Below are 144,179 nucleotides of genomic sequence, written 5' to 3'. Positions count from 1 at the left end.
GTTAGGGTTAGGGTTTAGGGTTAGGATAGGGTTATGGTTAGGAATAGGCTTAGTTTAGGGTTAAGGATAGTTTAGGGTTAGGCTTAGGTTAGGGTTAGGTTATGGTAGGTTAGGGTTAGTTTAGGGTTAGGATTAGGCTTAGGTTAGGGTTAGTGTTTACAGTAAAGATCAGTTTAGGGTTAGGAATATTCTTTGGTTTGGTTTAGGTTTAAGGTTAGGGTTAATTTAGGATTAGGCTTAGGGTTAGAGTTTGGCTTAGGTCAGGGTTAGGGTTAGGTTTAAGGTTAGGTTTAGATTATGGTGTGGTTAGGATTAGGTTAGGGTTGGGTTAGGCTTAGGTTAGGGTTAGGTTTTAAGGTTAGGATAGGGTTAGGTTTAGGAATAGGCTTAGGTTTGGGTTAGGGTTAGGCTTAGTTTAGGGTTAGGGTTAGTTTAGCATTAGGTTTAGGTTTAGAGTTAGGCTTAGGTTAGGGTTAGGTTAGGTTTAGGTTAGGGTTACGGTTAGCGTTAGGCTTAGTTTAGGGTGAGGATTAAGCTTAGGTTTGGGTTAGAGTTAGGCTTAGTGTTACGGTTATGGTTTTGGTTAAGCTAGGGTTAGGGTTATAGTTAGTTTATGGTTAGGCTTAGTGTTCCGGTTAGGAATATGCTTAGGTTTGCGTTAGAGTTAGGCTTTGTTCAGGGTTAGGGATAGTTTAGGTTTATTGTTATGGTTAGTGTTAGGCTTAGGTTAGTGTTAGGGTTAGGGTTAGACTTAGGGTTAGAGTTAGGTTAAGGTTAGGTTTCGGTTAAGTTTAGTGTTAGGTTAGGTTTATGTTTAGGCTTAGGTCAGAGTTAGGGTTAGGCCTAGGTTAAAATTTGGGTTAGGTTAGGTTTAGGTTTAGGCTTAGGTTAGTGATAGGGTTCAGGTAGGGATAGGGTTAGGCAAATGGTTATGTAAGAGTTAGGGTCAGGCTTAGGTTAGGGTTGAGATTAGGGTAGATAAGGGTTAGATTTAGGGTTAGGCTTAGGTTAGGATTAGGTTAGGCTTACGGTTTGGGTTAAGCTAAGGTTTAGAGTTGGGTTATGGTTAGACTTATGTTAGGTTTAGAATTAGTGTTAGGGTTAGGGTTAGGCTTACGGTTAGGGTTAAGCTTAGGTTAAGGTTAGTCTTAGGTTAGGGTTAGGGTTAGGGATACTGTTAGGGTTAGGTTAGGGTTAGGCTTAGGGATACTGTTAGGGTTAGGTTAGGGTTAGGGTTATATTTAGCCTTAGGTTAGGGTTAGAGATAGGCTTAGTTTAGGGTAAGGAGTAGTTTAGGGTTATTGTTATGGTTAGGGTTAGGCTTAGATTAGTGTTAGGGTTAGAGTTAGATTAAGGTTAAGGTTAGGTATAAGGTTAGGGTTAGGTTAGTGTTAGGGTTTGGGTAGGGATAGTGTTAGGCATAGGGTTAGGGTTAGATTAGGTTTAGGTTAGTGTTACAGTTAGGGTTAGGCTTAGGTTAGGATAGGGTTATGGTTAGGAATAGGCTTAGTTTAGTGTTAGGATTAGTTTAGGGTTAGGCTTTGGTTTAGAGTTAGGGTTAGTCTTAGAGTTAGGTTCATGGTTAGGGTTAGGCTTAGGTTACTGTTAGGCTTAGGTTTGTGTTAAGGATAATGTTATGTTTAGGTTAGTGTTAGGGTTAGGCTAAGGTTTAGGATTAGGGTTAGGCATAGAGTTAGGTTTAGGTTAGGGTTAGGTTATGGTTAAGTTAGGGTTAGGGTTAGGCTTAGGCTATGGTTTGTTTAGGGTTAGGTGAGGGTTGGGTTAGGCTTAGGTTAGGGTTAGGTTAGGGTTAGGCTAGAGTTAGGCTTAGGTTAGGGTCAGGGTTTAGGGTTAGGATAGGGTTATCCATAGGGTTAGGTTAGGGTTAGAGTTAGGTTAGCAATAGGGTCAGGCATAGGGTTAGAGTTGAGATTAGGGATAGGTCAGGGTTATGCTTAGGGTCAGGCTTAAGGTCAGGCTTAGGTTATGTTTAGGTTAGTGTTAGGCTAGGGTTAGGGTTAGGCTTAGGTTAGGGTTAGGGTTTAGGGTTAGGATAGGGTTATGGTTAGGAATAGGCTTAGTTTAGGGTTAAGGATAGTTTAGGGTTAGGCTTAGGTTAGGGTTAGGTTATGGTAGGTTAGGGTTAGTTTAGGGTTAGGATTAGGCTTAGGTTAGGGTTAGTGTTTACAGTAAACATCAGTTTAGGGTTAGGAATATTCTTTGGTTTGGTTTAGGTTTAAGGTTAGGGTTAATTTAGGATTAGGCTTAGGGTTAGAGTTTGGCTTAGGTCAGGGTTAGGGTTAGGTTTAAGGTTAGGTTTAGATTATGGTGTGGTTAGGATTAGGTTAGGGTTGGGTTAGGCTTAGGTTAGGGTTAGGTTTTAAGGTTAGGATAGGGTTAGGTTTAGGAATAGGCTTAGGTTTGGGTTAGGGTTAGGCTTAGTTTAGGGTTAGGGTTAGTTTAGCATTAGGTTTAGGTTTAGAGTTAGGCTTAGGTTAGGGTTAGGTTAGGTTTAGGTTAGGGTTACGGTTAGTGTTAGGCTTTGTTTAGGGTGAGGATTAAGCTTAGGTTTGGGTTAGAGTTAGGCTTAGTGTTACGGTTATGGTTTTGGTTAAGCTAGGGTTAGGGTTATAGTTAGTTTATGGTTAGGCTTAGTGTTCCGGTTAGGAATATGCTTAGGTTTGCGTTAGAGTTAGGCTTTGTTCAGGGTTAGGGATAGTTTAGGTTTATTGTTATGGTTAGTGTTAGGCTTAGGTTAGTGTTAGGGTTAGGGTTAGACTTAGGGTTAGAGTTAGGTTAAGGTTAGGTTTCGGTTAAGTTTAGTGTTAGGTTAGGTTTATGTTTAGGCTTAGGTCAGAGTTAGGGTTAGGCCTAGGTTAAAATTTGGGTTAGTTTAGGTTTAGGTTTAGGCTTAGGTTAGTGATAGGGTTCAGGTAGGGATAGGGTTAGGCAAATGGTTATGTAAGGGTTAGGGTCAGGCTTAGGTTAGGGTTGAGATTAGGGTAGATAAGGGTTAGATTTAGGGTTAGGCTTAGGGTTAGGCTTAGGTTAGGATTAGGTTAGGGTTAGGGTTTGGGTTAAACTAAGGTTTAGAGTTGGGGTTATGGTTAGACTTATGTTAGGTTTAGAATTAGTGTTAGGGTTAGGATTAGGCTTAGGGTTAGGGTTAAGCTTATGTTAAGGTAAGGCTTAGGTTAGGGTTAGGGTTAGGGATACTGTTAGGGTTAGGTTAGGGTTAGGCTTAGGGATACTGTTAGGGTTTGGTTAGGGTTAGGGTTATATTTAGCCTTAGGTTAGGGTTAGAGATAGGCTTAGTTTAGGGTAAGGAGTAGTTTTGGGTTATTGTTATGGTTAGGAATAGGCTTAGTTTAGGGTTAGGGATAGTTTAGGGTTAGGCTTAGAGTTAGGGTTAGGGTTAAACTTAGGTTAGGGTTAAGTTAGGGTTATGGTTAGGGTTAGGCTTAGGTTAGTGTTAAGGATACTGTTAGGTTATGTTAGGTCAGAGTTAGGGTTAGGCTTAGGTTATAACTTGGGTTAGGTTAGGTTTAGCCTTAGGCTTTGGTTAGTGTTAGGGTTTGGGTAGGGATAGGGTTAGGCAAATGGTTAGGGTTATGTAAGGGTTAGGGTCAGGCTTAGATTAAGGTTGAGATTAGGGTTATATTAGGGTTAGGCTTAGGTTTAGGCTTAGGTTAGGGTTAGGTTAGGTTATGGGTTTGGGTTAAGCTTAGGTTTAGAGTTGGGGTTATGGTTAGGCTTATGTTAGGTTTAGGGTTAGGGTTATGGTTAGGTTAGGGTTAGGCTTAGGTTAGGGTTAGGGATACTTTTATGGTTACCTTAAGGTTAGGGTTAGGTTAGGGTTAGAGTTAAGTTAGCATTATGGTCAGGCATAGTGTTAGGGTTGAGATTAGGGTTAGGTCAGGGTTAAGCTTAGGGTTAGGCTTAGTGTCAGGCTTAGGTTATGTTTAGGTTAGGGTTAGGCTAGGGTTTGGCTTATGTAGGTTAGGGTTTAGGGTTAAGATAGGGTTATGGTTAGGAATAGGCTTAGTTTAGTGATAGTTTAGGGTTAGGCTTAGGTTTAGAGTTATGGTTAGGGTTAGGCTTAGTTTAGGGTTAGAGTTAGGGTTATGGTTAATGTTAGGCTTAGGTTAGAGTTAGGCTTAGGTTAGTGTTAAGGATACTGTTGGGGTTAGGGTTAGGAATAGGGTTAGGCTTAGGTTAGGGTTAGGTTATGGTAGGTTAGGGTTAGTTTAGGGTTAGGATTAGGCTTAGGTTAGGGTTAGGTTAGGGTTAGTTTAGGGTTAGGATTAGGCTTAGGTTAGGGTTAGTGTTTACAGTTAAGATCTGGTTAGGGATAGGAATAGGCTTTGGTTTGGTTTAGGGTTAAGGTTAGGGTTAATTTAGGATTAGGCTTAGGGTTAGAGTTTGGCTTAGGTCAGGGTTAGGCTTAGGTTATGGTGTGGTTAGGATTAGGTTAGGGTTGGGTTAGGCTTAGGTTAAGGTTAGGTTTTAAGGTTAGGATAGGGTTAGGTTTAGGAATAGGCTTAGGTTTGGGTTAGGGTTAGGCTTAGTTTAGGGTTAGGGTTAGTTTTTGATTAGGCTTAGGTTTAGAGTTAGGCTTAGGTTAGGGTTAGGTTAGGTTTAGGTTAGGGTTACGGTTAGGGTTAGGATTAGTTTAGGGTTAGGATTAAGTTTAGGTTTGGTTTAGAGTTAGGCTTAGTGTTACGGTTATGGTTTTGGTTAAGCTAGGGTTAGGGTTATAGTTAGTTTATGGTTAGGCTTAGGGTTCCGGTTAGGAATATGCTTAGGTTTGCGTTAGAGTTAGGCTTTGTTCAGGGTTAGGGATAGTTTAGGTTTATTGTTATGGTTAGTGTTAGGGTTAGGGTTTGGCTTAGGGTTAGAGTTAGGTTAAGGTTAGGTTTCGGTTAAGTTTAGTGTTAGGTTAGTTTTATGTTTAGGCTTAGGTAAGAGTTAGGGTTAGGCTTAGGTTAAAACTTGGGTTAGGTTAGGTTTAGGTTTAGGCTTAGGTTAGTGATAGGGTTCAGGTAGGGATAGGGTTAGGCAAATGGTTATGTAAGGGTTAGGGTCAGGCTTAGGTTGGGGTTGAGATTAGGGTAGATAAGGGTTAGATTTAGGGTTAGGCTTAGGGTTAGGCTTAGGTTAGGATTAGGTTAGGGTTAGGCTAAGGTTTAGAGTTGGGGTTATTGTTAGACTTATGTTAGGTTTAGAATTAGTGTTAGGGTTAGGGTTAAGCTTAGGTTAAGGTTAGGCTTAGGTTAGGGTTAGGGTTAGGGATACTGTTAGGGTTAGGTTAGGGTTAGGCTTATGGATACTGTTAGGGTTAGGTTAGGGTTAGGGTTATATTTAGCCTTAGGTTAGGGTTAGAGATAGGCTTAGTTTAGGGTAAGGAGTAGTTTAGGGTTATTGTTATGGTTAGGGTTAGGCTTAGATTAGTGTTAGGGTTAGAGTTAGATTAAGGTTAAGGTTAGGTATAAGGTTAGGTTTAGGCTTAGGTTAGTGTTAGGGTTTGGGTAGGGATAGGGTTAGGCATAGGGTTAGGGTTAGATAAGGTTTAGGTTAGTGTTACAGTTAGGGTTAGGCTAGGATAGGGTTATGGTTAGGAATAGGCTTAGTTTAGTGTTAGGATTAGTTTAGGGTTAGGCTTTGGTTAGGGTTAGGGTTAGGCGTAGGATTAGGTTAGGGTTAGAGTTAGGTTCATGGTTAGGGTTAGGCTTAGGTTACTGTTAGGCTTAGGTTTGTGTTATGGATAATGTTATGGTTAGGTTAGTGTTAGGGTTAGGCTAAGGTTTAGGATTAGGATTAGGCATTGGGTTAGGTTTAGGTTAAGGTTAGGTTATGGTTAAGTTAGGATTAGGTTAGTGTTAGGGTTAGGCTATGGTTTGTTTAGGGTTAGGTGAGGGTTGGGTTAGGCTTAGGTTAGGGTTAGGTTAGGGTTAGGCTAGAGTTAGGCTTAGGTTAGGGTTAGGGATTAGGGTTAGGATAGGGTTAGTCATAGGGTTAGGTTAGGGTTAGAGTTAGGTTAGCAATAGGGTCAGGCATAGGGTTAGAGTTGAGATTAGGGTTAGGTCAGGGTTAAGCTTAGGGTCAGTCTTAAGGTCAGGCTTAGGTTATGTTTAGGTTAGTGTTAGGCTAGGGTTAGGGTTAGGCTTAGGTTAGGGTTTAGGGTTAGGATAGGGTTATGGTTAGGAATAGGCTTAGTTTAGGGTTAAGGATAGTTTAGGGTTAGGCTTAGGTTAGGGTTAGGTTATGGTAGGTTAGGGTTAGTTTAGGGTTAGGATTAGGCTTAGATTAGGGTTAGTGTTTACAGTAAAGATCAGTTTAGGGTTAGGAATATTCTTTGGTTTGGTTTAGGTTTTAGGTTAGGGTTAATTTAGGATTAGGCTTAGGGTTAGAGTTTGGCTTAGGTCAGGGTTAGGGTTAGGTTTAAGGTTAGGTTTAGATTATGGTGTGGTTAGGATTAGGTTAGGGTTGGGTTAGGCTTAGGTTAGGGTTAGGTTTTAAGGTTAGGATAGGGTTAGGTTTAGGAATAGGCTTAGGTTTGGGTTAGGGTTAGGCTTAGTTTAGGGTTAGGGTTAGTTTAGGATTAGGTTTAGGTTTAGAGTTAGGCTTAGGTTAGGGTTAGGTTAGGGTTACGGTTAGCGTTAGGCTTAGTTTAGGGTGAGGATTAAGCTTAGGTTTGGGTTAGAGTTAGGCTTAGTGTTACGGTTATGGTTTTGGTTAAGCTAGGGTTAGGGTTATAGTTAGTTTATGGTTAGGCTTAGTGTTCCGGTTAGGAATAAGCTTAGGTTTGCGTTAGAGTTAGGCTTTGTTCAGGGTTAGGGATAGTTTAGGTTTATTGTTATGGTTAGTGTTAGGCTTAGGTTAGTGTTAGGGTTAGGGTTAGACTTAGGGTTAGAGTTAGGTTAAGGTTAGGTTTCGGTTAAGTTTAGTGTTAGGTTAGGTTTATGTTTAGGCTTAAGTCAGAGTTAGGGTTAGGCCTAGGTTAAAATTTGGGTTAGGTTAGGTTTAGGTTTAGGCTTAGGTTAGTGATAGGGTTCAGGTAGGGATAGGGTTAGGCAAATGGTTATGTAAGGGTTAGGGTCAGGCTTAGGTTAGGGTTGAGATTAGGGTAGATAAGGGTTAGATTTAGGGTTAGGCTTAGGGTTAGGCTTAGGTTAGGATTAGGTTAGGGTTAGGGTTTGGGTTAAGCTAAGGTTTAGAGTTGGGGTTATGGTTAGACTTATGTTAGGTTTAGAATTAGTGTTAGGGTTAGGGTTAGGCTTAGGGTTAGGGTTAAGCTTATGTTAAGGTAAGGCTTAGGTTAGGGTTAGGGTTAGGGATACTGTTAGGGTTAGGTTAGGGTTAGGCTTAGGGATACTGTTAGGGTTTGGTTAGGGTTAGGGTTATATTTAGCCTTAGGTTAGGGTTAGAGATAGGCTTAGTTTAGGGTAAGGAGTAGTTTTGGGTTATTGTTATGGTTAGGAATAGGCTTAGTTTAGGGTTAGGGATAGTTTAGGGTTAGGCTTAGAGTTAGGGTTAGGGTTAAGCTTAGGTTAGGGTTAAGTTAGGGTTATGGTTAGGGTTAGGCTTAGGTTAGTGTTAAGGATACTGTTAGGTTACGTTAGGTCAGAGTTAGGGTTAGGCTTAGGTTATAACTTGGGTTAGGTTAGGTTTAGCCTTAGGCTTTGGTTAGTGTTAGGGTTTGGGTAGGGATAGGGTTAGGCAAATGGTTAGGGTTATGTAAGGGTTAGGTTCAGGCTTAGATTAAGGTTGAGATTAGGGTTATATTAGGGTTAGGCTTAGGTTTAGGCTTAGGTTAGGGTTAGGTTAGGTTATGGGTTTGGGTTAAGCTTAGGTTTAGAGTTGGGGTTATGGTTAGGCTTATGTTAGGTTTAGGGTTAGGGTTATGGTTAGGTTAGGGTTAGGCTTAGGTTAGGGTTAGGGATACTTTTATGGTTACCTTAAGGTTAGGGTTAGGTTAGGGTTAGAGTTAAGTTAGCATTATGGTCAGGCATAGTGTTAGGGTTGAGATTAGGGTTAGGTCAGGGTTAAGCTTAGGGTTAGGCTTAGTGTCAGGCTTAGGTTATGTTTAGGTTAGGGTTAGGCTAGGGTTTGGCTTATGTAGGTTAGGGTTTAGGGTTAAGATAGGGTTATGGTTAGGAATAGGCTTAGTTTAGTGATAGTTTAGGGTTAGGCTTAGGTTTAGAGTTATGGTTAGGGTTAGGCTTAGTTTAGGGTTAGAGTTAGGGTTATGGTTAATGTTAGGCTTAGGTTAGAGTTAGGCTTAGGTTAGTGTTAAGGATACTGTTGGGGTTAGGGTTAGGAATAGGGTTAGGCTTAGGTTAGGGTTAGGTTATGGTAGGTTAGGGTTAGTTTAGGGTTAGGATTAGGCTTAGGTTAGGGTTAGGTTAGGGTTAGTTTAGGGTTAGGATTAGGCTTAGGTTAGGGTTAGTGTTTACAGTTAAGATCTGGTTAGGGATAGGAATAGGCTTTGGTTTGGTTTAGGGTTAAGGTTAGGGTTAATTTAGGATTAGGCTTAGGGTTAGAGTTTGGCTTAGGTCAGGGTTAGGCTTAGGTTATGGTGTGGTTAGGATTAGGTTAGGGTTGGGTTAGGCTTAGGTTAAGGTTAGGTTTTAAGGTTAGGATAGGGTTAGGTTTAGGAATAGGCTTAGGTTTGGGTTAGGGTTAGGCTTAGTTTAGGGTTAGGGTTAGTTTTTGATTAGGCTTAGGTTTAGAGTTAGGCTTAGGTTAGGGTTAGGTTAGGTTTAGGTTAGGGTTACGGTTAGGGTTAGGATTAGTTTAGGGTTAGGATTAAGTTTAGGTTTGGCTTAGAGTTAGGCTTAGTGTTACGGTTATGGTTTTGGTTAAGCTAGGGTTAGGGTTATAGTTAGTTTATGGTTAGGCTTAGGGTTCCGGTTAGGAATATGCTTAGGTTTGCGTTAGAGTTAGGCTTTGTTCAGGGTTAGGGATAGTTTAGGTTTATTGTTATGGTTAGTGTTAGGGTTAGGGTTTGGCTTAGGGTTAGAGTTAGGTTAAGGTTAGGTTTCGGTTAAGTTTAGTGTTAGGTTAGTTTTATGTTTAGGCTTAGGTAAGAGTTAGGGTTAGGCTTAGGTTAAAACTTGGGTTAGGTTAGGTTTAGGTTTAGGCTTAGGTTAGTGATAGGGTTCAGGTAGGGATAGGGTTAGGCAAATGGTTATGTAAGGGTTAGGGTCAGGCTTAGGTTGGGGTTGAGATTAGGGTAGATAAGGGTTAGATTTAGGGTTAGGCTTAGGGTTAGGCTTAGGTTAGGATTAGGTTAGGGTTAGGCTAAGGTTTAGAGTTGGGGTTATTGTTAGACTTATGTTAGGTTTAGAATTAGTGTTAGGGTTAGGGTTAAGCTTAGGTTAAGGTTAGGCTTAGGTTAGGGTTAGGGTTAGGGATACTGTTAGGGTTAGGTTAGGGTTAGGCTTAGGGATACTGTTAGGGTTAGGTTAGGGTTAGGGTTATATTTAGCCTTAGGTTAGGGTTAGAGATAGGCTTAGTTTAGGGTAAGGAGTAGTTTAGGGTTATTGTTATGGTTAGGGTTAGGCTTAGATTAGTGTTAGGGTTAGAGTTAGATTAAGGTTAAGGTTAGGTATAAGGTTAGGTTTAGGCTTAGGTTAGTGTTAGGGTTTGGGTAGGGATAGGGTTAGGCATAGGGTTAGGGTTAGATAAGGTTTAGGTTAGTGTTACAGTTAGGGTTAGGCTAGGATAGGGTTATGGTTAGGAATAGGCTTAGTTTAGTGTTAGGATTAGTTTAGGGTTAGGCTTTGGTTAGGGTTAGGGTTAGGCGTAGGATTAGGTTAGGGTTAGAGTTAGGTTCATGGTTAGGGTTAGGCTTAGGTTACTGTTAGGCTTAGGTTTGTGTTATGGATAATGTTATGGTTAGGTTAGTGTTAGGGTTAGGATAAGGTTTAGGATTAGGATTAGGCATTGGGTTAGGTTTAGGTTAAGGTTAGGTTATGGTTAAGTTAGGATTAGGTTAGTGTTAGGGTTAGGCTATGGTTTGTTTAGGGTTAGGTGAGGGTTGGGTTAGGCTTAGGTTAGGGTTAGGTTAGGGTTAGGCTAGAGTTAGGCTTAGGTTAGGGTTAGGGATTAGGGTTAGGATAGGGTTAGTCATAGGGTTAGGTTAGGGTTAGAGTTAGGTTAGCAATAGGGTCAGGCATAGGGTTAGAGTTGAGATTAGGGTTAGGTCAGGGTTAAGCTTAGGGTCAGTCTTAAGGTCAGGCTTAGGTTATGTTTAGGTTAGTGTTAGGCTAGGGTTAGGGTTAGGCTTAGGTTAGGGTTTAGGGTTAGGATAGGGTTATGGTTAGGAATAGGCTTAGTTTAGGGTTAAGGATAGTTTAGGGTTAGGCTTAGGTTAGGGTTAGGTTATGGTAGGTTAGGGTTAGTTTAGGGTTAGGATTAGGCTTAGGTTAGGGTTAGTGTTTACAGTAAAGATCAGTTTAGGGTTAGGAATATTCTTTGGTTTGGTTTAGGTTTTAGGTTAGGGTTAATTTAGGATTAGGCTTAGGGTTAGAGTTTGGCTTAGGTCAGGGTTAGGGTTAGGTTTAAGGTTAGGTTTAGATTATGGTGTGGTTAGGATTAGGTTAGGGTTGGGTTAGGCTTAGGTTAGGGTTAGGTTTTAAGGTTAGGATAGGGTTAGGTTTAGGAATAGGCTTAGGTTTGGGTTAGGGTTAGGCTTAGTTTAGGGTTAGGGTTAGTTTAGGATTAGGTTTAGGTTTAGAGTTAGGCTTAGGTTAGGGTTAGGTTAGGGTTACGGTTAGCGTTAGGCTTAGTTTAGGGTGAGGATTAAGCTTAGGTTTGGGTTAGAGTTAGGCTTAGTGTTACGGTTATGGTTTTGGTTAAGCTAGGGTTAGGGTTATAGTTAGTTTATGGTTAGGCTTAGTGTTCCGGTTAGGAATAAGCTTAGGTTTGCGTTAGAGTTAGGCTTTGTTCAGGGTTAGGGATAGTTTAGGTTTATTGTTATGGTTAGTGTTAGGCTTAGGTTAGTGTTAGGGTTAGGGTTAGACTTAGGGTTAGAGTTAGGTTAAGGTTAGGTTTCGGTTAAGTTTAGTGTTAGGTTAGGTTTATGTTTAGGCTTAAGTCAGAGTTAGGGTTAGGCCTAGGTTAAAATTTGGGTTAGGTTAGGTTTAGGTTTAGGCTTAGGTTAGTGATAGGGTTCAGGTAGGGATAGGGTTAGGCAAATGGTTATGTAAGGGTTAGGGTCAGGCTTAGGTTAGGGTTGAGATTAGGGTAGATAAGGGTTAGATTTAGGGTTAGGCTTAGGGTTAGGCTTAGGTTAGGATTAGGTTAGGGTTAGGGTTTGGGTTAAGCTAAGGTTTAGAGTTGGGGTTATGGTTAGACTTATGTTAGGTTTAGAATTAGTGTTAGGGTTAGGGTTAGGCTTAGGGTTAGGGTTAAGCTTATGTTAAGGTAAGGCTTAGGTTAGGGTTAGGGTTAGGGATACTGTTAGGGTTAGGTTAGGGTTAGGCTTAGGGATACTGTTAGGGTTTGGTTAGGGTTAGGGTTATATTTAGCCTTAGGTTAGGGTTAGAGATAGGCTTAGTTTAGGGTAAGGAGTAGTTTTGGGTTATTGTTATGGTTAGGAATAGGCTTAGTTTAGGGTTAGGGATAGTTTAGGGTTAGGCTTAGAGTTAGGGTTAGGGTTAAGCTTAGGTTAGGGTTAAGTTAGGGTTATGGTTAGGGTTAGGCTTAGGTTAGTGTTAAGGATACTGTTAGGTTATGTTAGGTCAGAGTTAGGGTTAGGCTTAGGTTATAACTTGGGTTAGGTTAGGTTTAGCCTTAGGCTTTGGTTAGTGTTAGGGTTTGGGTAGGGATAGGGTTAGGCAAATGGTTAGGGTTATGTAAGGGTTAGGTTCAGGCTTAGATTAAGGTTGAGATTAGGGTTATATTAGGGTTAGGCTTAGGTTTAGGCTTAGGTTAGGGTTAGGTTAGGTTATGGGTTTGGGTTAAGCTTAGGTTTAGAGTTGGGGTTATGGTTAGGCTTATGTTAGGTTTAGGGTTAGGGTTATGGTTAGGTTAGGGTTAGGCTTAGGTTAGGGTTAGGGATACTGTTATGGTTACCTTAAGGTTAGGGTTAGGTTAGGGTTAGAGTTAGGTTAGCATTATGGTCAGGCATAGTGTTAGGGTTGAGATTAGGGTTAGGTCAGGGTTAAGCTTAGGGTTAGGCTTAGTGTCAGGCTTAGGTTATGTTTAGGTTAGGGTTAGGCTAGGGTTCGGCTTATGTAGGTTAGGGTTTAGGGTTAAGATAGGGTTATGGTTAGGAATAGGCTTAGTTTAGTGATAGTTTAGGGTTAGGTTTAGGATTAGAGTTATGGTTAGGGTTAGGCTTAGTTTAGGGTTAGAGTTAGGGTTATGGTTAATGTTAGGCTTAGGTTAGGGTTAGGCTTAGGTTAGTGTTAAGGATACTGTTGGGGTTAGGGTTAGGAATAGGGTTAGGCTTAGGTTAGGGTTAGGTTATGGTAGGTTAGGGTTAGTTTAGGGTTAGGATTAGGCTTAGGTTAGGGTTAGGTTAGGGTTAGTTTAGGGTTAGGATTAGGCTTAGGTTAGGGTTAGTGTTTACAGTTAAGATCTGGTTAGGGATAGGAATAGGCTTTGGTTTGGTTTAGGGTTAAGGTTAGGGTTAATTTAGGATTAGGCTTAGGGTTAGAGTTTGGCTTAGGTCAGGGTTAGGCTTAGGTTATGGTGTGGTTAGGATTAGGTTAGGGTTGGGTTAGGCTTAGGTTAAGGTTAGGTTTTAAGGTTAGGATAGGGTTAGGTTTAGGAATAGGCTTAGGTTTGGGTTAGGGTTAGGCTTAGTTTAGGGTTAGGGTTAGTTTTTGATTAGGCTTAGGTTTAGAGTTAGGCTTAGGTTAGGGTTAGGTTAGGTTTAGGTTAGGGTTACGGTTAGGGTTAGGATTAGTTTAGGGTTAGGATTAAGTTTAGGTTTGGCTTAGAGTTAGGCTTAGTGTTACGGTTATGGTTTTGGTTAAGCTAGGGTTAGGGTTATAGTTAGTTTATGGTTAGGCTTAGGGTTCCGGTTAGGAATATGCTTAGGTTTGCGTTAGAGTTAGGCTTTGTTCAGGGTTAGGGATAGTTTAGGTTTATTGTTATGGTTAGTGTTAGGGTTAGGGTTTGGCTTAGGGTTAGAGTTAGGTTAAGGTTAGGTTTTGATTAAGTTTAGTGTTAGGTCAGTTTTATGTTTAGGCTTAGGTAAGAGTTAGGGTTAGGCTTAGGTTAAAACTTGGGTTAGGTTAGGTTTAGGTTTAGGCTTAGGTTAGTGATAGGGTTCAGGTAGGGATAGGGTTAGGCAAATGGTTATGTAAGGGTTAGGGTCAGGCTTAGGTTGGGGTTGAGATTAGGGTAGATAAGGGTTAGATTTAGGGTTAGGCTTAGGGTTAGGCTTAGGTTAGGATTAGGTTAGGGTTAGGCTAAGGTTTAGAGTTGGGGTTATTGTTAGACTTATGTTAGGTTTAGAATTAGTGTTAGGGTTAGGATTAAGCTTAGGTTAAGGTTAGGCTTAGGTTAGGGTTAGGGTTAGGGATACTGTTAGGGTTAGGTTAGGGTTAGGCTTAGGGATACTGTTAGGGTTAGGTTAGGGTTAGGGTAATATTTAGCCTTAGGTTAGGGTTAGAGATAGGCTTAGTTTAGGGTAAGGAGTAGTTTAGGGTTATTGTTATGGTTAGGGTTAGGCTTAGATTAGTGTTAGGGTTAGAGTTAGATTAAGGTTAAGGTTAGGTATAAGGTTAGGTTTAGGCTTAGGTTAGTGTTAGGGTTTGGGTAGGGATAGGGTTAGGCATAGGGTTAGGGTTAGATAAGGTTTAGGTTAGTGTTACAGTTAGGGTTAGGCTAGGATAGGGTTATGGTTAGGAATAGGCTTAGTTTAGTATTAGGATTAGTTTAGGGTTAGGCTTTGGTTAGGGTTAGGGTTAGGTTTAGGATTAGGTTAGGGTTAGAGTTAGGTTCATGGTTAGGGTTAGGCTTAGGTTACTGTTAGGCTTAGGTTTGTGTTAAGGATAATGTTATGGTTAGGTTAGTGTTAGGGTTAGGCTAAGGTTTAGGATTAGGATTAGGCATTGGGTTAGGTTTAGGTTAGGGTTAGGTTATGGTTAAGTTAGGATTAGGTTAGTGTTAGGGTTAGGCTATGGTTTGTTTAGGGTTAGGTGAGGGTTGGGTTAGGCATAGGTTAGGGTTAGGTTAGGGTTAGGCTAGAGTTAGGCTTAGGTTAGGGTTAGGGATTAGGGTTAGGATAGGGTTAGTCATAGGGTTAGGTTAGGGTTAGAGTTAGGTTAGCAATAGGGTCAGGCATAGGGTTAGAGTTGAGATTAGGGTTAGGTCAGGGTTAAGCTTAGGGTCAGTCTTAAGGTCAGGCTTAGGTTATGTTTAGTTTAGTGTTAGGCTAGGGTTAGGGTTAGGCTTAGGTTAGGGTTTAGGGTTAGGATAGGGTTATGGTTAGGAATAGGCTTAGTTTAGGGTTAGGGTTAGTTTAGGGTTAGGCTTAGGTTTAGAGTTAGGGTTAGGGTTAAGCTTAGGTTAGGGTTAAGTTAGGGTTATGGTTAGGGTTAGGCTTAGGTTAGGGTTAGGCTTAGGTTAGTGTTAAGGATACTGTTAGGTTATGTTAGGTCAGAGTTAGGGTTAGGCTATGTTTAGCCTTAGGTTAGTGTTAGGGTTTGGATAGGGATAGGGTTAGGCAAATGGTTAGGGTTATGTAAGGGTTAGGGTCAGGCTTAGATTAAGGTTGAGATTAGGGTTATATTAGGGTTAGGCTTAGGTTTAGGCTTAGGTTAGGGTTAGGTTAGGTTTAGGGTTTGGGTTAAGTTTGGTTTAGAGTTGGGGTTATGGTTAGGCTTATGTTAGGTTTAGGGTTAGGGTTATGGTTTGGTTAGGGTTAGGCTTAGGTTAGGGTTAGGGATACTGTTATGGTTACATTAAGGTTAGGGTTCGGTTAGGGTTAGAGTTAGGTTAGCATTATGGTCAGGCATAGGGTTAGGGTTGAGATCATTGTTAGGTCAGGGTTAAGCTTAGGGTTAGGCTTAGTGTCAGGCTTAGGTTATGTTTAGGTTAGGGTTAGGCTTATGCTAGGTTAGGGTTTAGGGTTAAGATAGGGTTATGGTTAGGAATAGGCTTAGTTTAGTGATATTTTAGGGTTAGGCCTAGGTTTAGAGTTATGGTTAGGGTTAGGCTAAGGTTAGGGTTAGAGTTAGGGTTATGGTTAATGTTAGGCTTAGGTTAGGGTTAGGCTTAGGTTAGTGTTAAGGATACTGTTAGGGTTAGGGTTAGGCTAAGGGTTAGGGTTAGGAATAGGGTTAGGCTTAGGTTAGGGTTAGGTTATGGTAGGTTAGGGTTAGTTTAGGGTTAGGATTAGGCTTAGGTTAGGGTTAGTGTTTACAGTTAAGATCAGCTTAGGGTTAGGAATAGGCTTAGGTTTGGGTTAGGGTTAGGCTTAGTTTAGGGTTAGGGTTAGTTTAGGATTAGGCTTAGGTTTAGAGTTAGGCTTAGGTTAGGGTTAGGTTAGGTTTAGGTTAGGGTTATGGTTAGGGTTAGGCTTAGTTTAGGGTGAGGATTAAGCTTAGGTTTGGGTTAGAGTTAGGCTTAGTGTTACGGTTATGGTTTTGGTTAAGCTAGGGTTAGGGTTATAGTTAGTTTATGGTTAGGCTTAGTGTTCCGGTTAGGAATATGCTTAGGTTTGCGTTAGAGTTAGGCTTTGTTCAGGGTTAGGGATAGTGTAGGTTTTTTGTTATGGTTAGTGTTAGGCTTAGGTTAGTGTTAGGGTTAGGGTTAGGCTTAGGGTTAGAGTTAGGTTAAGGTTAGGTTTTGGTTAAGTTTAGTGTTAGGTTAGGTTTATGTTTAGGCTTAGGTCAGAGTTAGGGTTAGGCTTAGGTTAAAATTTGGGTTAGGTTAGGTTTAGGTTTAGGCTTAGGTTAGTGATAGGATTCAGGTAGGGATAGGGTTAGGCAAATGGTTATGTAAGAGTTAGGGTCAGGCTTAGGTTAGGGTTGAGATTAGGGTAGATAAGGGTTAGATTTAGGGTTAGGCTTAGGTTAGGATTAGGTTAGGCTTAGGGTTTGGGTTAAGCTAAGGTTTAGAGTTGGGTTATGGTTAGACTTATGTTAGGTTTAGAATTAGTGTTAGGGTTAGGGTTAGGCTTACGGTTAGGGTTAAGCTTAGGTTAAGGTTAGGCTTAGGTTAGGGTTAGGGATACTGTTAGGGTTAGGTTAGGGTTAGGCTTAGGGATACTGTTAGGGTTAGGTTAGGGTTAGGGTTATATTTAGCCTTAGGTTAGGGTTAGAGATAGGCTTAGTTTAGGGTAAGGAGTAGTTTAGGGTTATTGTTATGGTTAGGGTTAGGCTTAGATTAGTGTTAGGGTTAGAGTTAGATTAAGGTTAAGGTTAGGTATAAGGTTAGGGTTAGGTTAGTGTTAGGGTTTGGGTAGGGATAGTGTTAGGCATAGGGTTAGGGTTAGATTAGGTTTAGGTTAGTGTTACAGTTAGGGTTAGGCTTAGGTTAGGATAGGGTTATGGTTAGGAATAGGCTTAGTTTAGTGTTAGGATTAGTTTAGGGTTAGGCTTTGGTTTAGAGTTAGGGTTAGTCTTAGAGTTAGGTTCATGGTTAGGGTTAGGCTTAGGTTACTGTTAGGCTTAGGTTTGTGTTAAGGATAATGTTATGGTTAGGTTAGTGTTAGGGTTAGGCTAAGGTTTAGGATTAGGGTTAGGCATAGAGTTAGGTTTAGGTTAGGGTTAGGTTATGGTTAAGTTAGGGTTAGGGTTAGGCTTAGGCTATGGTTTGTTTAGGGTTAGGTGAGGGTTGGGTTAGGCTTAGGTTAGGGTTAGGTTAGGGTTAGGCTAGAGTTAGGCTTAGGTTAGGGTCAGGGTTTAGGGTTAGGATAGGGTTATCCATAGGGTTAGGTTAGGGTTAGAGTTAGGTTAGCAATAGGGTCAGGCATAGGGTTAGAGTTGAGATTAGGGTTAGGTCAGGGTTATGCTTAGGGTCAGGCTTAAGGTCAGGCTTAGGTTATGTTTAGGTTAGTGTTAGGCTAGGGTTAGGGTTAGGCTTAGGTTAGGGTTAGGGTTTAGGGTTAGGATAGGGTTATGGTTAGGAATAGGCTTAGTTTAGGGTTAAGGATAGTTTAGGGTTAGGCTTAGGTTAGGGTTAGGTTATGGTAGGTTAGGGTTAGTTTAGGGTTAGGATTAGGCTTAGGTTAGGGTTAGTGTTTACAGTAAAGATCAGTTTAGGGTTAGGAATATTCTTTGGTTTGGTTTAGGTTTAAGCTTAGGGTTAATTTAGGATTAGGCTTAGGGTTAGAGTTTGGCTTAGGTCAGGGTTAGGGTTAGGTTTAAGGTTAGGTTTAGATTATGGTGTGGTTAGGATTAGGTTAGGGTTGGGTTAGGCTTAGGTTAGGGTTAGGTTTTAAGGTTAGGATAGGGTTAGGTTTAGGAATAGGCTTAGGTTTGGGTTAGGGTTAGGCTTAGTTTAGGGTTAGGGTTAGTTTAGCATTAGGTTTAGGTTTAGAGTTAGGCTTAGGTTAGGGTTAGGTTAGGTTTAGGTTAGGGTTACGGTTAGCGTTAGGCTTAGTTTAGGGTGAGGATTAAGCTTAGGTTTGGGTTAGAGTTAGGCTTAGTGTTACGGTTATGGTTTTGGTTAAGCTAGGGTTAGGGTTATAGTTAGTTTATGGTTAGGCTTAGTGTTCCGGTTAGGAATATGCTTAGGTTTGCGTTAGAGTTAGGCTTTGTTCAGGGTTAGGGATAGTTTAGGTTTATTGTTATGGTTAGTGTTAGGCTTAGGTTAGTGTTAGGGTTAGGGTTAGACTTAGGGTTAGAGTTAGGTTAAGGTTAGGTTTCGGTTAAGTTTAGTGTTAGGTTAGGTTTATGTTTAGGCTTAGGTCAGAGTTAGGGTTAGGCCTAGGTTAAAATTTGGGTTAGGTTAGGTTTAGGTTTAGGCTTAGGTTAGTGATAGGGTTCAGGTAGGGATAGGGTTAGGCAAATGGTTATGTAAGAGTTAGGGTCAGGCTTAGGTTAGGGTTGAGATTAGGGTAGATAAGGGTTAGATTTAGGGTTAGGCTTAGGTTAGGATTAGGTTAGGCTTAGGGTTTGGGTTAAGCTAAGGTTTAGAGTTGGGTTATGGTTAGACTTATGTTAGGTTTAGAATTAGTGTTAGGGTTAGGGTTAGGCTTACGGTTAGGGTTAAGCTTAGGTTAAGGTTAGGCTTAGGTTAGGGTTAGGGTTAGGGATACTGTTAGGGTTAGGTTAGGGTTAGGCTTAGGGATACTGTAAGGGTTAGGTTAGGGTTAGGGTTATATTTAGCCTTAGGTTAGGGTTAGAGATAGGCTTAGTTTAGGGTAAGGAGTAGTTTAGGGTTATTGTTATGGTTAGGCTTAGATTAGTGTTAGGGTTAGAGTTAGATTAAGGTTAAGGTTAGGTATAAGGTTAGGGTTAGGTTAGTGTTAGGGTTTGGGTAGGGATAGTGTTAGGCATAGGGTTAGGGTTAGATTAGGTTTAGGTTAGTGTTACAGTTAGGGTTAGGCTTAGGTTAGGATAGGGTTATGGTTAGGAATAGGCTTAGTTTAGTGTTAGGATTAGTTTAGGGTTAGGCTTTGGTTTAGAGTTAGGGTTAGTCTTAGAGTTAGGTTCATGGTTAGGGTTAGGCTTAGGTTACTGTTAGGCTTAGGTTTGTGTTAAGGATAATGTTATGTTTAGGTTAGTGTTAGGGTTAGGCTAAGGTTTAGGATTAGGGTTAGGCATAGAGTTAGGTTTAGGTTAGGGTTAGGTTATGGTTAAGTTAGGGTTAGGGTTAGGCTTAGGCTATGGTTTGTTTAGGGTTAGGTGAGGGTTGGGTTAGGCTTAGGTTAGGGTTAGGTTAGGGTTAGGCTAGAGTTAGGCTTAGGTTAGGGTCAGGGTTTAGGGTTAGGATAGGGTTATCCATAGGGTTAGGTTAGGGTTAGAGTTAGGTTAGCAATAGGGTCAGGCATAGGGTTAGAGTTGAGATTAGGGTTAGGTCAGGGTTATGCTTAGGGTCAGGCTTAAGGTCAGGCTTAGGTTATGTTTAGGTTAGTGTTAGGCTAGGGTTAGGGTTAGGCTTAGGTTAGGGTTAGGGTTTAGGGTTAGGATAGGGTTATGGTTAGGAATAGGCTTAGTTTAGGGTTAAGGATAGTTTAGGGTTAGGCTTAGGTTAGGGTTAGGTTATGGTAGGTTAGGGTTAGTTTAGGGTTAGGATTAGGCTTAGGTTAGGGTTAGTGTTTACAGTAAACATCAGTTTAGGGTTAGGAATATTCTTTGGTTTGGTTTAGGTTTAAGGTTAGGGTTAATTTAGGATTAGGCTTAGGGTTAGAGTTTGGCTTAGGTCAGGGTTAGGGTTAGGTTTAAGGTTAGGTTTAGATTATGGTGTGGTTAGGATTAGGTTAGGGTTGGGTTAGGCTTAGGTTAGGGTTAGGTTTTAAGGTTAGGATAGGGTTAGGTTTAGGAATAGGCTTAGGTTTGGGTTAGGGTTAGGCTTAGTTTAGGGTTAGGGTTAGTTTAGCATTAGGTTTAGGTTTAGAGTTAGGCTTAGGTTAGGGTTAGGTTAGGTTTAGGTTAGGGTTACGGTTAGCGTTAGGCTTAGTTTAGGGTGAGGATTAAGCTTAGGTTTGGGTTAGAGTTAGGCTTAGTGTTACGGTTATGGTTTTGGTTAAGCTAGGGTTAGGGTTATAGTTAGTTTATGGTTAGGCTTAGTGTTCCGGTTAGGAATATGCTTAGGTTTGCGTTAGAGTTAGGCTTTGTTCAGGGTTAGGGATAGTTTAGGTTTATTGTTATGGTTAGTGTTAGGCTTAGGTTAGTGTTAGGGTTAGGGTTAGACTTAGGGTTAGAGTTAGGTTAAGGTTAGGTTTCGGTTAAGTTTAGTGTTAGGTTAGGTTTATGTTTAGGCTTAGGTCAGAGTTAGGGTTAGGCCTAGGTTAAAATTTGGGTTAGGTTAGGTTTAGGTTTAGGCTTAGGTTAGTGATAGGGTTCAGGTAGGGATAGGGTTAGGCAAATGGTTATGTAAGGGTTAGGGTCAGGCTTAGGTTAGGGTTGAGATTAGGGTAGATAAGGGTTAGATTTAGGGTTAGGCTTAGGGTTAGGCTTAGGTTAGGATTAGGTTAGGGTTAGGGTTTGGGTTAAGCTAAGGTTTAGAGTTGGGGTTATGGTTAGACTTATGTTAGGTTTAGAATTAGTGTTAGGGTTAGGATTAGGCTTAGGGTTAGGGTTAAGCTTATGTTAAGGTAAGGCTTAGGTTAGGGTTAGGGTTAGGGATACTGTTAGGGTTAGGTTAGGGTTAGGCTTAGGGATACTGTTAGGGTTTGGTTAGGGTTAGGGTTATATTTAGCCTTAGGTTAGGGTTAGAGATAGGCTTAGTTTAGGGTAAGGAGTAGTTTTGGGTTATTGTTATGGTTAGGAATAGGCTTAGTTTAGGGTTAGGGATAGTTTAGGGTTAGGCTTAGAGTTAGGGTTAGGGTTAAACTTAGGTTAGGGTTAAGTTAGGGTTATGGTTAGGGTTAGGCTTAGGTTAGTGTTAAGGATACTGTTAGGTTATGTTAGGTCAGAGTTAGGGTTAGGCTTAGGTTATAACTTGGGTTAGGTTAGGTTTAGCCTTAGGCTTTGGTTAGTGTTAGGGTTTGGGTAGGGATAGGGTTAGGCAAATGGTTAGGGTTATGTAAGGGTTAGGGTCAGGCTTAGATTAAGGTTGAGATTAGGGTTATATTAGGGTTAGGCTTAGGTTTAGGCTTAGGTTAGGGTTAGGTTAGGTTATGGGTTTGGGTTAAGCTTAGGTTTAGAGTTGGGGTTATGGTTAGGCTTATGTTAGGTTTAGGGTTAGGGTTATGGTTAGGTTAGGGTTAGGCTTAGATTAGGGTTAGGGATACTTTTATGGTTACCTTAAGGTTAGGGTTAGGTTAGGGTTAGAGTTAAGTTAGCATTATGGTCAGGCATAGTGTTAGGGTTGAGATTAGGGTTAGGTCAGGGTTAAGCTTAGGGTTAGGCTTAGTGTCAGGCTTAGGTTATGTTTAGGTTAGGGTTAGGCTAGGGTTTGGCTTATGTAGGTTAGGGTTTAGGGTTAAGATAGGGTTATGGTTAGGAATAGGCTTAGTTTAGTGATAGTTTAGGGTTAGGCTTAGGTTTAGAGTTATGGTTAGGGTTAGGCTTAGTTTAGGGTTAGAGTTAGGGTTATGGTTAATGTTAGGCTTAGGTTAGGGTTAGGCTTAGGTTAGTGTTAAGGATACTGTTGGGGTTAGGGTTAGGAATAGGGTTAGGCTTAGGTTAGGGTTAGGTTATGGTAGGTTAGGGTTAGTTTAGGGTTAGGATTAGGCTTAGGTTAGGGTTAGGTTAGGGTTAGTTTAGGGTTAGGATTAGGCTTAGGTTAGGGTTAGTGTTTACAGTTAAGATCTGGTTAGGGATAGGAATAGGCTTTGGTTTGGTTTAGGGTTAAGGTTAGGGTTAATTTAGGATTAGGCTTAGGGTTAGAGTTTGGCTTAGGTCAGGGTTAGGCTTAGGTTATGGTGTGGTTAGGATTAGGTTAGGGTTGGGTTAGGCTTAGGTTAAGGTTAGGTTTTAAGGTTAGGATAGGGTTAGGTTTAGGAATAGGCTTAGGTTTGGGTTAGGGTTAGGCTTAGTTTAGGGTTAGGGTTAGTTTTTGATTAGGCTTAGGTTTAGAGTTAGGCTTAGGTTAGGGTTAGGTTAGGTTTAGGTTAGGGTTACGGTTAGGGTTAGGATTAGTTTAGGGTTAGGATTAAGTTTAGGTTTGGCTTAGAGTTAGGCTTAGTGTTACGGTTATGGTTTTGGTTAAGCTAGGGTTAGGGTTATAGTTAGTTTATGGTTAGGCTTAGGGTTCCGGTTAGGAATATGCTTAGGTTTGCGTTAGAGTTAGGCTTTGTTCAGGGTTAGGGATAGTTTAGGTTTATTGTTATGGTTAGTGTTAGGGTTAGGGTTTGGCTTAGGGTTAGAGTTAGGTTAAGGTTAGGTTTCGGTTAAGTTTAGTGTTAGGTTAGTTTTATGTTTAGGCTTAGGTAAGAGTTAGGGTTAGGCTTAGGTTAAAACTTGGGTTAGGTTAGGTTTAGGTTTAGGCTTAGGTTAGTGATAGGGTTCAGGTAGGGATAGGGTTAGGCAAATGGTTATGTAAGGGTTAGGGTCAGGCTTAGGTTGGGGTTGAGATTAGGGTAGATAAGGGTTAGATTTAGGGTTAGGCTTAGGGTTAGGCTTAGGTTAGGATTAGGTTAGGGTTAGGCTAAGGTTTAGAGTTGGGGTTATTGTTAGACTTATGTTAGGTTTAGAATTAGTGTTAGGGTTAGGGTTAAGCTTAGGTTAAGGTTAGGCTTAGGTTAGGGTTAGGGTTAGGGATACTGTTAGGGTTAGGTTAGGGTTAGGCTTAGGGATACTGTTAGGGTTAGGTTAGGGTTAGGGTTAGAGATAGGCTTAGTTTAGGGTAAGGAGTAGTTTAGGGTTATTGTTATGGTTAGGGTTAGGCTTAGATTAGTGTTAGGGTTAGAGTTAGATTAAGGTTAAGGTTAGGTATAAGGTTAGGTTTAGGCTTAGGTTAGTGTTAGGGTTTGGGTAGGGATAGGGTTAGGCATAGGGTTAGGGTTAGATAAGGTTTAGGTTAGTGTTACAGTTAGGGTTAGGCTAGGATAGGGTTATGGTTAGGAATAGGCTTAGTTTAGTGTTAGGATTAGTTTAGGGTTAGGCTTTGGTTAGGGTTAGGGTTAGGCGTAGGATTAGGTTAGGGTTAGAGTTAGGTTCATGGTTAGGGTTAGGCTTAGGTTACTGTTAGGCTTAGGTTTGTGTTAAGGATAATGTTATGGTTAGGTTAGTGTTAGGGTTAGGCTAAGGTTTAGGATTAGGATTAGGCATTGGGTTAGGTTTAGGTTAAGGTTAGGTTATGGTTAAGTTAGGATTAGGTTAGTGTTAGGGTTAGGCTATGGTTTGTTTAGGGTTAGGTGAGGGTTGGGTTAGGCTTAGGTTAGGGTTAGGTTAGGGTTAGGCTAGAGTTAGGCTTAGGTTAGGGTTAGGGATTAGGGTTAGGATAGGGTTAGTCATAGGGTTAGGTTAGGGTTAGAGTTAGGTTAGCAATAGGGTCAGGCATAGGGTTAGAGTTGAGATTAGGGTTAGGTCAGGGTTAAGCTTAGGGTCAGTCTTAAGGTCAGGCTTAGGTTATGTTTAGGTTAGTGTTAGGCTAGGGTTAGGGTTAGGCTTAGGTTAGGGTTTAGGGTTAGGATAGGGTTATGGTTAGGAATAGGCTTAGTTTAGGGTTAGGGTTAGTTTAGGGTTAGGCTTAGGTTTAGAGTTAGGGTTAGGGTTAAGCTTAGGTTAGGGTTAAGTTAGGGTTATGGTTAGGGTTAGGCTTAGGTTAGGGTTAGGCTTAGGTTAGTGTTAAGGATACTGTTAGGTTATGTTAGGTCAGAGTTAGGGTTAGGCTATGTTTAGCCTTAGGTTAGTGTTAGGGTTTGGATAGGGATAGGGTTAGGCAAATGGTTAAGGTTATGTAAGGGTTAGGGTCAGGCTTAGATTAAGGTTGAGATTAGGGTTATATTAGGGTTAGGCTTAGGTTTAGGCTTAGGTTAGGGTTAGGTTAGGTTTAGGGTTTGGGTTAAGCTTAGGTTTAGAGTTGGGGTTATGGTTAGGCTTATGTTAGGTTTAGGGTTAGGGTTATGGTTTGGTTAGGGTTAGGCTTAGGTTAGGGTTAGGGATACTGTTATGGTTACATTAAGGTTAGGATTCGGTTAGGGTTAGAGTTAGGTTAGCATTATGGTCAGGCATAGGGTTAGGGTTGAGATTATTGTTAGGTCAGGGTTAAGCTTAGGGTTAGGCTTAGTGTCAGGCTTAGGTTATGTTTAGGTTAGGGTTAGGCTTATGCTAGGTTAGGGTTTAGGGTTAAGATAGGGTTATGGTTAGGAATAGGCTTAGTTTAGTGATATTTTAGGGTTAGGCCTAGGTTTAGAGTTATGGTTAGGGTTAGGCTAAGGTTAGGGTTAGAGTTAGGGTTATGGTTAATGTTAGGCTTAGGTTAGGGTTAGGCTTAGGTTAGTGTTAAGGATACTGTTAGGGTTAGGGTTAGGGTTAGGCTAAGGGTTAGGGTTAGGAATAGGGATAGGCTTAGGTTAGGGTTAGGTTATGGTAGGTTAGGGTTAGTTTAGGGTGAGGATTAGGCTTAAGTTAGGGTTAGTGTTTACAGTTAAGATCAGGTTAGGGTTAGGAATAGGCTTTGGTTTGGTTTAGGTTTAAGGTTAGGGTTAATTTAGGATTAGGCTTAGCGTTAGAGTTTGGTTTAGGTCAGGGTTAAGGTTAGGTTTAAGGTTAGGCATAGGTTATGGTGTGGTTAGGATTAGGTTAGGGTTGGGTTAGACTTAGGTTAGGGTTAGGTTTTAAGGTTAGGATAGGGTTAGGTTTAGGAATAGGCTTAGGTTTGGGTTAGGGTTAGGCTTAGTTTAGGGTTAGGGTTAGATTAGGATTAGGGTTAGGATTAAGTTTAGGTTTGGGTTAGAGTTAGGCTTAGTGTTACAGTTATGGTTTTGGTTAAGCTAGGGTTAGGGTTATAGTTAGTTTATGGTTAGGCTTAGGGTTCCGGTTAGGAATATGCTTCGGTTTGCGTTAGAGTTAGGCTTTGTTCAGGGTTAGGAATAGTTTAGGTTTATTGTCATGGTTAGTGTTAGGCTTAGGTTAGTGTTAGGGTTAGGCTTAGGCTTAGGGTTAGAGTTAGGTTAAGGTTAAGTTTAGTGTTAGGTTAGGTTTATGTTTAGGCTTTGGTCAGAGTTAGGGTTAGGCTTAGGTTAAAATTTGGGTTAGGTTAGGGTTAGGCTTAGGTTAGGGTTAGGCTTAGGGATACTGTTAGGGTTAGGTTAGGGTTAGGGTTATATTTAGCCTTAGGTTAGGGTTAGAGATTGGTTTAGTTTAGGGTAAGGAGTAGTTTAGGGTTATTGTTATGGTTAGGGTTAGGCTTAGGTTAGTGTTAGGGTAGGTATAGGGTTAGGCATAGGGTTAGGGTTAGGTTAGGTTTAGGTTAGGGTTACGGTTACAGTTAGGCTTAGGTTAGGATAGGGTTATGGTTAGGAATAGGCTTAGTTTAGGGTTAGGATTAGTTTAGGATTAGGCTAAGGTTTAGGATTAGGGTTAGGCAAAGGGTTAGGTTTAGGTTAGGGTTAGGTTATGGTTAGGTTAGGGTTAGGGTTAGGCTTAGGCTATGGTTTGTTTAGGGTTAGGTGAGGGTTGTGTTTGGCTTAGGTTAGGGTTAGGTTAGGGTTAGGCTAGAGTTAGGAATAGGTTAGGGTTTGGGTTTAGGGTTAGGATAGGGTTAGTCAGAGGGTTAGGTTAGGGTTAGAGTTAGGTTAGCAATAGGGTCAGGCATAGGGTTAGGGTTGAGATTAGGGTTAGATCAGGGTTATGCTTAGGGTCAGGCTTAAGGTCAGGCTTAGGTTATGTTTAGGTTAGTGTTAGGCTAGGGTTAGGCTTAGGTTAGGGTTAGGGTTTAGGGTTAGGATAGGGTTATGGTTAGGAATAGGCTTAGTTTAGGGTTAGGGTTAGTTTAGGGTTAGGCTTAGGTTTAGAGTTAGGGTTAGGGTTAAGCTTAGGTTAGGGTTAAGTTAGGGTTATGGTTAGGCTTAGGTTAGTGTTAAGGATACTGTTAGGTTATGTTAGGTCAGAGTTAGGGTTAGGCTTAGGTTATAATTTGGGTTAGGTTAGGTTTAGCCTTAGGCTTAGGTTAGTGTTAGGGTTTGGGTAGGGATAGGGTTAGGCAAATGGTTAGGGTTAAGTAAGGGTTAGGGTCAGGCTTAGATTAAGGTTGAGATTAGGGTTATATTAGGGTTAGGTTTAGGGTTAGGCTTAGGTTTAGGCTTAGGTTTAGGGTTTGAGTTAAGCTTAGGTTTAGAGTTGGGGTTATGGTTAGGCTTATGTTAGGTTTAGGGTTAGGTTATGGTAGGTTTTGGTTAGGATTAGGCTTAGGTTAGAGTTAGTGTTTATGGTTAAGATCAGGTTAGGGTTAGGAATAGGCTTTGGTTTGGTTTAGGGTTAAGGTTAGGGTTAATTTAGGATTAGGCTTAGGGTTAGAGTTTGGCTTAAGTCAGGGTTAGGGTTAGGTTTAAGTTTAGGCTTAGGTTATGGGTTGGGGTTGAGATTAGGGTTTGGTTAGGTTTAAGTTAGGCTAAGGGTTAGGGTTAGGCTTAGGTTAAGATTAGGGATACTGTTAGGGTTAAGATAGGTTTAGGTTTAGGAATAGGCTTAGGTTTGTGTTAGGGTTAGGCTTATTTTATGGTTAGGGTTAGTTTAGGGTTTGACTAAGGTTTAGAGTTAGGCTTAGGTTAGGGTTAGGCTTAGGTTATGGTTAGAGTTAGGGTTAGGGTTAGGTTTAGGTTTAGGTTAGGGTTAGGGTTATGTTAGGGTTAGGGATACTGTTAGTGATAGGTTAGACTTAGGGTTAGGGTTAGTATTAAGTTATGGTTTGGGTTAAGTTGGGGTTATGCTTAGGGTTAGAGTAATGGTTACAGTTAGGCTAGGGTTCGTGTTTGGTTATGGTTAGGCTTAAGGCTAGGGTTAGGAATAGGCTTAGGTTTGGGTTAGAGTAAGGCTTAGTTTAGGGTAAGGGTTAGTTTAGGGTTATTGTGATGGTTAGAGTTAGGTTTAGGTTAGTGTTAGGGTTAGGGTTAGATTAAGGTTAAGGTTAGGTATAAGGTTAGGGTTAGGCTTAGGTTAGTGTTAGGGTTTGGGTAGGGATAGGGTTAGGCATAGGGTTAGGGTTACGGTTAGGCTTAGGTTAGGATAGGGTTATGGTTAGGAATAGGCTTAGTTTAGGGTTAGGATTAGTTTAGGGTTATGCTTTGGTTTAGAGTTAGGGTTAGGTTTAGGATTAGGTTAGGGTTAGAGTTAGGTTCATGGTTAGGGTTAGGCTTAGGTTACTGTTAGGCTTAGGTTTGTGTTAAGGATAATGTTATGGTTAGGTTAGTGTTAGGGTTAGGCTAAGGTTTAGGATTAGGGTTAAGCATAGGGTTAGGTTTAGGTTAGGATTAGGCTTAGGCTATGGTTTGTTTAGGGTTAGGTGAGGGTTGGGTTAGGCTTAGGTTAGGGTTAGGTTAGGATTAGGCTAGAGTTAGGCTTAGGTTAGGGTTAGGGTTTAGGGTTAGGATAAGGTTAGTCATAGGGTTAGGTTAGGGTTAGAGTTAGGTTAGCAATAGGGTCAGGCATAGGGTTAGGGTTGAGATTAGGGTTAGGTCAGGGTTATGCTTAGGGTCAGGCTTAAGGTCAGGCTTAGGTAATGTTTAGGTTAGTGTTAGGTTACGGTTAGGGTTAGGCTTAGATTAGGGTTAGGGTTTAGGGTTAGGATAGGGTTATGGTTAGGAATAGGCATAGTTTAGGGTTAGGGTTAGTTTAGGGTTAGGCTTAGGTTTAGAGTTAGGGTTATGGTTAAGCTTAGGTTAGGGTTATGTTAGGGTTATGGTTAGGGTTAGGTTTAGGCTTAGGGTTAGGGTTAGGGTTAGGCTTAGGTTAGTGTTAAGGATACTGTTAGGTTATGTTAGGTCAGAGTTAGGGTTAGGCTTAGGTTATAATTTGGGTTCGGTTAGGTTTTGCCTTAGGCTTAGGTTAGTGTTAGGGTTTGGGTAGGGATAGGGTTAGGCAAATGGTTAGGGTTATGTAAGGGTTAGGGTCAGGCTTAGATTAAGGTTGAGATTAGGGTTATATTAGGTTAGGTTTAGGGTTAGGCTAAGGTTTAGGCTTAGGTTAGGGTTAGGTTAGGTTAGGTTTGGGTTAAGCTTAGGTTTAGAGTTGGGGTTATGGTTAGGCTTATGTTAGGTTTAGGGTTAGGGTTATGGTTAGGTTAGGTTAGGCTTAGGTTAGGGTTAGAGTTAGGTTAGCAGTATGGTCAGGCATAGGGTTATGGTTGAGATTAGGGTTAGGTAAGGTTTACGCTTAGGGTTAGGCTTAGTGTCAGCCTTAGGTTATGTTTAGGTTAGGGTTAGGCTAGGGTTAGGCTTATGTTAGGGTTAGGGTTTAGGGTTAAGATAGGGTTATGGTTAGGAATAGGCTTAGTTTAGTGATAGTTTAGGGTTAGGCTTAGGTTTAGAGTTATGGTTAGGGTAAGGCTTAGGTTAGGGTTATAGTTAGGGTTATGGTTAATGTTAGGCTTAGGTTAGGGTTAGGCTTAGGTTAGTGTTAAGGATACTGTTAGGGTTAGGGTTAGGCTAAGGGTTAGGGTTAGGAATAGGGTTAGGCTTAGGTTAGGGTTAGGTTATGGTAGGTTAGGGTTAGTTTAGGCTAAGGATTAGGTTTAGGTTTGAGTTAGTGTTTATGGTTAAGATCAGGTTAGGGTTAGGAATAGGCTTTGGTTTGGTTTAGGGTTAAGGTTAGGGTTAATTTAGGATTAGGCTTAGGGTTAGAGTTTGGCTTAGGGCAGGGTTAGGGTTAGGTTTAAGGTTAGGCTTTGGTTATGGGTTGGGGTTGAGATTAGGGTTAGGTTAGGTTTAAGTTAGGCTAAGGATTAGGGTTAGGCTTAGGTTAAGGTTAGGGATACTGTTAGGGTTAAGATAGGTTTAGGGTTAGGAATAGGCTTAGGTTTGTGTTAGGGTTAGGCTTATTTTAGGGTTAGGGTTAGTTTAGGGTTTGGCTAAGGTTTAGAGTTAGGCTTAGGTTAGGGTTAGGTTTACGTTATGGTTAGAGTTAGGGTTAGGTTTAGGTTTAGGTTAGGGTTAGGCTTATGTTAGGGTTAGGGATACTGTTAATGATAGGTTAGGCTTAGGGTTAGGGTTAGTATTAAGTTATGGTTTGGGTTAAGTTAGGGTTATGCTTAGGGTTAGGGTTATGGTTACAGTTAGGCTAGGGTTCGTGTTTGGTTATGGTTAGGCTTAAGGCTAGAGTTAGGAATAGGCTTAGGTTTGGGTTAGAGTAAGGCTTAGTTTAGGGTAAGGGTTAGTTTTGGGTTATTGTGATGGTTAGGGTTAGGCTTAGGTTAGTGTTAGTGTTAGGGTTAGATTAAGGTTAAGGTTAGGTATAAGGTTAGGGTTAGGCTTAGGTTAGTGTTAGGGTTTGGGTAGGGATAGGGTTAGGCATAGGGTTAGGGTTAGGTAAGGTTTAGGTTAGGGTTACGGTTAGGCTTAGGTTAAGATAGGGTTATGGTTAGGAATAGGCTTAGTTTAGGGTTAGGATTAGTTTAGGGTTAGGCTTTGGTTTAGAGTTAGGGTTAGGTTTAGGATTAGGTTAGGATTAGAGTTAGGTTCATGGTTAGGGTTAGGCTTAGGTTACTGTTAGGCTTAGGTTTGTGTTAAGGATAATGTTATGGTTAGGTTAGTGTTAGGGTTAGGCTAAGGTTTAGGATTAGGGTTAGGCATAGGGTTAGGTTTAGGTTAGGGTTAGGTTGTGGTTAAGTTAGGGTTAGGTTAGGGTTAGGGCTAGGCTTAGGCTATGATTTGTTTAGGGTTAGGTGAGGGTTGAGTTAGGCTTAGGTTAGGGTTAGGTTAGGGTTAGGCTAGAGTTAGGCTTAGGTTAGGGTTTAGGGTTAGGATAGGGTTAGTCATAGGGTTAGGTTAGGGTTAGAGTTAGGTTAGCAATAGGGTCAGGCATAGGGTTAGGGTTGAGATTAGGGTTAGGTCAGGGTTATGCTTAGGGTCAGACTTAAGGTCAGGCTTAGGTTATGTTTAGGTTAGTGTTAGGCTAGGGTTAGGGTTTGTCTTAGGTTAGGGTTAGGGTTTAGGGTTAGGATAAGGTTATGGTTAGGAATAGGCTTACTTTAGGGTTAGGGTTAGTTTAGGGTTAGGCTTAGGTTTAGAGTTAGGGTTATGGTTAAGCTTAGGTTAGGGTTAAGTTAGGGTTATGGTTAGGGTTAGGCTTAGGTTAGGGTTACTCTTAGGTTAGTGTTAAGGATACTGTTAGGTTATGTTAGGTCAGAGATAGGGTTAGGCTTAGGTTATAATTTGGGTTAGGTTAGGTTTAGCCTTAGGCATAGGTTAGTGTTAGGGTTTGGGTAGGGATAGGGTTATGTAAGGGTTAGGGTCAGGCTTAGATTAAGGTTGAGATTAGGGTTATATTAGGGTTAGGTTTAGGGTTAGGCTTAGGTTTAGGCTTAGGTTAGGGTTAGGCTTAAGTTTAGAGTTGGGGTTATGGTTAGGCTTATGTTAGGTTTAGGATTAGGGTTATGGTTAGGTTAGGTTAGGCTTAGGTTAGGGTTAGAGTTAGGTTAGCAGTATGGTCAGGCATAGGGTTAGGGTTGAGATTAGGGTTTGGTAAGGTTTACGCTTAGGGTTAGGCTTAGTGTCAGCCTTAGGTTATGTTTAGGTTAGGGTTAGGCTAGGGTTAGGCTTATGTTAGGGTTAGGGTTTAGGGTTAAGATAGGGTTATGGTTAGGAATAGGCTTAGTTTAGTGATAGTTTAGGGTTAGGCTTAGGTTTAGAGTTATGGTTAGGGTTAGGCTTAGGTTAGGGTTAGAGTTAGGGTTATGGTTAATGTTAGGCTTAGGTTAGGGTTAGGCTTAGGTTAGTGTTAAGGATACTGTTAGGGTTAGGGCTAGGCTAAGGGTTAGGGTTAGGAATAGGGTTAGGCTTAGGTTATAATTAGGTTATGGTAGGTTAGGGTTAGTTTAGGGTTAGGATTAGGCTTAGGTTAGAGTTAGTGTTTATGGTTAAGATCTGGTTAGGGTTAGGAATAGGCTTTGGTTTGGTTTAGGGTTAAGGTTAGGGTTAATTTAGGATTAGGCTTAGGGTTAGAGTTTGGCTTAGGTCAGGATTAGGGTTAGGTTTAAGGTTAGGCTTAGGTTATGGGTTGGGGTTGAGATTAGGGTTAGGTTAGGTTTAAGTTAGGCAAAGGGTTAGGGTTAGGCTTAGGTTAAGGTTAGGGATACTGTTAGGGTTAAGATAGGTTTAGGGTTAGGAATAGGCTTAGGTTTGTGTTAGGGTTAGGCTTATTTTAGGGTTAGGGTTAGTTTAGGGTTAGGCTTAGGTTAGGTTTAGGCTTATGTTATGGTTAGAGTTAGGGTTAGGCTTAGGGTTAGGTTTAGGTTTTGGTTAGGGTTAGGCTTATGTTAGGGTTAGGGATACTGTTAGTGATAGGTTAGGCTTAGGGTTAGTATTAAGTTATGGTTTGGGTTAAGTTAGGGTTATGCTTAGGGTTAGGGTTATGGTTTCAGTTAGGCTAGGGTTCATGTTTGGTTATGGTTAGGCTTAAGGCTAGGGTTAGGAATAGGCTTAGGTTTGGGTTAGAGTAAGGCTTAGTTTAGGGTAAGGGTTAGTTTAGGGTTATTGTGATGGTTAGGGTTAGGCTTAGGTTAGTGTTAGGGTTAGGTTAAGGTTAAGGTTAGGATTAAGGTTAGATTAGGGTTAGGCTTAGGTTATGGTTTGGTTAGTGTTATTTTAGAGTTAGGGTTAGGGTTAGGCTTGGGTTAGGCTTAGGTTAGGGTTAGTGATACTGTTAGGGTTAGGCTTAGGGTTAGGATTGAACTTAGGTTTGGGTTAGGGTTAGGCTTAGGTTTAGGGTTAGGATTGAGCTTAGGTTAGGGTTAGGGTTAGGTTTAGGGTTAGGGTTATGGTTGCGGTTAGGCTAGGAATAGGGTTATTAATAGGCTTAGGTTTGGGTTAGAGTTAGGCTTAGTGTAAAGTAAAGTTAAGTTTAGGGTTATTGTTATGGTTATTGTTAGGGTTACGGTTAGGGTTAGGTTAAGGTTAGGATTTGGTTAGTTTTAGGGTTAGGTTAAGGTTATGTTTAGGCTTAGGTTAGAGTGAGGGTTAGGCTTAGGTTAGAGTTTGGGTTAAGTTAGGGTTAGGCTTAGGTTAGTGTTAGGGTTAGTTTAGGATTAGGATTAGGTTTAAAGTTAGGCTTAGGTAAGGGTTAGGGTTAGATTAGGGTTATGATTATGGTTAGGCTTAGGTTAGGGTTAGGATTAAGCTTAGGTTTCGGTTAGGGTTATGTTTATGGTTAGGCTTATGTTAGTGTTAGGGTTAGGTTAAGGTTAAGGTTAGGTTTAAGGTTAGATTAGGGTTAGGCTTAGGTTAGTGTTAGGTTAGGGTTAGGTTAGAGTTAAGGTTAGGGTTAGGCTTAGGTTAGGGTTAGGCTTAGGTTAGGGTTAGTGATACTGCTAGGGTTAGGTTAGGTTTAGGGTTAGGGTTAGGGTTAAGCTCAGGTTTAGGTTTGGGTTAGGGTTAGGATTGAGCTTAGGTTTGGGTTAGGTTTAGGGTTAGGGTTATGGTTACGGGTAGGCTAGGAATAGGGTTATTAATAGGCTTTGGTTTGGGTTAGAGTTAGGTTTATTTTAGAGTTAGGTATAGTTTAGGGTTATTGTTATTGTTTGTGTTAGGCTTAGGTTAGTGCTAGGGTTAGGGTTAGGGTTAGGTTAAGGTTAGGATTTGGTTAGGTTTAGGGTTAGGTTGGGGTTATTTTTAGGCTTAGGTTAGAGTGAGGGTTAGGCTTAGGTTAGAGTTTGGGTTAGGTTAGGGTTAGTCTTAGGTTAGTGCTAGTGTTTGGGTAGGGATAGGGTTAGGCATAGGGTTAGGGTTATGTTAGGGTTACGGTTAGGTTAGCGTTAGTGTCAGGCATTGGTTATCGTTGAGATTAGGGTTAGGTTATGGTTAGGCTTAGATTTAGGGTTAGGTTAGGATTAGTTTAGTGTTAGGGTTAGGCAATGGTTAGGGTTAGGGTTAGGCTACGGTTAGGGTTAGGCAAAGGTTAGGGTTAGGGTTAGGGTTAGTGTTATGGTTACAGTTAGGCTAGGGTTAGGTTTAGGCTATGGTTAGGTTTAGGTTTAGGGTTAGGAATAGGCTTAGGTTTGGGTTAGAGTTATGCTTAGTTTAGGGTTAGGGTTAGTTTAGGGTTATTGTTTTTGCGGTTAAGGTTAGTCTTAGGTTAGTGTTAGGGATAGGTTTAGGGTGAGGGTTACGTTAAGGTTAGGGTTTGTTTACGTTTAGGGTTAGGTTAGGCTTATGTTTAGTCTTAGGTTAGAGTTAGGGTTAGGCTTAGGTTAGAGTTTGGGTTAAGTTAGGGTTAGGATTAGACTTAGGTTAGTGTTACCTTTGGGTAGGGATAGGGTTAGACATAGGGTTAGGTTAGGGTTAGAGTTAGGTTAGCATTAGTCTCAGGCATAGGGTCAGGGTAGAGATTAGGGTTAGGTAATGTTTAACTTTTTACGGTTAGGCTTAGGTAATGGTTAGGTTAGGGTTAGGCTAGGGTTAGGGTTAGGCTTAGGTTAGGGTTAGTGATACTGTTATGGTTAGGGTTAGGTTAGGCTTAGGGTTAGGGTTAGGAATGAGTTTAGGATTAGGTTAGGGTTAGGCTTAGGGTTAGTATTATGGTTATGGTTAGGCTAGGGTTAGGGTTAGCTTATGGTTAGGCTTAGTATTAAGGTTAGGAATAGGCTTTGGTTTGGGTTAGAGTTAGGCTCAGTTTAGAGTTAGGTATAGTTTAGGGTTAGGGTTAGGTTAGGTTTAGAGTTAGGCTTAGGTTAGGGTTAGGGTTAGCTTAGGTTTAGGTTAGGGTTACAGTTAGGGTTAGGCTTAGTTTAGGGTTAGGATTCAGCTTAGGTTTGGGTTAGAGTTAGGTTTAGTGTTACGGTTATGGTTTTGGTTAAGCTAGGCTTATAGTTAGTTTATGGTTAGGCTTAGGGTTCCGGTTAGGAATATGCTTAGGTTTGCGTTAGAGTTAGGCTTTGTTCAGGGTTAGGGATAGTTTAGGTTTATTGTTATGGTTAGTGTTAGGCTTAGGTTAGTGTTAAGGTTAGGCTTAGGGTTAGAGTTAGGTTAAGGTTAGGTTTCAGTTAAGTTTAGTGTTAGGTTAGGTTTATGTTTAGGCTTAGGTCAGAGTTAGGGTTAGGCTTAGGTTAAAATTTGGGTTAGGTTAGGTTTAGGTTTAGGCTTAGGTTAGTGATAGGGTTCAGGTAGGGATAGGGTTAGGCAAATGGTTATGTAAGGGTTAGGGTCAGGCTTAGGTTAGGGTTGAGATTAGGGTAGATATGGGTTAGATTTAGGGTTAGGCTTAGGGTTAGGCTTAGGTTAGGGTTAGGTTAGGGTTAGGGTTTGGGTTAAGCTAAGGTTTAGAGTTGGGGTTATGGTTAGGCTTATGTTAGGTTTAGAATTATTGTTAGGGTTAGGCTTAGGGTTAAGCTTAGGTTAAGGTTAGGCTTAGGTTAGGGTTAGGGATACTGTTAGGGTTAGGGTTAGGGTTATATTTAGCCTTAGGTTAGGCTTAGGATAGGCTTAGGTTAGTGTTAAGGATACTGTTAGGTTATGTTAGGTCATAGTTAGGGTTTTGCTTAGGTTATAATTTGGGTTAGGTTAGGTTTAGCCTTAGGCTTAGGTTAGTGTTTGGGTTTGGGTAGGGATAGTGTTAGGCAAATGGTTAGGGTTATGTAAGTGTTAGGGTCAGGCTTAGATTAAGGTTAAGATTAGGGTTAGGCTTATGTTAGGTTTAGGGTTAGGGTTATGGTTAGGTTTAGAGTTAGGTTAGCATTATGGTCAGGCATAGGGTTAGGGTTGAGATTAGGGTTAGGTCTGGGTTAAGCTTAGGGTTAGGCTTAGTGTCAGGCTTAGGTTATGTTTAGGTTAGGGTTAGGCTAGGGTTAGGCTTATGTTAGGGTTAGGGTTTAGGGTTAAGATAGGGTTATGGTTAGGAATAGGCTTAGTTTAGTGATAGTTTAGGGTTAGGCTTAGGTTTAGAGTTATGGTTAGGGTTAGGCTTAGTTTAGGGTTAGATTTAGGGTTATGGTTAATGTTAGGCTTAGGTTAGTGTTAGGCTTAGGTTAGTGTTAAGGATACTGTTAGGGTTAGGGTTAGGCTAAGGGTTTGGGTTAGGAATAGGGTTAGGCTTAGGTTAGGGTTTGGTTATGGTAGGTTAGGGTTAGCTTAGGGTTAGGATTAGGCTTAGGTTAGGGTTAGTGTTTATGGTTAAGATCAGGTTAGGGTTAGGAATAGGCTTTGGTTTGGTTTTGGGTTAAGGTTAGGGTTAATTTAGGATTAGGCTTAGGGTTAGAGTTTGGCTTAGGTCAGGGTTAGGGTTAGGTTTAAGGTTAGGCTTAGGTTATGGTATGGTTAGGATTAGGTTAGGGTTGGGTTAGGCTTAGGTTAGGGTTAGGTTATAAGGTTAGGATAGGGTTAGGTTTAGGAATAGGCTTAAGTTTGGGTTAGGGTTAGGCTTAGTTTAGGGTTAGGGTTAGTTTAGGATTAGGCTTAGGTTAGGGTTACGGTTAGGGTTAGGCTTAGGATTCAGCTTAGGTTTGGGTTAGAGTTAGGCTTAGTGTTACGGTTATGGTTTTGGTTAAGCTAGAGTTAGGGTTATAGTTAGTTTATGGTTAGGCTTAGGGTTCCGGTTAGGAATATGCATAGGTTTGCGTTAGAGTTAGGTTTTCTTCAGGGTTAGGGATAGTTTAGGTTTATTGTTATGGTTAGTGTTAGGCTTAGGTTAGTGTTATGGTTAGGCTTAGGGTTAGAGTTAGGTTAAGGTTAGGTTTCGGTTAAGTTTAGTGTTAGGTTAGGTTTATGTTTAGGCTTAGGTCAGAGTTAGGGTTAGGCTTAGGTTAAAATTTGGGTTAGGTTAGGTTTAGGTTTAGGCTTAGGTTAGTGATAGGGTTAGGCAAATGGTTATGTAAGGGTTAGGGTCAGGCTTAGGTTATGGTTGAGATTAGGGTAGATAAGGGTTTGATTTAAGGTTAGGCTTAGGGTTAGGCTTAGGGTTAGGTTAGGGTTAGGGTTAAGCTAAGGTTTAGAGTTGGGGTTATGGTTAGGCTTATGTTAGGTTTAGAATTAGTGTTAGGGTTAGGCTTAGGGTTAGGGTTAATCTTAGGTTAAGGTTAGGCTTAGGTTAGGGTTAGGGTTAGGGATACTGTTAGGGTTAGGTTAGGGTTAGGCTTAGGGATACTGTTAGGGTTAGGTTAGGGTTAGGGTTATATTTAGCCTTAGGTTAGGGTTAGAGATAGGCTTAGTTTAGGGTAAGGGGTAGTTTAGGGTTATTGTTATGGTTCATGTTAGGCTTAGATTAGTGTTAGGGTTAGGGTTAGATTAAGGTTAAGGTTAGGTATAAGGTTAGGGTTAGGCTTAGGTTAGTGTTAGGGTTTTGGTAGGGATAGGGTTAGGCATAGGGTTAGGGTTAGGTTAGGTTTAGGTTAGGGTTACGGTTAGGGTTAGGCTTAGTTTAGGGTTAGGATTAAGCTTAGGTTTGAGTTAGTGTTACGGTTATGGTTTTGGTTAAGCTAGGGTTAGGGTTATGGTTAGTTTATGGTTAGGCTTAGGGTTCCGATTAGGAATATGCTTAGGTTTGCGTTAGAGTTAGGCTTTGTTCAGGGTTAAGGATAGTTTAGGTTTATTGTTATGGTTAGTGTTAGGCTTAGGTTAGTGTTAGGGTTAGGCTTAGGGTTAGAGTTAGGTTAAGGTTAGGTTTCGGTTAAGTTTAGTGTTTGGTTAGGGTTATGTTTAGGCTTAGGTTAAAATTTGGGTTAGGTTAGGTTTAGGCTTAGGTTAGTGATAGGGTTCAGGTAGGGATAGGGTTAGGCAAATGGTTATGTAAGGGTTAGGGTCAGGCTTAGGTTAGGGTTGAGATTAGGGTAGATAAGGGTTAGATTTAGGGTTAGGCTTAGGGTTAGGTTATGGTTAGTGTTAGGGTTAAGATAAGGTTTAGAGTTGGGGTTATGGTTAGGCTTAGGGTTAGGCTTAGGTTAGGGTTAGGCTTAGGTTAGGGTTAGGCTTAGGGATACTGTTAGGGTTATGTTAGGGTTAGGGTTATATTTATGCTTAGGTTAGGGTTAGAGTTAGGCTTAGTTTAGGGTAAGGGGAAGTTTAGGGTTATTGTTATGGTTAGGGTTAGGCTTAGATTAGGGTTAGGGTTAGATTAAGGTTAAGGTTAGGTATAAGGTTACGGTTAGGCTTAGGTTAGTGTTAGGGTTTGGGTAGGGATAGGATTAGGCATAGGGTTAGGCATAGGGTTAGGGTTAGAGTTAGGTTAGCATTAGGGTCAGGCATAGAGTTAGGGTTGAGATTAGGGTTAGGTCAGGGTTAATCTTAGGGTTAGGTTTAGGGTTAGGCTTAGGTTATTGTTATGGTAGGGTTAGGCTAGGGTTAGGGTTAGGGTTAGGCTTAGGTTAGGGTTAGGATTTAGGGTTAGGATAGGGTTATGGTTAGGAATAGGCTTAGTTTAGGGTTAGGATTAGTTTAGGGTTAGGGTTAGGCTTAGGCTTAGGTTAGGGTTAGAGTTAGGTTCATGGTTAGGGTTAGGCTTAGGTTACTGTTAGGCTTAGGTTTGTGTTAAGGATAATGTTATGGTTAGGTTAGTGTTAGGGTTAGGCTAAGGTTTAGGATTAGGGTTAGGCATAGGGTTAGGCTATGGTTTGTTTAGGGTTAGGTGAGGGTTGGGTTAGGCTTAGGTTAGGGTTAGGCTAGAGTTAGGCTTAGGTTAGGGTTAGGGTTTAGGGTTAGGATAGGGTTATGGTTAGGAATAGGCTTAGTTTAGGGTTAGGTTAGGGTTAGGCTTAGGTTAGTGTTAAGGATACTGTTATTAGATTAGTGTTAGGTTTAGGCTAAGGGTTAGGGTTAGGTATAGAGTTAGGCTTAGGTTAGGGTTAGGTTATGGTTAGGGTTAGGCTTAGGTTATGGTTAGTGTTTAAGGTTAAGATCAGGTTAGGGTTAGTAATAGGCTTTGGTTTGGGTTAGTGTTAGTTTAGGAATAGGCTTAGGGTTAGATTTAGGCTTAGGTCAGGGTTAGAGTTAGGGTTAGGCTTAGGGTCAGGCTTAGGTTATGGTTTGGTTAGGGTTAGGTTAGGGTTGGGTTTTGCTTACGTTAGGGTTAGGTTTTAAGGTTAGGATAGGTTTAGGGTTAGGAATAGGCCTAGGTTTGGGTTAGGGTTAGGGTTAGTTTAGGATTAGGCTTAGGTTTATAGTTAGGCTTAGGTTAGGGTTAGGGTTAGGTTTGGTTTAGGTTAGGGTTAGGCTAAGTTTAGGGTTAGGATTAAGCTTAGGTTTGGGTTAGGGTTAGTCTTAGTTTTACGGTTATGGTTATGGTTAGGCTAGGGCTAGTTTTATGGTTAGTTTATGGTTAGGCTTAGGGTTCCGGTTAGGAATATGCTTAGGTTTGCGTTAGAGTTAGGCTTAGTTAAGAGTTAGGGATAGTTTAGGGTTATTGTTATGGTTAGTGTTATGCTTAGGTTAGTGTTAGTGTTAGGCTTAGGGTTAGGGTTAGGTTAGGGTTATGTTTAGGCTTAGGTCAGAGTTAGGGTTAGGCTTAGGTTAAAATTTGGGATAGGTTAGGTTTAGGCTTAGGCTTAGGTTAGTGTTAGGATTTGGGTAGGGATAGGGTTAGGCAAATGGTTAGGGTTATGTAAGGGTTAGGGTCAGGCTTAGGTTAGGGTTGAAATTAGGGTTAGATATGGGTTAGGCTTAGGTTAGGGTTTGGGTTAAGCTTAGAATGTTCCAAACAGTTGATTTGGCCACACCTAATGTTTTTGCTATCTCTCTGATGGTTTTTTTTTTATTTTTTCAGCCTAATGATGGCTTGCTTCACTGATAGTGACAGCTCTTTCAATCTCATATTGAGAGTCGACAGCAACTGATTCCAAATGCAAGTGTCACCCAGTCCTTTTACCTGCTTAATTGATAATGAAATAATGAGGGAATTGCCCATGAAATAGCCCATGAAATAGCTTGTGAGTTGATAGTCCCATTACTTTTGGCCCCTTAAAAAGTGATAGGCACATATAGAAACCGTTGTAATTCCTACAGCGTTCACATGATTTGGATGTAATTACCCTCAAATTAAATCTGAAAGTTTGCAGTTAAAGCACATCTTGTTTGTTTCATTTCAAAGCCATTGTGGTGGTGAATAGAGGCCAAAATATGAAAATTCTGTCAATGTCCTAATATTTATGCACCTGACTGTATATATACAACCAACAACAGGCGGCACTCAGAGACTTTGGCATCAAAGAAAAAGACTGTGCTTTATTCTATGTTTCAGGGAACATATCCCCATCCTCAGGATACACATAAGTGCAAGCAAACAAAGTGACATCTTAAATACACTCACCATCCTCAAACCATGCGGTCACCACAGCCACCTCCCCCAGAGCTCCATTTCCTCCACTTCCGTGATCGGCATTTCTCCAATCACCGGAATCCAGATGAGGTGACCATGGAATGCTGCAAACATAAACAGAGCAGTGTAAAACACCATAAACGACCTGCATCCTGGCTCTTCAACCAAGTGATCATAATGTCGTTAAAACAAGTGATAGCCACATAACATCGTACTGGCTAGTAAAATGTTACACTACAAAACACAAATCTACTCGTACATTTCATTAATTGAGGAATGTTCCTCTTAGGAACCAGTGCCCTCTAGTGTCCATAATTTATAAAACATGTAAAAAATATTTTTGATAGATAAAACACACAAATGAATCCATCTGCATGAAGTGAGATGGTGTCAACATGATGACCAGTGAAACTTACTCCCACCCTAAGATCTCACCAATAAAATGATCCTATATCAAACAAAACACATATAAATCTATAGAGAAAACAAGAAAAAGAGAACAAGAGACTCCCTATGGGCAGCTCACTACTATACAGTAACAAGTTATGAGAGAAAAGATCTTTTTACATATAATCCTACTGTGGGTTGAATAAAATAGTCATCATCCACATATAGGGCCTGACTTCTACACATAATCTCTAACCAATAATATACATGTTACAGCAATGATCGATATACCACTTTCCTATGTTCATGGCAAAAAACACAATGTAGCTACAAAAAATAAAACAGACCCAAACTATCATTTAACCCTTTTGGGCACAGTGTATCAATGTGGTGAATCCACCTTGATTCCAACTGCAGTAGTTTTTTAGACCTATTGCCTCCACGCAAAGAGAGGGGCACATGTTCATGGCAAAAAACACAATGTAGCTACAAAAAATTAAACAGGCCCAAACTATCATTTAACCATTTTGGGCACAGTGTATCAAGGCGGTGAATCCACCTTGATTCCAACTGCAGTAGTTTGCCTTCATGCAAAGAGAGGGGCACATGATCAACCACCCTATATCTTAATGTGGCCATCCCATGTTTTAAAAGGGCAAAATGCCTAGCCACTGGTTGTTCACTATTCCCAGTTAACACTGCTGTCCGTATGGCATTTCTATGTTGGGCCATCCATTCCTTGAACTGATGTTCTGTTTTCCCAACATAGAAGAGACCACATGGGCATGTAAGCTCATAATAACAAACCTAGACATATATGTTAAAGGCCACCTGATGTTACATTTTTTTCAGAAAATGGATGTCTAGTCTCTGTGCCCTGGATCAAGTAGTTGCACGTCGTGCAACCCAGATATCTAAAATTACCATTTATCTTTTGTTAAAAAATGTTGTTGAACGGGATTTTTAAATGACTTAAGGTCTGTCTTTACCACTCTGTCTCCGATGCTCCTGCCCCTGGTGTAACTGGACATAATTCTGGTGTCTCTCAGGAGTGGTAACTCTGTATCAGTCGATACTAATGCCCACAATTGTTTTGCTTTCTGATTGGTGTATTTACTCATACTATTAAACTGGTTGACCCATGGAATTCTTTTGTCCTTTACTCTATTGGGAACTTTTCTCAATAGATAATCCCTATTTTGTGCTAGGGCCTTATCTCTAGCTAAACTAAGTTCTTTTAAAGGATAGCTTCTTACTATACATTTTTAGCATATTTTCCGTCTGGTGTAAATGTACCAGGTTTTTAAGCGACTAACGTATATCTTATGACAAAAAGTGCAAATGTGCAAAAAAATACATGAATTAATAAAAAGAATGTAAGCTGTGACCAAATGTTTAAAAATATATATTGTATCAATTTAATATAGTATTTAAAACACATACAGCAAAACAAACGAATACTTATAGACATCTTATTTCTGACCATAGGATTTGGCCAAGAAGTCCATATAAAGGCACGTTTGTGCAAATGTTGTATATAAAGTGCAATGATGGTGCTAATAAATAATTAAAAAGGTTTAAGAGGTAACCAAATTAATATTCTTCAAGCAGAAGAAGCAGAGTGATTCCTGGAGATTATAGTTAAAAAACGAATTCCGGTGCCTTGGTCCTTCTGTACTGCATCAGACCATATATACAAATGTGTGACTCGGCACTCAAGACCCACCTTGGGGTAACTGGCACCAGAGCCAGTTACCCCGAGGTGGGTCTTGAGTGCTGGGTCACAGATTTGTATATATGGTCTGATGCAGCAGGAGTTGACACTGTACAGACGGACCAAGGCACCGGAATTAGTTTTTTTCACTATCATCTCCAGGAATCACTCTGCTGCAGTGTTGTTACAGTGATCTGCATCAACATTTGTGAGGTGAGATGACCATTTTAGGATCAACATGGCCACTTCAGCTGATGATTTGCCAGAGGCAGTGACATACATGTTACAGTGTGATAATTATGAAGTGCTGAGTTTTTCAGATGCAGAGGCAGAAAAGGTTCTGCATAAAGATACAGCTTTTGGTGTGCAGACTGATCTTTTGGTAGAAGATATTTACTGTGACTACTTCAAATTGAAGAAAATAAAAAAATGGATTTCCTTTACCACGGACGAACCCTGTCAGACTACTATAGAGGGAAACAAATTCCCTGGGGTTTCAGAATCCACAACACACCAACTATTGAGAGGTACAGTATTTTGTTTTGTAAAAGGTGGATCTCAGTGCTCAATAAGTGCTCAATGGACTTGATGCTCCTTGTGATTGAAGAGGCCACAAGAAAAATGAGCAATACACAAGAGAAAATTAAATCCTTTGAAGAAGAACATTTACATAAATTGAGCACTGATCCCACAGTTAAATGGCTGGATAAATTAAAAAACCAGGTAGAGACATATCATTTACACCTGTTAAAATACAAACAAGAAACATATTTTAAAGTACAGCATGACTACGAACACCATAAGGTGTATACCTGGCTTGGCCAGTCTAATGTGTCTCACTCTCAAAACAGGGTACCATTCTTTAGAAAGCGGAGACAATACCCTAAATGGTCTAGTACCTCGGCTATTGAAACTGAAGATTCGTTGGCACAATCCACTCCGCTACAACAGACATCTTACCCTTTAGGGGTCAAGACACGTTCAGGAGGTTCAGACTGAAGTCGAGACCCAAACGGAGGGGGGCCAGACATGGTGACAGAGGAAGAGGGAAGCCCCTACAGGGGATAATGACTTCATATTCAATCTCTCCTCATCAACTTTGACGCCTATGGAAATACAAGTATTGGGAAATGGTCTTACCTTCATCCCTACTAACTTACCGGATGAATTTGGCTGGAAAGTTGATACATATAAGTTTATGAGGACACTGAAATTGAAAGAATATTTCGGAAAACAACCAATGCATAGTACAACTGATAGGCTTCCAGATAGATTATGACACATTGGACCTAAATCCCAATTTGAACCCATATCCACTAATGCCTCGCTGAAGACGTTTCATCAGATGCTGGAGGCTTCTTTATATGATCAAAGACCGCCCAAGGCAGTTAATTTAAAGTATGAGGAAAGGAAGGCGCTGCAATCCTTATCTAAACAGTAGGATATAGTTATCCGCAGTGTGGACAAAGGCGGGGATATAGTGATCATGGACTTAATTGATTATCAGGATGAGTGTGACCATTTACTCAGTGATGTTGATACATATTGTCCTATGGCTAATGATCCAACTACTATGTACAAATGTGAATTAGATTCTTTGTTACAGCTGGCTGTATCTGATGGCATCATTTCGGAGGCAGTACATGATCGGCTGGTGACGGCTTATCCGATTGTGCCAATTTTTTACATTATTCCGAAGACACACAAGGATGCACAGAGGCTCCCTGGGAGACCTATCATCTCTGCCAGCTGGTCTCTGTGTGAGCCTATTGCCCAATATCTTGATGCATGGCTCCAGCCTTGTATACAGAACATGTTTACGCATTTAAAAGATTCTAATACGCTATTAAGGAAATTGTTGGATAATGATTTCAGTAAGTCTGAGTTATAGTTGGCAACCATTAATGTAACCAGCTTCTATACGTGTATACCCCATGGAGCGGGACTCCAGGCTGTTAATGAGCTAATTTTAAATAGTCCAGTATATGAAGGGCTTGATGTGGAATTTTTTATAACCCTTTAACTCACAATTTTTTCTTATATAATGGAAAATTATTTTGTCAAGTTACGGGCTGTGTCATGGGCTCAGCTGTAGCTCCGTCATTTGCGTATGCATTTATGTGGGAGGTTGAGAGGGCAGTGTTTTTTGAAAATTTTGCAATATCCAGTAAAATTAGCCTATACTATAGCTATATAGACGATTTGTTAATTTTCTGGGGGTGCACTAAACAAGAACTGGAGAGTATTGTTGAAAATCAAAATAATTCTGTGAGCCCCATTAAATTTACCCTCATCATGGGCAAAGACAGTATCCATTTTTAGGATATCTGTATAAAAATGCAAGATTCTCGTGTCAAAACTTCCCTATTTTCTAGACCCACAGACAAAAATAATTTGCTTCGTTATGACAGTTTCCATCCCTGTCCAACAAGAAAGGGGCTTCCATACTCCGAATTCCTGAGGGTGCGCAGGATTACTAATGATCCTAATGATACAGCAGTGCAGATGGAAGATATGCTAAAAAAAAATTTAACAAGAGGCTATCCTTTAAAAGAACTTAGGTTAGCTAGAGATAAGGCCCTAGCACCAAATAGGTAGGATCTATTGAGAAAAGTTCCCAATAGAGTTAAGGACAAAAGAATTCCATGGGTCAACCAGTTTAATAATATAATGAGTAAATTCACCAACCAGAAAGCAAAAACAATTGTGGTCATTAGTATCGACTGATACAGAGTTACCACTCCTGCGAGACACCAGAATTATGTCCAGTTATACCAGGGGCAGGAGCATCGGAGACAGAGTGGTAAAGACAGACCTTACGTCATTTAAAAATCCTGTTCAACAACGTTTTTTAACAAGGAAAAATGGTCATTTTAGATGTCTGGGTTGCACGACGTGCAACTACTTGATCCAGGGGGCAGAGATTAAACATCCATTTTCTGAAAAAAATGTAACATCAGGTGGCCATTAACACGTACGTCAAGGTTTTTTATTTATGTGCTTACATACCCGTGTGTTCACGGGCATGTTCTTACATGCCCGTGTGGTCTCTTCTATGTTGGGAAAACAGAACGTTAGTTCAAGGATGGCCCAACATAGAAGTGCCATACGGACAGCACTGTTAACTGGGAATAGTGAACAACCAGTGGCTAAGCATTTTGCCCTTTTAAAACATGGGATGGCCATGTTAAGATATAGGATGGTTGATCATGTGCCCCTCTCTTTGCGTGGAGGCAATAGGTCTAAAAAACTACTGCAGTTGGAATCAAGGTGGATTCACCACATTGATACACTGTGCCCAAAAGGGTTAAATGATAGTTTGGGTCTGTTTTATTTTTTGTAGCTACATTGTGTTTTTTGCCATGAACATAGGAAAGTGGTATAACGATCATTGCAGTAACATGTATATTATTTTTTAGAGATTATGTGTAGAAGTCAGGCCCTATATGTGGATGATGACTATTTTATTCAACCCACAGTAGGATTATATGTAAAAAGATCTTTTCTCTCATAAATTATGGCTGTATAGGAGTGAGCTGTCCGTAGGGAGTCTCTTGTTCTCTTTTTCTTGTTTTCTCTATAGATTTATATGTGTTTTGTTTGATATAGGGTCATTTTAGTGGTGAGATCTACATTTACACCAGATGGAAGATATGCTAAAAATTTATTAGTAAGAAGCTATCCTTTAAAAGAACTTAGATTATCTTGAGATAAGGCCCTAGCACAAAATAGGGAGTATCTATTGAGAAAAGTTCCCAGTAAAGTAAAGGACAAAAGAATTCCATGGATCAACCAGTTTAATAGTATGAGTAAATTCACCAACCAGAAAGCAAAACAATTGGGGTCATTAGTATCGACTGATACAGAGTTACCACTCCTGAGAGACACCAGAATTATGTCCAGTTATACCAGGGGCAGGAACATCGGAGACAGAGTGGTAAAGACAGACCTTAAGTAATTTAAAAATTCCATTCAACAACATTTTTTAACAAGGAAAAATGGTCATTTTAGATTTCTGGGTTGCACAACGTGCAACTACTTGATCCAGGGCGCAGAGACTAGACATCCATTTTCTGAAAAAAATTTTACATCAGGTGGCCATTAACATGTACGTCTAGGTTTGTTATTATGTGCTTACATACCCATGTGGTCTCTTCTATGTTGGGAAAACAGAACGTCAGTTCAAGGAATGGATGGCCCAACATAGAAGTGCCATACGGACAGCACTGTTAACTGGGAATAGTGAACAACAACTGGCTAGGCATTTTGCCCTTTTAAAACATGGGATGGCCATGTTAAGATATAGGATGGTTGATCATGTGCCCCTCTCTTTGCGTGGAGGCAAACTACTGCACATGTCGACACCATCTCACTTTCATGCAGATGGATTCATTTGCGTGTTTAATTTACCAAAAATGTTTTTTACATGTTTTATAAATTTTGGACACTAGAGGGCACTGGTTCCAAAGAGAAACATTCCTCAATTAATGAAATGTACGAGTAGATTTGTGTTTTCTAGTGTAACATTTGACTAGCCAGTACGATGTTATGTGGCTATCACTTGTTTTAACGACATTAGGATCACTTGGTTGAATAGCCAGGATGCAGGTCATCAGATCTGTTATACTGTGTATTGTGTTTTACACTGCTCTGTTTATGTTTGCAGCATTCTCATGGTCACCTTGTCTGGATTCCGGTGACATCAATCCTGGTGGTTGGAGAAATACCAATCCTGGAAGTGGAGGAAATGGAGCTCTGGGGAGGTGGCTGCGGTGACCGCATGGATTGAGGAGGGTAAGTGTATTTAAGATGTCACTTTGTTTGCTTGCACTTATGTGTATCCTGAGGACGGGGATACATTCCCCGAAACATAGAATAAAGCACAGTCTTTTTCTTTGATGCCAAAGTCTCCAAGTGCCGCCTGTTGTTGGTTGTATATCTATTGGGAGTGCTGTCCTCCTGGGAAGGCACCAGAGCCAGTAACCCCGAGGTGGGTCTTGAGTGCTGGGTCACAAATTTGTGTATATATATACATATATATGTGGAAGTGGAATTGGGAAAAGGCATGCGCCTAATAGTGTAGTATTTAAAACAAGAAAACACGTGCTCAAAATATAATGTGCGTACCAAATAATAAAACTTTAAAGCTTATCTGTGATTCCTTCACTGTGGTTCCATATGGTGAAGTATGTATGGTCCTCCAACAGGTCAGGAAAACCTTAATAGGGGAGGCTCAAACTGAGCCAGATAGAATGCAAATATAGTGTAGTATTTTTGTTTACACAGCACATATAGTTAATTATATATATATTGCGTACCAGAAGAAAACTTGAACATCTGCATGTAATACTCTGATATCTCTTCTCTAGGATCCCATGGAGGCCCTCATAATCTGCACACAGGTGGATAGGGTTAGCCTCAAACAAGCAAATAATGACCCTTATCACAAGTGAGCTTTTTCACAAACAAAGGGGTCTTTTAATCAAATTTACAGGGATACAGAGTATATCAGGGGTTAACAACAAAACATAAAAGTTAGAAATGGTAAAATGCTTATCTGCAAAATATTCAGCAGAGTGGAGAGGTACTGGAGCAAGGTCCCAACGCGTTTTGTCCTCTTAGACTTCCTCAGGGGTGCTGGTACTACTCTTGGGGTGCCCTTTTTATACTGTATATGGCAATGTGTTAATTAGCGCTGTTTTCGGCTGTTTTCCATTCTGCGCATGCACATACCCCCGCGGCCATCTTGTATGACGTCATCAATGACGTCCACTGATTCCCATAGTGCCGCGCTGTCAGTAGTGCGCATGCGCAGATCGCGGCAGTTAATAGACAAAGTCTGCCGCGATCGCGCCACCTGTTAGCTGTGGCTGAGTGCACAAATTAGTGCAAACTCTTTAGTTCAGTGTTCATCAGTTATAAACAACAGACCATAGCGCTAGAGTAATATACAAGCGGCGGCGGCCATCTTTTTGGATTCCTATCAATGGCGGCCATCTTTTTGGATTCCTACATAGGAAAATAAATGAGTGGCCATTTTGTTGGTGGTATGGGGCCCATGGTGTGACAAAAATCGGCCATTTTGTTCGAGTTATACTAAATACAAACAAATGTCTTATGAGTAATCATTCTATACTGAACAAAAGACATATTAATACACTGTTTGTGTGACATAGTTATATACAATAGTCATTTTGTGACATGAGGAGCAGACTATAAAAATAAGATGTCTCACACATGGTGTCGGCCATCTTTTTGGTTGATACTGAATTAAAGGCAGGTTGCCTTATTTTTAGTGTTGGATTTCCCCAAAAAGAGGGGGGCCGTTGTACTTCTCCTAGTCCAACTGGAGACAGTGTATCATGTACAATAAATACAGTAAATATACAATAAATATACATAAAAAACAGCATAAGGAACAGTACATAGTTTTTTTAAAATAGCATAAATATCCCTTGTATTAAAAAATGATAGTTAATATATAAACAGTTAAAAAATGTTATTATATTTAAAAAAGGGGAGGGGAGGCATAAAATGGCAGGGAAAGGTGCGGAGACCAAAGAAACAAACAGACTATTGAAATAATGAGATGCAATAAGAGATAGGCTAAAAAACAGACTAAAAGAAGCACATAAGAAGAATGTTTAAAAGCCTATAAAAATGGAGCGATCTCATAACTGTCATTAAGACCTTGTGGTCTTTAACACCACATGGTCTTAATGACAGTTATGAGAGCGCTCCATTTTTATAGGCTTTTAAACATTCTTTTTATGTGCTTCTTTTAGTCTGTTTTTTAGCCTATCTCTTATTGCATCTCATTATTTCAACAGTCTGTTTGTTGCTTTGGTCTCCGCACCTTTCCCTGCCATTTTATGCCTCCCCTCCCCTTTTTTATATATAATAACATTTTTAACTGTTTATATATTAACTATAATTTTTTAATACAAGGGATATTTATGCTATTTTAAAAAAACTATGTACTGTTCCTTATGCTGATTTTTATGTATATTTATTGTATATTTATTGTATTTATTGTACATGATACACTGTCTCCAGTTGGACTAGGAGAAGTACAAAGGCCCCCTCTTTTTGGGGAAATCCAACACTAAAAATAAGGCAACCTGCCTTTAATTCAGTATCAACCAAAAAGATGGCCGACACCATGTGTGAGACATCTTATTTTTATAGTCTGCTCCTCATGTCACAAAATGACTATTGTATATAACTATGTCACACAAACAGTGTATTAATATGTCTTTTGTTCAGTATAGAATGATTACTCATAAGACATTTGTTTGTATTTAGTATAACTCGAACAAAATGGCCGATTTTTGTCACACCATGGGCCCCATACCACCAACAAAATGGCCACTCGTTTATTTTCCTATGTAGGAATCCAAAAAGATGGCCGCCGTTGATAGGAATCCAAAAAGATGGCCGCCGCCGCTTGTATATTACTCTAGCGCTATGGTCTGTTGTTTATAACTGGTGAACACTGAACTAAAGCGTTTGCACTAATTTGTGCACTCAGCCACAGCTAACAGGTGGCGCGATCGCGGCAGACTTTGTCTATTAACTGCCGCGATCTGCGCATGCGCACTACTGACTGCGCGGCACTATGGGAATCAGTGGACGTCATTGATGACGTCATACAAGATGGCCGCGGGGGTATGTGCATGCGCAGAATGGAAAACAGCCGAAAACAGCGCTAATTAACACATTGCCATATACAGTATAAAAAGGGCACCCCAAGAGTAGTACCAGCACCCCTGAGGAAGTCTAAGAGGACGAAACGCGTTGGGACCTTGCTCCAGTACCTCTCCACTCTGCTGAATATTTTGCAGATAAGCATTTTACCATTTCTAACTTTTATGTGTTGTTGTTAACCCCTGATATACTCTGTATCCCTGTAAATTTGATTAAAAGACCCCTTTGTTTGTGAAAAAGCTCAATTGTGATAAGGGTCATTATTTGCTTGTTTGAGGCTAACCCTATCCACCTGTGTGCAGATTATGAGGGCCTCCATGGGATCCTAGAGAAGAGATATCAGAGTATTACATGCAGATGTTCAAGGTTTCTTCTGGTACGCAATATATATAATTAACTATATGTGCTGTGTTTACAAAAATACTACACTATATTTGCATTCTATCTGGCTCGGTTTGAGCCTCCCCTATTAAGGTTTTCCTGACCTGTTGGAGGACCATACATACTTCACCATATGGAACCCCAGTGAAGGAATCACAGATAAGCTTTAAAGTTTTATTATTTGGTACGCACATTATATTTTGAGCACGTGTTTTCTTGTTTTAAATACTACACTATTAGGCGCATGCCTTTTCCCAATTCCACTTCCAGATCCTATTTATCCTGATTGCCATTCAGGAACCTGGGAAGACTGCTGCCACCTCCACCAGAGGGATAAAAGTGTCATACGTGTTAGCACTATACAAACTGTACTTTGTTCTAAAATACACCTATTGCACTAACAGTGCAATATGTTTCTAAAGACGTTAACCAGTGCGCTGGTCTATACACCTCCTATATATATATATATATATATATAAATATATATATATATATATATACCAGTCGTAGAAAAAAATGCACTCACCAGGGCTTTTCTTCAGGTATCAAAAAGGTCTTCAAAAACGTACTTTAAAGTTTACATCATGATAAAGTTTAAATGTTGAGGGGTCGACATTTTGGCCGCATAAACGCGGTCTTCTTCAGGACATCACACATAAAACACAGGACATACACACATACACCAATGTAGCCTCTCTATATACCCATGTCAATTAGCAATTAATCTAACTCCACCCCCAACATCCCCCGGGACCGGAAGTGATAGAAATGGGGTGGAAATGCCATTAAACAACATGTACAGCGAATTGTGAACGAATAAATGGAATCACATGTATCATAAACGGACTCCCATTACTGTAGACATAATCTTACTGTGGCTGAATACACTAAATATGCAGTCCAGGTCTCCATAATTGGCTAAGACTTCCGGTATGCATTCCACGTAAAACGGAAGCCATGCGCTCCACCAGCCCACCAGCATCACTTCCGGTCATTGTAATGATCCGGGGAACTACATTTCATTTCATTCCCCCTACTCAACTGCATAGCTGCCTATAACACCGCGGAATACCCGCTGGTGCAGGCATAGTCCCAATATGGCCAAAAACGCTATAGCCACATTACAGGTTCAATTCCAATCATAGACTTCCGGTATGCATTCCAAGCACCCAGAAGTCATGTGTATCACCATTCCAGCTACATCACTTCCAGCCGGTATAGTGGTCTGTCCGGGAACATGCACATCATTTTAAAGTTCCCCTATTCTAGCTAACACCATTCATTTAACTAGACAGATAAGCTACCAACTAAATTAGTCAAAACAGCTCACACATAACTTAATAATTTGTATATATCCGGACACATAAGTTATTACTAAACACTTATACATGCACACCCACATAAGTGCACGTTGGTTTATATACCAATTCCACTGGGTATAGACGAGGCCACAAAGGTGGTGAAACAACATATACAAACGGGATGCAATTGGGTAGCCGACTGCCTAAATACCGGCAGCCGGCTTCCCGACTGTCATATCCCAGCAAGGGTGAAATGCCGGGCATCTAGATGTAGACGCCCGCATTTCCCCGACGCCGGGAGACCAGCACCCGGCATCACAATCGTAGTGATGCTGGGCACCACGAGTGGACAGCCGCGGGGGGGGAGAGTTAGGTTTTGGGCTCCGGGGGGAACTTAGGGATAGGCACCCCCCCGGGAGGGTTAGGGTTAGGCTAGGGGGAGGGACGGTTAGGGTTAGGCACCCCCGGGGGGGACTTAGGGTTAGGCACCCCCCCGGGGGACTTAGGTTTAGGCAGCGGGGAAGGAGGTGGTTAGTGTTAGGCACTTAGAGGGGGGATTAGGGTTAGGCACTTGGGGGGGAAGTTAGGCTTAGGCACCCCTAAGGAGGGTTAGGGTTAGGGGTGTTAGGTTAGGTTAGTACATACTTACCTATCCACAATCAGGATTTCCAGCGCTGTCAGGCTTCCGCTGCTTCGAACTCTGCTCATGTCGGGCTACCGCTGACGGGAATCGAACTATCGGCCATGCGGCCGACGGTATTTCATACCTAATGGTAAGAATGTTACACAAGTTGTGCATCAAACCAACCAAATGTGTAGCAAACACCCTATCACCACCTCTACTCAATGGTGGGATCCAGTCAATCATCATGTATTTTAGGGATGCCACTTGATGACCCTTAAGCAGAAAATGGTCTGCAACTGGTTTATCAGTGCCCTTTTTACCATCTGCTCATGAAAGGTTATCACTGTCTTTCCGACATACTTTAAGCTGCAAGGGCAGCATAGGATATAAATGATATGGTCCGTTTGGCAGGACAATTGGTGCCTGATAGAAATCCGTTTCCCACTGTGCGGATGCGGGAACGATGTTCCAACCAATATCGCTCTACATGTAGTGCAGCCATTTTTCTTGGATAGCCAACTCTCTTGCTGTACCTTCGTAGTTGACCTATTCGTCCTGTATAGGAGGTCCTTCAGGTTCGCCCCTCTATGGATGCTCAGCAGCAGTCGCTTAGAACCAATTCCCTTTAGACTCTGATCAGTCTTTAAAAGGGGCCAATGTTTTTTCACTGACTTTTGCACCGCTCTTAAACCAGTGTCACACCTAGTCCCCAGGACAATCTGTCTCTTTGGGCACTGGTGTCTTTTACAATAAACTGAGTAGGCTTAAACATTGTGAAGTTGATCTTACGCTACTCGGTCAATTTTTATCACATTATTATAGAACAGCCGGTGGTGTGGCATTTTGAACAAGTGCTCCCTGGATTTATTGTTACTAGTTGTTGAGGAAGTGGGGAGAGAGTTGACTTCAACCAGGGATGAAATCCTGTCTTTTGACAGAGATTTCAGTACTATCCTCGTGAATGATAAAACAGCCCTGGCTAGAGAAGCTTAGGGTTAGTATTGAAAAATATAAATCTGAGGTGGTGGCTTTCAAATGCAAAAAGTTAGAAACTGTAGAATATGACAACAAGAACCATACGATTTACAAATGTTTATCAGGAGATGGCGGCCCAGGTCATAATATACATAGGGCACGCCGTCAGCGGTATTTTAGAGAATCAAGATATGACACAAGTTTGAACTCAAGGTCTGGGTCAGAAAATACTAACACTAGACCCCCATCCGGAGATTTTTTAGGAATGGCAACAAGGTCACAAGTGTTAGATCCTGTAGGAAACATTGGAGGCCGCACCTGAGGAGGGACAACCATAAGAGGGCAACCCAGGGGCAAGAGAGGAACAATGAGGAATTAATTTACAACTTATCACACCACATCCTAACAAATGCTGAGACCGGCCTTCTATCTAGAGGTCTTAGTTTTTTTCCAACGTGTAAGTTTGATAGCTTTGACTGGTCTGTTGACCATTATAAACTTGGTAGGAAACTGAGACTCAAAGAGTTCTTCTCCAGTGATAAATCCTTGAATCTTAATGTAACAGTGGAGATAAATAGTAAATTTAGAAGGTCTAGTAAGTTTGATCCACCCTCCACTAATTCCAGTATAAAAACATTCTTGAGGATGGTTGATAATGATGTCAAAAAAGAGGTTGAACAAAAACAGAATTGTTTCTTTGAGGTGAGAAATGTGCTCAAAACTCTCCAGAATGATAATACGATTGTGATTCGCAAAGCAGACAAGGGTGGAGCGATTGTACTTCAGGATTTCATGAAATATGATTTAGAGGTTTACAGGCAACTAAATGACGCTGACACCTATCAAAGAGTTTCATCTGATCTGGGCCTGAGGATTAAGAAGGAGGTGGATGGTTTGATTGATCTAGCACTCCTTGAAGGTCGGATCAGTAAACCATGGCCGATTTTCTGACGGTAGACTTCCCGGTAACCCCTATTTATACACACTTCCAAAAGTGCTCCTGGTGGAATTGATTGATCATTTTTTACAGCAATGTGTGACTAAGTCCGATACCTACACTAGGGATACAGGTCATTTATTGGAGGGGATTAGTGGATTGGCTGATATACCTAATAATTGCTATTTGGCCACCATGGACGTGTGCTCCCTCTACACCATCATCCCACATGATGGTGGTGTAGAGGCAGTTCGTCAATGTTTGGTGCATGGTCCTTATACAGGGCCACCAATTGAGTTTTTGTTGACATTATTGAAGATGGTATTAGAATGCAATCATTTTATGTACAATGATAAGTTCTTTATACAGAAGTCTGGGACAGCCATGGGCTCAAACATGGCCCCAGCATACGTGAATATTTACATGGACCAATATGAGCGGCGTTACATTCTGTCCAAATATAAGGAGAAAATCTTATATTATCGACAATATATTGATGATATATTTCTAATTTGGCATGGGAGTAACGAGTCCTTTAATGAGATGATTGAGACCCTAAATGTGCTTGACAGCCCTGTACGTTTCACACGTGCCATTGATCATAAGCAGATGAGCTTTCTTGATGTACTGGTTTTTAAAAAGCAGGGGCATTTGGCCTACACTTTGTACAGAAAGCCTATAGATAAAAACACGACATTATTGGCCACTAGCCACCATCTGGATGGATTGAAGAATAATTTGCCTATATCGGAGTTCATAGGTGTTTTTAGAAATAATTCGGAACATGACCTTATGGAGGTACAACTAAATGAGAAAGATCAGAGATTTTCTGCATGGGAGTATACCAAGCAAACGAATGCAAGATGCCTTACCAGGGCACATGAGTTATCAGCAGCAGGTGAAGCTGTAAGACCAAAAGACACCAGTGCCAAAAGAGACAGATTGGTCCTGGGGACTAGGTGTGACACTGGTTTAAGAGCAGTGCAAATGTCAGTGAAAAAAACATTGGCCCCTTTTAAAGACTGATCAGAGTCTAAAGGGAATTGGTTCTAAGCCACAGCTGCTGAGAATACATAGAGGGACAAACGTGAGGGACCTCCTATACAGGATGAATAGATCAACTACGAAGGTACAGCAAGAGAGTTGGCTATCCAAGAAAAATGGCTGTTATCGCTGTTTAGGCTGCACTACGTGTAGAGCGCTATTGGTTGGAACATCGTTCCCGCATCCACACAGTGGGAAATGGATTTCTATCAGGCACCGATTGTCCTGCCAAATGGAACATATCATTTATATCCTATGCTGCCCTTGCAGCTTAATGTATGTTGGAAAGACAGTGAGAACCTTTCGTGAGCGGATGGCTCAACATAGATCCGATATCAGACTGGCACATGATAAAAAGGGCACTGATAAACCAGTTGCTGACCATTTTCTGCTTAAGGGTCATCAAGTGGCGTCCCTAAAATACATGATGATTGACTGGATCCCACCATTGAGTAGAAGTGGTGATAGGGATCTCATGCTATTAAAGAAGGAATAGTTTTGGATACATAAACTTGGAACAGTAGCCCCAAAAGGGTTGAATGAGTATAATCATTTACATCACTTTATTTAAATGCATATATTTACAATTGGAGTTTTTTTGATTATCACTTTCTTTAATATTAATTGATTGCTCTCAAGTGCTTGCTACACATTTGTTTGGTTTGATGCACAACTTGTGTAACATTCTTACCATTAGGTAACTTTTTCTTATTAACTTTTTTCCATTTTTTTATGTTGTTATTTGTTTGTATATGTTGTTTCACCACCTTTGTGGCCTCGTCTATACCCAGTGGAATTGGTATATAAACCAACGTGCACTTATGTGGGTGTGCATGTATAAGTGTTTAGTAATAACTTATGTGTCCAGATATATACAAATTATTAAGTTATGTGTGAGCTGTTTTGACTAATATAGTTGGTAGCTTATCTGTCTAGTTAAATGAATGGTGTTAGCTAGAATAGAGGAACTTTAAAATGATGTGCATGTTCCCAGACGAACCACTATACTGGCTGGAAGTGATGTAGCTGGAATGGTGATACACATGAATTCTGGGTGCTTGGAACACATACCGGAAGTCTATGTTTGGAATTGAACCTGTAATGTGGCTATAGCGTTCTTGGACATATTGGGACTATGCCTGCACCAGCGGGTATTCCGCAGTGTTATAGGCAGCTATGCAGTTGAATAGGGGGAATGACAGGAAATGTAGTTCCCCGGATCATTACAATGACCAGAAGTGACGCTGGCAGGCTGGAGGAACGCATGGCTTCCGTTTTGCGTGGAACACATACCGGAAGTCTTAGCCGACTATGGAGACCCGGAGTGCGTATTTCGTGTTTTCAGCCACAGTAAGATAATGGGAGTAATGGGAGTCTGTTTATGATACAGGTGATTCCATTTATCCATTCACAACTTGCTGTACATGTTGTTTAATGGCATTTTCACCCCATTACTATCACTTCCAGTCCTGGGGGATGTTGTGGGTGGAGTTAGAGTAAGTGCTAATTGACATGGGTATATAGAGAGGCTACATTGGTGTATGTGCGTATGTCCTGTGTTTTATGTGTGGTGTCCTGAAGAAGACCGCGTTTATGCGGCCAAAACGTCAACCCCTTGACATTTTAAACTTTATCATGATGTGAACATTAAAATGGGTTTTTCAAGACCTTTTTGATACCTGAAGAGAAGCCCTGATGAGTGCATTTTTTTCAACGACTGGTATTGTATTTTTGGTTTCCTAGGAGCACTAATTGAATGGTCAGCCCAGGCAGTAACGTTCCTGTTGCTTAAAGTGAGTGCTGACCTATTTTGGATTTTATATATATAAATATATATATATATATAAATGTTAGATATATCCGTGCTTGTTCACCTTAAGGATGTCCAGTTCTTTACATATGATCCTTCAGGCAATTGAAATAGCTACTCAGAAGATTCTTAGTGAATTTGAAGTGGGAGAGCTGAGTTAACCTAGTTTAAGGTAATTAATCTATAGCCCTGGTTATTTACATTGTTCTAATATCCTGTATTAGGAATGGAGCAGGGGGAGGGTTAGTTTCTTAGGTAGCTAGTGTGGATTGGGGGTTTGGATGTTATGGGGATCAAAGTATGCCTGGTTTGTAGTTAGGTTATACAGGGTGGGGGGTAATTGGGTGGTTTGTTTTGGGTGTATGATTTATTTTGGTAGATGAGGTTTGTTTTTCCTTTTACATATATATATATATATACTGTAAGTATTTTTTTATATTATAGTGTGTGGTTATTGTCTATGTCCCCAACCTTGCTGCAAGAGGAAAAAAACTTTTTTAACTTAATTTAAAAAACAAATAAAAAACAAAAAGAGAAATGAGAGATACCAGGAGCATAATAGTATAGTAGTTAAAATGGAATACATAAGTTAAAACTCATATTTTAGGCAGCAGTGAGAGACTCCGCTTTAGTTTGGGTGGGCTGCCGTACACATGGTGTCAGTGACAACACTGTACAGATGTAGCTGTTAGCACTGCCGTCTTGTGAAATCATACATAATATGGGACTGCAGGGAAAAGACTGTGTACCCCACCCCAAAGCAGCTCCCTAAATATCTGAAGTGTGATGGTGGCTAAGGACGATTATATAGAGCAGGTGGTGAGAGGCTTTATAAAGTGTCCAGATTCATAAAAGTTAGAGGACTTCACTTGCAAATCATCCATGGCTGCTTGTTAGCACTATAATATAATAGTTGTTGTCTTCTCATATTTCTGTTTCTAAATCCATGGTGTTGGGGTTATAGGACAAGCATCATTCAGAACCTACATTTGCTTTTTGTACACTTACTTTAGGTGCAATGTAAAACAGGTATTATATCAACCATAACGGGTTCTCTTTATAGTGTTGTTCTCTCTACAAGGATAAATGTGTTGAAAGTACATTATAGAGCCCTTCATGCAGCGTACAACCACCAAGTTCATTTAAAAAATTAGGGGGTGACTCAGTAGAGGACGGATATGCAAACCACATGTAAGCAGCATTGCAATTCCGTCCTTACAATTATATTAATGCAGCAGGAGGCATCCTACTTCTTGCATGCATTACTTATCCAAGCTGCGTACAAGGATAATCTACTATCACATTGGCCAGCTGAGTGACCCATGGGTTCATGCAAGCCAGCCGTCGCAAGTACAACAAAGAGGCCAGAAAATCTCAGTCAGCCGATGGAGATCCTGGCCTCTTCCCTCCCCCCAATGGCAGCGACACACCTCCGTTTTGGGAAACAAAAGCAGTCGCCGCCCCCTCCCACTCACAAATGGCAGCAGACTGTCAATCACAGACAGACTGCTGCCAGACTGCGTGCGAATACACAAGAACTGTACAGCACATGTGCAGTACAGGTCCGATGCCTGTGCAGATTCCCAACCATCGGGAATCTGCATTCATGAATAAGGCCCTTACTCTGCTCTCCAGAAAAGCCATCTAATCCTTTGCGGCTACACACTGAATGATTAGTAGCTACTTACAGAACAACAAGTATAAAAAGTACGATGAGAAGAGATAAGAGCAATGGATTGAATTTTTTTTTTTAAAAACTAAAAACATGGATGCCATGGTTACCTCAGTTTTGGGTTATCTACATATTTCTTGAACTGCTTCATGTTGTTCAGTGTCTGTTGCACCAGCTCTTGGGATGGTTCAGAAATGTCTGGACAGAAGATCACGTGACTGCCTTACAATGATGAATAGCCTAGGTTTCACGATGGGCTGCCCACGAGGGACCCACAGAGCGAATAGCATGAGCACTAACAGTAGCCGGAATAGGAAGGCCTATCTGAGTGTAAGCCTGTGAGATAGTAATGCGAGACCATGTAGCCAATGTTTGCTTGTTGGCTGGCCATCCCTTCTAGTAAAATCTATATAGCAAAAATAAGGAGTCTGATTTCCGAAAGGAACTGGTATGGACCACATATATCTTGAGGGCTCAGACCACTTCCAGGGAGGCCTCACCTACTGAAGGTCTGGTGATTGAAAGGCTGGGACTACAATTTCCTCATTAGTGTGGAAACTAGTAACAACTTTTGGAAGGAACCCAGGGTGAATCCAAAGTACTGCCCTATCCTGGTGGAAAATTAGAAATGGGGAGCGCCCTTAAATCAGACACTCTTCTGCGTAACACTATAGCGAGCAGAAAAAGAGTATTCGCTGTTAACCACTTGACATTCTGGCTTGATAAAGGCTACAGTGTAGCCAAAACTCATTGCTGTTCTCCTGGATTAACCCCTGGACTCTATTTCTGCATGGTCATCCTCACCTATTTCCTGTGAAAAGCTGCTGACCATTTTATTCTACTGGCGTGAGATTCCACGGATAAAGGCTGCTGTTGAGACAGAGACAGGCTCCGGTTACTATACACACATGGTTCCCCTTTACTACTGGTGATTGAGTCTCACTTCACTACCAGTTGGAGACAGGAGCCACTTGCCCTTCACCTCGTCATAGTTGCTCCGTCAGAGTTACTGAAAGGATGGAGCACAGTCTATCCGTGGAGCCACCCTATATGCGGTCTGACAACCAGACTGCCCGGTGTGAATCAGCCATCTCTCCTGTCGGAGCACATCAGCCACATGCTAAGCCCGACCTTTGGTCCAAGCTCTTTATAGCTTCACGGTGAACCCTAATACAGGTACTTTGTACTATATTCATACATTACAAATTTCTACAGGACTGCACCTTAACATACATTCCTACAGGTGTCCATACTGGATCTTTGGATTGATTACCTGTGATTGTGGACTTATGCTTCTAATACTAATAACATCATTTATGTCAACTTAATTTGTGCTTAATAGTGTCTATTTAAAGGGTGCATTTTTTATTTTTAGGCTTTTACCTTCATATGCACTTCTCTACAATACAATATATACTGTTTCAGTTTTGTTTTTAGAAATCATTTCTACTGTTATCAACTGTTGCAACAATTAATTTTTGTCTATTGCCATGAATCTGTAGATCAGGAGCCTGATCAACTCCTAAATTCTACATTTTAATGTGTTTATTTATTCTAAATCTCAATATACATTTAATATGAGTTTTTTATGATATAATATGGTGAAATAAATTACCAATTTTTATATTATTTACATTATATGCTTTTGTTTGTGTCCCAGTATTAATATCAGAGTGCAGTGTATTTCATTTTTTTCTGTTTGTTAATGAGGTTGACAAGGACCTCTTTTTCTTCACTGCTGCATTGCTATTTTACATCTCTGGCTCAATAACGCTAGGTTATCTATGTGTGGTAACCACTTGAGTTCCACAGAATCCAGGGGTTGAAATGGAGGACCCTGGAGGGCACGAAAAGCTACTGACAAATTCAAAGGAGCCAATGGAGGGTCAAAGGGAGATTTAATCTGGAGGACACCCTGGAGGTAGTTGTGGATAACGAGTAGTGGAGTAAGCCTATGCTGGAACCAAATGGACAGAGCAGAGCCATGTACTTTCAGTGAGGCCAGGTTGAATCCTAGGTCCATTTCAGCTTGAAGGAAGGCCAGGACTCTGGAAATCCTAAACACCTGGGGGATCCTGCTTTTGATACAACACCATTGAAAATATGTATGCCACACTCTGTGGTAGATCTGAGCAGAGACTGGCTTATGTGCTCTGAGCATAGTTTAACTACAGTGCTAGAGAAACCTTTGGACCTTATGAGGGATGTCTCAAGAGCCACGCCATCAAAAACAGACAACCCAGGTCCAGGTAAAGGCAAGGACCTTGAGACAACAGGTCCGGTCGTTGAGGCAACATGAATTGAGTGTCAATGGAGAGACTCTGAAAATCTGAGTACCATTGACGTCTGGGCCAAGCTGGAGTCACCAGCAGGACAGTCCCTCCGTCTTGTTTGAACTTCCGAATAACTCGAAGAAGAAAAGGGACTGGAGGGAATAGGTACGCCTCATGTTCTGGACCCGTACACTGGCAGTTTGTGATTATGTCTGGAGGCCATGGGGCGCACCTCTGGGGGACCCCATCTGTTCACTAGGAGTTGAAACACCTCTTGATGAAGTGACCATTACCTGGGAAGCACATCTTGGCAGCTGAGGAAGTCTGCTTCCTAATTAAAAACTCCTGGAATGCACACTGCAGATATGTCTGGGAGGTGACCCCCGACCCATATCAGAATGTGTGACACTTCTGTCATTGCTGCCTGGCTTCAAATGCCTCCTTGATAGTTGATGTAATCCACTTCATGGCATTGTCAGACTGAACCTGTACAGGTTTTCTGTGAAGTATGTTCTGGGCCAGGTTGAGGGCACTGTAGACAGTTTCAATATGTTGATAGGCAGGGTTGATTCGGCCAATGTCCAATGGTCCTGAAAGGAGTGCAGACTGGTCACTTCGTCCCAGTCCAGGATCCAAAAAGGGCAACCCATGGTTAGTCTGTAGCCAGCAAGATAGAGACAGAAGCACCACTGGAGAGAACACCATTGTCTGAGCTTTGATCCGATGGTGGGAACCCGTTCTACCTGGAGAGGATCAGCATTTGCAAAGGCCTGGAATGGAACTGAACATATTCCACCAGGGTGCCTAGAATGGCACACTGCAGTCAGAATCTATGCAGCAGTGCCACCTGGAGCATCCTTAGGATGCTTCTGATGGTCACACCACTGCCCAAACAGCTCCACCGTGCATCCTCACTATGCTCCGTGCATTGTTGTAATCACTGGTAATTGTTGCCCTACCCCCATGTGATGTCATGTGGAGGGGTGTGACCTGCACCAGCCCATGAATAATGTTATAGATATCAAAATGGCCCTCGGCAGAAAAAAGGTTCCCCACCCCTGGATTAACCCATTCCATCTGGAGAGGATTAGCCTTTGCAAAGGCCTGGAATGGAACTAAGCATTTTCTATCATGTTGAAGGCAGACAGCATGGATCCCAGAACCTGCATTGCTGAGTGGATCGACACTTGGCGACTGTGGAGACATCTGCGCAGTCGTGGTTGAAGTGTGGAGATCTTTTCTGATGTTAGAAAGATTCTTTGATCCTGAGAGTCCAGCAGGGCTTCCAGATGAATCATTCTCTGTGAAGGATTCAGCAAGCGCTTTTTCCATTGAGTAATTATCCATGCTTGTGCAGGAAAGCAATGGTTAACTACAGATTGCAGTGTAGCACTTCTTGGGATCCTGCTAGGAGCAGGAGGTTATCCAGATATGGTAACAGTTGGACTTCCTGACCACATAAGAGAGCCGCCATGATAGCCATAACTTTGGTAAACACCCATGGAGCTGTGGATAGTCCAAGGGCAGAGCCTGAAATTGGAAGTGTTGCCATAGTATAGCAAACCAGAGATATCGCTGATGTGAGGGCGCTATAGGTACCTGTAGGTACACATCCTGAATATCCAGAGATACCATAAAGTCCACAGGCTCCATAACTAGGTTGATGGAGCATAGGATTACCATCCTGAACTTTGGTACCCTTAGGAATTAGTTCAAGGATCTGAGGTTGAGGATAGGCTGATGAGACCCATTCGGCTTCTAAACCAGAAAGAGTAGAATAATAACCAGTCCCTCACTGCAATAGTGGAACTGGCACAATTACCCCTACTTGCATCAAGGACTTCATGGATTCTGGATTTCTAAGGCCTTGTTCGGGTCTGAATGAGGACCTGCATAAAAAAACTGGTGGGGAGACCATCTGAGAAATGAGATGGCATACCAATTTGAGACCATTTTGACACCAGCACTGGGTGAACAGAAGAAGTCGGCCTCCTAATCTGGGATATCCCAGAGGGAGGCCCATCACGTCAGGCTGAGGGTTTATCCTTGGGTTTTGAAGCAGGGTGTCTGGTGTTCCAGGTTTGCTTGGTCCTGGGTTTGGTGGCTTTAGTGGAAGCCGACTGCCTAGGAAAGGACTGACCTTTATACTTTCTGAGGCCTAGTAGAAGTAGTTACAACCTTGTCAAGGTCTGTGCCCAACAAGATCTCCCCATTGTAGGGAAACACTTTTAGGCCTTCCTTGGAATCCACATCAACCTTCCATAAGTGTAGCCACAGGGTACGGCAGGCAGACACAGCCATGGCCGACAAACACAAATAGCAACCCAAGCACCAATTGTGGTATATTGTTCTCACACCCATACTGGTGTATAATGCTGCACACCCACAAGAAGCTTTGCCAAACTTCCAACACTGAAGAAATTGCACACAAAAATGTGGGTGGTGCTGAATACACACAGCAAGAAGCCTTAAATATGATTTATTTTAAAGATACCATAAATATATAGGAACTGTTCCAAAAACAATTATATAAACCTCCCGGGAATGGGGATATAAATACAAAATGTAAAGATAATAAATCACAAAAACAGAATCATATCAATATTGAACAAACAAAAAACAAAGAAAGAAACAAACAAAAACAGAAAAAATAGTTTGAGTAAAAATAAAGAAATAGCATTAATGAAAATGAAATGGAAATAAAAAACATCCACAGTGAAAAGTTATCTGATAAATGCTAGCTGCGGGCTATAAACTAGCACCAATGCAATTAAATAAACTGTAGTTTAAGAAGTCCCAGGGAAACTGATGAAATATAACCGTGTGTGATTCCCTGGAATGTACAAACTGAAATGGCAAAGGCAACAATTGTAGCAATAGGTGATGATGTAAATGAATAGCCTGTGAGATAACATTGTATCCAATGCTCCACAATTGGAAAAAACACTCAGTGGTAAACATATAGTGATGTGGAGTATGGGTCACAAAGTCCTCCACAGCCACAGCTGAGACTCAGGAGGTTAGGAGACTGGCATCCAATGTTGCTTTTCCAAAATAGGAAGCTGCATCTCGAATGTGAACAGCAAAATACATCTGATCACTAGAAGCATCTGAGGGAAAAGAGTTTTCAAGTGCATCAGCCCAGCTCTCTATGCATTAGCCATGGTTGGACAGGCAATAGTCCCTGAAAGAGAGTATATCGATTTCAGGCAAGCTTCTACTTTCCTATCCGTAGGATCCTTCAAGGAAGTGACTGTAGGAATAGGCAACATATCACTTTTAATTAAATGCATTACATGCGAATCCACTGCAGGGGTTGTTTCCCATTTTGGACAATGAGCCACACGAAAAGAGTAACATGAGGTCATTATGAAACTTCTTACCAGGCAATTGTCAGGCTGCAGCCATGAGTTCAGTTGGTGATCTGATAGAGGGAATTCTGCTAAAGCCACTTTCTATCATTTAAACATAAGGTGCTTGGATTTAGGGTCTGGCTCGTAATCTTCTATTAATAATATGGATCTGACAGCTTGTACTAAGGCAGGAATATTAATTTCTGACTGACTCTTATCCTCCTCCAGAATGGAGTCAGGGTTAGAGAGAGTAGCAACTACTGCCTCCTCAGATTCTTATTCAGAATCTGAGAGTTGCGTGGACTGTGACGATAACACAGTACACTTAGAGGGCTTACTGGTTAGTGCTTCTCACCATGCAACATGGTTTGAAAGGCATTAGATGTAGCCATTAGACTCTGCACAGAGTTAGAGAGTATGTCTACCCATGGTGGGAGCACAAGAGGTAACTGTATTGCCTGAACCTGTTGTGGCAACCCCAAAGGGGGAATTACAGTCTGCTGTGATAACCTCATAGGGGGAATGACAGCCAGTCCTCCAGGCGGTCCGCAATAAAGGCCTATCAAATCCTCCTCACTTAAGTCTGCAGCACCTAATTTGCATGATAGCAGTATGGGTGCAGATGCCTGCTTGTTACTCTTGCCTTTGCTAGACATAGCTGCAGAGTAATATGGCAAACACTATGGCACTGGGTATAATGCAACCATTGTGTATGTAGGATATTAGTAGTAAATATACTGGTCCTGTCTTATGCTTGGGTAAGCTGCAGGAGCATGCAGCCCAAATATGGCTTACAGTACAACTAACTTACACTAAAATAAAGACACGGACACAGACTGCTTTGGTTAAATTGTCATAACTTGCTTTTATTGATGGTATGACCCTGAGCTTTCAATTTACTTTTGGGAGGCAAAGAAGGATGCTACAAACACTCAGCTCCAGCCACATGTTACTTAACCCATATTAGGGAGTGAATGAAATGCCCCCCTGTGGTCATTGTAAGTTGAGTTGTGAAGACTCACAACCCCCTATAATACTGCATAGTATGTGCTTGTCCGCAGAGATGGACGCCCAAAATCCTTCCCCAGAGGTAGGCCATACTATGACCCTTCAAAGGAAATGTGCTCCACAGCTTTTTTCTTACAACTTGTGTGGCCGCTGGTTTGTAGCACTTTCCCGCCAACGCCAGGTTCAAAGAACTGCAGCCTGCTACCCAAACCAAAACACTAGCCCGCATCCAAAAACTAAAAACAGCACCCAAAAACACACCTACCAAAACTGACAAATGCACCCCATCAGAGCGGAAAACGTGAGCCTGTTCCTTCTGCAAACTTGGGTGCCACACCAACAAACCATCAGACCCAGAGGCAAAATTAGAAACAGCCCTATTAATCTTACCAACAAGCCATATCCAAGGCCAAAAGGTCTCTAGAAACCATTCATACATGGTGAGGGACAATATCCAACAACACCAAACACACCTCAGGACACCATGAGCTTAGGTCAGCCAAGTCAGCCTTCATCCACAAGATCAGTTCAATAACATTGCCTCCAAGGTGAATCACCAACCATGACGGGTGCCCACAGCGCTTTTCATTAAAAACTGAAGGTACAAAGAGTCGACCAATGCATAACTCGGACACCAAGACCACCAAACCTGATGGCCACCTAATAGGGCCACCCTTCATGCCATCCCATGCTCCTCAGCCCAATAAATAAATGAATGGCCCACAAGCCACACTTGATCAGAAGACACGGCAAAGCTGTAGAAGAACAAACAGAACTAAAATGCTGCAGTAATGGAACATTTATAAGAAAAAGGATAGCATGGTAACGTAGAAGGAGAATGTTAGTAGCAATACCCAAGCGAAGGAGAAAATGCAAAAGATAACCTCCCGTGAGCCGTGAGTAATAAGCCAATTGAATTGCAGCCCTTTTGGAGGAAAAATAAAAAAATCCCTTCACACCCTCAATTTTTTAATGCTAGCCATTCAAAAACTGGTGGTTAAACAACGTTTCTGGGTAGGAAAAACCACAACTTAAAGCTTATCACATCTAACATATGACTTAAAGGCGGATGACCCCCAGCTACCAATATCTTGAATGGCAGATTGATGCAACCCACTGGCCGCTGCGCCAATAAGGAAAAAGTACCACATTGTGCAACATTCAGACCCAACTGTCCCAAACAGCACTTACACACAGCAGCAAACTTTAACTTAGCCAAAGGGGAGGAGTCAGCATGCAATAACCATTGCAAGCTGGCTGATGGGCGCAGACCTGCATATAAACCAGCCAAGCACAATTATTAGTAATAGGATGAGGGCTGATGGTAACCCAACTGATCAGTTTCAGACTGGGGACTTTTGCACAGGACAGCCCCGATCTGAAGTACCACATGCTTAAACAATAGCCGAGAGTCAGCAAACCTCTTACTAGATGCAAAAAAGCTCACTAATCTGCAATGCGCCAAAGTATGCCAGCGCAAATGCTAATTGGAACAAAACAGATTAAAAATCAGAAAAAGCAATCAACGAAATCACCCCAACCAGATGCTGCAGAAGTGCCGCATCAAGTGGGCGGTGAGAATCACCCACCATGAGGCTTTTTTTAGCCCAACCCTTAAGGGCCTTAGACAGCACAAATGACTGTGGGGTTGTGACCGCCATGAAAGCGAGAGAAAAAACATCTTAGATCGGCCCCTCTAATAATGACCTCACACAAACCCACCTGCAAACACTTCAAAACCAAGAACCGCAACAGACGCAGTGCCATAGGTGAAGAATGCTGACTATTAACAGCGTGCACCACTCTCAGCTTGCCACACCAAAAATTATATTCCGGTTAGACAATTTATCATACCACAAATCCACAGCCACTATAACTTGAAAAAATTCCAATAACAGCAGGTTGGACCGAAACCACGTGATATCCATGATGCGCACCAGTCCCCTGAAAGAACGCTCCAAAGTCAGTTGAACCAGCAGCATCGGTGAACATATGTAACTCAGCATTGTCAACCAGCTGCTAGGACCAAATCAACTCCAAAATGGAAATCCCCCAAAATTAAGCACACACCCTGAGGTCATTCAGGATTTCCCTGTAAAGGCAGACACAGAAATGTGGGTTGGAGACCTCCACAATAGCACGCTCTAACCTACTGCAAATACCCGCCCCATCGGTATAATCCGGCAAGCAAATAAATTAACCGAGGACTGACTGTACCTGACGCAATCTAACCCGCCAAGAAGTCAAACAACACTGAATATGCACTAGCAACCGCTGCACCTTATCGGATGGAAACTGGCAGCACTCAGCAAAATGTATCCAACCCAATTTCAAGGTAAGACAAACAGGAAATCGGGCCTTCCACCTTGTCCAAGGCAACTGCAACACCAAGCACCTGGAAAAAGGGGCCTGCACACAAAAAAAAACCTCACCACAAATCTGATGGGCCAGTGAACAAAACTCATCCAAATAATGCTCTATTCCGCATAGCCCATACCAGACTTTCCAAATATATGCACACAAGATAGCCCACCCCATGGGAAGGCACCTGTCAGCAAAAATGGACCATCCAATTCAAAACCCATAAAACGCAGGGACTAAGGGTAGCAGGAGAGAAATGTATTCAGCATCCCATTTTGCTATCAAAGCCCCAGGACAAAAACCCTATATCAGTGGCTCTCAAACTTGGCCCCCAGACCCCTACACAGGTCACAACCCCCAGGTCATCCCGAAGGTACACAGGTGTAATTCAACACTGACACATTTAAAAGTTCCACAGATTATTGCAATTGCAATTCTGTGAGGAGACCTGGAAAACATGCACTGTCCGGGATTCCCGAGGACCAAGTCAGAGAACCTGTGCCCTCTATCAATGCGAGCGCAACATCAAATAGCTGTTAATGAACCTTGCAAAGGAAGTGAGGGATTGCATCAGTCACAGAGACCCCATGAGGATACGACAAATGCTGAATAAAACAATATTTACTCTGGACCTACTTCAGGATGACACCGAGAGGGGAAATGAACAGGTCCAGCAAATGGGGGAACGGTAAAAGACCCAGACATACAGCTCAAAGCTACATCAGCAAACGCTTTCTGTCATGCCACTTCGGGAAGCTCTCTGGCTGAACGTAAATTCCAAGGGAGGGGTTACCACATGCAATATTCTAGCTGCAGGTAACCATAAACCCACACTTAAACCTCCAGCAAACTTGGTGATCTTCCAGCAATGTATACCAGCCAACCACTTAGGCAACTCATCTAATACCACAGGGAGAATAAACCTTATTAGTCAACTCTTCCCTTTGAACCGCTTCACAGGCGCCTTAGCCTCCTGGGTAAATGCTAACCCACCTCAACAGTTCTACAGCCCAGTGGCATAACCAGCCGACCATCCCACTACCAACAAAACTGTTCATCGTAATCACTCCAAACAAAGCCATGGATCTCACGAACATATAATGCACCAAATGAATATACTTAATAACATTACTGTGCTTCATAGGGCGAGCTTTGAGGTAGCAGGCCGAAAAATTTAGATGCCATTAAGCCAATTAGGATAACTGTGGCAAAATACCTCACCCGCCCCCCCAGGTTTCTTGTCCTCTTCTAAGGCTATCCACATGTCATCCATAAGGAGAAAACATCCTTATCCTTATGAATTTTGGCCCTCATTCAGAGCCACTCGCAAAAAGCGAGCGCTCGCTCTAAATGAGGGAGGCCACTTTTGTTTTAAGAAGCCGGCCTCTTGGCCACTCACTAAGCTGTGGGTTACCACCCACAGCTTTAGCGAGTGACCAGGTGTTTGGTCGCGATGGTTGAGAACATCGTGACCATCGGGGCTTGTGACAAGACCCTTGCAGTAGGGTCTCATCTACCGCAAGCCCCAGGTAACTTCCTGCTCTAACAGAGCAGGAAGCTCCCTACTGACATCACTGGTGATGTCAGTAGGGCCACCTACAAATGTCAGGCATTCCTTCAGGAACACCTCCGTTTGTCCGGCCACCCCCCCACCCCGCCTACAAAATGGGGTGACAGCCACCTTGTTTGTAGTGAGCCCTGGAGCAAGTGAATTTGTCACTCACTTCGGGGCTTGTGCACGCGCACTGCGAGCGCTGTGCATGCGCAGGCCCTCATCATCGACTCGCTTGTGAGCGCATAGTGGTTGCAAGCTGGTCTGAATGAGGGCCCTTGTCCTAAGCTCACTTATGCAAACCCCTGTCCAATGCTGTATTAGCACAGTGCACCATACCAGAATACTCAACTGGTGCCACAATAGCAACGGGAGCTAACTGATGCTTAGTTGCCTTCATAACTAAACACCGCGCAACCATGTTCAACAACTTACGCGGTTGTGCTGGTGATCTTGATGAAGAACTACTATCACTAAACACAATAGAATCAGTATAAACAGCAAAGGAGGGTATAGCAGACTCACCACCAGCTGACCCCAGCATACAGGCACTGCAACATCAGGGGCAACAATCCCTACACATGTGGCAATAACTGCCACCATGCTTCTGCTAGAGATCACATCACCAGCAGAATTCATCATGGGAACACTAGGTGAAACACTGCAGTGAGACACAGACAATGTTACATCACCGGGCACCACAGCAGCGGTACCTGGAACTGGAGGCAGGTGAAGTGCAGAAACAGTAGGAGAAGGAGCAGCAGGAGAAGGAGGTAAAGGAGGGGAGGTGGCAAAAGGACATTTTGTGGGGCAGGTGAAGGTGGGCTGCAACATGCAGTGAAGCAACAAACTCCGGCTAAGACAGGACAGGGGGGTAAAGAAAACAGAAAAACAGGCACATAATAATGAGAAAAAGGAATGGATAATGAAAAGGAGGGTGGGAAACTGGGCCAGGATAAGGTGGGAAACAAAGGGGGAGGGGGTTGGGAATGGGGAGAAAAAAAATAGGGAGGACCAGGTGGGGGGAGAAGGAGGAAAAGGCAGGGCAAGGATAGATGGTAGGAAAGAAGGCAAATGAAAAAGAGGAGGGGGGCTGGGAATGAAGGCTGCAGGCAATGGAGGGGCACGAGAAGAGGAGGCAGGATGCAAACCACCCCTATGGGAAAAAGGGGGGGTTGAATAGGAAACCCAGGGGGGCAAAAGTAGCCCAGAGGGGAGGAAAATGGCTAGCATTTCGAGTAAGGGGGGGGGCAGTGCCAGAAAACAAAATGGCCACCACGGCTTATGTAGTCTTTGCAGGGGTGAAGGATGGCAGGTGAGGTAAGGGAGGAGCTGACCCCTGAAAGGAAAAAGGGGTGGGGGGGTGCAGGAAAAAGGCACCCTCAGCAACAATTAACCCCTAGTGAATTGAGGAGGGGGGGCTGAGAATGGGTATAAAGGTGGTGGGGACAGCGGTCAGAATGGCAGGTGCCACAGGGCAGGGAACCAAGGCCCCCCACAGCTTGATGCAGGGCTGGGGGGGGGAACATGAAGCCGAGCACTGCATCCCGGAAGGGTGCAGCCAGCGCTGCTCAGAGAGAGCCACTCATGGCCGCTGGGGGGGATGCCGCATCTGCGGAGGCATCATGTGGGTGAGTATGGTGAGCAGAGGCCCAGCGAGAGGCGGGAGCCACCCACCTGGGGTAGAAGGGGACGTGGCATTAGGCCGCAAAAGACACTTGCAGCGGGGGGCATGGCTGGTCGCCAGGCCGGAGGTGAGGCTCCAACCTGGCAAACAAGGGCAGGAGGCTGAGGTGGCGCTGGGAAGAAACTGGTGGTGGGCAGAAGGGATACATAAAATGGCCGGGAAGGGGAGCAGAGCACTTAGGATGGGGAATGAAAAAGCTGAAAAATGAAAATGAAGGAGACAGGGATGAAGTAGGGTACAAGTAGAGGGGTAGAAAAAGAAACAGAGAGAAGGAAAGAAAAGTGACAGAGAAAACACAGGCAAGGAGAAAAGATAAAATAAATGTCGCCGGTCACTGTCCAGAGAGAATGGCACCGGGGGAAAAGCACCATCCAGAAAGGAAGTTGCTGGGCGTACACCAGCCTTATAAAGTCCACATACTGTATACCTCTCCCAAAAAACTCACACGTGGTCAGAACCAACCAACCAACCAAATAAAACCCCTCAACTACTCTACTTAGCAACAGTTGACCAAAATTCTAACCAATTACAAAAAACGAAGGACTCTTATAAAGTCTTAAAGCTATTCAGCTTGCATCTCATCTAACACCTCACACATAATCCCTCCTGAACCAAATCCTCCTCCCTTAAACCTGCAGCACATAACTTGCAAGATAGAAGAATGGGTGCAGAAGTGTGTTCCTTGTCAGACATGTCTGACACACAATATGGCACAGGGTATGATGAAATCATGAGTATATAGGATACTAATCAGAGAGCAAAACACTGGTCCTAACTGATACTTGGATAAGCTGCTGGAGCCTTTGCCTAAATATGGCACATTGCAGCACACAATAGTATGTAACAGACCTCTCAAATATTATCTTATTATATATGTGTGGTATAGGAACCGCCCTAAATACATCTGTACTAGGGCAGATTAGAGGAAAAGTATAGATATATGCTGACAGTTAGGAAAAAAGACACTGGCAGGCAGCGCTAGCATAAGTCACATACAATGCAGAATTCACACTGGAAATTGGCACTACCATCAACTACACAGACTCAGTGTCTGGTAGGATATAGTGCTACATACACTAACCCAAGGCAGAGTTATGTAGGGGGTCCAGACCTTGCGCTGACCTAAGAGAGCTGCAACTGCACGACTGAAGAAAATAGCTGCCGGAGACCTCAGAGAGGGTGTAGATGAGGAGGAGAACAGTTCAGGGAAACCAGATCTCAGAGGCGCCCTGAGCTGCGGGGAGGAGCCGCTAAAATGGGGAAGCTATCTCCCCTGGCTGGTTGTTAACCCCCAGGATGCTGGTTCCCACACCAAATGTCCCTGGTGGTCTAGTAGATTGTGGTGGCTAGTGCCTACGTCTACACCCAGCGACCTCTGGTCTGTCCCCAGAGACTCATGGTGACCCGCCTTACCTGTCCCCTTATATACGGCTGCAGTTTGGGTCCTCCGTGGGGGCCTTGGCTAGCGCTGACCCCCGTATTGCCCGCTGAGATCCTCAGATCAGTACTGGCATTGCGGCTCCAGAGGGGTGAAGAAGCACAGTGCAGACATCCCACGGACAGTCTGCTGCTGCATGCTCTAGTAGAAATCAAACTAACTAAATAACTAAAAAAAAAACAAGCTTAAGGTGTGGCTAACCAGACCCTGCGTAATGGGGACCAGACTCTGGCCGTGCACCAATGAAACTGAGGTGCCTCTGGCTCGGGGGTGGGGTATTGGGAGAGTGGACCAACTGCATCCTGGGAGCTGAAAGCTTTTAACTGTGTGGTGCCTGGATTCCAGATCCATCACCCACACCCCAAGGTCTCCCTGTGGAGCCTATGGACCCTGAAGAAGAAACCAAATCAACCATGTGACACCATGTATAGTAGCTGCCTCCCATACTTTGCTGGTGGCCACTAACAGCCATTTACACTGTCCTACTATCCTACTTGCCACTTTTCTGGAGTTCATGTTGATTTCCCCACTCTTCCATGTATTTCACTTTGCAGTTGGTAAAATATTCTAATGCCTTTCAATGCATAGCCGAACATAGGGATGCTCACTGTTGCCTTCTCATATCCGTCCAAAGGCATAGAGCAGCATAAACAATGGTAACATCGACGCACATTGGGCAGTCACGCAGCATGTAAGTGAAGTCTGACCAGCAGCAATCACTGCAGCTCTCCTGACACGCAGAGAGCTCTCATGCTGCAATGAAGATCGCCATAGCTAATTTTATGCATGCCCATGAAACAGAACTTAAATGCTTCAACATGCCTGTATTTTTCTTAGCACCCCCATTACCACCCCCAAATGCTGACTACCTGTCACTTTACCAGTGGTCCCTCTGGATGAGCGTAATTGTAATACAATCGCTGCATGTGTGCAGTGTGGCTTTCACATATGCGCACTGGCAAACAATCACTCAATCTGTGTAAATATCGGCTTTATGAAAATCTCTAAATCAGGCCCATAGGTCACACACTGCCAAATGAACGCCGGACACTGCCGTGATTTCATGTAATTGAATTGCGCAGATATCAGGAGCACGCTACATGAAAATATCCCTCAAAGTGCGCATTAATGTAATATAGCACTGCACACTGAAGAACTTGCAGCTAATTGAATTTAGCTCTAATTTCTCAATTTCTATCAATGCTGTGACAGAGAAATATACACACTTCCAGAAACAGTTTACAAAAATAAATACATAAATAGTTAAAATACATAAGGTTGGGCATTTTGCAATTAATAGATGAGCATGTATGTACCTTAAATATAACGAGAGGGAATTACATCCCCATAGTTATCAATCTACTTCTTATGAGACTTCTTTCCAGTACCACCAAACCCAAAGCCATCCCTAGAAAAAAACCGAGCTGTAGGTATTTTGTGGGGCACATATAACTGCATGTGATTCTGGATAATCATGTAACAAACATTTCTCCGCTTGGTGATGAACCCAATTACAGATTCCACTTGTGGGCCTATGATTGCCCTCAATATGGAAATTAAACATACTTGCCAACTCTCCCTTATTGTCAGGGATCTCCCTGAAATAGCAGCAATCTCACTGTCTCCATGAAAAGTCTACCTATCTCCCTTATTTCACCTTACCCCCATTATGACACTGTTATATAAAAGAGAAAACAGAGATATATACATTCAAATGGGATCATTAGTATAATTTCCCTGCATTGGTTATAAGGCACAATGATCCCTATGGTTACATGTATTTTCTGAGAAGTATCAGTGTGTTTTCATTAACAAGTAGATCTTACTAACTGCTTTGGGGCTCATTTACATGTGGATGTTAATCAATTTATGACATGCCTCTCATATGTAGCAGTACACGCTCGCTTTACCGCCACGCTCATAGGTGCTGCTTTCACAATCTCCTTGAAATGCTTTTTCAAAAGTAGGAAAGTATGAAATTAAAGCACACATGCCAAGAGTAGACTAAATGTTCAGAACAACATTGAAGGATATGTATATGGTACCCCCATAGCTATGGGATCACCCCTTAGATATGGGGCTCACTTAGATGTACTGCAGCCCCTAAAGATACTTTTTAAATATAAATGTGTATATATATAATATATATATATATATGCCTCATTGGGCAGGATGAATGAGGCATTAGTTATGCCGGTATACTTGAAGAAAATATCAAAGGACAGCTCTCTCTGTAAAAGTTTTCCTTTGTGAATGAGGAACTTCCGGGTCTATGACACAAAAGTCCCTCTGGCGTCCTTCTGCACATGCGCAGAAGGACGTGCATGCCACAGAGGGTGGTGGGAGGGATCTGATTGGATCTCTCTCACAGCACTCTGTGGAGAGAAGCCTATAGGCTTCTATAGGGTAACGCTATCTGAAGATGGCGTTCCCACTGATTCCTAGCCCCTAAATGCATTGCTTGGTGCATATGAGAAATGCAGTCAGGGTTTGACAGCATTTCTCATGTTGCTGCATCCTGACTATTAAGCCCTATAGCAGGGATTAACTGAACTTTAATTGACCCTGTCAGCCTGGATGTCACTTAGCCTGCACTGACAGGGCAGATCCTCTGGGGACCCAGGGCCAGTTAGGATGCAGGACTTGGGGAGTATACGGACACCCACAAGCAGAGACCCATATATAAAAGAGAGGGGTGATGACACAGATGGGAACTTACCTGTTCAGCAGCCCAACAATGTAGTCAACTGAAATGTAGAGCAGGTCAATGGAGAAGCAGTTGTCAACAGACCAGGGTGATAAGGACTGCAGGACAGGGTCAGAAGTCAGCACCTATGGCACAGTCAGAGAAGCTGCCACAGTGTGGGTAGGACCCCATCTTAGGATTAATGCAGTAGGGCCCGGGAGCATCACAGGCAGTGTGGAGGATGTCCTGCAGAAGACCCCCTGTGAGGAACAGAGGACCCAGTGGATGCATGTGAACAGGATTCAAAGAGGACCCCGCAAGAGTTAAAGCCTATCTGCCATGAGGAAAAAAACAGGGAGCTGCATTGACAGAGAGAGAGATAGCCCCATAGAGTAAAGACCCTGCCAGGACACCTGTTGGAAGAATGTTGCTGCCACCATGGAGACTGTCACTATGCCCGGATTATCCGCTGCCATTGAGGATGCTGCTGCACAGGTACTGTGGTGTAGATGGACCATTGCCAGAACACAACTGCTGCCTGCTACTACCACCAGTCCTTGGGAGGATCCCGCTGGGAGGGAGAGAGAGCTGGAGACTGCTGGGGAAGTGACCACCGCACCGTACACTTTACCAGAGACTGGTCAACTGCTGCTGCTGACTGCTGGAGCACTGCTAGGAGGGACTGCTTGAAGAGCACTGGAGGGACAAGGCAGACAGGAGAGGAGGCCAGGAGGAGGTCCTTATTGCCGGAGATGACCCACAGGGATAGGAGCCTTTGTCGGAAGAGGAGCTGCGCCCGCCCACCAGGAGGAAGATACCTGGTACCGCTGCCAGCTAAAGGAGGCACCAGAGTGAAAGTGTCCTGAAGACCCCTCAACTTCCAGGACCCAGTGACAAGATCCTGGAGACAGTGCACAGCCCGGTGTGGTGCTTAGCATCCCAGGTAGTGCCGAAGATCTGTGGGAGGTGTAGCTGCTCAGAGGATGGCAGAAGAGCCACTGCTGGGGGTGAGATATAGCTGGGTCCCCATAACTTTCTGTGTCTGGTAGTGCTGGTCATATTGCAGGGGGTGGTGTCAGGCTGTGTTCCCTCTAGTACAGGATTTATGGATAGATCTCTTTATAGCTTTTATAGAGCTTACATAAAGGTGGGGGCAGTACTTATGTGGGGGGGTGCTGTCTTAAATTTTTTTTGAATTATACTAGTGGCCCTTCTGGTCTTTCCTTGTTCTCCTTATGGTTTGGCCCCTATCCCTGTTCTAACCGTTCTTTTGGCACCGCTTTCTTGTCACTCACCATTTTTGATTTTTCACCAGCTATACCACTGGGACAGGAACTGCTGTGAATGACTAAACACATCAGTGAATATGTAGGTGCTTCATGACATGTACTAAGTAATACATAAATATGGGGCAAAGCAAAATAGAAAAAAAGCAAGTAACTTTGCAACTGGGCAAAACCATGTCATACTGCAGATGTAATATGTGCAGACAGATTTAGATGTGAGAGGGGCACGTCCTAGCTCAAATCTAAATTGTAGTGTAAAATTAAAGCTGACCAGCATCATTAGGCTACATTGAAATCAGATAATATTCACCCCGCATGCATTAAAAATAATAATTGCACCCCTTTCACTGCAACATTGTTTGTTCCAGGTGCAAAATTACTTGCTGTTTTTACTTTGCTCCCATCTAAGAATCAGCCCAGATGTGATTGCGTGTGAAGCCATTTATACGAGTGAAACCAGCATCATTACTTAGTGAGACTGGGAAATGTATAGGATATTTGATGGCATGAGAGACTATGTAGTGATTCTATTATTTTATCATGTCCGATGTCCCGTCTAAATTGACGCGAGGCTGGGGGCGATATTGAATTGTTTTTGGGTGCCCATGCTTTATCGCGCCAAAATAGACTGGGTTTAGCCATGTAAAATGGCTAAATCATTTTAAAGTCCTGGTTAGTGCACCCAAATGAAAGTTTGGCTACCAAAAAACAGGACTTTTCTCACATTTTTTGCTCCCCACCTCAGAATTGAGCAAGCAAAATTGTCTCCACCAGCAGCATTCGCGCCAGAATGAGGCAACAATTTAATTGCTCCATCAGGCGCTCATTACTGTCAGCCGCAGGTGAATACAATATAAAAAGATGGCCATCACCCTTCAATGTTTTCACAATATCAATGGTGGCTGGCCGATGTAAACTAGTTTTTTGCCATCACTGGCAGAGAACCAGTTCTTCTCTGCCATAGATGGATGACTATGGCAGAGGGACGGCTACTGAGCCCCATCCCCACTTTTTATTGGTTCCCGGCATGGTACCCCCCCGCAGCGGTGACCATCGATGAGGTGCAAACCATCGATGGTTCTGCATCAAAAGTTTGTGTGCCATCGATGGAAATCACTGATGGTCTCATTGATGGCCATCCCTACAATAGAATAACCCACTAGTAATGAAAAAAATAAGGTAGATGAGGCTAAATGATGTTATACAAAGTTTTATATGGGCATATGAGGGTTTATAGGGTTATATGAGGGGATATGTGTGCCCATTAAATATTATAATTCTAACCATAATCTTTTTACCACCACTCACATGCTAACATGAACACTCTTACCTCTCCTTTATCTCCACTTCCTTGTGCTCTGGACACACATTTCCCCTCTACAGTTCCTGGTTATTCTCCTGTCCCAGCAGCTTCCTCCACCCTGCAGCCCTGCCATGCTTTCCCCTTTTGTAGGCAAGATGTCTTCTCACACCCCTTCCCTCCCCGTTCCCCTGTGCTAGTAGGCAAGATGTTTTCAAACACCCTCCCTCCACCTTCACTTTTGCTAAGAAGAAGAGCTGTGTCACGGCTGCCGACACCTGAGACTCCTGGAGGGAGGCAGGCCTGCTAGGCACAATAAACTGGGGTGGTCTTAGGAATGACCTTTCCATGAAACTCAGTAGCACAGGATAAAAGTAAAATAGAATTTATTCACAAAAGAATTATAAACAGCAAGGTCTCAAATATAGTCTCAAACAGCACAGAGGTTTACATATGCAATAATATGTATAGGAGAGAATCCCCAAATATATATAAGCAGTCTTTACAATATAGGTACTAACGTGGTAGGGAACCCTGAGTCCAGAATGAGGCTAACACCTCAGGATGACATTAAGGATCTATGCCAGGGTAGAACCCTGTAGTAATGGAAATCTGGAGTAGAGCAGGCCCTGCAGAATAATATAGGGCCTGATTCAGACCCACTCGCGAGCGGCTGTCCGCTCGCAAGTGGGTCGATGGTCTGCACTGAGCATGCGCACGACGGAGGGAGCTCCGTCGTGCGCATGCGCCAGACACGACGAGCGAAGGACTTTCCTTCACTCGTTGTGTCCGATCAAAGGGGGCGTGCTGTCAATGTTGATTGACAGCAAGCCCCCTTTGGTGGGCGTGCCGGGGGCGTGCCTCCCTGACGGGGGCGTTCCCACGGGAACGCCTCCCGTCAGAAGCCGGCCCACTGACATCACTAGTGATGTCAGTGGGAGTGATTTTGGCTCTGATAGAGCCAAAATCACTCCGGAGTTTGCGGTTGAAAACCTCAACCGCAGGCTCCGGCTCGCAATTTCGATGGTCGCGATGGTCACGACCATCGCGGCCATCAAAATGCACGCTCGTATAGCCTGTGGGTGGTGACCCACAGCTATACGAGCGTCCAGGAGGACGCTCCATGAAAATGGAGCCCGGCCCTCATTCAGAGCTTGCGCTCTGCTCAGAGCGTACGGCTCTGAATGAGGGCCATAGTTCCGAGACAGGACTGAGCCCAGGACACAGAGAAGATTGTAGCAGGGTTGAGCCCCATGATGCAGAGAAGATTGTAGCGGGGTTGAGCCCCGGGATGCTGAGAAGATTGTAGCGGGGTTGAGCCCCGTGATGCAGAGAAGTTTGTAGTGGGGTTGAGCCCCGGGTTGCAGAGAAGATTGTAGTGGGGTTGAGCCCCATGATGCAGAGAAGATTGTAGCGGAGTTGAGCCCTGTGATGCAGAGAAGATTGTAGCGGGGTTGAGCCCCATGATGCAGAGAAGATTGTAGCGGGGTTGAGCCCTGGGATGCGGAGAAGATTGAAGCAGGGTTGAGCCCCGTGATGCGGAGAAGATTGTAGCAGGGTTGGGCCCTTTAGAGTGGCTAGGGTTCGGAACGGGGTTGAGCCCTGTGATGCAGAGATGACACTGTAATGGTGCAGTTGACAACTGTAACAAGGATGAGTTAAATATCCACAGGAACGGAAAAACAACAAGTAAAGTAAATAGTGCAGCAAAATAGTGAAAGTGCAGTGATGGAGCAATCAGCAATACTTAGGCAATAGGAATGCTGGGCCCTGTAGTGCAGTGGGTGACTGACATCAGAAGTTCATCTGGAAAACAACAAAGTCACTAGATGGGAGGGGCAGGCTCTGGCTACCTGGCTGGGAGGGGTCTGGCTGCTTTGCTGCTACAGCTCTAGGGCTATGTGTACTAGGGATGGGCAGAGCAACTCACAGCACTGATTTAAGCCACATGGCTCAACTCAATGTAGTGTCTCGAGACAGTTATCTCAGGATATGGCTCTTTAGAGCTGTAGGATGCAGTGGTGCCAGTGACTCTGAGTGAGTCACTGACAGCTCCACCCCATGCAGCTCAGCACTGCAGATCAAGGTTCTGCACTGACTCTCCTGAGTCAGTGCACTCCCCTGAGCCCTGGCAGTGGCAGTGCAACTCAGAGTGAGTCGCTGACAGCCCCGCCCCCTACACTGCTGATCTGACTCAGTGCAGAATCGTGATCTGGTGGGTTGGATCAGCAGTGTAGGGAGCGGAGCTTCCACTCACTCAGGCTCCAACTGACAGAGGTTAAAGAGGTTGGGTGCTTTGACACACCAAATGCTGAGTGACTGGAATCATTCGAACATGATTGAATGGCTTCTGCCGCTATGGGGGTAGTCCATATGTGAAAAATGTGTTTCCTGGAGTTCTGGAGGCTGCGTCCATATTGCTTACTTTACCAAGATAATCTGAATTATCTAAATACATTAATTGGACAGTGCCAAAAGCCGTTATATTTTCTTGACTTACGCAGCTGTAGCTTTGGGAACAAAGCATCTGTCAGACTGACATGCTCTTACTTGGGGAAGCCAGAGTTTTATAAAAACATATGACTGTGTGGACCTGCACACTAAGGGCCTGATTCAGACCCGGACACTATGCTGCACTCTCTCGCATTGAGTGATTTTTAGCAATCTGCGTATAATTCGCAATGCACGTGCGTGAACCAATCAGTGCGATGGCAAAGTGCTCGCCCATAGCCCATAGTCAGGCCGCTATTTTGATTGAGATTGTGCCATTTGTGGGTGGTAACAGGGGAAGGTGCTTGTGAACGGGGGTGTGGATGTGCGAATGCAGGCGTGCCCGACATTCAGAATGGAGTTTAATGGATGTGCATAATTAGCAAAGTAGCATCATTACACACGTGACTGGGATGTAATTTAGCCTGAACTGCTCGCAATGTTGTAGTGGGAAAAAGCTACCACATGCACTGCGAGCAGCTCCGATGGCTCTCGATGTTCCCGATTAATCCTACAACTGCCGGAGATGACGTGTGTTGCGAGTGGCAAAGGGGCGTCTTTATGCAGGTGTGAGCGCATAGTACCACTGCTCGCTAATACTTAGTGGGCGGCTTTACGCGACGCAGTGCGAGCGCATGATTTACATATCTGGCCCCTTTTAGACAGTGAGCGGCAGCAAATAGCGACCAGGTCTGAATCAGGCTCTAAGTACTAAGTGTTTGATGGCAAGCTGCAGCACTTAATAGCTGACTCTATCTGATTAGTTGTATTAAAGAGAATTATTTGTGCTGCACTCAAACCGATTTAGTCGGTAGGTGTTGTGGTCTAGTATTAATCATGATACTGTGTACCCCTAGTATTCAGTAACTAGATTTTCATGGATAAAGCAGATGGTTCAATTTTAAAATGTTTGACTTCAAACATGTAGATTCATGGGAAACATAATAACAATGGGTATTGATAGGTTAATAACATAAAGAGAATATAGCAGTTAAACATACATTCAAGTTAAGGAATCAGATGTGATACTGAACAATGTCTAACAATTACAACATGCAATGCTCTGTAGAAAACTTAGTTAAATGCTAGTAGATACTTTTTAATATAAGTACAAGTCTGATATTTCGAAGGAAAAAATGGTAAACGTTACTAAAATTAATTTGATAGTTGAAGGTGGACGTAGGTGATTGCGGTGTCCCACTAATTGCCTAGGTAAAGTTCACTTGGAATGGATTGGCATACGTAGTGAGGATTTTGAAGGATAATAACAGACTCCGGTTAAGCGTGGAGGTTAAGATGTATATAGTCCAGATGTTAACATAGGTACCATTGCTAGTGATGTGATTTCTTGTGGGAGGCAGTACGGAGGCTGGAGAATGTACAGGAGTACTCTGGACTGGGTTTCCCTCTATTGGGAATGGAAAACAGCAGTGCGCCTGTCTCCAGGATCCTTACTGTGCCAGTGCTTCTGGAGAGGCAAACCGCTGCCTTGTGAAGGGAGTGTCACGGGAGTAGTTCTTCAGAACCAACTACCGGGACTCCCTCCACTACAGAGGACTTACCTTCAAGGTCTCGATGACAGCCGACCGCTACTTCCCCTCGCTGGCTATGTGATCACGGTCCATCTTCTCCTTCTATGGCAGGTTCCTGGTCGCCGGCTTATGTTCGCGTGATCGCAACTTGCCATATGCTGTGTGTGATAGTCTTTCAATTGAGGATAGATATATGGTTTCTTTATGGTAATCTCCAACGTGTTTCAGCTGTAACGATACACAGCTGTAACTCCTCTGTGAGCATCAGTGTGATTGATCATTCTTGTGGTAGGGGTTTAAATAGGCTAATCTTTGTGTTGATTGGTGTTCTGTGGGATAAAGCTCTCCTGATCTTTGATAGGTGGAAGCAGCTGTCAGTTATAAGGGGCCAATGGTGATTGACATCTGTTGGCAATTTGAATGATTTCTACACAGAATCCATTCATTGTGCTGTGAAGGATCTTTATCATAGCTTCATAAGTGCTCGAGTAGATTTGGCAAATCAATGTGCTGTAAAGCTGTGTAGCAGATTGTGGTACTGATGGTAATTATTTAGAAATAGGGTGAAGGATATATAAAGAGTACAACAGGAATTTAAAAAGAATAAAAAAATTAATGAAAAGAATATAAAGTAATGGTAAAATAATTAAGTGTAATATTGAAATACAATGAAAATAATATAAATCAATAGAATGGAATAAATTAAATAACAATATTAAAAAGTGAAATAGAGTAGATAGTTGATGTTGTGCACATGTGTGCATACATATGAGTATATGAATTATGTCTATGTGGTTGTGCAAATAACGGTTCAGGATAGTTGGTGCTTCATCCAATTTATCACAGTAGAATATATATAAAAATAATAATATTAATGGTAAATAAATAAAATAAATAAAAGAAAATAGAGATAAGTTGATGGCACATAACTGTATACATTTTGTTAGTGTTAGATTTTTGGGGTGTGATGTATGGTAAAACAGACTCTGGTCTGTACATGATGGTACATCAGTCAGTCTCCTGTGTTATATGCACGTTCGATGATGTTACAGATTTCTTGTTAATTTGTTTATGGTTCAGACTGATCCTATGTTTTGCAGATAATTGATTTGACTTCATTGTCGAAGTTCAAGCCATATGGTGCACAGTTTTGCAGCTCATAAATCCATTTTAATTCTATTATGTTTATTTTGCTATTGAAATCCCCACCCCTCCTGTTTGGTGCAACTCCCTGTATCCCCATAAAGGTAAGAGATCTGGGGTCACTGTTATGGTGGTTTTTGAAATGTCTTGAGAGGTTGTACTCCTCTATCCCTCTTTTTATGTTTCTGATGGGCTCACTAATATTTGTTTTTAATGGTCTTATAGTTCTACCTATATATTGTTTGTGACATTCACATTCTAATAGATAGATAACCCCTTTGCTATTGCATGTTAATCTGTCTTTGATGATATAGGTTTTGTTCATACTGTTTGATTTAAAGGAATTGATTGCTTTGGTGCTTCTTTGGTTAATGCAGCCTGTACATGTGCCACAATGAAAAAATGCCTTGGTTAGATTAGTAGTGTCTATGGTGGTTTGCCTCAATGTCTTGGGTGGAATATGATTATAAATTAATTTTTGTCTAAGGTCTGGTGCTTTTCTATAGACCACGCTGGGTCTAGTTGGTAAATGATCTGCTAATGTGTCATCCTCCAGGAGTATTGGCTAATGTTTATTTAATATGTGTTTTAATTCCTTAGCTTGTTTGGAGTATTGTGTAATAAAGAGAACCTCTTGTTTTGGGCTGTAAGTCATCCTATGCCCGATATTATCGGTCTTCCTGGTGGTTTCAATGGATTTTTGTGAACCTTCGGTAAATAATAGAAGACCGGAATAATGGGGTGGTTAGTGTCTATGAATTTATGTTCATGAACTGTAAGTATGCCTGTTTCTAATCCTTTCTGTAGGTGTATTTCCAATTGTTTTTTAAACTGTGCGGTGGGGTCATGGTTCTATTTTTTGTAGGTGTCAGTATCTCCTAGAATATTGTGGGCCTCTTCTAGATAATCTGTCTTGTTTAGGACCACAATGTCCCCTCCCTTATCAGCCGGTTTAAAGATGATAGAGCGGTTGTTTTGTAATTCTTGTAGGGTTAGGCTTTCTTTTTTGGTGAGGTTGTTCTGCTTATTTTGGGTCAGCTTGATTTTCTCTATATCTTTTTCTACCATCCAAGTGAACCTGTCTAAATGCGGGCCTTTCATGTGGCTCGGATAAAACGTAGATGGAGGTTTAAAATCAGTATGTCTATATTGTGTATTAGGGTCATTGCGGATTTCTGCTGGTGTTGTGGATGCAAAAAATTTCTTGAGCGTAAGCTTTCTCGTAAACTTGTGTACATCCAAATAAGTGTGAAATTTGTCCATGCTATTTGTGGGGGCGAATTTCAGTCCTTTGTCTAATAATTTAAGGTGTTCTGTGGACAGGGTGGTGTTACTTAAATTAAAGATCCTCTTCCCTGGTGTGACTTGTTTTATTGGTTTAGTTATTTCAGTATTTTTGCTTTTCTCTCCTCCTCTGCATCCCCTTCTTGTATCTCTAGTTTTCTCTTTCCTGTTTTCAGTGGTTGGTGTATTTCCTTTGTAGGTTCCAGGATTGGCCCAGGGGCTTCCCCTAAAAAAACTTGTGATTGGGGGACACATGTTGCTATTCCTTCTGTAGTGGTATTGGTGGTTATACGATGATTGAGTGTTAATTCTTTTATGGTTCTATGACTATTTGTCCAGCCTTTATCTAGTGATAGTCTGGCGAGATTCTTTAATGTGTGTCTTCCTCTAACTCGTATATTGAAAAAGATTCCTCTGTATCTGAATTGTATGTAGATGGTTCAAATGATAACTCTAATTCATTGGTCTGGGTTTTCTGGTTAGCATTATGTATTTTTGACATATACTGCTGCTATTTTAGGTTAAGTTTCTGATATATTGTTTTTAGTTTTGTCTGTTGTTTTTTTTAAAGGATTAATGTGATGTGTATGGGAAATGTGATGTTTTTCTGGCTTGAGTGTGGGTTTCTTAATGCCAAATTTATCCCTCAAAATCTGTTTCCTATGAATCTACATGTTTGAACTAAAACATTTTTAAATTTAACCATCTGCTCTGTGTAACGCGGTCATGTGACCGAGCATGCAAATAGATGTGGGAGGAGGTGTCAGCAGTTGTGGCTCAGAAGAACCAGGGGCTGCGGACGCTGCTCACCAACAGAGGATACTTACCTGGGAGCTCAGCTTCCAATCCCTGTGTTCTTTTTGTTGGCTGTGTTGGAGGCTTCTCTTGTATGATGCTGTCGTGGTGCAGTAGATCAGCGGGTGGTGGATACAGGTAGAATGAGGCACTTATGGTTAAAGCAGGAATGGGGTATATTCTCCATCGTGTTTCGACCTGTGTGGTCTTCTTCTGGGAGCATGAGATAACGTCATGTGTTCACTGAGACATTTTAAATACAGCTGCATTCTCTGCAATTGGTTCTGTGATGACATCATAGTTTGTGATTGTTCCTCGGTTGTCATAGTGATAAGCGGAGGGTTAGATGATTACAGTGAAAATTTCTTACTGAGGAAGTTTGTTCATACTTTTATATCCTCTCTAGCCAGGAATAGTACTTTAACCAAGGTGGATATATGGATCCTAAAGAGAGAGAGAGAGAGAGAGAGAGTGTGAGTGAGTGAGAGAGAGAAAAAAATAGTAGCAGACATATATATTAGGGGTGTGCACCGGCCACTTTTCGTGTTTTGTGTTTTGGTTTTGGATCTGGATCTTTCTTCATGTTTTGGATCTGGATTGGTTTTGCCAAAACCACCTTTCCGTGTTTTGGGTTCTGGGTTTTGTGTTTTTTTATCTGTATTTTTTTGAAAAAAAAGCATAAAAACAGCTAAAATCACAGAATTTGTGGGTTTTTCTGCTCCTATGCTATTATTAACCTCAATAACCTTAATTTCCACTAATTTCCAGTCTATTCTGAACACCTCACACCTCACAATAGTGTTTTTATGTCCAAAAGGTTGCACCGAGGTAGCTGGATGACTATGCTAAGAGACACGTGGCCCATCTAGGAGCGACACTGCAGTGGCAGACAGGATGGCAGTTTGAAAAACTAGGCCCCAAACAGTACATAATGCAAAGAAAAAAAGAGGTACAAGATGGAATTGTCCTTGGGCCCTCCCACCCACCCTTATGTTGTATAAACTGGACATGCACACTTTAACAAACCAATCATTTCAGCGCCAGGGTCTGCCACACAACTGTGGCTGAAATGATTGGTTCGTTTGGGCCCCCACAAAACAAGCTGGCAATTAATCTGTCCCTGCACAAACTGGATCTATGGAGGCAAGATGTCGTCCTCATCCTCCTCATCCACCAATTCCTCACCCTCTTCAGTGTTGTGTACATCCTCATCCTCACAGAGTATAAACTCGTCCCATCTGGAATCCACCACCACATGTCCCTCTGTACATTCTGGAGGCTGGTCTCCCTGGAAGAGTTGATAATTCATTTTTATGAACATCATCTTCTCCACATTTTGTGGAAGCAACCTCCTATGCCTTTCGCTGACAAGGTTCCCGGCTGCACTAAACACTCTTTAGGAGTACACACTGGAGGGGGGGCAACTCAGGTAAAATAGAGCCAGTTTGTACAGGGGCCTCCAAATTGCCTCTTTTTCCTGCCAGTACAGGTACGGACTGTCTGACATGCCTACTTGGATGCTGTCACCGATGTAATCCTCCACCATTCTGTCAATGGTGACAGTATCTTATGCAGTGACAGTAGACATGTCAGAAATTGTTGCCAGGTCCTTCAGTCCGGACAAGATGTCCAAACTTGGTCCTGCCTGCCCTGCATCACCGCCAGCGGGTTGCTTAGGATACCTAAGTTTTTCCTGGCAGCCCCAGTTGCGGGAGAAAATGAAGAAGGAGCTGTTGATGTGTCACGTTCCGCTTCAGCTGACAGTGTTTTCACCATCAGGTCTTTGCACCTCTGCAGGCTTGTGTTGGCCAGAAAGAGAGACACCACATTGGCTTTAAACCTAGGATCAAGCACGGTGGGCAAAATGTAGTGGTCTGATTTCAACAGATTGACCACCCTGGAATCCTGGCAAAGCGAATGAAGGGCTTCATCCACAAGTCCCACATGCTGAGTGGAATCGCTCCATCTTAGCTCCTCCTTCACTTTCTCCAGCTGCTTCTGCAAAAGCCTGATGAGAGGAAGGACCTGACTCAAGCTGGCAGTGTCTGAACTGACTTCACGTCTGACAAATTCAAAGGGCTGGAGAACCTTGCACAACATGGAAATCATTCTCCACTGCGCTTGAGTCAGGTGTATACCCCCTCCTTTGCCTATGTCATAGGTGGATGTATAGGCTTGAAAGGCCTTTTGCTGCTCCTCCATCCTCTGAAGCATATAGAGTTTTGAGTTCCACCGTGTCACAACTTCTTGCTTCAGGTGATGGCGGGGCAGGTTCAAGAGTGTTTGCTGGTGCTCCAGTCTTTGGCATGCAGTTGCTTAATGGCAGAAGTGGCCAGACATTTTTCGGGCCACCCAAAGGGTCTCCTGCATGCCCCTGTCACTTTTCAAAAAATTCTGCAGCACCAAGTTTATTGTGTGAGCAAGACATGGGACGTGCTGGAATTTGCCCAGATGTAATGCCCGCTCAATATTGGTGGCATTGTCAGATATCACAAATCCCCAGGAGAGTCTAAGTGGGGTAAGCCACTGGGCGATGATTTCCCTCAGTTTCTCTAAGAGGTTGTCGGCGGTGTGCCTCTTACTGAAACCATCGATACACAGCGTATCCTGCCTTGGAACGAGCTGGAGTTTCTGAGATGCTGCTACTGCTGACGCTGCTGTTGTTGCTGCGTAAGGTGATACACCTACCCAGTGGGCTGTCACAGTCATATAGTCCTTAGTCTGCCCTGTTCCACTTGTCCACATGTCCGTGGTTAAGTGGACATTGGGTACAACCGCATTTTTCAGGACACTGAGGACACTTTTTCTGACGTTTCTGTACAGTCTCGGTATCGCCTGCCTAGTGAAGTGGAATCTAGATGGGATTTGGAACAGGGGACACACTACCTCCATCAATTGTCTCAATCCCACTGCACTAATGGCAGATACCAGATGCATGTCTAACACCAACATAGCAGTCAAGGACTCAGTTATACGTTTTGCTTCAGGATGAGTGCTGTCGTACTTCATCCTCCTCAGTAAGGACTGTTGGAGGGTCAATTGTTTAGTAAAAGTAGTGTTGTTCATACTTCCTCTCTGGGATGATGAACGACTCCCAGCAGCAGCAACAGCAGCAGCGGCAACAGGAGGTGTAGCAATGCAGGATCCTCTGGAGGAATCCCGGACAGGAGAGTCAGTCATGCCAGTGACATGGCCTGCAGGACTACTTCCGATCCTGACTAAGGAGGAAATTGACGAGGAGGGAGTTGACGGTGTGGTTTGCAGGTGCTTGGATACAACAGGACAATGGGATTTAGGTGTCCCTGGATTGCTTATGGTCTTAGCCAAAGTTTCTGAACTTGACAGTAACTTTTTATGAACGCGCTGCAGGTGCCGTATAAGGGAGGATGTTCCTAGGTGGTTAACGTCCCTACTCCTACTTATTTCACCTTTACATATGGTACATATGGCAAGACAGTTGTTGTCCGGATTTGGATAGAAATATTGCCAGACCAAAGAGGTGGAATGTTTGGTCTTCTGCCCAGGCATGACCGTGATGGGCTTTTTCATCCCACGGACAACAACTGTCTCCCCCAGAGCCTGTTTTAAAAAAACCACATCACCATCAGAATCCTCCTCGTCAACTTCCTCCTCAGCGCCAGCTACACCAGTATCCTCATCCTGTTGTACTTCAACAGTGACATCTTCAATTTGCATATCAGCAAGTGGACTGTAGGTGCTCCTTTCAGCACCTGCAAGGGGCGTGCAAATGGTGGAGAGAGCCACCTCTTCCCGTCCAGTGCTGGGAAGGACAGGCATTGCAACCACCACCACACTTGGACTCTCCTTGGGGATTTGTGATATCTTCTTAGAATGCACAGTTATTCGCTGTGCTTTTGCCAGCTTAACTTGTTTGATTTTTTTTAGCAGGAGGAGGGCTTCCATTGTCATGTGAAGCTGAACCACTAGTCATGAACATAGGGAAAGACCTTAGCCGTTCCTTGCCACTCCATGTCGTAAATGGCATATTGGCAAGTTTACGTTTCTCTTCAGATGATTTAAATGTTTTTTTCAAGGTCATTTTCCTGAACTTTGTCATTTGGGATTGTATGTGCCCTCTACTATGACATTGGGCATTGGCCTTGGCAGACGACGTTGATGGCATGTTATCGTCTATGTCATGACTAGTGGCAGCAGCTTCAGCACTAGGAGGAAGTGGTTCTTGATCTTTCCCTATTTTATTTTTATCGGAGAAAGTTTGGTCCTCCATTTATGTTATATTGATATATACGTGCGGCTAAGGCGCACACAAACACAGAAAATATTTTTTTATTTTTGTTGGAGACTAGTGCACTTTGTGGGTTACACCACCCTTTAAGAAATGAGCCAGCCGGCTCTTTACTTATGGGACACAGGCGCATGCTTGGCACTGCTCCTTTGTTGATGCATGTGCAGCTACAGCCCACACAATTCACAAAGACAGAAAAAAAAAGAAGAATTTTTTTATTTTTTGTGAAGCGCACTTTGGGGGTTACACCACCCTTTAACAGACAGATGCATGCTTGTTGCTACTGCTTTGAGGATGCACGTACAGTGCAGACAATTCACAAACACAGAAAAAAATGTTTTATTTTTGTTGGAGTGCACTTTGGGGGTTACACCACCCTTTAACAGACAGACGCACGCTTGGCGCTGCTCCTTTGTTGATGAACGTGCAGCCACAGTGCACACAATTCACAAACACAGAAAATATTTTTTTATTTTGTTTGGAGTGCCCTTTGGGGGTTACAGCACCCTTTAACAGACAAGCCAGCCAGCCCTTTACTTATGGAACACAGGTGCACGCTTGGCGCTGCTCCTTTGTTGATGCACGTGCAGCCACAGTGCACACAATTCACAAACACAGAAAAAAAATTTTTCTTTTGTTTAGAGTGCATGTTGGGGGTTACAGCACCCTTTAACGGTCAAGCCAGCCGGCCCTTTACTTATGACACAGGCACACGCTTGGCACTACTTTGTTGATGCACGTGCGGCTACTGCGCACACAATTCACAAACACAAAAAAAATATTTTTTTATTTTGTTTGGACTTGGAGTGTCCTTTGGTGGTTACAGCACCCTTTAACGGACAAGCCAGCCGGCCCTTTACTTATGCGACACAGGCGCACGCTTGGCGCTGCTCCTTTGTTGATGCACGTGCAGCTACAGCCCACACAATTCACTAAGACAGAAAAAAAAGAAGAATTTTTTTATTTTTTGTGAAGTGCACTTTGGTGGTTACACCACCCTTTAACAGACAGATGCATGCTTGTTGCTACTGCTTTGAGGATGCATGTACAGTGCAGACAATTCACAAACACAGAAGAAAATGTTTTATTTTTGTTGGAGTGCACTTTGGGGGTTACACCACCCTTTAACAGACGCACGCTTGGCGCTGCTCCTTTGTTGATGCACGTGCAGCCACAGTGCACACAATTCACAAACACAGAAAATATTTTTTTATTTTGTTTGGAGTGCCCTTTGGGGGTTACAGCACCCTTTAACAGACAAGCCAGCCAGCCCTTTACTTATGACACAGGCACACACTTGGCACTACTTTGTTGATGCACGTGCGGCCACTGCGCACACAATTCACAAACACAAAAAAAATATTTTTTTATTTTGTTTGGACTTGGAGTGCCCTTTGGTGGTTACAGCACCCTTTAACGGACAAGCCAGCTGGCCCTTTACTTATGCGACACAGGCGCACGCTTGGCGCTGCTCCTTTGTTGATGCACGTGCAGCCACAGTGCACCCTGGCCCTCATTCAGAGCCGCTCGTATGCTCGTAGTCATCCGATGTTGTAAAACCACGCATGCGTCAGTGTAACAGTGCGCATGTGCGTACGGCTGATTGCAATCATTTTTTCAGTCAGTCGTCGAACAGCGAACAGGAAGTGACATGTCAAATGTGATTGACAAAACTGTCCGTTTTGGGATGGTGATGGGGGTGGAGATGAGAAAACGCAGGCGTGTCGAGGCGTTTTTTGGGCGTACATAAATTATCTGATGCGAGCAGCCAATGTGAACGGAAAAAGTGATACGTCACTGTCTGATCCATTTTTCATTAAGACTGCTCGCTCAGCTTGTGGTCTGGTATAGTGTACCGCAATGACGATGGTCTCTTCGTCCTTCCCTGGGCTCATCGATGGAGTGTTGATTTATCAATTGAGGCCACAGAAACAATCATCTTTTAATTGTTAAACTGCTTATAAGGTGTTTCGCAAATATACCTTTTTTAGTAGCTAAAAACCGAACGCAGGTGAACTACTCAGCTGCTAATTTCGGCCAAATACAATCAATTAGCAAACAATTTTTATTTTTTTTTGTTGTATTTTGAAATATTTGTAAGTGTTTTTTTTTAGTTAAACAATATTGTATGCATGTTTTATTTTTTTGCTAATATTTTTTGGCCAAAGAAACCAATCGTCTTTTTTTTTTTTTTCTAAGTGTTTTGTAAAAATCTTTTTTTTTTAACCCTTTATTTGTGGAAAAATAAAAAATGTTTCTATTTCCGATGTATTGTTTGTAATTTTGTTTGAGGGATTACCTTTTAACCAGTTTTTTAATAAATCAACAATAGAATTGAGCAGATTTTAAACTGTATTTTATTAAATTGTTTTTTTTTTATCAGAAACAAATTGATAACTACGTAAATCAACATAAATTGTTTGTTTTGCCACACACATAAAATAAGTGGCATTTCATACACAAACAAATATAAAATTTAAAAACAATTCACAAGAAAGGAGAGGGAGGTTTTGGGCATTAAGGATTATGGGGCAAACACATAGATGGATTGTGGGGAAATTAGCCAGTGCTGTCATCGCCTTTTAGGCAGTGTGTCTTGGGGTTGGAGTGAGCCGGAACGGGTCCGGGAGGTCCTTCACCTGGCCTGTCCAGAGGCAGATGTTGGGCCCTCTGGACTAGGCATAGGGCTAGGCACATTTGGAGGGATGGCTGTTGTTGTGCCAGAGGTGGAGGGTCCTGATGTTCCAGCAGGAAGGGAGGCCGGCTTCAACATGTGCTGGCGAACGAGCTGCTCCAGGGCATTGGCAATTCGCACGTTGGCCGCAGCATTTTCCTCCAGGGTGTCCGCCACCCATAGCAGACTGGCATCCATCCTCAGCAGAATCTCGGTCTGCTGATCCGTTTTAATATTGAGATCACTGAGGAGGGCCACTGCCTGCGAGGGGGAAGGCCCTGGACTGTCTTCCACAGGGTCCCCAGCCGGATCTACTGCTTCCTCCCCTGCAGATCCAGAAGAAATTCTGCACCCAAAGCTCACCTCTGGAGCAGACTCATCCGCCTGTGTCTGTGAGAAAAAAGAGAAAAGAGTAAAATTAGAATCTAGAAATTTTCCAAAACACATTTCAGATTTGTTAACATTACAACATTTACCTGGGTCAACATGAGGAGACGCAAAGTCTGGCATGTCGGTATCCATGTTTGACAAGCCAAACACCTCCTCTTCCTGCACACACCCCTGTGCCAGCTCCTCCAAATCTATGAGCTCAAGTGACACAGGGGTGGGACCCCCACCTGTCCCCCTTGCATGCCTAGCCCTATCAGCAAGTTTTTGTTTCAGGTGATATTTGAAGTCGCTCCATCTGTAGTTTAAAAAGTTGGCATTATTACTGCAGTATTTTGACCTGTAAACACTTTTTAGTCAAATGTAGTTTTTACGTACCGGCGTTTGACATCCCAGGTTGAACGTTCCAACTCACTCACCCCATTGACAGCACTGGCTATGTCATCCCACATTTTCCATCTCTGGCTTGCACCCATATTCCTTGCTGCCTGTGGCAGGGTGTCATTGCACATTTGGACCAAAACCTCCATCTCCTTCCTTGTGAATTGTGGCTGCCTTTTTTGTTTTGTTTTGTGGGCCTACTAGGCCCAGCAGCCTCTTCCATGGCATCCTCAACACCTTTTTTTAAAAAGCAAATAATTTTTTTAATGTAAAATGTTTTCCAAAATATTGTTAATCAATCATTTTCCACAAAAAATACAAATACTTACCTGGCACATCTTGGCCAGTACCTTGCTGCTCTGTAGTCATTTTGGACTCACTACAGCAGACCGTTTCGGGTTTTCAGTGACGTTTTTATACATGCGTCAGCATTATTCGGCCGCATCATTGATTGTGTGCTCCTATTGTCTGTCCTTAATTTGTGCGGGAAAATAAAGACTATTTATGGCTTGGTGTGACTCCATTCGAGGTGGCATTTTTGGATTGTTGGAGGTTTTGCGGTGTAGTGGATTGTTGGTACTTGGTGGTTGTTTCGAAGGAGTAGCTGGTATTTGTGATATTTTTGGTTATTTTCATATTTTTTATTTTTTTGTTAGCATTTTTTTGGGGGGGGGTTTACATTTTTGAGTAAGTATTTAAAAAATCCACCTAACAAATTAATAGTAAATAGTTTCCAATATTTTAATTTTTTCTAATTTTTTTACAGTTATTTTGGCAGTGACCCAGTGACGTTTTATAACTTTGGGATATTTGTCTGTTTTTGGTAAGTGTTTTTGGTTTTATGATTTTACAAATTTCGATGTGTTGGTCTTAGCATATGTTTCGCTAAGTAATGTTTTTATTTATCTGTGAAAAATCATGTCTTACCACAAAATGTAGCATACTATTTAGCGAACTAATGTGTCCTTATTTAACTGTAAAAGTAGCATACTATTTAGCGAACTAATGTGTCCTTATTTAACTGTAAAAGTAGCGTACTATTTAGTGAACTAATGTGTCCTTATTTAATTGTAAAAGTAACGTACTATTTAGCGAACTAATGTGTCCTTATTTAACTGTAAAAGTAGCCGTCTATTTAGCAAACTAATGTGTCCTTATTTAACTGTAAAAGTAGCGTACTATTTAGCGAACTAATGTGTCCTTATTTAACTGTAAAAGTAGCGTACTATTTAGCAAACTAATGTGTCCTTATTTAACTGTAAAAGTAGCATACTATTTAGCAAACTAATGGGTCCTTATTTAACTATAAAAGTAGCGTACTATTTAGCGAACTAATGTGTCCTTATTTAACTGTAAAAGTAGCATACTATTTAGCGAACTAATGTGTCCTTATTTAACTGTAAAAGTAGCGTACTATTTAGCGAACTAATGTGTGCTCCCTTCTCTTTTTTTTCCAAAACTATATTTGCTATCATTCATAGTTTATTAAATTAATCTTAAAAATATTTTCAAATTTTGAAATGTAGGTTGGTTTGCACATGACACGTCACAGGCCTGTAAGCATCTTTGGTTTGCTTAGAAAAGATAAGTATATTTTTCTTAACACATTTGTATAAAACAATAACTACCTGGCTTACCATTTCAGGTTGATGTTGGTCGTATTATATTGGCCATGGTTCCAGAACCCGACCAACCTCAACTTCATCCCAGGCGTAGGCCTCGTAGGCGTGCAAGGCCCCAGCTATATAGAACATGTGTCACCCTTTTTGGAATGCCAGATGATGAGGTGCTAAGGCGATACCGTCTTCCGCCACAAATCATCATAGACACTCTCTCATTAATAGAGAGTGATCTTGAACGGCAAATTGACAGTTCTAAAGCAATACCACCACTTACACAATTAATGTCAGTGTTACATTTTTGTGCCTCAGGATCCTTTCAAACCACCGTGGGAATAGTGGCAGGAATTTCCCAATCCTCCTTTTCAAGGATCCTGAGGGCAGTGATGGATGCACTTTTTAAACACCTCCATCATTTTATTAAAATGCCATTGGATATGGGTTCCCTTAGTGTGGTGAAGGCTAATTTTTACCAAATTGCTGGCTTCCCACACGTCATAGGGGTTGTGGATGGTACTCACATACCACTTCAGCCTCCAGCAAGTCTGGAGGCAATATGTAGGAACTGAAAGCACTTTCATTCACTGAATGTAATGGTGGTATGTGATGCCTCCCTCCAGATCCTGTCCCTGTATGCCAAATTCCCAGGCAGTGCACATGATTCCTTCGTCATCCGGCAATCAGGGCTTTGGCACAAATTAAACAACCTACAAGCTGGTGATGCATGGCTTCTGGGTAAGTTGACACCTTCTGTTGAAAACAATGCAAAGCTTGGTACCCAATGGTCCTGATGTTATTTTTTATATTTTCACAGGAGACAGTGGTTACCCTTGCACACCCTGGCTGCTCACTCCTTATTTGGTTCCCACACCAGGGCCACAAAGTCAGTATAATTCCGCACTTACAGCCACCAGGGAGGTGGTGGAGTGCTGTATCGGCCTTTTAAAAGGCCGATTCAGATGCCTCCACCGCTCTGGTGGCGACCTCATGTATTTGCCGGCTATGGTTTCAAAAATTGTGGTCCTGTGTGGGATATTTCACAACATTGCCATAAAGAGTGGTGTCCCAATACACCCAGAGGATGCCTTGCCTGAGGATGGCCCCCCCGAGGTTGGTCGGAGGTCAGTATGTGGGGGGGCCATACGCGATGACATTGTTGACAGATTTTTTAGGTAATTATTTCCCCAAATTAATTTAATTGACACAATGTAGACATGTAATATTTTAATGTACAATTTAAAAAATTTTTTGCTTTTGTTTTTCTTTTATTCCATAAAATTACCTTGAAAAATGATGCATACTACCTGATCTCAAAAAATGACTTCATGTGGACACATTGGATATAACTTCGGGAACAATGATTTCTTCGCCTCATTTGTGGATTCATGTTGGCATGCTACTTCTTCAAACAGTTCCTGATTGTTGTTTTACTTTGGTTGTTTTTGGTGTTGTTTGGATTTTTGTGTGTGTTTTCAATGTGTGAATTGATTGTGACAATTCACTTGGTGTTTATTATTTGTGTGCATTAAATTTATTTTTAACGTTAAACAAACATTCCTTGGAAAATTACAAGCAAGTGTAACCTGGTCCAAAAAAGGCAAACTTGCTTAATGGCTAATCCTGTAATGTGTTAAATTGTAAAGTATTTTACCCTACTTTGTGGCTAAAAACCAACACCAAAGGTATTATGGTGAATCAGTATGTTTTCTAATCTAGGCCTAAGTAGGTTTGTTTTAATTGTTACATTACCCACAAAAAAATAAAAAAAAATTGCAGTTAATTCTACAAACCTATTGTTATTGTTAGGTGTTTAATGTGCCAGCTTACATACTTACTTTAGCTTTCTACAATCTAATTTACATTACTTAAAAACTCAGGCTAAAATAGTTGACTTATGTAACGTTCAACAATATAAGATTTACAGACAAGGAATGAGACTTAAATAAATCAAAATATCTTTTATATAAAAAAAAAAAAATGTTGATGAAAAAACAAAAATTAGTTGCGCAGGAGCGCCAACAGATGATCCAAGACCACTAGCATGCCAACTACATGGCCCCTCAAGCTCTGCAAGCCTGCATACATTTGTTCGTTCCGCCTCTGGTCCTCTGTGGGTTTAAAAAATGTTGGGATTACTAAAATGACACCTTAATTTATATGTTACCAAACAACTTAAAAATCAGACTATACAAAAAAATGAGAAAAAAAAATCTACAAAACAAAAGTAATGCCAAACGTAAAGATTGTTGAAAAAAATAAAAATAAATTTTACATCAAAATTCCACAAAATTTAGGGACAACTACATCAAAATATTACATTTGTTGGTACCGTAAACAAGAAAGACACAAGTATGAGTGTTTGGACATGTGTCATATGTGTAAGGGGAAAACATCCTAGACATTGTTTCACAAAGATATATATCCAAAACATTTGAAATACTTTACAATTTTGAAAAGCACAGGCAAAAGGAAAACATCACCAAAAAACAAAAAAATGCAAAAGCGACCATAGTTTAAAAGGGAAACATAGCGGTCATAATACTGACTGGGCCAGGAGCCCCGAAATTGTCCTCCTCAGAGGTGGGACAGTGCAGCACGGATGGAGGAGGGGTGATTTGGGAGGAAGTTGAGGGTGAGGAAAATAGAGGGGGGGTGGAGGTGAGGATGAGGAAAAGAGAGGGGGGTGGAGGGGAGGGTGAAGTTGGAGGGATGGGAATGTGAGGAGAGTGAGGGGCATCACGGTCTGCCAGGTCTGGGGTGGAGGGGGAATTTGGGGAAGAGTGGGGAGATGATGTTTGGGTGGGAGTGGGGGATAGGGGATGAGCCCGACATCATTGATGTTGGAGACATCGTAGTCTGCGCTCAGCCCCTAAATGATGTTGAAAATTTTTTATTATTACATATTTAATATTTTGAGTCCAAAATTGACACACCAAAAAAAAAAACAGGCCTATACGGTAAACATGCACACGCAGGTATGTCCAAAATAAAGAAACAGGGCTATACAGGAAACATGCACACGCAAGTATGCTTACAGTTTAAAATAAAAAAAAAAACACTTACTTTCCTGTATTTGCTGACGCAAAACGGATAACAGGCGTGGGGATCTGCGCCTGAGATTGGACCACCTTCTTTCCAGTTGTCCGATATTTCGGCGGTAGCCGATCATATGCAGGCGGCGCCGCACCTCCGCGTAGGCGAGCCGCTTGCGGAGGTTAGTGATGGGGCCTGTCGAATTGGTTAGTCTCCGGTCCATCACATCAGTGAGGACCAGGAGTTTGCGGCGACAAAAAGCGGTGGCTCTCATGATGGCAATGATTTTTTTTACACAAAACAGTTTTAATAAAGGTCCTAGAAAAAATTTGATTGGCTAATGTACTTTGTAAATTAACAGAAAGCATTCTATTGGTTATTGTATGAGTCATGTGACCTACACCCTCACAAATATAATGTGAGTTATGATAGGCTTGATGCAGTGACATGCGTAAGCTAATTTAAATATTAATAAGAAAACATGAAAAATCTGCATATAAAAAAACTCTAAACAATAGTAGCATTCAAACAAACTTTTAATTTTGAACAACCATCCCCTTGGTCCAACCGTACGTATTCTGCGGAAGCAATGACACACACTAACAATAATAAAGTTTATTGACATTGAAAAAAAACATGTGAATACCAATTAAGCTAATTAATATAGTGATTGCCATTAATCGATTCAAGTATGTTTGCTGAATTAAATAGCAGGCAATCAAAAACTGACAGGGCCACTTACGAAATTGACTTGTGCGAGCGTTCCCTGCAATCAAAGAGGAGACAGACGGTCGCTATTTTGAACGTTCGCTAGCTAGAGGAGGGGTTGGGAGACTATGGGGCGGAAGATTAGCTGCGGGCAAACAAATGAGAGAGCGCTTGATTTTAAAAAAAATTCGCTCGTAAGCCGAACAAGCGAACGGCCACTTGCATCCGGGTCTGAATCAGGGCCACAATTCACAAACACAGAAAATATTTTTTTATTTTGTTTGGAGTGCCCTTTGGGGGTTACAGCACCCTTTAACAGACAAGCCAGCCGGCCCTTTACTTATGGGACACAGGTGAACACTTAGCGCTGCTCCTTTGTTGATGCACGTGCAGCTACAATTCACAAACACAGAATATAACTTTTTATTTTGTTTGGAGTCCCTTTGGGGGTTACAGCACCCTTTAACAGACAAGCCAGCCAGCCCTTTACTTATGGGACACAGGCGCACGCTTGGCGCTGCTCCTTTGTTTATGCACGTGTAGGACTGGGACACTGCACAGGACTTTGGAGTGGACACAGCCCCTATGGACAACTGACTGCACAACACAGTCCAGCCAGCCCCTATGGTATTTGGAGGAGTGGATAAAATTTCAAGGGAAAAAATCAAGGGAAAATCGTTTCGAGATTGGAAAGGGAGTAGATTGTCTAGTGGATGTGCCCCATAAGCCCCAGAATCCCAACTTAGTGATAATATGTTGTATTAATATATATAGTGCTTTGTCCTGGTATGTACATGAAAAGCAGGTAATATAATCACTATCTATTTAACCAACTTATCTACTTACAGTATATCTAGATAGTATATTATCTAATGTGCTCATATTTTGAAAGCCTGGTAATATATATATATATATATATATATATATATATATATATATATATTTATATTTAGAAGTGTATAATCTGTAAATAGGAAATAGCATACATATGTAGTATAAGTAATCAATCCATCTAATCTATTTGGTTTAGGGGATGCTTAGGGGATATGTATCAAAAAGGTAAAGTCATGAGAATCCGAACTTGGCACTAGTGTGTTCTATTACTGTATACAGTGCTTAGTCCTGGTATATACTGTATATGAGGAGGAGGTGTCACAAGCACTATCTACCAACCTAAATAATTGCAATATATTTACAATATTATACTCACCAATGTATCCATAATGTGACAGCCTGGTTCATGTACCTTTCCAATGTAACCAGAATGGCACATAGGTGTTAAACTAATTTTTTACATATACAGTATATTGTCTCGATTTAGGACCTTGGGGTGAAACGTTTGTAACTTGTACATCAATTCTTATTTTATTTTATTTATGTAATGGTCAAAATTGCCCCCTCTCCAGTTGGGTTTCATAGTTTGTAATGCTATAAAGTTGAGATCTTTCGGATTGTTATTGTGATGGTCATTAAAATGTTTAGATAGATTGTGACTCTCTAGTCTCTTACTGATGTTTCTGATATGTTCTGCCACCATGATATTTAAAGGTCTGGTGGTTCTGCCCACATATTGCTTAGGACATGTGCACTGTAGGAGATAAATTACGTTCTTGTGGTTAAATGTGTTTGTTTGACTTTGTGTGTTCTTCCTACAGACCACTGGCAAAGCGATGGGCACAAGATTTGCCCCAAGTTATGCCAACCTCTTCATGAGTTGGTGGGTGGAGCATAACATCTGGCATACTCAGGAACTTGGGGCAGGCCTCGTGCTCTGGAAAAGATACATAGACGACATGCTATTCATATGGAAAGGTGATGAAAACACTCTAAAAAGCTTTCTAACCAACATCAATACAAATAAAAAACAACAAGATCTTCACAGCCAACTACAGCAAAACTGATGTCATGTTTCTCGATCTCAACATTTTTATACAGAATAAACAGATACATACAAATACTCATAAAAAACTAGTAGATGTAAATAGTTTCATCCTCTCGACTAGTTGGCACCACCCAAACTGTCTAAACACAATACCCAAAGGACAGTTTCTATGTTTAAAAAGAAATTGTTCCAGACAAATTGATTTTCTCAAACAAAGTAATTTGAAGAAAAAAACTATTCACATACCCTGGTACAACAGTCACTAGAGGCAGTACAAAAAGAGAGAGAGGACCTACATATCCACAAGAAATCTAAATCAAACCAAAACAAAAAATTGAAATGATGAAGTCCGAGTCATTACACAATATTCAAAATAAAGTACACAATTGGAAAAGATACTGAGAAAACACTGGAAAATACTTCAGGAAGATGACATGCTAGTAGGATTTATACCTGACAGACCCAGAATGATATAGGAAGGAACCAGACCTGAGGTCCAAACTAGTAAAGTACCATATTCCACCAAAAAGATTACAACAAATCACTTTATGTAAGGTACAAAATGGCTTCTTTCATTGCCATTCATGCTCTGGATGCAAAATATATTTATAGAAGACAATCAGATACACACAAGTACATACAGAAAAATAGTAGCCATGAATAGCTATATTCTTTCCACAAGTTGGCACCACCCAACCTGGCTCAACATGATCCCAAAGGACAATTCCACAGACTGAGGAGAAATTGTTCAAGATTAGACGACTTCAAGATCCAAGGACAGGAATTGGCCAACCAATTTATAGAAAAACAATATGATAAACAGTTGATAGAACGGGCATTTGAAGACACCATCTCACTAGACAGTGATGAGCTACTGAAATATAAAGACAAGAAGCAAGACAGCCCAAAACAAGAGGTTCTCTTTATTACACAATACTCCAAACAAGCTAAGGAATTAAAACACATATTAAATAAACATTAGCCAATACTCCTGGAGGATGACACATTAGCAGATCATTTACCAACCAGACCCAGAGTGGTCTATAGAAAAGCACCAGACCTTAGACAAAAATTATTTATAATCATATTCTACCCAAGACAATGAGGCAAACCACCATAGACACTACTAATCCAACCAAGGGATTTTTTCATTGTGGCACATGTATAGGCTGCATTAATGCCAACCAAAGAAGCACCAAAGCAGTCAATTCCTTTAAATCAAACAGTACGAACAAAACCTATATCATCAAAGACAGATTAACATGCAATAGCAAAGGGGTTATCTATCTATTAGAATGTGAATGTCACAAACAATATATAGGTAGAACTATAAGACCATTAAAAACAAATATTAGTGAGCACATCAGAAACATAAAAAGAGGGGTAGAGGAGCACAACCTCTCAAGACATTTCAAAAACCACCATAACAGTGACCCCAGATCTCTTACCTTTATGGGGATACAGGGAGTTACCCCAAACCGGAGGGGTGGGGATTTCAATAGCAAAATTAACACAATAGAATTAAAATGGATTTATGAGCTGCAAACCTGTGCATCACGAGGCTTGAACTTCAACAACAATGTGAAATCAATTATCTGCAAAAAATAGAATCAAAGCTATTACAGAATGTCAAAGAAAATCCAGGCTATCTATAATACATCATTCTTTCTGCTACCCATATGGATTTCAGTGTATAATTAAATTAAACCGTAGGTGCTTATTGTCTCTAGATGCTACCGATTGATTCAAAACTAGGTATATTTGTATCACAGAAGAAGAAAAAGGAATCAATTCAAATAAGGGTGCACTCAAAACCCCTTCTTTTAAAACAAATATAATTTTTTATTGGATATGCTTTTTTAAACATTTTTTTAAATTTGTAGTGCTCTGACTGATAAGTATACCAAGAAAGAGGCTATGTATTGCCTCTTACAATTGTCGATCAATATATGATATGAGAGGCTAACTATTGCTCCTATTGCTCAAAACTATTCATTAGTACACCATTTCTCAATATGCTCTCAAATAGGGCCTTCTAAAGCAAAATATAAATAAAATATTATTAGATTATCTTTTTACACAAAAGTACAGTGTGATAGACAAGAAAAAATATTTATTAATGTGACAAGAATTAAAAGTTTTTTATTAATTAATAACAAGGTTGCATGCTGTCATCAATTCTGTATATATATATATATATATATATATATGTATTGCCTTTCTTACATGTGTGTGTTTAAACATCCAGGATTATTATGCTTTAACTGGCAACTTATTATTTCAATCTAAATAGAAAATGACTGTATACAAAAAATACCTCTTATTGTTAATTTAAAGATAATTATGTTGTTATTACATGCTGGTTGGACTAGCAAATATAAATGCTGTTTGGCTACACTATCACCCTGTACTTTTGTGTAAAAAGATAATCTAATAATATTTTATTTAAATTTCACTTTAGAAGGCCCTATTTGAGGGCATATTGAGAAATGGGGTACTGATGAATAGTTTTGAGCAATAGGAGCAAGAGTTAGCCTCTCATATAATACTGTATATTGATCGACAATTGTAAGAGGCAAAACATAGCCTCTTTCTTGGTATACTTATCAGCCAGAGCATTAAAAAAAAAAAAATAAAAAAAAAAAGAATATCCAATAAAAATTTATATTTTTTTTTTTTTAAAAAGGAGTTTTGAGTGCACCCTTATTTGAATTGATTCCTTTTTCTTCTTCTCAGAAAAAAATAGAATCAGTCTGAACCACAAACAAATTAACAAGAAATTTGTAACATTATCGAACATGCATATAACACAGGAGACTAACTGACTAACTGTACACCCTGTACAGACCACAGTCTGTTTTACCATACATCACACCCCAATAATCTAACACTAACAAAATGTATACAGTTATGTGCCTTCAACTTATCTCTATTTTCTTTTATTTATTGTATTTTATTTATTTATTTACCATTAATATTATTATTTTTATATATACTCTACTGTGATAAACTGGATGAAGCACAAACTATCCTGAACCGTTATTTGCACAACCACATAGACATAATTCATATATTCATATGTATGCACACATGTGCACAAGATCAACTATCTACTCTATTTCACTTTTTAATATTGTTATTTCATATATTCCATTCTATTGATTTATATAATTTTCTTTGTATTTCAATATTACACTTAATTATTTTACCATTACTTTATATTCTTTTCATTAATTTTTTCATTTTTTTTAAATTCCTTTTGTACTCTCTATATATCCTTCACCCTATTTCTACCTAATTACCATCAGTACTTCAATCTTCTACAGAGCTTTACAGCACATCGATTTGCCAAATCTACTCTAGCACTTATGAAGCTATGATAAAGATCCTTCACCGCACAATGAAGGGATTGTGTGTAGAAATCATTCAAATTGCCTACAGATGTAAATCACTATTGGCCCCTTATCTGTGACTGACAGCTGCTTCCACCTATCAAAGATCAGGAGAGTTTTATCACACAGAACACCAATCAGCACAAAGATCAGCCTATTTAAACCCCTACCACAAGAACGATCAATTACACTGATGCTCCCAGAGGAAGGTCAACACAGCTGAAACACATTGGAGATTACCACAAAGAAACCATATATCTACCCTCAATTGAAAGACTATCACACACAGCATACAGCAAGTCGCAATCATGCAAACATAAGCCAGCGTCCAGGAACCTGCCACAGAAGGAGAAGATGGAAGGAGTGGTCAGCTGTCATTGAGACCTTGAAGGTAAGTCCTCTGTAGTGGAGGGAGTCCCCGGTAGTTGGTTCTGAAGAACTACTCCCTTGACACTCCATCCACAAGACAGCGGTTTGCCTCTCTGGAATCACGGGCACAGTAAAGATCCTTGAGACAGGCGCACTGCTGTTTTCCATTCCCAATAGAGGGAAACCCAGTCCAGAGTACTCCTGTACATTCTCCAGACTCCGTACTGCCTCCCCTGAGAAATCACATCCCGGGCAACGGTACCTATGTTAACATCTGGACTATATACATCTTAACCTTTATGATTAATCAGAGTCTGTTATTATCCTCCAAAATCCTCACTACGTATGCCAATCCATTCCAAGTGAACTCTACCTAGGCGAATCGCAGGACGCGACAATCACCTACTTCCACCTTCAACTATCAAATTAATTTTAGCAACGTTTACCATTTTTTCCTTGGAAATATCAAATTGGACTTATATTAACAAGTATCTACCAGCATTTAACTAACTTTTCTACAGAGCATTGCATGTTCTAATTGTTAGACATTGTTCAGTATCACATCTGATTCCTTAACTTGAATGTATGTTTAACTGCTATACTCTATTTATGTTATTAACCTATCGATACCCAATGTTATTATGTTTACCATGAATCTACATGTTTGAAGCAAAACATTTTAAAATTGAACCATCTGCTTTATCCATGATAATCTATTTACTGAATACTAGAGGTACACAGTTTAAGCATTAATACTAGACCACAGCACCTACAGACTGAATCAGTTTCAGCGCAGCACAAATAATTCTCTTTAATTATTTTTTATAAAAACATGATGTGATGATTAATCGCAAGAATAATCGCCAGAAATAAATTTTGTGAACTATGAAGTCTTTTAATTGACCTGTGTGTGTCTAGAAGGGCTGATGTATTACTCCACCTCTTTTGAAGTTAGACATTCAAGGAAGAGGGGTTGATGATGATCTATGGGTCTCATTCAGAGCTCTACGCTTGCAAGCGGATCGATGTAACCCAAATGCGCATGCGCACGATGGAGGCTGCACCGTTGTGCACATGCGTGAGACCCGGCGAGTGACGGGGAAGCCGTCGCTTGTGGTCTCGCACCAAAGGTGGGCGCACTGGGGGCGTGGCTGCCCAGACACAGGCGTTCCCATGGGAATGCCTACCATCTGGGGCCGGCCCCACTGACATCACAAGTGAGGTCAGTGGGAGTGCTTTTGGCTCTGATAGAGCCAAAAGCACTCCAGGGCTTGCGGCAGATGAGACCCTACTGCAAGGGTCTCGTCGCAAGCTTGATGGTCGTGATGGTCTTGACCATCGCGACCATCTTTTTGGCCGCTTGCATAAGCTGTGGGTGGTCACCCACAGCTATGCGAGTGGCCAGGAGGTCGCATCAATTTTAGGTAGGACGGGCCAGATTCAGAGCGAGTGCTCTTGTCAGAGCGTCCGGCTCTGAATCAGGCCCTATGTCCTGTGATTTGAGGAGTTCTATATAACTGTGTGTCCTTTATTCTTATAGTCTGTATAAATGGATGGCTTGCAGATAACAAAATAATTAATATCCCTCACAGTATGAGGTCATGTGTGAAGAACTAGCCCTCTTCATTTTTTTGACCCCTGAAGTCAGTGTCCTAGATCATAATCCCAGAAACAAACCTATTTTTTACTTCACTGCCCTACCTCTAAAGACTCTTGTTATGCTATAGAGGCATAGATAAGGATTCTGGTATTTACTAAAGGTCTGGAAGGGGGAAGTTGAAGAGTGAGTTATATCATCACATTTTTAAAGCAGGGACCCTGTTAGTTTGGCCAGGTAACCCTGTATTGGAAATCTATTGATCTCAAACCCTGCTGACCTGATAGGGAGACCCTGTTCAGTATGAACAAAGAATTAGGGATGTATAAAAAAGGAATACCATCCAGCATTCAATGTTCACTCATTGAGGAACAGATGGATGTTCTGGGATGCACCAGGATTCTTGTGGGTGAAATCCCCCACCCCATCAGCAGAACTTTATTGTGAGTTATCTTAGGGACTCTGAATATTTGCATCATAATATGTTTGGCATTTTATTAATATTTTTGTAACTAAGTCTTGAAAATATTTTTTGGATTAAACACATTTAATCTAGCATATTCTCCGTGATTCTTATTGAACTTGCAGGCCTGGATAGGCCCATGCTACATATTTGTGTTTAATTTGAATGTGATTTATTATTAATCTGTTGGGAGATCACAGACCTCCGGAGAACAGTCTGCATGGTGGCAGAAGAATCGTGTATTTTGGTAAGTGACTACAGGTGCCGGCATCACAACCAGCTGATCCAGATTGTTGTATCTGTGAGTCAGCCCGGGTTCGGGACACATGAGTGTCACTAATACTTTAGTTCTGCACAATGGGCCTGATTCTGAGTAGCATGAAGTAATTTTTAGCAGCCTATGCATGTGCTGCAGACAACATACGCATCTTTGTGTATTCATAGGTGATTCTGATTTGCACACATCCCCGTCATATTATTCTGTCAGTAAAATGTACTTTACTGGGTGGAAACAGAGGAGCTGATTCAGAGCCGGACGCTATTTGCGGTCGCTCGTTCTGAAAAAGGGGCTGGATATTTAAATTAAGCGCTCGCTCTTTGCGGTCTGTTGACGCCTTTATGTCTGAACGAGCGAACAAAACATGCCGTCGCTATTTTGAAAAAATGCCCCCTGGCCGCTCGCATCATACATCATCTCCGCTATTTATTAGATTAATCGAGTACATCAAACGGCGTATGAACTGCTCGCTATTCTTGTGGTAGCATTTTCCTACCGCAATCATGTGAGCAGTTCAGGCTAAAAGACAACCAAGTGACGTGGTCGATGACGCTGCTTTGTTAATTATGCACTACCATTAAACGCCCGTTTTGACCGTTTGGCACGCCTGCGTTCGGATCTCCACTCCCCGTTTTCAAGCACCTTCCCCTGTTACCACCCACAAACGCCTCATTCTGTCACTCAAATTAGCAGGCATTCACTATTTTGCGAGCACACGATTTCCAACCACACTGACTGGTTGGCACATGCGCATTACAACCCATATGCATGTGCAGATGTGCGAACATCGCTCAGAGCGAACGAGCGGCCGCTTACGAGCGGCTCTGAATCCGGCCCAGAAATCACTATATAGAGTGCGTATGCCTAGGGAAATTGTGTCTCCTGCACCTAGCATGGGGTAGATGCAAGTGGTGATAATAATGATGACAGCTTCAATAGTATATGCAAGGCTGGGGGAGGTGTAGTCACAGAAATCTGTGCGACTGCACCAAATACTAGCAGATGCTCACATTAGATATGCTGCCGATGTATGGAATATCATCGGAGTTGCATGCAAATTAGTCCCTTTGCATGTCACAAAACAGTAGTATGGGAGATGTTATGTAGCAACATATAGGGGTCATAGCCTCATTATGCCATATGGAGTGAGAAGCCCAATGTCACTGAGCCACACTGATAGGTGTAGTGTACCATCTTTTTCTTAAAATGTTGTGTCTTATTCGTAATGCAGATGCAGCTAAGCACCACTCAAAGTATACTAGAGATGCTGATCTGCGACTTTAAATGCACAGTAATTAGTTTTAAACATGTTTTATGTCGCAGATGAGGTGAGGTGTGAGAAAAAGTAGCACCTGCTGCATTCGTGTATGGATTGAGACTTAGTCGCACACCCATGTACAAATATTGCATGTCAAATTTATCAGTGCAGTCAAAGTAGTTTTTTTCGCTTACAGTTGTTTTATTTGTGCAAATAAGATGCACATTGTGAGTGTATAAGACAATACGCCAAATCACATGGGACCTGCTGCGCCGTGGGAGGTTAAAGCCATGGTGTATGAGGACACATCTGTACTGTGAAGTTAGGTGATGTCATCTAGGAAATGTTCTGTCTTGTATCCACCACTGTTGGTTGATTAGGCATTTCTCTACATTGGTCAGTTATCTCCTTTGTGCAGGGAGTATACATAAACATGTAGAAGAGCCTGGATAAAATGTCTGCTCAGTAGCTCAGTATGGTATAGCATCAGGATGTAGTAAACAACTTTTTGGTATACAGCCAATGAGTACATATGTATTTTCTGCAACTATATACCGTAATATTAAGTACAAGTGTACAGTAAGTATTGCCAGTTATATGATCTGGGAATGGAGGGCTTGATTCCGATTTGTACGGAGACCTGATGGTTTATGTACAAATTCAATGTTTTGTGATCTGCGTATGTACAGAACTGCTCCTGTGTGATCGCTCACAGGACCTCATTCAGAGTCGGTTGTAAGCGGCCGCTCGGTCGTACGCCTAACAACTGAGAAACTGAAAAAGGAAGCAATCGCACGGCCGGTCGGTTGCAACCAAAGTGGCACCCATACATGAACAATGCAACTCCTCTAGCTAGCGAGTGATAGCAGATAGCGATCGAGTCAATCGTTGTCAGTAGCTGTATGTTAATTTTCTTCTGATGGTTGCTGCTGCTTGTGTTGTGTTGATGCCCACATGTCATGTTTCCAAGCTCTAATTGATCAGCTTGTTAACAATTATGTAATTAGTGTTCTAAAGTGTTGTTGGCTTTTTTTCCTCCCTTTCAATTGGTCCTAAAACTTTATTGTTCAAATGTCATTTAGTTCATGCTGATGTTTTACTGGTAGTGCGTTTGTTAATAAAAGAGATTTAACCTGATTTTTTAATAATAATGTTGTGTTGTTAAATGCATGTTAAAATTAACATTATGAATGTAAGCCTGTTAAATTTGGCCTGTTTATTTTGCATTTGCACATAAAGGGCTAGAGCCAATCAGAAATGCTATTATTAATTTTGAGTTTTGGTCACATGAACAATGCTTTGTCCAATGGAAGTTAGTATATTTAAATTTGTTTTCATTTTTAGCCAATCATTTTTCATGTTACCCATTTATATTTGTTGTTTTCTGTAAAACCTGCCATTCACATCATGAGAGCAGCGGCATTTACTCGCCAAGAACTTTTAGTTCTAGTAGAGGTTATGAACAGGTGCCTGGGCAATATGGTCCCCCTATTAGATATTTGTTGAAAAGGCAGGCCTACGTGGCGTCCGACGGCGGCTGTGCTCTTTGGGATTTAGGCACAATATCGTGCAGTTAGAGCGCCGCTGGTCGGACCTCCGGCGGCGTTCGCCCCAGCTGTTGTTGAATCTGTGGGTGCAAATATGCCGGCATAAGTATGCATTTGCGTTTTATTGTTAGTATATTTTTTCGATTATTTTTTTTTGTTAATAAAAAATCTATCTGTAATGTATGTTATTCCTATTGTTCAGTTTGTGGAAACTACTTTCATTAAATGTCAGTTTGTACTATTTTCATAGAATGCACTGTTTTTTTTGGCCAAAAATGTTTCCTAAATATGTGTTGTTTGAAATGTTATTGCTTCAAACTAATTTAGAACTGTCATTTTTCACTTCTTAGGACTTCAGTGTAGACGGAGAAGGACATGGCGTAGTGGCCACAATGGCCAGGCAAATACCCCTCCTAACCCCTCCCCTTCCCAACCCATCTCTCCCTCCCTGCCCCCATACTCCCCAAGTAACCCTCCCTCCCTGGCCCAAAACTCACAAAGTAATCCTCCCTCCCCTGCCCACTCATCCCAAATATCCCCTCCCGACCCCGATTTTTCATCACAAATCACCCCACCAGAAGAACATTTTGGGACCCCTCCCCTGATGGAGGAGCAGGCATCTCCTTCCCTGGGATGGATTTATGGTATTTATTTTGTGGTTTCATTTTTAAAATATATTTGTCTTAATAGATACAGGATGTTTGTGTGTAGTTCTATATGTTTTTTTTTAATTGTATTTTTTTTGTTTGTTTGTTTTTGTATGTAGTAATGTTTCAAATTTGGCTTCTTATTTTTATTTTTAAATATCTTTTGTTGGTATGCTTGCACTGTTTTTTTTTTTTTTTTAAATTACGACACAACATTTAAGCAACACCAACATCATATGTTCAACAATATTCCCTGTGGTATCCTCTAAATAGTAGTCTGTGCTTTATGTCGTACAATGTTTATGGGCCCTAAAATGTCTAGTTGAAAAAAATTTTGCCTAAATAAATGTGCCATACCTTGTGTTTTTAGGCAATGTTTATATGTTCACACAGACACACTTTTTTTTTTTTTTTTGCATTTTGGATAATGATGTGAATAAAAAATAAAATACATGCCACAGGACAACACAGGATTTGGGTAACTTATAGTGTTTGAAACATTAGCAAACATTACCAGATTATTAATTATTTTTTATAACAACATAGATTGGTGTTGCCTCAGTTATGTGCTCCTTTAAGTAGAGACCTTCATTTTTGGTTTGTTGTTATCTTCTTTTTTTAAATTTTTGGTGTTTAAATTTTTTTTATTTTTTGGGGGGGACAAAAAAACAAACATGAATTCAGTTAAAAATAATACATGGCCTGATTTATATCATTTGCTAGGACTACAAATGTGCCTGCCTTTTTTTACTTTGTTATTTTTTGGTGTATCTATCAAAATCATTGTGTCCCACACACTATGTAGGGCATATAATAAACTTAAACTTTTCAATGTTTGACAATCATATTTTTTGGTTTAATATTTTTTTTTTTTTTTCAACTCTACAGATCCCCAGATGCTGTTTTGGTTCCTCAGGGAGGAGTTGGTTGTGCTTCAGGACAGTTTGAACAATTTCCAAACCAGCATAGGCAACATTATTGGTGCGTTGGACCTTGCTGGGGTTTAATTTCTTTTTATTTTTGTTTCTGTGCTATTTCTAATAAATTTTGTTATTTAATTTATTTTGTCATCATTTTTTTTTTAAAATAACTGTCTAATCCTGAAATAGAAAAGGGTTTTGGTAAAACTTTATTAAAAAACATGTAGTTTTGCTAATTCAGTATTACACATACTTTTCTTTTGAACATTAGTTTGGTCTGTATTTTTGAGTCAAAAATAGTGATCAGCTATTTAATTTTAACCATATTTTAGCCAACATTGTAAGCCAACCACAATATTAGTGCATAATAAATTTGTAAAATGTCACCACAAAAATACATCAGGGTAATATTGGGACAGTCAGTTAAAAATTTTTTGAAACCTTGTTTCATGTTGTGGAAGTTTTTACATTATGTTTAATACATTTGTGAAAACAAAACTGTAGTAGAAAAGACATTAGGGTCCTAAAAACCAAACATTTCACATGCCACACAAATGTTTCCCTAACATGGTTAATGTGTAGAGCATAATATTGCCTTTTAAAAAAAATCAATAACTTGAATTTGGTTTAATAAAAAGTGTATTTATTGTTTCTCAAAACAGCAAGAAACAAAATTACGAAGTTACATAAAAACACAAACATTAGGTATACAAAATGCAAAAGTTTTAGCAATACATAATCGCGAACTGTCCCAAATGGAGAATCACATGGTTGATCAATCCAGCAAAAGGATTGTTGTTTATCCAAGCACAGACAAGGGCATTCCCAATGTGTTGTTTTTGATTTTTCATTGTTTTAATTGTGGTAGGGTGTAGGGAAAAATAAAAAACATAAAAAATTATTAACATGTATAAAACGTCAAACTCCAAAAAGTCTAAACAGAAAAACAATGAGGCATATGAAAGTTAATATTTAAATAAAAAAAAACATTTGGAAAAACATACCTGAAAAAGCTAGCTACAACATCATTGCGTCTGGTCCCCCCGGACAGTCTCAAACCACCTACCTCATGGGGGCCATCCTCAGGCAAGGCATCCTCTGGCTGCATGGGTACTCGACTGCTTATAGCGATGTTATGAAATATCCCACACAGGACCACGATATGCAAAACCATAACCGGCGAATACATTAGGTTGCCACCAGAGTGGTGGAGACATCTGAATCGACCCTTCAAATGACCAATACAGCGCTCCACCACCTGCCTGGTGGCAATAAATGCGGCATTAAATCGGGTTTGTGGCCCTGGTGTGGGGGCCTAAAAAGGAGTCAGCAGCCAGGGCGTGTAAGGATATCCACTGTAGAATATAGAGAAGAAGATAACTTTTGAAAAAACAAAATATAACACTTACATTCACTTTTAACACAAAACACATACCAAAGTTCACTTACCCAGAAGCCACGCATCACCAGCTTGCAGTGTGGCTAATTTAGGCCAAATCCCTAAATGTTGGATCACATATGCATCATGTGAGCTGCCTGGAAATTTGGTATTCAGGGAGAGGATCTGGAGGGTGGCATCACATAGCACCATCACATTCATGGAATGGAAATGTTTACAACTGTGATATATATGTTCCTTTCATGCTGGAGGCTGAAGTGCTATGTGAGTGCCATCCACTACCCCTATGACATGTGGAAAGCCAGCAATCTCCAAAAACTGCTGCTTTACCACAACAAGGGCTTCCTGATCCAAAGACATACTAATAAATTGAGCAATATGCTTAAAAAAGCATCCATCATACGCCTCAGGATCCTGGAGAATGATGGCTGGAAGATGCCAGCCACCAGACCCACAGTGGTCTGGAAGGGCCCTGAGGTGCAGATATGTAACACCACCAGCAACTGTATCAGTGGTGATATTGATGTAGGAATGTGAATTTGCCTTTCTAGATCACTCTTTATTATTGAAATAGTGTCTAAAATAATGTTGGGTGGTAGGCAGCAAGTTGTTAACACCTCATCATCTGGCATTCCAAAAAGGGTGACCCATTTTCCAAATATCTGGGGCCTTGCATGCCTCCTATGCCTATGATGAGGAGAAGGTTAGGGTGTAGAAGCATGGCGAGGATTAGCTCACCAACGTCTCTCTGAAATGTGTGTTCATAGAAATTAGTAGGACTGATGAGACAAACAAACAGAAAAATAACTTAACTTAGTCAGAATGAAGCTGATTCTTACAGGGTTGGGTAGGGCCACCTTTCCAAAAACCTACATGTGTTGTATGTAAGAAACAAAAAAAACGTCAGTATATCAATGAAATGCATTAAATGATGTAGGTGCAAAACACATAGGCCAAATAATAATTATTTAAGAAACAAACAAACATGTATTAACTGTTTTTTTGGTGTTAAAAGACAAAAATAAAAAAAATCAGATACACTTACCTGGGTCCACAATAAAGTGGACTGGTAAAATCCTGTAAACTCCAAAAACCAAACTCAGATCTACCTTTCCTCCCCTGACCTCTCTCCTCACTCGTGTTTCCAACTGTCTCTCAGCCACCTCTTCCTGGATGTCCCAGCAATTTATTAAACTTAATATGTCTAAGACTGAGCTAATCATCTTCCCTCCCCCCTGCATAACCACACTTCCCACAATTTCCTTATCAATTGATGGCACAACTATCTCCTCTAGCCCCAAAGTGCGCTGTCTTGGAGTTATCCTGGACTCTTCCCTCTCCCTCAAACCACATATCCAGAATCTCTCACAGTCCTGTCATTTTCATCTTAAAAATATTTCCAAGATTAGTCCCTTTCTCACCCAGGATGCCACTACAACCCTGATTCACTTATTGGTCATCTCCAGATTGGACCCATGTAACCTCCTCCTATCTGGCCTCCCCAAATCCCTTCTCTCCCCTCTCCAGTCTGTCCTCAATGCTGTTACTCGGCTCATCTTCTTCTCAAAATGCTCTGCATCTGCCTCCCCTCTCCTACAAGCTCTCCACTGGCTCCCCTTCCCTTTTAGAACCCAATTTAAGGTTATCACACTCACTTACAAAGCCCTCAGCCATTCCTCCACATTTACATCTCTGATCTCCTCTCCCTTCACTCTCTTGTCTGCCCTCTTTGTTCAACAAATGCACGCCACCTCTCATGCCAATTGATAACTTCCTCCCACTCCAGCCTCCAAGATTTAGCCCGTGCTGCTCCCCACCTTTGGAACTCTCTCCCGCTTCCCATCAGACTCTCCATATCTCTTCAATCCTTCAAACGGGCTCTCAAGACCCACTATTTCATCAAAGCCTTTCAGCTCTCATCTTAACTTGCTGCTACATACTCCTCTCTCCCTGCCTACCCCATCTATTTCACCCCTGTCTGTCTGTCCCTCCCCCATAGAATGTAAGCTCTGATGAGCAGGGCCCTCTACCCTCTTTTGCTTCTCCTTATTCTACCTTCATTTACTTCTTACTCTCTACCAGGGCACCTAACACTTGGTTGCTTTGCATTGTTGCTTATCTGGGTGTTATGGTCGTGAATGTAGCAATGTATATTATCCATGCCCTGTAATGTGTTGTATTGTATTGTACTGTAAGTCACTGTAAACCTATGTACTTTGTAAGGCGCTGCGGAACACTTGTGGCGCCATATAAATAAACAATAATAATAATAATAAACTCCAAAACTACATTAGAGAAAAAAAGTTTAAATAAAAAAAAAAAACATGTAATGGCCACAATGGACTGATGCCAGCAGGACTCTGATACACTTACCTAGGACCACAATAAAGTGGGCTGGAAAAATCCTTAAAAGAACAAAACAAATTTGAAATAAATTAAGATTTGCCTGCTATAAATCTTAATTAACCCCCCCCCAAAAAAGGCCCACAATGGACTGTTGTTTGCATGACTCTGATACACTTACCTGACTCTCAAGCCAATGATGTTTTGTGACAAAACACCTCCAAACTCCAATCAACAAACAACCACCAACAACGCACAAGTAATGGTCCATTTAGGTGGAGCTTAAATAGGGATGTTACACACGAAAATGTATTAATGAAGGAAAGGTGTGCATTTTGTGTAGTGAAACATGGATGTACGCAACATGGATGCATGCACAACCAATGCAATGAGGTGCTCACATCTCATTAAACCACACAATTAGTGTTAGGTGTGCATTTTGTGTAGAGAAACATGGATGTACGCAACATGAATGCACGCACAACCAATCCAATGATGTGCTCACATCTCATTAAACCACACAATTAATGTTAGGTGTGCATTTTGCGTAGTGAAACATGGATGTACACAACATGGATGCACACACAACCAATCCAATGAGGCGCTCACATGTAGAAAAATTACTTGAAAACACACTATTACTCATGCTTTCTCAAACTTTATCATGTAGCCAGAGGAACATGGAAGCTATAGTCCGGCATTACAAAGTAAGTTTGTTTTCCTATAATGACCTATTCCAAAATTAATATAAAAAACAGATTGTTAATATAAAAAAAACATGTTGTAGGTGGACAAAAGCAAGAAATGACAACTGAGGAGGAGCCAGGCCCAAGCTGGAAATGGACACGAAAGCCTCCCTTTTTGAGGGCAGAGATGGAGGCATTGGTGACTATGGGCCTGATTCAGAGCTGAACGCTCTGACCAGAGTGCTCGCTCTGAATCAGGGCCCTCCTCCCTGAAAATGGAGCGGCCTCCTGGCCGCTCGCATAGCTGTGTGTGACAACCCACAGCATATGCGAGCGTCCATGATGATGGTCGCGATGGTCTTGACCATCATGACCATCGGGCTTGTGATGGAGACCCTGCGGTAGGGTCTCACTGCCGCAAGCCCTGGAGTGATATCAGAGCCAAAATCACTCCCACTGACATCACTAGTGGGAACGCCTCCATCTGGCAGGCATGCCCCCGGCACGACAACCAAAGGGGGTGTGCTGTCAATCAACATCAACAGCATTCCCCTTTGGTGCGAGACCTTGAGCGATGGAGAGCCCGTCGCTCGCCGGGTCTCACGCATGCGCACGACGGAGCTCCCTCCATCGTGCGCATGCACAGTGGAGGAACATCGACCCGCTTGCGAGCATCCTGCCGCTCACGAGCGGGTCTGAATGACTCCCTATGTGCATGGACAACATTGTCCATGCACCCAGAAATATGGGGGCTAGCCAAAAGGAGAGGATCTGGAAGGAGATAGCTAGGGCTGTTAATCATGTTGGGATGATGCACAGATCCAATAATGTAGTGCGCAAAAGGTACTGATTTGCTATTGTGAATGTTGGGTTATAATTAAAGTGTAAAATGTAGAAGGAAATACAAGACTAAATTAACTATAAACATTGACAGATGGACAGACTTCAAATATCAGCTGAAGAGGAAGCTAGGAAATAAGGCGGACCATGCCAGGGGGACAGGTGGTGGTCCCATCCCTGAGGAGCTCACCTTAACAGCTTTGGAGAAGCAGGCTCAGGGGTGTGTGGAGGAAGAGGATTTAGTTGGCATGTCCAATATGGACACTGACATGGCTGACTTTAATGCTCCTAATGGCAGAAAAGGTAATTATTTTTAACAAAAAAAACACGGCCAAAGCTAAATCTTTTTTGTTTAAAAAAAGTCTAATAATTCCCTTTCTTTACAGAACCCACGGAGGAAGTGCCTACTCCTGAGGTGATGGCTGGGCCCAGCACATATGGAGGCTCTGCAGGGTATGAGCCAATTTCTCCATCTGGGGACCCTGTGGAGCCCACTCTAGGGTCACAACACACCCCTGCATTGTCTCTCCTCACCGAGTTGGTTGACCAAACTCAGGAGAATAATTCTGCTCTCCTGAGGATGGAGACCACTCTGATGAGGATAGATGGCAGATTGCTGAGGGTGGCAGAGGCCCTGAAGACATGTGATGTGCCCAGATATGGTTGACTGATGCCCAGGAGCAGGCAAACAGAATTGCCATGATGGAGCAAGCCTCTCTTCCTCCAATGACCCCCACCTCTGGCAGCCCAACAGCCACCCCCCAAAGTATGGCGAGCCCTATGCCTAGGCCAGAGCCAATACCATCCGGCTCTGGCCAGGCCAGTCAGCGTGTTACATGCCAGTTGACTGTTCTGAAAAAGCCTCTTCAGCCGAGCCATCCCAAACACAGAAAATAGCCCTGGCTATCTGGACCTACCCCTGTTGATGTCCAGTCCCCATATTTCTAGTCACCAATGAGTCAATCTCCATCCTTTATTTAATTTTGTAAAATTTTTTTGTAGTTTTTTATAAATTTCTTTAATTTTTGGATGCTACAAAATGCATAAAAAATGTTTTGATAAATTCTTGAAATAAAAAAAAAAAATGAACAATCAACTGAAATCGTGTCTGATTTAAGAATGAAAAATATACATGGTTAATAAAGGTATTGAAAAGACTGGTGCAGGCTAAATAATGCAAATTACCCCAACAATTAAGCAAAAAACACAGAGAATAAGTCATCCCCATGAATTTTATTTATTCTTATTATTCGCTAATGCAAACGCAACTAAATCAATTACAAGCCAATTAGCAGTATTATTAGCTACAACAAACGATTATTAGCTGCTTGCAACATATGGCTCAAAATAGAAACATCAATCCTAACATCAGTAACATTCGATAGTATAAATTGTACTCTGGGGCTTGCGAGAGCACATACCTCAAGCTGGATGATCAGCCAGGCCTGGAACCTGCTCGCAGAGTGACTTTTACTACTTCCGGCCCTCTATGTCGGTCGGAGCAGGTAATGTAGGTACGCCCCTAAAACGCAATCAAAACGCTGAGGCACGCCTGCATTTTCAGACCACCACCTCCGTCAACACCCACAAATGGCCTTTCATTTCTATCAACTCTCGTAAGCCGTATGAGCTACAGCATTTTGGATCGCAAAGCCTTGTACGCACATGCGCACTACTAAACGTGTCCATGCATGGTTTGGAAACATTGGATGCATACGACCGAGAGGCCGCTTACGACCGACTCTGAATGAGGTCCCCTGTCCCTCCTTAGCCACAGCATGATTGAGTAGCTGCGTTGTTTAGGGTGCAGAGCAGGTACCAAGATCATTCAACAAAGTGGGAACGTGTTGCCCTCTTTTAGTCGGTGTACGAGCCAAGGTTCTGCATCATCAGCAGGCCTCCTTGACCCGTCTAACCATATGTGATGGCCAGTCTAAGTAAGCTTTGGCTTAAGCAGACTAACTGAGGGCTGTGAGCATCATGACTGATCGTGATGGCTTTCCAATGTTGCATCTTCAGATGCAGCTCTAGGAATTCAGACGCATGCAGGAGACATCTATTTACTACAGATGTGTCAGGAACTGGCCTGGGATTGGCCTTTACTCACCGCTGAACTGGTGTCTTTAGGCTCCGAGGTGTTCAGACGCCAGTGGTAGTGGTGGTTATGGCTGAGGATTCTCCTCGGGGTCCGCTATGACTTCCATGCATGTGTCCTGACTCCTGTGTTAGCAGGCATGGGCACAGCCATGTTGGTTCATCTCACCTGATCAGTCTCCTCCAATGGCAGCTTGGCACTCTCCCAGCTGATCCCATGATCCAATGACCAGCTGCCTAGGGTTATTTAGGTCTGACTCTTGCAACAAAAAGTTGCTGTTTGTTGTTCCTGTGATTATTTTGCTCTCTGGTGTTTCCCAGGAAGAACTTACAGTTTGTTGTTGCAGCCCTCACGCTGACCACCAGTGCTACTTATATTAGCTTCCATGCTAAATCCCAGTATGTTACTTCAGCTCTCACAGAACTCAAGTGTTTCTTGTAAAATCCTGTGTTGTCTTTTAGTGTGCTGCTGAGTGCTCTAATCACCTCCCTGTGTTCCTGTGGTGTCAGCTTTCATGGTAATTGCTAGTTAGCTTTCAGCTGAAGCTCTAGCTATTCTTAGTAAATACCTGTGTCCATTTCCTTTGTGTTTCTCTGTGCAAATCAGCACTTGGACCTCTAACATTTCCTAGTACATTCTCAAGTTCATTCTCAGTGTTCAAGTATTCCATTCAACACCAGTGTCCAAGTATTCCATTCATCACCAGTGTTCAAGCATTCTCAAGTTCATCACCAGTGTTCAAGTATTTACTTCATCACCAGTGTTCAAGTTTTCCATTCATCACCAATGTTTCAGTATTTTGTTCATCTCCAGTGTTCAAGTATTCCATTCAACTCCAGTATTCAAGTATTCATCTCATCTACAGTGTTCCCGTATTCAGTTCATCTCCAGTGTTTTAGTATTAGTTTATACTCTATTCATTTAATATAGATCTGATCTTCTGCCACTCCCAGGTACCTATCCAGAGGGCCGTGACCTCCAGGATTGGTTTCAGCAGAAAAACCCAAATCTGACTGGAGGGGTCAATGGAGAAGACCACCAACTGGGTCAGATTCTGTGCCTCTGGGTAGGTCTAGCCAAACCTGGGTTTGGTTGCAATTAGAAGACATAGTCATTATCTTCCTGTCATTTACCTCACAGGTTATCCTAAACACCCCCAGTTCTCAACCTCAACAGAGGTCTTCCTAGTACCCAAGTGTGACAAGATGCCTCCTGCTGCATTTGCATTTTAGTTGTACAGTATTGTACAGCAGCTTCCTTGTGCCTGTGCTATACTATTCACATCAGAATCGGTCCCAGTGTTCCTTGGCAGTGAACATTGTGCCTGAATAACTGAATTTTGTGTTATATGAATTATTTGCTTTTAATTTTCATCCAATCTGGGGGACACTGCTGACCTTGGTGTGTAGAGGGTGCTGATGACTCAGTAGGCACATCATTCAAACTAAATATATTTGCACATTCTCTCCTCTACACTGCACTATGCCTTACTCTTCAGGTGTAATTGTGTGCCTTATGGAGTGGCTTCTCTATTTGAACAGAGTGGTAGGGGGCCAGGTTGGTGTGCTCTTCAGCACCCTATCCACCAGGTCCATCCTTATGTATTTCATGGCTTCTAGAGAAGGAGATTACCTGGTCACTGTCATTTTTATATACTGCATTCCCTTGTAAACCATGCTATGCTGCTGGCTTTTTTGGCTGCAGCTCCGGGTGCCAGAGAAGGGCCAGTGTGGGTCCTACACAGATTGAGGCCACATTGTGGCCAAACTTTGGCACCACTGTCTGGCCAAGACCAGAGGGGGAGAATAAATGTATCTCCTTTCCATGGTGAACTTTTGTCAGAAATAGCAGTCCCTACTTCCTACAGCAAACATTACCTTCCAGTTGGGATGGGCTTGCACTGGAGATATTCTGACACCTGGTGGGTGAGTTCTTTCCTTGCAGTCTTGCTGCTTGTGTGCTGTGTTTAGCCATGGTTGCTGCTGTCTGTTTCAGCTCATGGTTTCATTTGACCTGCACATGTTCCCTGTATTGTATCTGCTAAATTGGTTTCAAAATGGTTGGGTTATTGGTGACTCCTCAATATAATTTACTGTATCCATACCTAGATTATCTATGTCACACAGGCTCAGCGTTACTCCTGCTCATCCCCTTGATTCCCAGTAAAATTGCTGGCATGGAAAGTTTGTCTGGCCTCATTTATATCATACTATTACTGGGTCTGCTTTTCAACACCAGCTGCCAATAGGGTCTTCTATAGGGGGAGATGATTCTGGCCTTCTGTACTTTATCTTGCCATCAGGTTCCTGTCCTCCATTGAATGCCAATAGTGGGAGGCCTGGTTTCTCTCAGGGGTGCAGTGAGCCTTACTATTCTCTGGCTTCCAGATTCTGCTTCTGGCATCTGCCTCAGATTCCAAAATGTATTGGCTTCTTTGCCAAACCTGTCTCTACAACTTATCTGTCTCATTTGTGGTGGCTGTACAGCTGCTATTTTTCAGTTGGGCATGAATCATCATGGACACGGTTCATTTTTGGGAAGCCCTGCTCAACTATCTGTGGCTCTGTGGACTTTGGCTTTTGAATGTTTTACCTATCAACTTAATAGTTTGGCATTAGAAGCTCTGCTAAGAGCTCCATCTCTCCTGTGGGACCTTTGTATCCAGTTGCAGGCACCAGGCTAGTGTTTCAATGGACTTGAGAGTGAAAGCCCATATATTGTTTCCTTTTTAGTATATTGAATATTGCAGCATAATGGTTCTACAGATTTAGACTGTGGCAGTCACAGGTTTGACTCATAGGACTGACATTTTTTATTGCTTTTTGATTATTCACTTATGTAGTATATAATACACCTTACAACTGTAATAATCTAGTGTTTCAATGGACTTGATAGTGAAAGCCCATAGATTGTTTAATTTTTAGTATATTGAAGTTTGTTGCATAATGGTTTAAAATGATGACAAAATGAGTTCTTAGCCTAAGTGGATCAGGTGACTCAGTGTGCTAGTGTTTATATTCTACCACTGTAGACGGTGAAAGTCAAAGGTTCAATTTCTAGCATTGATATTTTTTTTGCTTTTGTCTATTAACTTACATATGTACCCACATACATCTATCCTCTGTGTGCTAACCCATCTGTATGTAATATATATATAAAACCTCTTACAACTATAGTAGTCTAGTATTTTAATGGACTTGATAATGAAAGCCCATAGATTGTTTTGTTTTTTCATAATATTGAATATTGCAGCATAATGGTTCAAAAGTATGACAACATTTGATCACAACCTTAGTATGTCTGGTGACTCAATGGGCTAGAGCTCTTGTCCTACAGCTTTAAACTGTATCAGTCACAGGTTTCATGCTTAGTACTGATTTTTTTTTATTTTTTTGTAATTACTTTTTAAATGTGTAATACACAGTGGTAGTCTACTTTGTTTACATTTTAGTATATTTAAGTTTGTAGCATAATGGTTTAAAACTATGACAAAATGCCTAATTGGACCTGGTGGCTAAATGTGCTAATACTTATGTTCTACAGCTTTAGACTGTGACAGTCCGAGGTTTGATTTATAGGTCTGATATTTTTTGGGGCATTTTCTCTATTCACTTATGTAATGTGAAATACACATTACAAAAGTTGTAGTCTAGTGTTTCAATGGACTTGATAGTGAAAGCCCATAGATTGCTCTATTGTTAGTATATTAAAGTTTGTTGCATAATGGTTTAAAACTACAGTATGATGAAATTTATCCCTAGCCTAAGTAGATCTGGTGGCTCAGTGGGCTAGAGTTTATGTTCTAAAGATTTAGACTGTGACAGTCCATGTGACTGTCACAGTCTAGGACTGATGATTTTTTGCATTTTAGCTATTCACTTATGCAATGTGAAATACACCTTAATACAGTTATAGTCTAGTGTTTTAATGGACTTAATAGTGAAATAGACTGTTTCCTTTTTAGAATATTGAAGAAAAAAAATTTAAAATTACAACAAAATGTCTCCCTACTGTAAGTAGGTCCAGTGGCTAAGGCGGCTAGAGCTCATGTTCTAGAGCTTTAGACTGTGACAGTCACAGGTTTGTTTCTTAAGTCTGATATTTTTTTTTGCTTTTTCTCTATTCACTTATGTATACTAAACCTTACAACAGTAGTAGTCTAGTGTTTCAATTTACTTGATATTGTTTCCTTTTTAGTATATTGAATATTATAGCATAATGGTTCAAAATGATGACAAAATTTACTTGCAACCTAAGGAGATCTTTTGGCTCAATGTGCTAGAGATCATATTCTACAGCTTTAGACTGCAAAATTCATAGATTTGATTCCTCACACGGTGGGCTAGAGCTCAGTGTGTGTAAGGCTGTGATGGTACTCAATTGTACTGATGGTTTAACAGTCTTGCTAAACATTAAAGATGTGTTTAAGGTAAAGTGGGCATCCTCATGTAGTGCTACGATGGCATAGCAATCGCAATGGATCATTTGTCACATTATAATGCATGAACTATCAGTATTTTCTATACATATTCTTCAAGGGGCCCAGATCATGCAGAGCAGTGATCATGTTGCCTGCAGACTATGTCCTCTTTAATGAGTGGCCAAGCCTCCACTTAACCAGAGGCCCCTACCACTGCATTCAGCCCATGTGCATCCCAGATTAACACTGATTTTAACTTATCTATTTAACCTATTTGTTATAAAATAAAAGTTAGATAGACAGTAGGATAGATAGATTTATCATCTGAGTAGGCTGATCATGTGACTGGCTAACATAATGAACAGGCTTTGTGATGTCAGTCAGCTTTGGTATAAAATCACTAGTTGGTATAAAATTGTAAATTATCAGCTATATATGTTGGTATGATTTCTCACAGTGGAAGGCAAGATCATTTTAACCTCCTTACGATGCATGAATTGGAACCAAGCATATGTAACTTTGAGTGATGTATAGTCATATGCATTTCAGTTGCATCCCTGCTTGTGACTGACTAGGCGGGACTGGATGGTGACTGAAAGTTGTCATGTATGATAATTTCAGCGAGGATGTGTCAACAAGATTGTGGGCAATGTAGAGTGGTGTGTATTTGTAAATACACCTGCTTTCAAACATATATTTTTCACTAATGATAGTTCAGTGGTTCCCAAACTGTGCACCAAGGCTCCCTTGGGTAACACGGCGCTCTCACCAGAGTGCAGCGGTGGCCAGTGGCTTAACAAGGCAGCCGAGTATATATATTTTTTTTTATTTCATTTTTTTTGTGTTGGGCCTATAAGAGGAGCATAGCGGACCGGGAAAGATTGGGCAATGAGCGGTGGGAGGGGTTGGGAGCTGTCCTGTCAGTGGATAGCATACCACAACACTTTAGTTAAAAACACAAAAACACCCCGAATGGACTCAAATTCTGTGCAATACAAAAAGTAACCCCATAATGGAGAGGAGGAGACTTTGGACCTGATTCAGACCCGCTCTCTAAGGCACGATCGCTAGCTGATAGGCAATTTTTGCTCAATGCGCATGCGTATAATTCCCAATGCTTATGCACAAGGCAACTTCAGTGATGGGGAATATTGCGCTTGTAGTACACAGACTTGCCGCTACTTTGAGTGACAGTGCCATTTGTGGGTAGTAACAGGGGAAGGTGCTTGTGAATGGGGGAGTGGTGCTTTGAACGCAGGCATGTCTGATTGTCAAAATGGAGTTTTAAGGGAACTACTCGCAGTGCTTGCGGTAGCCCAGGGCTACCACAAGCACTGCGCGTGCAGCCGATGGTTTCTTCCTCTGCTGATGTATGCAGTCAATTAATAGAGTAGCAGGTGTTACTCATTGCATTGTATAACAGCAACGTGGATGCGTAAATTTGCATATTTTTCTTTTTATTTCTTTTTTTTCTCTTTTGTTTGTTAATTGATTATTAAGAAAGATACCAATTCCAAAAAACTTTTATTTCACAAACAATAGTCCCTATATTTTTAAAGTTCACAAACACATTTTTTTGTTTTTTTGTTGTTCTTAAAGTGAAAGTGTTTTTTTTGTTGTGGAACTGCACATCCCAGCATGCCATTCCAAAGTAAATACATGCCTTTTTAGCAATATTGTTGCAGGCCAGGGATGGATTTGTTGTACCATAAAAGTTTTTTTTTATTTCATGTTGGAAAAAGTTACAAAAAACATTCTTTAATTGAAAATGAAATATTTTATTTTATTTTTTTGGATTTTTTAGAATTCAAAATCCATAATAGGAAAGTGTGCCTGTGCCGCCACCAGATGTGCCTCCTCCACCTCCTACAAACACATCACCTCAAAATGTGTCAGTCCCATCACATGCAACAATACAAAATCCAGATATTCCTTGTGGGCCTTCCAGGGACACTAACCAGATTACATTTTTGGACATACATTTGGAAAGTTCTGGGTGAAATAAATTCAAGATCATCAATCGGATTTCTTCTTTGCAGCCGACTCCGGTAAGCTGAATTTATGGATCCGGGTGGACTGTTGTGGACCCTGCTGGGTGCTCGGTCCAGCCACAGCAGGGCTCTGGTCAGCCTCACCTTCTATTGGGCCAGTCAGATGTTCTTTGATCTCCCTGACATCTTGGCTTATGGACCTTAGAGAGGAGTTTTGCTCCAACATGCTGGCCTGGACAGCCTCCATGGCTGCGGATTGCCTTAACACTGCCACCCTAAGCCCATCCAGGACTTGGGTAATGGTGGCAGTGGAGGATGGGGGAGGCACAATTGATGTAGGTTGTGCCATCACCCCATCCATCTGAAGGCTTTCAGCCATGTCAGTTCCTAAAAAATGGTAGAAAAAAAATTATTATTATAAAGTAATACAAAAATAGACAGATACAGAGATAGGTGTATGCAAATAATTACCAGACTCAGCATGTGGGTAATCTTGTGGAGGCTCCAGTTGGTCTAGTTTTACCTCCACCACTATCCTCCAATCTAAGGCCCCCAAAAGTAGTTGTTGCCTTTGGGTCAAAGCCAAAGTGTCAGGGAGGGGACCCCCTGGCCCATTAAAGTGTTTTCTCCGCAAATTCAGCTTCACCTTGAGTCAACTGCAAAGGTCACTCCACCTTTTGATAAATTTAGCTTTAATTATTTTTATGCAAAAAAACATTTTGTTATGAGTGATACAGATATTTTGACAATTTGGCTAACATTTTTTATTTTAACTAATTTTTGGTTTGTTAAACAAGAGTAAAATAAAACATATCGTCAACAGTATCCAAAAAATAGAAATATGATAAAACTTAAATTTTACGAAGTAAAGATGCCTCGAAATAAGTGGAGTGCTTCTGATTGATGATCTTGGCAAATTTCAGAAAAAGGAATCTTATGTCCAAAAGTGAATCTGGTTAGTGCCACCTGGATGAGGGTATCTGTAACCCGACAAGGTTTAACTTGACCTTGTATCATTCCATCTGATGGGCCAGCCACATTTGGAGGTGATGTGTTTGCAGGTGCTGGAGGAGGATCATCTGGTGTGGGCTCAGGCACACTTTTCTTCAACTTCAAATTCTGATGCTATTCCTAAACCAAATTTGTCCAGAAAATCATGTTTATCAATTATGCTATCCTCTACACTGGCCTCATCAGAATCCATGACTGCAATTTTTAACAAATCTGGCATTGCTATTTAGAGCAATATGCGTATGCACCTGCTACTCTGCGCCACACCCACGCAGTGCAATACGCAATGTACAAGCAACCAACACACCCTTTAAAAGCACCCCTCACAATTCCCAACACTTTCACAAGTTGCTGCATAGTGTTGGGAGTGTACTACTGGCCGCAAAGGAATATCCTAGCTGTGGAATGAGGTGAGTCACATGATGTATGATAGGTGTTGTGTTGTTATAGATGTCCTGTGTTTATCCTCCATTTTTGAATGGCCATCCAATCAGACTGCACCCTAGTTGATATAAAGTTTGCACACTGTAATATTTGTCATTGCCATCATGAGATTCTCCAGTTTTAGCAGACGGGAGCTACACATCCTCACAGACATGATGGACAGGCGCCTGGGGCCCGTGGGCCCGCATGTGCCCCAATCACATTAAAACGCAGGCATATGCGAAGGTGAGGAGGATGCTCTGCTGCATGGGCTTCCACTGAACTGTAGTGCAGCTGGAGAGGAGATGGTCAGATCTCCGGAGGTGGACCTTGGCCCTCCTGGATCAATTGCGGGCAGATAACCACCAAAGTAAGTAATGAATTGTATATGCATTGCGTGGTGTATGCTTTGTGTTGTGTATGTGTGTGTGTTTATGTCATATTTACTGATTTTGAAGGCCTGTTTGTTTGTTTCATTTTAAGATCTGCAGACATTTTTTTTAAATGGCTGCCAACAAGTTTTAAGTCCTCATTTCAACACTGTGTTGGAAAAATTAGCACAACTGTTGTAGTCATTAGGTGTGTGTGAGTTTGTGTGTGTGTGGGATTATTTGTTAATCAACATAGTTTCTGACATATCTGTTTAAATGTAGAAGATCGCTGACAATTTGAGTGTCAGGCTACAGTTTACGCAGTGTCTCTGGATTATTGTAACATAGGTGACACAGGTGTCTGTATGTAATCCTCTGGTTTTTTAATTTTGGCTTAAAAAACTTCCTTTTTCTCTGCTAAACCATGGAGATCTGGATATGATGTTTTAACAAACATGTGTAATACTGCAGACCCTGAGTCTGGATCTTAATGGGATTAACTGTAAAAAAATACACTGTTGGACATTTATAATTCTACAATATTCATAAATCATGGCAAAAATTTTTTAAAATTTTTTTTATCAACTCTTAGGATTACGTCAAAGAAAAGAAAGGGCATAACATGCTGAATCCCCACCCACCCCTAAACCCCCCTCCCCCCAACCATCCACCCCACCCACCCCTGAAGATTCCTCCCCCACCCACTCCTCATCAATCACCCCTGAAGAAGCCTCCCCCACCCACTCCTCAACAACCATCCCTGAACCTGCCTCCCCCACCCACTCATCACCCATCCCTGAATCTGCCTCCCCCACCCACTCCTCATCACCCATCCCTGTACTTGCCTCCCCACTCACTCCTCATCACCCATCCCTGAACCTGCCTCCCCAACCCAATCCTCATCACCCATCCCTGAACCTGCCTTTCCCACCCACTCCTCTTCCCACATCCCTGAACCTGTCTCCCCCATCCTCTCCTCATCACCCATCCATAAAGCTGCCTCCCCCACCCACTCCACAGGAAGCTCAAATTGGGCTGCTTCTGCCCAAGAATTTCCAGCCCAAGGATATGAAGGTCATTATGTCACAGATGCCATTATGCAATGTATATGTCAGGATGCGGCCTGGGATTGGCCACTACTCACCTCTGCGCTGGTGTCCTTGGGCTTAGGTGTCCATATGCTGGGAGTGGAGGTGAGTGGTGACTGAGTATTCTCCCTGGGGTCCGCTAGGGCTTCCGTGCATGCATCCTGGTTTCTGGGATGCTGGACATGGGTGCAGCCATGTTGGCTCATATCACCTGACTAGTCTCTCCCAGTGATAGTCCTGTGGTCGCTCAGTTGATCCTCTGATCCAATAATCAGATACCCAGGAGTATTTTAGTCTGACTCCAGGAACAGGAAGCTGCTGTTCAACTTCATTGTTCCAGTGCCTGTGATACTCACCATTGTTGCTCTGTGCTATTTCCTTCAGAGTGTTGCTCAGCCTGTTCACAGTTCTCTAAAGTTTCCAGCATTAGCTTCCATGCTATTCTCAGTCTAAGAGATTAGTTCTCTCCCAGTATCCTGTCTTTCATGGTTTCTATATCTGTTTGTCTTGTTATGTGCTGTTAGTTCTGTGGCTATTACCCTGTGTCACTGAGGTGTCAGATTACCGGCTATCACTATTAGCTCCCAGCTGCACCTTTTAGTATTCCCAGCCTGTCCACATCTCTGTGTTTTTCTGTGCAAATCTGCAACTGTATGTGTAACTATTCCCAGTATATGCATGTGTCCAGTCTGCTCTATGTTTGTCTGTGTAAGCCAGCACCTGCACATTTAGCAATCTCCAGTACTTGCCAGTGTCCACGTCCCCGGGTGGTGCTGTGTGAATCAGCACTAGCATTTCTAGCTTTCCCAGAATAAGCCTTTGTCCACTCTGCTCTGTGTTTGTCTGTGCAGCCAGCACCTGCATATTCAGCAAACTCCAGTACCTGCCAGTGTCCACATCTCCCTGAGCTACTGTGCTATCAGCACCTGGATTTCTCAGCAATTCTCAGTACATTTCTCAGCAATCTCATGCAAGCCTGTGATCAGGATTTCTAATTGTGTTCCAGTATTCTGTTACATTCTAATATTCAAGCATCCAGTTTAACTCCAGTGCTCTAACATTTGCTTCATTTAATATAGTTTCCGGTCTTCTGCCAAGTCTGCAACTTGTGAGAGAGCAGCTGCAAGAACTTTCTAGTCAAATGATAGTTATTCATTCAGTTCTCACTGCTTTGTCCCCAGACACACCACAAGTTCCACCAGTAAATTGTCCTATGTCCTCTTCTCCACAGTTTCGTTATGAAGTTCCAATTACCCCTACTGAAGAGAAATGTTCTGTGTATACTAGTGAACATCTCAAGTGTCCCCTGGTTCCCCAATTATCTGATATTTTTGACCTTGAACCTTTCAAGAGTTTCTACTGGCTTCTAGATGAAATACAAAATCTCCATCCCAAAAGTTTTCAAGTTATTCCTGAGCTTTCTAGTGCAACTCCTGACTTGACTAACAGGTCTTCCAAGCAAACTACAGTAAAGCATCAAAGTTTCCTGCACCCTAAACTTACTGAGGTTGAATGTCAGCGACGCCGGGAACTACATCTGTGTTTATATTGCAGTTATGACGATCACTTTCATAAGGACTGTACTCTGCGCCCACTGAGAAGTGGTGGCAAGTGAGTGACTCCCAATGTCTGTGCTTTCAGATTATCCCATCATCCATCAGTGATTCCCATTTCTTCAGTTACAGATAAGGAGGTGATGTCCACTAAGCAAAAGAAAGTTCAAGTTTTTGATTGGGGCCCTGCTACAAGATGCTTCAACCCCCGTCTAAGAAATTTTGGGAGGATATTTCAATCTTTTAAAGCCAGGGACACTACTCTTTCCATTTCTACCAGTCCCAGCCCGGTTTCTGCCTGTTCCGGTCCCAGCCTGGATTCTGCCTGTTCTGGTCCCAGCCCGGATTCTGCCTGTTCCGGTTCCAGTCTGGATTCTATTTTTCCAAATCCAGGATCCCAGTCAGTAGCCCCAGGAGGGGTTTTAACTTCATTACCCCAACTGGAGGCCTCAAGTATCTCACCCCAGGAGAGGGTCTCAAGTCTCGCACCCCAGCAGGGGGTCTCGAGTCTCGCAACCCAACAGGGGTCTCAAGTCTTGCCCCCAAACAGGGGGTCTCGAGTATTGCACCCCAACAGGGGGTCTCAAGTCTTGCATCCCAGGAGGGGGTCTCCAGTCTCGCACCACAGGAGGGGGTCTCCAGTCTCGCACCCCAGGAGGGGGTCTCCAGTCTCGCACCCCAGGAGGGAGTCTCAAGTCTCACCCCAAGAGGGGGTTTCAAGTCTCACACCCCAAGAGGGGGTTCCAAGTCTCGCACACCAACAGGGGGTTCCAAGTCTCGCATCCCAAGAGGGGGTTTAAAGTCCCAGTCCCCAAGAGGGGGTTCCAAGTCTTTCACCCCAAGAGGGGGTTCCAAGTCTCTCACCCCAAGAGGGGGTTCCAAGTCTCGCACCACAAGATGGGGTTCCAAGTCTCACGCCCCAAGAGGGGGTTCCAGTCCGGATTCTATTTTTCCAAATCCAGGATCCCAGTCAGTAGCCCCAGGAAGGGTTTCAACTTAATTACCCCAACTGGAGGCCTCAAGTATCTCACCCCAAGAGAGGGTCAAGAGGGGGTTCCATGTCTCGCACCCCAAGAGGGGGTTCCAAGTCTCGCACCCCAAGAGGGGGTTCCAAGTCTCGCACATCAAGAGGGGGTTCCAAGTCTCGCGTCCCAAGAGGGGGTTTCAAGTCCCATTCCCCAGGAGCAAATTTCAAGCTCCACACTCTTTGTGGAAGTTTCCACTGTCCTGTCTAAGAAAGAACATCAATCAAGTTTGGCTGAATCATCCAATCATTGCGTTAAAGAATCTGTAAGTGGTTCCTTCTCAGTTCCAGAAAAGAATGCTGTAACTCAGGACCCATCTGATGCTTTAGTGTCCATGACCTTCAATGAAGATGTGTCCCAGTACACCATATTGCTTAAGCATTATGATGCCCTAATGAGAACTGATCCAACTTGTGGTATTACTTCCACAAACATCGTCATGTTTCTTTTCATGCACTTTAGAGGGAAAGCCTTGGAGTGGGCTAACCCACTCATTGAGTCCAAGGATCCAATTCTGCAAGATGTAATAGCTTTCAGTACAGCTCTGCTTAAAGAAGTCGCTCCTATGCGTCCATCTTCAGAAACCTTTTCTGATAAAAATTCTAGATTTATTTCAGCGCCTTCAGATGTTAAACTCAGATGCACTTCTTTGAGTCTTTCCCAAAATAATCTGGCGCAAGGACAGCCAGTTCAGAAGGAAAAAACTCAAAAAGGTATGATGGATTATAATACAGATTCTGACTACGATTTTGAGCACGATGAAAAACTGTTTTTGGTAGTTCCCGTGGAAGACCCTTTTCAACTTAAATCTTCTTCAAGTAGTTTGAAAAAATCTGACTTCCTGGCGACCAACCTTTTATGACAAATTGACATTGGGTTCACCAAGGAATTATTTTATGAGTAAATCACCTCAGGAAACAATATTCCAACACCTTCTAGAGTTCTCGAAGCTTCGAGTTCTTGAAGATTTCTGACAGGTTCAGTCAAGATTTTGGGAAGTCCACAGTTCCTCACACTAAGTCTTTGTGTGCATCATTTCTTGAAGATACTCCTTTTTCAGGCATTACCAAAGACTTTGTGGATGATACAAGTTCCATCTGTAGTGAAGAAGAACCGTCTACGGACCCTGAGGATAAAGATAACTTTTTGGGATACGAGAGCTGGGAAAACATCTGAAAGACCCTGAAGATTTAAAAAGTTTTCTCTGTTTTTCTAGTTCTTGGAAGCTTTCTTGTATTCATGGAAGGGAATATTTATGCATGTTTTTGGTGTTTGGAGTCTACCCTAAAAGTGGGGGTACTGTCAGGATGTGGTGTGGGATTGGCCATTACTCACCTCTGTGCTGGTGTCCTTGGGCATTTTTTTAAATATTTTATTAAGCTGCACCTTCACGTGGGGGGCTGCCGCTCCCCCAGGACTTCTATGGCATCTTCACACAGAGTGCAACGGCCTTTAAGCTCTTTTTCCTGGGCGTCGCCCATCCAGGGCTTCCACAGCGTCTTCTATCTTATAGTGCACGGACCTCGCGCTAGCAGTATTTAAACCAGCCGAGGGGGTAGGGCGATGACGCTGCGAGCCGTGATTGGCTCGCGGTGGCCATCTTTGAATCTCCAAAATGGTGCTAAGATGCCATTTTGAAAAAGGGCATGCTCGGTTCTCACCATTGAATTCAATGGTGAGAACCGGTCATAGGCCGAGAGGTGTAAGGCTCACCTCTCTCAGCCAATGAGTGCTCTGCTCCAGGATTTCTGGAATGAAATCCCGCAATGGAACTGTCATTCAGGTAGTAGTGTCCTTAGAGGACACTACTAATGTCCGTGGGATCGGGTAATTTTTTTTTTCCAAGACCCAGGATTTACCTACTCTGGAACGAAGAGGACAGATCTATGCATAGGAGGTGGTGAGTATGGAATTTTTATTACAGGTACACCTTTGGATTACCTACTGGAGAAGAGGGCAGATTGGTTTCAGGGATACTAGGTGAGTATGTGAGAGTGTGTGCATGTGTGAGTACATGTGTGTATACATGTATGTTTTAATAAAATCATACTTTTCTACAGTGTGTGTTGTTTTTTTTATATTGCTTTTGTTGTGGAACTACAGCTACCAGCATGCCTGTAATGCCCCACATGCTGGGACTTGTGGTTCTCCAAGTACCAGCTTGCTGGGAACTGTAGTTCCTCAGCAAAAGCCAATATTTATATTTTCAAATGCACCACACTTTACATAATCAATCCAGCACCATCAGCCTTGGGTGTCCTGAGGAGGGGGACCCCTTTATTGGGGGGTCCCTAACTCCCCAGGGATCCCTGGTTGGGATGATTAGCAGTCAGGGGTGATGCTGCAGCTGGGGGACCCGGTGAAAGGGCTCCCGTGGCTGTGGCATCACCCCTCGCTAGGAGGAGTCCAATGCTGGTTCTGGGAAATACAGGGGGGCCCTATGCATGTTTTCCCCCTATATTTCCAGAACCAGGGCTGACTTAGAGCCCTTTGCTGGTTGCGCTAAATACAGGGGACCCCTACATCATTTGTCCCCCGTATTTTGGCAACCAGGACAGGTTCTGAAAATCCTAGTGCTGGTTGTGCTTAATACGGGTGACCCCTATGTCATTTGTTCACTGTATTTAGCGCAACCAGTACTGGGGCTCAAAAGCCCGATGCAAGTTGTTTTTTTGGGGGGTGGGGCCAAGCCATTTTTTTAGATTTTTTTTTAAACATAGGCAGCCAGTCCTGGTTGTGCTTAAATGCAGGGGACAAATGACATAGGGTTCCCCCATATTTAAGCATAACCAGCACCGGGCTAGTCAGAACCACACCCTGGTTGCCAAAATACGGGGGACAAATGATGAAGGGATCCCCCATAAGTTGTGCAACCAGCACTGGGCTCTGATCTGGTGCTGGAAATACAGGGGAAAAAATTAGTAGGGTCCCCCTGTATTCTCCAGGACCAGCACCGGACTATTTCTAATGGGGTGCTGATGCCACAGCCAGGGGATCCCTTTCACCGGGCCCCCCCAGGTGCAGCATCAGCCCTGACTGCTAGTCAGTCCAGCCCAGGGATCACTGAGGAGATGGGTTCCCACTCCTCAGGGCACCCCAGGCCTAGGCTGATAGCCCAGTGCTATCTCCAGCACCCCTGGGTGGTTGGTGCTTGGTTGATTGTTGGATGTGGTGCATTTTAAAGAATATTTTGTTTTGCAGGTGAACTGTAAATACCAGCATGCTGGGCATTAGTGCCTTCTGCCACCTGTAGTCCACCTGTAAAAAAAATTATTAAAATAACACAACACACTATAATATTGTTATATTTTATTTTACAGATCTTCACCTGGGGGAAGGCAGCCTTTACATGGCCGCCACCACCCCAGGGCTTAGGCCTCTTTGCCTGGTGGGTGCCATCCCGCCTGTGCTTCAGCGACTTCGCCTGGCTGGAACCAACCCACCAGGGCTTTGGCAGCTTGAGTCAGCTCTTTTTTGTGGCTGCTGCCCACTAGGTTTTCCGGCATCTTCACCCGGTGGGCGCCTACCCACCAGGGCTTCAGTGTCTTCACCTAGTTGGTGGCAGCCAATGTTAGCTCTTTTTCATGGCCACCTCCAACTAGGACTTCTTGTTTCTTTGCCTGCTGGGCGCCAACCCACCAGGGCTTCTGTGTCTTCGCCTAGTGGGCAGCAGCCTGTGTTAGCTCTTTTTCATGGCTGCCTCCCATTAGGACTTATGGCGTCTTCACCTGGTGGGTGTCAACCCACCAGAGCTTCAGTGTCTTTGCTGGCGGGCACCGACAAGCTAGGGCTTTGGCATCTTCGCCTGGTGGGCTACAGCCTGTGTCAGCTCTTTTTCCTGGCTGCCTCACACTAGGACTTCCAGAAATTTTGCCTGGTGGATGCAAACCCGCCAGGGCTTTGGCATATTCACCTGGCAGGCACCAACCCACCACGGCTTTGGCGTCTTCATTTAGTGGGTGGCAGCCTGTGTCAGCTCTTTTACTTGGCTGCCACCCAGAAGGACTTTTGTGTCTGTGCCTGGCGGGTGCCAACCCGCCATGGCTTTGGTGTCTTCACCTGGTGGGCACAAACCCACTAGGGCTTTGGCATCTTTGCCTAGTGGGTGCGAACCTGCCAGGGCTTTGGTGTCTTCACCTAGAGGGCCACAGCCTGTGTCAGCTCTTTTTCATGGCTGTTGCACACTAGGACTTCCGGCATCTTTACCTGACAGGAGCCAACCTGCCACGGCTTCAGTGTCTTTGCCTAGTGGGCTGCAGCCTGTGTTAGCTTTTTCATGGCTGCCTCCCATTAGGACTTATGGCGTCTTCACCTGGTGGGTGTCAACCCACCAGAGCTTCAGTGTCTTTGCTGGTGGGCACCGACAAGCTAGGGCTTTGACATCTTCGCCTGGTGGGCTACAGCCTGTGTCAGCTCTTTTTCCTGGCTGCCTCACACTAGGACTTCCAGAAATTTTGCCTGGTGGATGCAAACCCGCCAGGGCTTTGGCATATTCACCTGGCAGGCACCAACCCACCACGGCTTTGGCATCTTCACTTAGTGGGTGGCAGCCTGTGTCAGCTCTTTATCTTGGCTGCCACCCAGAAGGACTTTTGTGTCTGTGCCTGGCGGGTGCCAACCCGCCATGGCTTCGGTGTCTTCACCTGGTGGGCACAAACCCACTAGGACTTTGGCATCTTTGCCTGGTGGGTGCGAACCTGCCAGGGCTTTGGTGTCTTCACCTAGAGGGCCACAGCCTGTGTCAGCTCTTTTTCATGGCTGTTGCACACTAGGACTTCCGGCATCTTTACCTGACAGGAGCCAACCTGCCACGGCTTCAGTGTCTTCGCCTAGTGGGCTGCAGCCTGTGTTAGCTTTTTTGTGGCTGCCTCCCACTAGGACATCTGGTGTCTTTGCCTGGCGGGCGCCGACCCACCAGGGATTCGGCATATTCACCTGGTGGGTACCGACCCACCAGGGCTTTGATGTATTCACCTAGTGGGTGACAGCCTGTGTCAGCTTTTTCATGGCTGCTACCCACTAGGACTTATGGTGTCTTCGCCTGGTGGACACCAACCTTCCAGGGCTTCGGCATCTTTGCCTGGCAGGTGACCACCCACAAGGGCTTCTGGCGTCTTCACCTGGGGTGTGGCTGCCACCTCCCCAGGGCTTCTGTGGTCCACTTCAGGTGCCGCCACCTCCAATGACATCACAAATCATGATTGGCTTGTGGCGGTCATCTTTGAAAATCAAAGATGGCCACCGCAAGCCAATTGCAGCTCACGACATCATCACCTGTTGCACCCGGCAGCATTCTGCCGAGTATGGCAATGGCTGCCATTTTCCACAGAATGGCTGGCGGGGACTGGATCCTCTCGAATCCAGGCCTGCTGCCAATGCCCTCACCACTGCCAGACCCTCCACCACTGCTGCCGACACCCGCGCTGACACCGACACCCACCTCCTACACCGCCGCCACTGATGTCCCTGCCGCTGATGTCCACGCCACCGCAGCCATTTCCCCACCACTGCTACCATTGCCCACTATCAAGTGCCCGCTATTGCCCACAAATGACAGCCATCTTGCTGAACCCAAGTGAAGCCACTATGACTACACCTGCTGGAGGCTCCTACTGAGGCTGTGCAACAAGTTGATAAGTTTTATCTTTATAATGGCGCATTCTTGAGGTAATAGTTTAAAAACTGTAACTTTCTAATTTACCTGAACCCCAAAAACACGTACCCTGGCACAATAGCTACCTAATAAAACAAACCCCATGTCTAAATTCCACCCCTACACTGAGTTTTGCCTTACCAAAAATCCCCCATAGACTATAACAGAAAAGGGTTCTTAATTGAGAATGTCAGAATAATGTGACAGTTGGAGCTTTAGATTACTCCCAAATCCTCATTTTCTATGTTTTTGCCCTGAAATTTGGCATGCAGCACCCAGTGACAGTTCTTCCTGGCCATACCAAATTTCAGATCTGTACTTCCTACAGCTTTTTAGGTGTAGCCCCTTAAACACCCTGCCCTCCCTTCAGAATTCTATATGGAGAAATCTGTTTTTTTAGAAACAGCCTTAATATAAGGACTGTGCCCTTATAATATATATATATATATATATATATATATATATATATATATATATATATATTTAGAGTGAGAATATATAATTAGAAAAAACAATTTGGGGGAAGTCCAATTTGCTAACTCCAGCCTATGTAAATTATAATTTACAAAAAAAAAGGTAAGAATTTACACTGATTGCAATCGCATCAGAAGCAATTAAAGGGGCCATCGAAAGAGCTGATGAGAAAACATGACTCTGCCAAGTAATCGCGATGGTCGCGTAGCATGATGGCTGTGTCCGTCAGACTACTACGAGTGTAGTTGTCGCTCATTCTGTTATGTGCTCCGGTAGGTATGTTTTCATTGTGATAGGTGTTTACCCGTTTGCTTTGTGCTTTGCGAGTGATCGCTCGCTTTGCATTTACTCGTTCGCTGCAGCTGCAAGCGATAGCGCCTTAGCGAGTGGGTCTGAATCAGGTCCTTAGTCACAGAATTGAAGAAAACAGAAACCAAATGGATATATGATCTAAGGGCCTGATTCTGACCTGGTCACAAGTGCTGAGTGCTCACAACTGGGTCGATTTTGGCCCAGAGCGCATGCGCATGATGGAGCCGGCTCCATCATGCGCATGCGCGAGACCCGGATAGCGACGGGCAATCTGTCGCTCCGGGTTTCGCACCAAAGGGGGCGTGCTGTCGATGTTGAGTGACAGCATGCCCCCTTTGGTGGGTGGGCCAGGAGGGTGGCTGCCCAAATGGAGGCGTTCCCATGAGAACACCTACCGTTTGGGGCCGGCCCCTCTGACATCACAAGTGATGTCATTGGAGAGATTCCGGCTCTGTTAGAGCCAAAATCTCTCTGGGGCTTGTGGCCATGAGACCCTACCACAAGGGTCTCATCGCAAGCCCGATGGATGCGATGGTCTTGACCATCGTGACCATCATCATGGCCGCTCGCTATAGCTGTGGGTGGTCACCCACAGCTATGCTAGCGGCAAGGAGGCCGTTCCAAAAAAAAAAAAAAGACCGGCCCTGATTCAGAGCAAGCTCTCTGTCAGAGCGAGCGGCTCTGAATCAGACCCTAAGAACCCTAAAACCAAGAGGAATGAACATAGACATTGAATTGAACATTTTCATATAAAAAGGCCATATAACCACACCATCTTCTTATGTATCCTACCACTTTTTCATATTTCATCTTTTACTACCTCATTCTACTAATTTTATTATTTATATTCATTTTTATTTTTAATTACTATTAACTTATTAGATCTTATCTGATCCTAATTTTCATCCTATTTTATCTATTCTTATTTTTATTATTTTTCAAGCTGAACACTATAATGCACCACCATGTGCTTGCCACTGATATTACATCAGTTCCTATTTAGGATTTCCATTTTTTAACAAAATAAAGGCCCTCATTCAGAGCCGCTCGCTAGCGGCCGTACGCTCGTTCCGAGCGATGTTCGCACATCTGCGCATGCGTACGGTTTTTAGTACGCATGCACGAACCAGTCAGTGCGGCCGAAAATTGTTTGTACGCTATATAGCGAGTGCCTGCTATTTTGAGTGACAGAATGAGGCGTATGTGGGTGGTAACAGGGGAAGGTGCTTGTAAACGGGGGAGTGGAATTCGAACGCAGGCGTGCTTAAAGGTCAAAACGGGCGTTTTAAGGGAGTGCATAATTAATACAGCAGCGTCATTGACCACGTCACTTGGTTTTTTTAAACTCAGAACTGCTCGCAAAATAGCGGTTGAAAAAACCAACCACAAGAATAGCGAGCAGTTCGTACGATGTACTCGATTAATCTAATAAATAGCGGACATGACGTATGGTGCGAGCGGCCAGGGGGCGTTTTTATCAAATAAACGAGCGTATGTTTTGCTCGCTCGTTCAGACTTAGAGGTGTGAACAGACTGCAATTTGCAAACGGATCATTTGAATAGCCACCCCTTGTTTTTGAACGAACGACCGCAAATAGCGAACGGCTCTGAATCAGGCCCAAAGTTTTTTAAGATTGACTATAAATATAGTCTTCCTGCAACAATCCAGTATCCTTGACAAAGTGCTTGAGCCGCGACAGCACATTACCCAGAAGTGCTGTTCCGATACTTCCGATACAGCTGAGCTTACACAGATGGAAGATCACCTCACTCTGGGAAAGAAGACTCTGCAAGAACAGAGAACACCGCTAAGGAACTAGAGGTAGTATTAGGTAAAGATAGTCAGCCTGCCCACGTCCTTTTTCCAGTGTACAGGATTCTGCACACCAGTCGTACTCTCCGGGCACCCCCCGCTCCACCGGCTCCTTGCACCTGCCCACTGAAGAGCTATAAACATAACTTGCATTTTTAGTGTTTTCAGCATTCTTATTTTATCTTTTTACTTATTTAGTTTTATCTTATTTTTTTAACCTATTTAATTTCCCATTTACTTATTTCAATTAAACCATACCACCACATGCACCTTCACACAAAACTACACACAAGCACTGTATATACCTATATATATGCCATTTTTAATTACTCGAGCTTCTACAAACAAAGAGCATGTTCAAATAATTTTACCCATTTCTGCTAAACAGAAGACATTGTATTGTGCCGGCCGTACAATGCTCGGGAAGATTTTCATAAATAGAGATCATTTTAGGTTCTATACATTTAAAATAAAGTACAATGCACTCTCCTCCCCTCTTCTCTGTTAGGCCACCCAAGTCTCTTCACCAACTCCCCCCACCATTACTCATTACTATTCAATTCCACTAAGCTCATTGTATGGCTCACCACCATCCCCGACTATCATTTACTTCTTTTCAATGCCACTGCATGTTGAGCCCTCTCTTACATAGAAACATAAATATAAAATTTGACTGCAGATAAGAACCATTTGGCCCATCTAGTCTGCCCCATTTTTAAACATATTGTTACCTCAACCCTTATTGATCATTACTTCTTCTGAAAAATATCCTTATGTCTTTCCCATGCATGTTAAAACTGCTCTACTGTCTTAGCCTCTACTACCGCTGACAGGAGGATATTCCACTTGTCCACTACCCTTTCTGTGAAGTAATTTTTTCTCAAATTTCCCCTAAACCTACCACCCTCCAGTTTCAGAACATTTCCTCTTGTTCTAATACTTTGAAGAATGTCTTCTTCCTTTACCTAGTTAAAACCCTTTATATATTTGAACGTTTCTATCATGTCCCCCCTTTTCCTTCTCTGCTCCAAACTATACATATTAAGATCTTTTAGTCTTTCCTGGTACTTTATATGGTGTAGACCTTGCACCATTTTAGTTGCCCTTCTTTGTACAGTCTCTAATGTATTAATATCTTTCTGGAGATATGGCCTCCAGAACTGAACAGTGGGCCTGATTCAGACCTGATCGCAAACACTGTGCGCTCGCAAGTGGTCAATGGCCGGGCACTACGCGTGTGCGAGCCCTGGAGCGAGTGAGAAATCACTCTCTCCGGTGCTCACATCCAAAAGGGGTGGCTGTCGATTTTGATTGACAGCTTGCCCCATTTGGTAGGTGTGTCGGGGGGGTGGCTGGCCAATCGGAGGCGTTCCTGAAGGAACGCCTGCCATTTCGGGACGGCCCCACTGACATCACGAGTAATGTCAGTGGTGAGCTTCTGGCTCTATTAGAGCCGGAAGCTCACTGGGGCTTGTGACGAACGAGACCCTGCCACAAGGGTCTCGTCGCAAGCCCGATGGTCGCGACCATCATCTGGCTGCTCGCTAAAGCTGTGGGTGGTCACCCACAGCTTAGCGAGCGGCCAGGAGGCCGAATAAGAAAAAACATGCAGCTGCCCTGATTCAGAGCAAGCGCTCGCTTTTTACGAGCGGCTCTGAATCAGGCCCAGTTTTTGAGATGAGGACGTACCAATGACCTATACAGTGATATTATCACTTCTTTATTTCTGTTATTGATTCCTCTCCCTATGCAACCAAGCATCTGACTTGCCTTCCTCATTGCTTTGTTGCAATGTTTGCTTGCCTTTAAGTCACCTGAAATAGTAACTCCTAGATCCCTTTCCTCTTCAGTAGTTTCCAGTATAGTGCCATTAATACTATATTTAGCATTTAGATTTTTGAGACCCAAGTGCATGATCTTGAATTTTTTGGCATTAAACTGTAGTTGCCATGTTCTTGACCATTCCTCTAGTCCACCTAGATCATCAATCATTTGTTTTACCCCTCCTGGTGTGTCTACCCTGTTGAGTACCTTTGTGTTATCTGCAAAAAGGCATATTTTCCCTTCAATACCATTTGCAAATGTCACAAATTAATATATTAAAAAGCACTGGTCCAAGTACAGATCCCTGAGGTACTCCACTGGTAACATTTCCCTCTTGAGACTGCACTCTGTTTACTACAACTCTCTATTTCCTATCCTGCAGCCATGATCTTATCCATTCAACTATCTTTGTTTCCAATCCCATGCTTTCCAGTTTATTTAACAGTCTGCAATGTGGAACAGTGTCAAAAGCCTTGCTAAAGTCTTGATAAGCTATATCTATGCCCCCCCCTTATGTATTTCCTTAGTCACCCTGTCAAAAAAGTCAATAAGATTTGTTTGATATGATCTCCCCCCAGTAATTCCATGCTATTTGACTCTTTCATTTAAGAGTGTTTCTATCAATTTCCCTACTACTGTTTTGAGGCTCACTGGTCAGTAGTTGCTTGCCTCTTCCTTGCTTCCATTTTTGTGCACTTGGACAACATTTGCTCTTTTCCAATCCTCTGGAATTACTCCAGTAGCTAGTGACTGGTTGAATAATTATGTTAATGGTTTTGCCAGCACCCCTTTAAGTTCTTTTAGTATCTTTGGATGTATCTCATCTGGCCCCATTGATTTAACCACTTTCAGTTTTGAGAGTTCTGTTAGGATCTTCTCTGTATATGTGCTTGTTCATACCTCATTTTTCTGATTACACCTGAAACTTAACTGTGGCCCCTTGCCCTCTCTTTCATTAGTGAATACTGAACAAAAATAATTATTAAGATGATCAGCTATTACATTGTCTCCCTCAACAAGACTCCCTCTTTCTGCCATTAGTATTTTTATTCCACCTTTTGTGGAGAAAATCCACCTTTTGTGGAGAAAATCCTTTCGCTTATATACTTAAAAAAAGTTTTGCCCCCTTTACCCACTGACTGTGCCATTTTATCCTCAGCTTTTGCCTTTGCACATCTGATTACTCTTCTGTTTTACAAGATACACCTCTTTGTCTTCATTATTTTGCATCTGCTTGTATTTCCTAAAGGCCATCTTTTTTGCTTTCACAATACTTGCTACCTCTTTTGCAAACTACACTGGCTTCCTTTTCCTTGTGGTTTTCCTAACCCTTTTGATACAAAGGTCTTTTACCTTTAATATTGTACTTTTTAAATTTTTCCACCTCTCCTGCACTCCTTTCAAGTTCCTCCAGTCTGCCAAAGATTTGCTTACACATCTTCCCATCCCTGCAAAAATCAGCCTTCCTAAAATCTAACACTTTTGTTTTTGTATGGGGTGAGTCAGTATCTGTGTTTATTCTGAACCATACTGATTGATGATCACCGGATCCCAGGTTTTCACCCACTTTTACTTCAGATAATATGTCTCCATTTGTAAGTATTAAGTCTAATATTGTGTCTTTCTGAGTGGGCTCCCTCACCAATTGCTGGAGGGAGGGTCCCTGCAATGAATTCAGGATATCCCCACTTCTAGTGGAACTTGCCACAGAAACCTCCCAGTTTATATCGGGAAAATTAAAATCTCCCATAATTATAATGTCTCCTTTTAGTGCCATTTTATTGATGTCCTGCAATAGTTTATTGTCCAGTTCCTCTAAATGACCTGGTGGTCTGTAGATCACCCCAATACGAAGAATAACTTTCTCCCCTGTTTCTGTAGTCACCCAAACGTACTAGTTTTTTTCTTCAATACTATGTATTAACATAGTATTTAAGCTTTCCTTGACATACATTGCTACTCCTCCTCCTGTTCTTCCCATTCTGTCCTTCCTAAATAAAGTATATTCTTGTATAGCTATGTCCCAGTCATGATTTTCATTGCACCATAGCCACAATATTTAGATCATCCCTTGTCATTATTGCAATTAGTTCAGGGATTTTATTTCCTAAGCTCCTAGCATTTGCACACATTGCTGTTTTGAATTATCTTCTGTTGCTGTGGATATGCTGCCTGTCCATTTGCCAGCAGAAATAATACCTCTTTATTGGGGGAGCATATTTATTTTTCTTGTTTGGTTCACTGTCCCCCTCATCTAGTTTAAATAGTTCTTGGTGACGCTTTCAAACTGTTCACTCAGTAATCTAGTTCCTTTTGAAGATTGGTGCAGGCCACCATATTTGTTTAAGCTTCTATCTTGCCAGATGGTGTGTCAATCCAAATCCGTCCTCATAAAACCACTTCTGTAGCCAAACATTGATGTTTCTGATGCAATGATTTCTATCTCCCTATCTGTGTACTGACAATACTTTTGAAAAAATTACAGTGGTTGCCACCTGCTTTAGAGCAGTCCCTAACTTAGTGAATTCATCTTTTACTGCCATGACTTCAGCATTGGCCAGGTCATTTGTCCCTAGGTGGACAATGACATCCACCTCTCCATCTTTTCTTGCTGCCTTCACATTCTCAGCATGCGCTCTTTATCCCTTTGAGCTGTGGCTCAAGGTAAACAATTTACTTGTCTCTCTACTTCAGCAGTCTTTCCTGGATGTACTCCTTTAATAATGGAATCTCCCAAGAGAAGTGTAGTCCTTTTTGAAGATGTAATTTTCCTGTTCCTATTCCTTTTTTTATAGTCAGTGGAAGAACCCATATCTTCCTGTTCTGTATTGCCTATATTAGCTGTACCTTCCAGTCCTGCAAGAGCAGCATATGAGTTTTGCAGTGTCACAGCTTGTGGGAGGTGTCTGTGTTCCTCTGGAAATCTCTGCTTTTCAGAGCCAACAGTAGTCCAGGGAGTATGTCTTCTGGGGGCTGAGGCAGGGGTGGACTCATAGACACAGACATCCTACATATCTCAGCATGCAGTTTTGCTATCTCCTCCTGCAGCAGAGAAAATTTCTTACAGATTGGACAGCAGCTGAGTCTCCAGCATTCTTTCTGCAAAACAAATGCTTTACATCCCCTGCAATACACCAGGCCAAACATTGTCTCAGATGTAAGTGGTTTTGGAAATATGGGTTACGGTTTGTGTATAATAATAACTTGCCTTTTTCTGTATTATAACTCGCCTGCTTCAAATTCAAACTCACAATTCACTAAAGATTTCAAGCTCTACTTTAGACTGCAAGCTTCTCTCAATTTATTGACAGACTAAATTGCTCTTTGAAGGGAGCAGACCATCTCATGCCAGACATATTTATATAATATGTTACAGTGGGCATGCATATACACCCGCCATTTTTCAATATTGTTGGAGAGTGCCCTGTCCTGCCAACGCAAGAGTATGAGTAGCTCACCCCTACAATAAGGCCTATAGCAAGCCATATTATCAGGAATGAGTATGCATAGTAGGAATCAGGATGGCAGGACACAAAACGCCCCATAACATGTGCAATAGAATGTTGTCTACTGTATAGCAGTTTAGCATAAAATTTAGCTGGGTGGCATATAGTAGCATGGAAATGCCTGGTGGTGGGAAATTTTTGAATATTGAATTAGAATTGCTGTTTTTATTTAATGCTGGTTGTGCATCGTCTGGCAAACACAGATATGTATTTTTGTAAATGACAGAACTCACACATCAAATTATTTATTTTTAATCCTGCAGTGAAGATTTTAGATAAATTTCCCCACTGGTAAATCTAGGACTGCCTACATAATCTCACTCCTGACAGGACAGGCCTTGTCCTAGACATTGCCACTGTGGAAGAGGTCAGATCCTATATTTATGGACATTTTTGGATTCCTAACTATGGGCCTGACTCAGTAAGGATTGCAACTGTGATTGCAATAGCGATTACACACACAGTCTCACTGCAATAGTATGCTAATCCATTGTGATCACTATGTCATCGCAACACAACATAAGGATGCCCACTTTACCTTACACACATCCATAATGTTTAGCAAGACTGTAAATATCGGTACCGAGTACCTTCACAGCCTCACGCACACTTGCACAAGCTCTGACTTAACTCAGGAATTGCTAACTTCATCGCACGCTATGAGTCCTTAGCCTGCATAAAGCATGGCAGATGCTAATTTATGCATACCCCTGCAATGGCATTTAAACGCACTGGCATGCCTGCATTTTGCCAAACCACCCCCATCACCACCCACAAACAGCACTTCCTGTCAATCACTCTGTGATGGGTCTACATAGTCACTGCGATCGCAGTCAGGATTGCAGTGGCCGGTTCACGCACACACACTGCGATGCATGCGCAGAATGCAACAATTGGCTGATTGCATACATAGTTGCAGTTGCGATCAGTAGTGAATCAGGCCCCTATGTTCCGTAGGATTTTCGATGAACCTTGCAGGTCCTCCTTAGCTGCATCTGAGATCTTGCATTTGAAACATGGTCACCAAACTGTGGTACAATATGTCATTCATTTCAGGACATTAGCCTCTGAAATATCTTGGAATAATGAAGCTTCAGCAATTATTTTTTGGCAAGGTTTATCCAATCAAGTAAAGTACGAACTTGCATAAAGAGAGTTACCCACTAAGCTGGACAATCTTATTATCATTTGTACTCAAGTGGGATTCAGATTCAAAGAGAGACAGTTATAGAAAACCAGAAAGAGACTCCTAGGGTTCAGTTCACTTCTCAGTGGAAGTCGATGTCAACTCCTGTGGATGAGGCTATGCAGCTTACCAAGGCCCATCTTTCTATGAAGAATGTGAACGGCATAAAGTAGAAATTTTGACTTTATTGTGCAGCATTTTATCATTCATTGAAGGATTGCTCATGAAATTTGGGAAATACTCCCTCGTAGATAATGTTGGAGATATTAATCTAGGAGTATCTATTCACTCTCCAAAGAATAAAGAGTATGCTATATCTGTTCAAGTGAAATACCCACAAGGTTCTCGCTTCATTACAGCTTTGATTCTGGAGCTGCTGAAAATGTTATGTCTGCTGACTAAAGAACTTTCCATACTTCTACAGGAAGTACCTGTACCTGTTGCTCTCACGTGTCTCCTGCAGGTCATGTCAAATACCATACTATTCCTGTAACTGTTTTGGTTGGAGTTCTACATTCAGAGACAGTTTCTTTACTTTTGATTCCTGAATCTACTAGTCCAATTGTATTACCCGTGGCTGCACACATTCTGTCCTGGGGTTAACTGTGTTAAAACCTGTCTACAAACAGTGTTGCCACATCGTTCCACATCTGAAGAGGTAAATTCTGGATTCCTGCTCCTTACAGACAGGTCAAGGATTTCTTCAGTAAAAAAAGCCACAGAGATCTTGCCAGTTCACAGGCCAAGGGACTGTCCAATTGATCTCATTCCTGGAAAGATTCATCCTCGTGATCGGGTTTACCCTTTATCTGGTACTGAGACCAAAGTACCATTACATTAAAGAAAATTTGGAGCATGGATTCATTCATCCTTCATCCTCTCCAGGTGGCGTGGAATTAATTTTTTGTAAAGAAAAACGATGGCGGATTGCGTCCATGCATCGATTTCCAAGGTCTCAATATAATACCCATAAAAAACAGATACCCATTGCCACTTATAACAGAATTACTTGACAGTCAAGGAAGCCATGAT

This window comes from Taudactylus pleione, unplaced genomic scaffold (assembly GCF_031769625.1).
Source record: "Taudactylus pleione unplaced genomic scaffold, aTauple2 ptg000386l, whole genome shotgun sequence".
Taxonomy (NCBI): domain Eukaryota; kingdom Metazoa; phylum Chordata; class Amphibia; order Anura; family Myobatrachidae; genus Taudactylus; species Taudactylus pleione.
Note: the sequence above shows the minus strand (reverse complement) of the source record.